The sequence below is a fragment of the Cornus florida genome, unplaced genomic scaffold, assembly GCF_030987335.1.
Source record: "Cornus florida cultivar Cherokee Brave unplaced genomic scaffold, ASM3098733v1 CherokeeBrave_3.0.0_Hap2_Chr11, whole genome shotgun sequence".
Taxonomy (NCBI): domain Eukaryota; kingdom Viridiplantae; phylum Streptophyta; class Magnoliopsida; order Cornales; family Cornaceae; genus Cornus; species Cornus florida.
In genome coordinates, this window is record NW_026775581.1 from 102,733,883 (window position 1) to 102,868,333 (window position 134,451).

General features: G+C 34.7%; 13 protein-coding genes and 1 non-coding gene across 14 annotated transcripts; 6 read left to right on the top strand and 8 right to left on the bottom strand.

Annotated features, from left to right (window-relative positions):
• Positions 1-3,551: 3,551 nt before the first annotated feature.
• On the bottom strand, positions 3,552-6,198 carry LOC132285894 ((R)-mandelonitrile lyase-like). The gene is made up of 3 exons (XM_059788122.1): positions 5,512-6,198; positions 3,898-5,413; positions 3,552-3,806 (listed from the first exon to the last, which is right to left on the bottom strand). Exons 1-3 carry the CDS (start codon positions 5,609-5,611, stop codon positions 3,767-3,769), a joined length of 1,656 nt encoding a protein of 551 aa, XP_059644105.1. The 5' UTR covers positions 5,612-6,198; the 3' UTR covers positions 3,552-3,766.
• A 5,642-nt stretch (positions 6,199-11,840) lies between these two features.
• LOC132284578 (ATP synthase subunit epsilon, mitochondrial) lies at positions 11,841-16,521 on the bottom strand. The gene is made up of 2 exons (XM_059786687.1): positions 16,247-16,521; positions 11,841-12,128 (listed from the first exon to the last, which is right to left on the bottom strand). Exons 1-2 carry the CDS (start codon positions 16,428-16,430, stop codon positions 12,100-12,102), a joined length of 213 nt encoding a protein of 70 aa, XP_059642670.1. The 5' UTR covers positions 16,431-16,521; the 3' UTR covers positions 11,841-12,099.
• A 1,219-nt stretch (positions 16,522-17,740) lies between these two features.
• Positions 17,741-22,362, bottom strand: LOC132284378 (uncharacterized). Its single transcript, XM_059786478.1, has 9 exons — positions 22,234-22,362; positions 22,017-22,136; positions 21,831-21,898; positions 20,280-20,388; positions 20,093-20,161; positions 19,241-19,298; positions 18,217-18,452; positions 18,076-18,127; positions 17,741-17,975 (listed from the first exon to the last, which is right to left on the bottom strand). Exons 1-9 carry the CDS (start codon positions 22,234-22,236, stop codon positions 17,908-17,910), a joined length of 783 nt encoding a protein of 260 aa, XP_059642461.1. The 5' UTR covers positions 22,237-22,362; the 3' UTR covers positions 17,741-17,907.
• A 1,349-nt stretch (positions 22,363-23,711) lies between these two features.
• LOC132281720 (uncharacterized) lies at positions 23,712-34,940 on the bottom strand. The gene is made up of 5 exons (XM_059783395.1): positions 34,761-34,940; positions 25,533-26,009; positions 24,947-25,391; positions 24,788-24,856; positions 23,712-24,406 (listed from the first exon to the last, which is right to left on the bottom strand). Exons 1-5 carry the CDS (start codon positions 34,938-34,940, stop codon positions 23,712-23,714), a joined length of 1,866 nt encoding a protein of 621 aa, XP_059639378.1.
• A 9,026-nt stretch (positions 34,941-43,966) lies between these two features.
• LOC132283727 (probable xyloglucan glycosyltransferase 5) lies at positions 43,967-47,685 on the top strand. The gene is made up of 5 exons (XM_059785736.1): positions 43,967-45,118; positions 45,374-45,682; positions 45,781-46,071; positions 46,388-46,501; positions 46,609-47,685. The coding sequence occupies exons 1-5, from the start codon at positions 44,396-44,398 to the stop codon at positions 47,254-47,256; spliced, it is 2,085 nt and encodes a 694-aa protein (XP_059641719.1). The 5' UTR covers positions 43,967-44,395; the 3' UTR covers positions 47,257-47,685.
• Positions 47,686-52,717: 5,032 nt separating this feature from the next.
• Positions 52,718-59,398, top strand: LOC132284940 (uncharacterized). The gene is made up of 8 exons (XM_059787081.1): positions 52,718-52,907; positions 52,999-53,239; positions 53,524-53,586; positions 54,248-54,384; positions 55,558-55,595; positions 55,717-55,762; positions 57,377-57,541; positions 59,031-59,398. Exons 1-8 carry the CDS (start codon positions 52,787-52,789, stop codon positions 59,219-59,221), a joined length of 1,002 nt encoding a protein of 333 aa, XP_059643064.1. The 5' UTR covers positions 52,718-52,786; the 3' UTR covers positions 59,222-59,398.
• Positions 59,399-61,500: 2,102 nt separating this feature from the next.
• Positions 61,501-63,256, top strand: LOC132285998 (probable UDP-glucosyl transferase 73B6). The gene has a single exon (XM_059788249.1). The coding sequence runs from the start codon at positions 61,628-61,630 to the stop codon at positions 63,029-63,031; it is 1,404 nt and encodes a 467-aa protein (XP_059644232.1). The 5' UTR covers positions 61,501-61,627; the 3' UTR covers positions 63,032-63,256.
• A 6,904-nt stretch (positions 63,257-70,160) lies between these two features.
• Positions 70,161-70,250, bottom strand: LOC132287598 (small nucleolar RNA snoR8a). Its single transcript, XR_009473093.1, has one exon. It is a non-coding gene; the product is annotated as a small nucleolar RNA snoR8a (small nucleolar RNA).
• Positions 70,251-71,214: 964 nt separating this feature from the next.
• Positions 71,215-74,999, bottom strand: LOC132283404 (exocyst complex component EXO70A1-like). The gene has a single exon (XM_059785340.1). The coding sequence runs from the start codon at positions 73,643-73,645 to the stop codon at positions 71,615-71,617; it is 2,031 nt and encodes a 676-aa protein (XP_059641323.1). The 5' UTR covers positions 73,646-74,999; the 3' UTR covers positions 71,215-71,614.
• Positions 75,000-75,104: 105 nt separating this feature from the next.
• Positions 75,105-80,775, bottom strand: LOC132283403 (coatomer subunit beta-1-like). Its single transcript, XM_059785339.1, has 5 exons — positions 80,625-80,775; positions 78,376-80,477; positions 76,768-77,277; positions 75,662-75,747; positions 75,105-75,497 (listed from the first exon to the last, which is right to left on the bottom strand). Exons 2-5 carry the CDS (start codon positions 80,419-80,421, stop codon positions 75,293-75,295), a joined length of 2,847 nt encoding a protein of 948 aa, XP_059641322.1. The 5' UTR covers positions 80,422-80,477; positions 80,625-80,775; the 3' UTR covers positions 75,105-75,292.
• A 9,009-nt stretch (positions 80,776-89,784) lies between these two features.
• On the top strand, positions 89,785-96,634 carry LOC132287043 (protein MANNAN SYNTHESIS-RELATED 1-like). The gene is made up of 6 exons (XM_059789505.1): positions 89,785-90,316; positions 90,880-91,021; positions 91,124-91,194; positions 93,508-93,593; positions 94,724-95,300; positions 96,013-96,634. Exons 1-6 carry the CDS (start codon positions 90,215-90,217, stop codon positions 96,289-96,291), a joined length of 1,257 nt encoding a protein of 418 aa, XP_059645488.1. The 5' UTR covers positions 89,785-90,214; the 3' UTR covers positions 96,292-96,634.
• Positions 96,635-99,329: 2,695 nt separating this feature from the next.
• Positions 99,330-102,249, top strand: LOC132283474 (large ribosomal subunit protein uL30w). The gene is made up of 7 exons (XM_059785419.1): positions 99,330-99,425; positions 100,120-100,298; positions 100,404-100,501; positions 100,641-100,698; positions 101,494-101,573; positions 101,657-101,759; positions 101,834-102,249. Exons 2-7 carry the CDS (start codon positions 100,122-100,124, stop codon positions 102,047-102,049), a joined length of 732 nt encoding a protein of 243 aa, XP_059641402.1. The 5' UTR covers positions 99,330-99,425; positions 100,120-100,121; the 3' UTR covers positions 102,050-102,249.
• Positions 102,250-110,785: 8,536 nt separating this feature from the next.
• LOC132282876 (KH domain-containing protein HEN4) lies at positions 110,786-117,955 on the bottom strand. Its single transcript, XM_059784688.1, has 7 exons — positions 117,117-117,955; positions 114,749-115,153; positions 113,724-113,975; positions 111,984-112,376; positions 111,799-111,875; positions 111,307-111,415; positions 110,786-111,152 (listed from the first exon to the last, which is right to left on the bottom strand). The coding sequence occupies exons 1-7, from the start codon at positions 117,870-117,872 to the stop codon at positions 111,012-111,014; spliced, it is 2,133 nt and encodes a 710-aa protein (XP_059640671.1). The 5' UTR covers positions 117,873-117,955; the 3' UTR covers positions 110,786-111,011.
• Positions 117,956-130,578: 12,623 nt separating this feature from the next.
• On the top strand, positions 130,579-132,210 carry LOC132283923 (B-box zinc finger protein 32). Its single transcript, XM_059785965.1, has one exon. The coding sequence runs from the start codon at positions 131,183-131,185 to the stop codon at positions 131,987-131,989; it is 807 nt and encodes a 268-aa protein (XP_059641948.1). The 5' UTR covers positions 130,579-131,182; the 3' UTR covers positions 131,990-132,210.
• Positions 132,211-134,451: the final 2,241 nt, after the last annotated feature.

Sequence of the window (134,451 nt, forward strand, 5' to 3'; positions counted from 1 at the left end):
GCTAGCATGTTTAGTAAATTTCATACACTATTGAACAATCATTCACACATAATTTCTATTAAGGGGATGATTTCCTTTAGTGTTCGGAACCATCAAGTACCAGAGCAGAAGGCATCACTTTGTTGAGGGAATTATCTCATTTAGTGTTTTGGTAACATAAAATACCGGTATTGAAGGGCATCACTTCCTTTGGTCTCTAAATGGCACAAGCACTCATATAGGTCACAAATAAGATAACTTTTAGCATGTTTCAAAAATTTACAAACTATGTCACAATGCATTCCCTGAAGAACAACAGAGAAGAATGCAAATTTTCAAAACCAACAGAATACAACAAAAATAAGTTCATTTTTATATGTAAAGCCCATATCTCTAAATTCTTGATACAGGTTGCAGCCATTGCCCAAAGAAATCAATGAAAAATAAAGGAGGTCTACTAAGGAAATACATGAATGCTTTCATCTAGAATACAGTATAATGGACGTACAATCCTTGTCATGTCACACAGTGCATGTGTTGATGGACACTAATTCAAGCAAAAGCTCAATTACACATTTATTTATTTTACCCGTAATGACAAGGCATTAGGTACTCATGATTTCTACTTGGAGGCAGCTAAAAAGAAGAATCACATTTTTGCACAGGAATTCAGAATTAAACCAGATCAAACATGCAGGTAAGACAACAACTATATACTTGAAAAGGAACAAACAACTATAATGCTGAAAACATGACTTTAATTGTGTATATCATATTCATAAATAGATACATCTACAATGAAAGCCAAAGAATTAATAAAATAAAGTTTAAGAGTAAATCGATGAAAAGACTATTTTTAACTCCCTAAAGCTGATTAAACCCCAGTGGACACATTCAGCTCTGTCAAAGAGCATCTTGAGAAGAATCTGAGAATTTTCAACAATCTGAACTGGTTTTCAGGTTAAACTTATTGATATTTAAATTCATCTCATTCAATTTACGCTGATTATAAGCATATAACATTTGGATTTAAATTAATTATGGACCATTTTGTTAACTTTGAGCTCATATCATACCCTAGTAAAAAGAAGGCAATGCTAGCCACATTTAGCAAGAATGCAAGGAGAAATTAACATGGGGATTTCATTGAAGAAATTAAAAGGGGTTGATGCCAAGAAGAATGAAAAACCATTGAATCAATGAGTTTGTATTTTAGTTCCACCTACAACTTGATGAAGGTGTATTATGCCCTTCAGTACCTCCTCCAAGTATGAATTAGCCATTGAAGGCACTAAAATAAATATCTTTCTTCTGGCCTATGGTAAATTTGTAATTATTAATTAGTTAGTTATAGGTAAATACCTCCAGCAAATTAGTCATTTAGTAAGAAAAAAATCATGCAGATAAACTGAAATCAAATGTAAATGCTATAGAACAAGTCAATAACTTTTTTTCATGCTTGATATCTTCACAGAAGCTTGGCACAATGATGTTCGCCCCTCATTTAATTGAAGTTCGTTCATCATCCTCATAAATAGTCTAGTAATAGTGAGAATTTGGCAATGCATCTCAGCATCTTAGATTGTAATCCTAAGAAGTCAACAAAATCAGACCTGATGATCAAGGCCGGTAAACCCTACGACTATAAAAAGCTATGTCTACAGCTAGCAAAGAATTGACACTAGTCATTAGTATGTCACACCTAACAACATATACTAGTTCAGGTCATGTTGTTCCTCGTGATGACAACTTTTGGTATTTGACTCCTTGTTGATGTTCCATTTACCTCTTTTGGAACATTTGACTTTTTACAGAAGAGAATGCCCAAGAAGGCAGTCACTTATCTGGTTGTTCTGCTTACACTGGGATGGTTGAGTCCTTTTGATATTTAGGGGCAAAAATCCAGGTCACTGCATAAAATTTACATCTAGGATGCCACTGGTATCATATGAAAAAATTCCATACATCAACTGAATAGCACATGCAAAGGTTCGACAACAATTGGGACAAGAACAAACTAAAAACTATTGACATGGTAGAGACATTAACGCTTCTCTTTTCCAAAAACATGATAACAATCTATGTTCTATATGCATAATTCGTTCATATAGGGCCAATATGTGGTGTACTGGTAAAAGCTCTGACTGCAGAAGCTTTAGAGCATGTGTTTGACTCTAATGGCATCTACCTTAACAACTCCCTCAGAGGAGAATTTCATACGGAAACAATAGTGCTTCTATATTCCAAAATCTAAGGAAGAAGTTTCTTGATCAATTATGTGACAGAAGTAGGATCAGAACACCTCATGATTATCACACTAATTAATGTCAAGAAAAACTCCACAGCACCAATGGAATTGCACAAAGATAAGTAAGCTAAAGTAAAAGGTTAAAAAAATAATAAATAAAGAAGGAAAGAGAGGCCATCAATGTTTGGAAGTTATCTGCTTTCACAATCAGTTAAAGCTTCTCCAGAAACAAGTGTACGACCTTCAAGCGAACCTGCACAAGGATAGGTACTTACAATACCATTTCCATCCAATAAAAATAGCAATTTCCATTACCTCAATATACAGGGAAAAGAAAGAAAAGAGAGAAGAAAAAAAGAACATGCGCTTGCATGTTTCTCTTTCTGCATCAACCAACATTGCTTTCTGAAAACGTTATTACTGTATATCAGTTCAATATGTTGTGTACTGGTAAAAGCTCTGACTGCAGAATTTTAGAGCATGTGTTTGACTCTAATGGCATCTACCTTAAAAACTCTAATAGGAAGCTTAGAGGAGAACATACAGCAACAATAGTGCTTCTACATTCCAAAATATCAGGAAGAAGTTTCTTAAACGATTATATTACAGCAGCCGGATCAGAACAGCTCATGATTATCTCACTAATTAATGTCAAGAAAAACTCCACAACGCCAATGGAATTGTGCAAAGATACCAACGGCCAGTGGTAAAGCGATATCAGCCTCTTACTTCCCAAAAGGAGGTAAGGGATTCAAGTCTCAAAAGAGACGTATGTGAGTTCCAAATAGGAAAAAAAAAAATATATATTTGTGCAATAAGTAAGCTTAAGTTAAAAGTTAAAAAAGAAAAAAGAAAAGAAGGAAAGAGTGGCCATCAATAGCAACATGTATTTATTAATCGTAACTCACCCAATTGCAATCTTAAAGTTTGGAAATTATCTGCTTCCATTACCTCAATATATGGGGGGTGAGGGGGTCACTTGCACGTTTCTCTTTCTGGATCAATTAACATATCTTTTAGAAAAACTTCTATTATTGTATATCAGTTCAACTGCACTTACACTTAGAGAGTATAAGCATTAAAAAGGAGCATATCAACAAAAGGAACCGAAAACACATATGACCTTTTTTCTTAGCATGCAAGGACAGAAACCTAATTGCAAGCTGTCAAGTGTTGACACCCTCGTTAGTAAATAATAAAGAAGGCTGAGCACATAGAGGCCAAATCCAACTCATGAATCGTAACACTAACAGCGTAAATTACATACACAACCTGCATGAATTTTCAAAATTAACTAATCAAAGCAGTTAAAAAATGCAACTAATTTAACTTCTGTAACAACACTTCTTTATTATGCATTCGTCAGTGTTGAATGAATGAATCAAGAAATTTACACTCCTAAATGACGCTTTTCTATATCTTGGAAAACAGTACATATCAGAAAGAGCCCCAAAACAAGAGCAAAAAAGAAACACTACAAGAAGGGTATAGCACAGTAGACTTATAGTTCCTTTGGCACAACAGAGTGAGTGGTCAGTCCTATTTCATTCTCTCTTTGATTATCTTCAACCCAACATACCTGTCAAAACAAACCAACAAATTAACCAACCCTCCCACCACCATTCCATCCTATAGCAATCAAATATATTCAAATAATGACAAACACATACCTTCCAAGCATCAATAGTGTAGCCTGGGGATTGGTCCCTGGCGATACAGTGAATGTCGAGCCATCAACAACTCGGAGAGCATCAAGACCAATAACTCTGAGATTACGATCAACCACCTTTCCCACGACACACCCACCATGGTAGTGCCATATGGTACTCACTGTGCGACGGCAGAAGTCTCCCATTTGCTGATCATCATTTTGATCATCAGGCAATGCCGGTCCAACGTATCTGAATTCCCGACCACCATACCATTCCCGGAACTTGAAATCATCCAAGGACCGGCTCCTCAGGACATCACTGACTTTGCGAGTGCCATTCACACAACGCGCTACATCATTTGGGTTGCTGAAGTAATTAAACTGGACAATCGGGTTAACCCTGATGTCTGTAGAAGCCAATCGCAGAGAACCTGAAGAGAGAGGCCCGGTGATCTTCAAAATGAGGGTGGCCACTGTGAGATACAGTGGTGAAGAGGATGATCTAATGAAAACGGACCGCGAAGGTGAAATGAAAGGGATGACATTGGAGGCAGCTTCAAGGTAAGCCCCTGAATCAGTAATGCCCACAACTTGTATGAGAGAATGGTCTAATGGAATTGGTGGCACTATTGATATCCCAGTTCTGGGATTGTCATAGATGTACTGTCCCACATAAGGCACATGATGCACCACCGGAATTCCCCATGACGAGAGGTATGGCCGTGGCCCAATGCCACTCAAAAGCAGAAGCTGAGGGCTGCCAATGGCGCCGGCACAGAGCAACACTTCACCCCTTTCGCGCACCAATGCGTGGTGGTATTGGCCTGTTTGGTCGCGATAAACCACCCCAATTGCTGTTTGTTTCGACCCAGAAAAATCTGAAGAAGATGCTAATAGAATTCTTTCCACGCTTGCATAAACAGCCACTTGAATGTTTGAAGATTTGGCATAGCTGAGAAGATCAGCAGAGCTGTGTCGTCGACCATAGCTGTCAAATGTGGAACCCCCAATCTTGGTACCCACCACATGATCCAAATTGAACCCGTTATACGGATCAACGCCGGCCTCCAACAGCCCATCTCTGACCGCCGATTGCCAGTTCTTGAGTTCTGGCTGGAACACAATTGCTCTCTCTACCCACTCGTAAGACTGATTCACCACTCGGAGATCCCAATTCAGTCCAGATCTTCTGTAGAAATCTTGATCGGCTCGGCTGTAAAAACCTGCATTGATTGCGCTACTGCCTCCAAGAACGCGTCCTCGGGCGTTAGGAACGCCGTCTTCGGAGGTGAAGGTCTGTGCCGGCGAGTCAAAATCGTCGACCTCCATGAGAGTGGTGATAAACCCTTCTTGGGTCATCAAATTAGGTTTCCCATATGCAACCCCGCCTCGTTCGAGCACCAGAACCCTAAAGAATTCCGACAGCGTCGCCGCCAATGGACACCCGGCGGTGCCGCCACCTACGATTATGTAATCGTAGTAGTCCTGAACAGGGAATTCTGTGGCGTTGAATACAAATTGAAGGTAACTTGGACCTGTAAACACAAAAATAGATTGAAATTAGTCCTGGGGTCAAGAAAAAGAACAATACAATGAATTAAAAGAACAGAGTTTGAAATGATCGAATGATTACTCTGTTCCGATTGAGCTGTGGACAGCGGAATGAGAGTGAAAATCATCAAGAACGCGAGGAATGGAAAGTAGAGAGTAGTGGGTTTTGAGGGTTTCGACATTATTGGTGATGGGAAAGCGCGATCAAGAAACTAGGGTTTTCTTTGGACGAAGAATTAAAGGCGAGTGGTGGAACTTAGCGAAAGAGAAGACGATGGATTGCGTTTCAGAGAAATTATTGTGTTATTGAGTTTTACAATGACCTTTAACACATTGGGATTGAGAGAGAGAGAGAGAGAGAGAGAGAGTTGTCAGTGTATTCGCTTTTGCAGAGAGAGGGAGAGAGTTGATAGAAGGAGTGTATCTTTTTGGTGGGAAATTCAGTTGGATAATCGTCAACGGAGCCTAATAACTGCTTCCGACGCCGTTAATAAATGAATTTCAATCTGCCAGCTACTTCTCTCTCTCTCTCTCCCTCACACACGCACACACACACAAACAACACATCCGAAAAAAGGAAAAAAAAAAAAAAAAAATAGTTAGATTATTCACTCTTTAATTATTCGCTTTGTAGTTACCACAGTGACTACTATATTTGCCAACATTTACAAGAAGTAATTGGTCATTTTGTTGAACATAGCAATCATTTTTTTTTTTTAAGTGAATAAATTATGATTTACTTTTTAATATATTAGAAAAAAAATTAAGTTCATACTCAGCCCAAGGTGTGGATTTGAGTGGCCGTGTTACATAACTTAGGGATTAATATGTCTCTTAATACAATCTCTAAATCAAATCTCTCCTTATTACCCTTTTATATTACAAAGCATCTCACTTATTATATCTAACTTAACAATCCTTTTCTCATTATTTATCCATGATAATTTTGGCTTGTGTGCTTGTGTTTGACCTTATCTTCTATATTAGCACGATTATACCCGTTGAAAATAATGTGATTAGATTTGAGACAAATTTTAGCTAGGTTTCAAACTCCTTTAAGATGCTTTGGCCCTTCCAAGACCAACACATAATTTAATTAATCAACAGATTTTTCTAATAATATAATTTTGTTTTGTCATCTTTTCTATGTAGCTAAATTTTTTTTTTAAGCTGAAAAATAATATGATGGTAGGAACGTCGAAAGAGTTGTTTCGTATGATATATTTGAAAACATGTTAACACAAGTCCAAATTTATTTACGGATTAATTACTTTAAAATTGTTTCTTCATAAATCTACATTTTTTTTTGTGACAAAGAGAGTTTTAACCATTGGGTCAAATGCAAGGCCTTTTTTTTTTTTTTTTTTATAATTATTTTTCTGCCAAATGACTAATATAAGTGTAAACAACATGATGAATGCTAAAAGGAAAGCAAAATGAAAATTAGATGAAAGAAAGTGGGATTGACTACTATAGCTTACTTAGAGAGTGATACATGATGGAAATAGAATTGGCTAGAAGTCCAACTCTCCCAATGAAACACAATGTCAAAGTTCATTCGCATTCTCATTTAAATAATTTGTTTTCTCGTTTGAAGGGATTAGTGTTTTTTTTTTACAAATATGTAAAAAAAAACTAATACAATTAAGAGAGAGAAAAAAAAAAAACCATTTTCAGCAAGTTTTTTCTTTTCATTTAAACACAATTTCAAAGTCAAAGCTATATATCAATTGGTTCATTCGTATTCTCATTTAAATAATTTTTTTTTCTGGTTTGAAGGGAAAAAAATGGGTTTCTTTTGAGTTAGTTTTGAGTTAGTTTTTTTACAAATATATAAAAAATATTAATAAAGTTAAGAGAAAAAAACCATTTTCAGTAACTTTTTTCTTTTCATTTTCATAAAATTGTTTTTATTTAAAAAAATTATTGAAATGTTACGAAATATCTTTGATTAATGGGTCTTCTAACCCCAATCAAATTTTCAGATTTAATTACTGAAAAAAAGGTCAAAATTTAAGTTAAATTAATACCGGTCATATTTGAGTTCCTCAAACCATTCCCGAAAAATTCAAATACATACCTTTTTTTAAGGAGCGCTGCCCGCTTACATATAGCTAGACAACCTCCTTCTTAATAGTCGGAACCTCTTTGTAAATTATTATTATTTTTTTTTACCCAAGCCCTTCTAAGTGTTGAAAATTTACCCAACCCTAGAAGAGTGAAAAAGAAATTGTAAAATTTAAAAATACCTGTTTTCGATCACAAAACAGCAATACAGAAAAACATGTGTAGACAACGTCATGTGTAGACAACGTCACACGATGTCACAAACAGCCTAAGGTAGCTGTCGCGCAAGTAGCAAGGCTACTCAAAGGTGTGGAAATGTGTTGGCTCTGATACCAAGTAGAAATATATAAAAAGAAGAGAAAAGAGAGAATTGCATAAATGCTTGAATGAGATGAATTACCCATTCACAACTCTAGTATTTATAGATAAAACGAGCACATGCTCATATTGTTCAAACACATGATTTGTGGCTATCATATATCACAGATAATATGGTAAATCACATCCCATGATTTGGGCCTATCATATCTCAGCTATTATGGTAAATTATACCATAAATCGTGGTTGGTTAGCGTTAGCTAACATAATGAATGTAGTTTATGTCCCTACATTTATAGTATGTAGGTCCCTCTTTTCCTTTTTTTTTTTTTTTTTAATTTATGATTTTTATTTTTATTTTCATATTTGTTCTATGCAAATGTGTAAAACCGTTTTGTCTTTTTTAATTACACTAAGTTGGTTAATAAACAACTAAAATTTAAATACTCAACTTGTATCATTCACAAAATCTTATTTGTGAAGCGGTGATACGTGAGTGACAATTTTTGAATTGAAAATGCTCAATTTTAAAATTTTATAGGGCAGATACATGTATATATATATGTTATGAAATAAGGATTGAATAGGAGTTTATGAGAATAAGATAAAAAATAAATGACAAGAAAATAAATAGGCACACACACAAACGAGATAAGAATTTACGTAGTTTGACTATGCCTACATTCACGGGGAGAAGACAGAACAATATTTCATTATGAAAATAAAGAGATACAAGGTAAAGTGGCTCACACCCAAAACTCAATTACACCCAAACTCTCTTACTCACTAATTGATATTACAAACTCACTCAATTGATTTGGGATGCTTCAACACCATAGAGGGCAAGGCTATTTATAACCAAAATGGGACACCAAAATGAGGCTACTTAGTGACCACTCAAAAGACTTGATAGACACACATTCTTGGATGCCAAGAATAAAGCTTGATGAACACATATACTAAGAAGATGATGTCATGGGTGATGCAAGCCTCAAATTGAGCCACATGTTCAACAATATACTTTTCATATATATATAAAGAAACACAATGACTCATTATTCACAAAATTATATACACATGTGAGGAATTTACACACTGCATAATCATGGTGAATGCTCTTGAATGATACTTTTCGTGGAATTGTGGTTGATGTTAATTTGAAGTTGAGGTAGTCATTTATGAGCGTGAAATAGTTCTTTATATAGGGAACCTTAAAGTCTAAGGACTAACATCTGTACAAGAGTTGCAAATTTAATGGCTAGGAAAATTCTGGAATTAGATTCTAAATAATCAAAAAAGAATATTTATGATAAATACAGAAAATTCTATACAAGTGTGAAAAAGTGTAGTACATTTTGCAAAGGTGAACATCATGTGAACAAATTTTAAAGTACTTTTTTCATTTCAAGGTTGTTGGCCAAGTCCCATAAAGTGAGAACGGAAGTAAGAGCGAGAGCAAATTCGAGAGCGAAAGAGTAAAAACGACAAAATTAAGTCTCAAATAGTGATAATTTGAGCGAAATCGCACGCATAGCATGAGAATGGGAATGCACTTGGAGTGTGAGAGTGACATCAGTTAAGAATGGTTGTCTGACTTAAGTTGTTGGTCTCTACTTTTTTTTTTATTTTTTTAAATTTTTTTTTCTCAGTAAATCAATTTATTGAATGAAGCAAAACACTGTTGTCAGCAAAAAAAAAAAAAAAAAAAACGAGGGACTAGCCCAACGAACAGGCCCAATTCAGGACAAACCGAAAAGCCCATCGAACAGGGCCAATGCTAGGACAAGCTCAGCAAACAAGCCCAATGCCAGGACAAGCCTACAAAAGGCAACCCAAAGCGCACCCACAACAACTGAATCTATAAAAACAAAAAAAACCTCCAAGTGGAGCAACAGGAAAACAGGGGACAGCCAAAACCAAGCAACATCAACAAACTAACTGTTGGCAGCAGAGTTGGCCATGAACTTGCTCGGGAGTCCTCAAATTTGATAGATAGAAGTCGATTTCGAACACAGTCTTCCATGAGCTTTCAGCACAGTCTCTACTTGTTAGTTGAAAGACGTTTGATTTCAAATAAAAATAATCAGAATGAGTGCAAGTACATTGAATTACAGCTCTTTACATTCATGATGTGCATGTGATGCAGCATTTCAGGAAAAAATGATGAACAACTTAGTTAAGTCCTAACATGTTCCCTCAAAATGGTTCGAGGGGCTTATTCATGAACTAAATCCATCTTCCCTTCCTTTAAGCAAATTGATAGTAGCACTTTGACGTGCAGGCTGTTCAAGCCATAGCAATCCTAAAAATCTCAAAAATATATGCAGCTGATTTGCTTGAGGAGGGCTAAGGGCCAAACCTGCTGTATGTTTCTGGTAATTTTAATCTTAACTTGGAGTAGCACAATAAGGTTGGCAGCTCTGGGACATTTGTTTTTTATATTTGGGAGCTCTTCGGGTAATTTTAATCTTAATTGGAATGTTTCTTTTGCCTCCGCTTTCCTCTGTCATTATCAACCTAAGCAACCAATCTTCTCCTGGGAGGACATTAGTTTTTTAAGATACCATAGCCTTGCATATTTCTTCCACAAAACAGAGGTTATTTCTTCATGTAATTCAACCCAGAAAAACCCAATCCTCGGAAATCGATCAAATTGTTGTTAATTAACTTTCTAAGTGGTTAAATAATCAATTCAATATTTCTTAGATATTTTTTAATGATCAATTACAAAATTTGGTTATCCAGAATCTCGTCCATTCCTCCAAAAAGTTTTTTGAATATAATTTTAACACTGTACCCTCATCTTTTTTTCTCTCTTTATCTCCACAATGATGAATGGACGTAAGGAATTCACACAATACACACTTATGTGTATGCTGATACCTGTCATAACTTTGTTACCATCTGCTTTTTAGGTAAAATGGTTTTTATTAGCTTGAAGCCACTTCTTTATATAGGCAACGCATTCAAGTCAAGAACTAAGATCTGTCCAAATTTAATGGCTAGGAGCGATCTGGAAATATCTGTGATATTTAAATGACACTAAATAAATGTATAAAATTCTATGCAAGTCTAAACAACTCTGAAAATTTGTAAAATATTTTGGTGAATATCATGTTATCATGGGTGTGTGATTTATGACAATGTAAACGAAATTTAATGTACTTTTTTCATTTCAAAGTGGTTTGGTCTCTACTTGTTAGTTGATAGATGTTCGATTTCAAAAATATCAGAATCAGAATGAGTGTAAGTATAAGAGCAAGTGCAGTTAAACGAATATAAAGTAGTTGATGCAGAAAGAGTAGCATGCGTCTGTTTATTTGCTCTTATAACAGGATTTTGGAAATATTGGTTTTTCGTTGGGAACTCCTGCCGAAATTGTGACCCGTGACATCATGAACACATTATTAGGCCCAAGTCAAGAGAGCCCATAAAGCCCAAGACATAGAGGTCAAGAGAGGGGATTAGAGTTGAAGGAAATTGGGGATAAATAGGGAGAGAAAGAAAGGAGGTGGTGTGTGAAGCAACTTTTTGTACCTGCACCTTATTGGGAAACTAATTACCAGAAAATTTACTGAAAAAATTACCCCTTCAATCTAACAAGCAACATTTGTATCAATTTTTGTTAATAGACGGCAAGCGCGAATGCGTTTTTAAATTTTTGTTAATAGACAGGGCGTCTCGCACCCCGCTACCGGGGGAAGCGCTCGCCAACCCTCTCACAGGGAATGCTGTCTCCTTCCTAAACACCCAACCCCAACCCTAACAAGATGTCCAATGAGCCACAAACTATTAACAAGCACGGGCAATGTACCCACACCACCTTAATAATCCATCATACTAGAAACAACCACTGAGGGATAGAAATTACAAATAGTGGCGTCCATCCTATAACTGGATTTCCAATGATCCATGGATGATGCAGAAATCACAAGGAACAACCATCATACTAGACTGTCCCAACATTTACAAAAGCAACAACAAAAACATTCTCCCAACACATTATAGAGAAATAACACAATCCCATTAAAGCAAGAAGCAATCATCTAAAAAGATGATTGGAATTCCATTTAGAACCAACAACAGTAGCAGGCATAAGTTTTGAGCAAAAAAGCACCTCCATTATTGCAAGTTAAAATTCAAGGCAAAACCAGTATGCATGCATTGTCTGCACTGATGATTATGCATTACAAAGCCGGTGTATTCATATAGAATAAACTTATGAAAGCGAACTACAGGTTTCAATGGCTTTCCCAGCAAGAGACTTGCGATCAAACTCCCCACATCATTCTTCCCCGGTATCCGAACGAATGGCTGACAAAAAAGAAAAGAAATAATTCATCAGAAAACAGAGACTTGTACAGGTCGTGGAATCAAACTATAAACTAGATTGAAACACATAAATGAACATGCATTTGAATCATATCAAGGCTTGGTCAACACAAAACCTTGGGACAAAAAAAAAAAAAAACACATAAAACCTTTACCTACATATGAATGATGATCAGTCGAATCATCATTTTTCCATCTACCACATATGAGCGGGCTCAGTCTCAAACAACGAAAGATTATTTGAGAAAGTCTATACTCCCTTAGACTGCATCTCACATACTTGATTTTCTTTTCCCACAAACCCGCTCTCACAAATGGAGGTTAAAATAATATTATAACATTAAATTGACAACAGGTAGAAATCAATTTTTTTTTTCCCTTGGCATGAAACACAAACCCCCCGTTTGTCCCTATGAGAACTTAACCCTCACCTCCCATTTTGGAAGGTAGAGGAGATACCACCAGGCTACAACCCTTTTATTCCCATTCTAAGTATTTTTTTTCATCAAAGGCAAAACTACACCCACTAAAACATTAATTAGAGGGTGTCATAAAAATAGTGCAGGGGCCACCCACAAACCCCCCGTTTGTCCCTATGAGAACTTAACCCTCACCTCCCATTTTGGAAGGTAGAGGAGATACCACCAGGCTACAACCTTGTTATTCCCATTCTTAGTATTTTTTTCATCAAAGGCAAAACTACACCCACTAAAACATTAATTAGAGGGTGTCATAAAAATAGTGCAGGGGCCACCCAATGGTTAAACTGATATATCCATGAATGAGCCCGCCAGCCTTTTGATTGTGTGTACAATAATTATTTCAGGTGCTCTATAATCCTTCAATCTCCTCGGTCAGTATATCAGTGCCTATAGAATATGTTACTAGTGCTTCCATGATTTCTCTAACAACATGCTCTAGCAGAAGTGTTATTTTCCAGTACAGACAGGTAAGATACATTAGAGGCAGGCGAAAGGACCCACAATTTAAGCTGTTAAGTTCAGTGAGAAGCTCCTCTTCAATGGAAATGATAGTTACGTTTCAGTAGGACATGATCAAGAAAGGGAGCCCTTCAAGTGGCATCAAATTTCAGTATAAGCATACTAAAGTACTACGATGATGACACAACATAATAATATGAATAGGATCTGTAGCCGCCAGCCCATCATTCAGAATGCAGATATTCAAACCCATTTTGTGGGATTTTCTCAATTGCAACCAATTATGATCCAACAGTTCAAAGGTTAAAGAAGTAACTTGGTCAAGGTTAAACTAACATGCATGATGAATGTTAAGCACTAGCATTCACCAAATGGACAAATTCGCAAATTTTTTACCCCCAAAATAAAGAAATATCAGGGCCTAAGGTTCTAAGTCACCTTAGTATGAGGACAATAGCTCCTGGATTTGATGTTCAAGTTTCCAATGGCACAATCATTGAATACAATAACGGTAAAAAGTATAAACCTCATCCTGTGATACTTGGTAATTATGAACAAATTTGCAATTTTGTAAGGTAGAATGGCAAATGTAAAGCAAATGAAAGAATTTTAAATGACTTTGACTGGAACCTAAGCACAAGGCATGACCTAAGGCTAAGGGTTCCTGGAACCCAACTGAAAGGGGCAATGTAAACCGCAGGCCTGATTGAAGTAGGGCACAGAAGCAATAAAAATGAATATTAAATATAAGTGTCAGAAAAAAAAATGTAACACAAATTAAGTCAAGATGAAAATATAAGAAATTTTCACTTGTCAATTCAATAGATTAGTACATATATCCTTTTAGTTTGCAAATGAATTCAATTAAATAAATGTACATTCTAAAAATCCAAGATATGCAACTATGAAAAAGTTTTCTACAAATGGAACATGATGCAATGTAGAGCGTTTAAATTCATGATTTTCTTTACTAAAATCGTATCAATGAATGATTAAAAAATAAGAGATGCACCTTTTTAAGGCTTCAAGCATGCTAAAAAATGCAAATATGAGGGCTTTAAGTGAGCCAGACTTAAGGGGCTTGGCCTGTTGTAAGTTGAGGTGCTTCAGCTAAGCTTTGATAAGCCTAAAAAAGTTTTTGGCAGGCAATCCTTTAACAACTATGAGTCCACTAAAGAGCACCATGGAGGTGAAGTGCAAGCAGATGTCATATGCAATAATCTAAAGAGAAGAAAAGAACATCTAACTACACAAATTCTCTAGAGAATCTATAATTCCGACAACAGCAACAATCTCCCGAAGACCCACATAAATGACATGTTCAAAAAGTCATGCATCAGATTAAATGCCAGCATATCGATTCCCTCAAGCAACCAACGGTCAGGGCACCAACACTAGGTTAAAACTTGCAGGTAAATACTGATGCTGAAAAGTACCACACTGTAAATTTAATATTTGAACGGTCCCAGCATTCTAGCTATCCTAAATGCTGGTGCAGACTGAATTGGACTGCTGATCACCAGAAAATTCAATCTCACCATGACTGTGCTCCTACAGATGCTCAACTGACTCTGTTAGGTACCAATACACCAAAAGATATAGTCACTAATAATGTGAAAGATGAAAATGCTCAATCACTAACACAAAAACAATCCAACAAACCCCATCTATCCACTACAATGATAAGCCAGCTTGGATTCCCAAGGCCAATGCAATGGTAAAGATCAACGGGAGTTAAAAGATCTCATAGACCCAAACTCTCAAGGAAACAAATATACAAGAACCCCTAATAACCACTTTTCACTCCAATGCCTTTTCACTTTATTTCATTTCATTTTATTTTACTTTTCAAATTACTATTTTCCTTTTCTTTTTCAGGAGGCAAAGAATCCAATCTTCCTCACCAAATTAAGTAACTAGACAAAAGATTGAATTTATTAGACTTTCGAAGAATTCCTATAATTTCTCCAGTAAGAAATCCCAGAACTTCAACTCAAAAAGTGCACTGTGCCATCTCACCTTACAACTCAAGACAAAAATCAAAACCTACAGTCCTGAAGTCCATTCCAAAGTTGCTTTCCTAAGTAAAATTTAGACTGCAATGTAGGTTTAAAAGTTAATAGTTGTGGAGATGTTAACAATATTTCCCTGCTTTTTTAGTTTGATACATGGATATGAAGTCTCTTCCTCAATGTTCAACGAGTAGCTAATAATGATAAAGAGATAATATATATTTAGCTAAAATAGTAAAACTATAAAGAAGAACTAAAGGCACTTAATCACAGTGCCACCCAACAGACCACATTTTCTCACAATGATGATGAGCCTTCTAGATTACCTCAGGCCACTATATAAAAAACGAGCAACTGGAGTTAAAATATCCTGAACCAAAACTCTGAAAGCAGCTAATAAAAAAATTACTCAGCACCAATTATTCAAAATAAAACTATTTAGCAAAGAAACACTTTTGATTGAGACCCTTTTATCTTCCTCCTTGCCACAGAGCTAGAAATTGAATGACTGTATTCAACTCCTCAAGCATTACTTCAATTACCACAGAAGAAAAGAAATAGACTATGACTGAACAAAAATGGCAGTCCAATTAGGTACATTCTGGCATATTTTCACAGCGTTTCTTAAGGCCCAAAACATTCTCAAACTGACTCACAAACATTTCCATAATTACAATTCAGTAAGCATTGGAACCCACACGGAAGATACTATTCCCCTTCCATGAGCTAAAGTGAAGAACCAACTAAGAAATACTTCACATTTGCACCAAAACTAGATACCTAGTTCACACACACACATATAACATCTCAAGTTCAAAAAAATATAAAAAATAAAAAAATGGAACGACAACTGCCACCATCACCAACATTATATTCATCTCCAACCATGAAAAGACACTAAAAACCCTAGATCCAAAAATCCATACTTCAACAACATCATAAAGAGGCCATTAAGACAACAAAATCCATACTAGATGTTACAATGTAATCCAGAATCTTATTAAAAATAAATCAGATCATTAAATTGCAAAAAGTAGCCCCAATCGAAGGTTAAAGAAACCCAAGATCCGGGAAAAAAAATATAATAAGAAGAAAGAAATGACTATATACGTGTGTAAATGTGTATATATAGAGAGAGAGTGATTACTGGCTTTCTGGGGTTTGCCATTGGCCCATTTGGAGACTACAAAATGGACCTGCTCGCGATTTAGGGCTTCGGATCTGTGGGGCTCTTTGAGGCAGTTCCTCACCATGTTGGCGCAGATGTTGGAGTACGTTATGTAAGTCATTCCCGCCGCCCTCCAAAACGGCATCGCAGCGTTCGACGCCATTTCTCTCTCCCCTCCTTGCTCTGATAGCTTCTTCTCTTTCCTATTCGATTGTATCCAACACAAACGCTGACCAACCTAACTTGTTCTACACACGGACAATGAATGAGATAAATAGACCACAGTTAAGATTGGGTCGGTCAGCCCGGACTAACTCAAGTCGAACCTGGTTCAGACGGATAACTTAAGTCACATAAAGAGAGAGAGGGGAAGCACGAAAGCGGTAAAACTGCGGAGCATGAAAACAGGAGTGCACTCAAAGCTTAGGAGTAGGGGTGGCAAAAATTGACACGACCCGCCAACACGACTAAAATACGATACGAGTTAAATGAGTTTGGGTTGATCTTAAACGGGTTCGAGTTATAAACAGGTCGACACGATTAATCCGTTTAGTTAATCGTATCGTGTTTGAATTGAGGGGTTTATCCCGTATAACCCGTTTATACAAGTTTAACTATATATCGCGAAAATAAATTTCTATTTAAGGTTAAAATTATTATATAAACTTGTGTCTTGTAATCTAATCTTTTATAAACTAGAAACTATTTAATAATTTGGTTGATTAAAACTTAGATTTTTTTTTAGTATTTATTATTTTATTGAGTACTATTAATAATTTAAATAATATAATTTTTTTTTTTTTTTGTAAATAGGTCATTAAATAAGTTACATGTGTAATCCGTTTAATAAACAGTTCGGGTTAGTGTTGAGAGTACCTGACATGATTATTAAACGGGTCATGTTCGAGTTGAGTTATTTAGTATAATACCCTTAAATTGATACGACACGATTACGATCCGCGAACACGAATTGCCACCCCAACCTAGGAGCAGTGCCCTTAGGTAATAACTAATACTAGGTAACTCTTTTTATTGGTCGGGTCGGGTTTCAGCATTTATATTGATAATTGTATGTCACTGACCTTATTTTTAGATGGGTTTGGGCCGCTTGGCACCTTTCGAACAATCTCAGACCAATTTCAATTAATATAATGAAGTGATCGTTGAAATATTAATAAATTTGAACAAGTTGAGCAAATATATATATAACCTACTCCAATTATTCCAACTAATCCAACTAACTTAAAGTATCCTTTCCCTTTTATCTTCTTTATGCATCATTTTTTTTTTCTTTCCTCTTTTCCATTTTTTATTTTTTTTAAATTTAATTTAATTTATTATTTTTCTCTCCTTATCATTTTCTTCCCTTTTCTCCAAAAGAGCGCGCAGATTATGAATTTGTGAGTAGTAGTTAGTTCAGTACACTCTCCTTGGTTGGAAAATGTAAAAGCCTACATTGGTTGGAAACTGATATTCAAGTTGGAAACAGGCCTTACATCAACAATACTGCCCAAGATTACATATACTTGGTTCTCAAGTCAAAAATGAATGATATTCAATTTCCCAGTTATGATGATCCAAAAGGTACAATAAAATTTATAACCAAAAAATAAAGAAAAAAAGAAGATTGTGGTGTGCTGCTAGACAAGGAGAACTCCATTGATACAACCATCATTCTCTGGATTATTTGTCACTTGCGCATACTTCCCTGCCATACATCATGTATAAACAATAAAGAGTAAGATATCATAAAAGGGAAGAATGAAAATTACAATGTTCATAAGGACGATGACTATCTCGATACTTACCCCATACAACTTTTCCAGCTGGTGTAACCAGACCCAGTTCACTGACATTCACCTAAAAGTCAGGGTAAGAATATGTTACTGATAAAGAAGAAGACACCCGAATGAATTTCTCATCATAAAAGACACTAAAGCAAAAATTACCTCAATAATGGTTCCTTTAGTCATAACACCAAGAGAGGTATACATTGGACCATTGGGATTCTTCTTCACTCCAATTATCTCAAGATTGAAAGTACATTTGAGCTCCGGATGCGTCACATGTGCTTTCGTGAATCGCAAACCGGTAGGACGGATGAATCGTTCATACTTGGGAGGTTTCCTAGTAAAGCTTGGTCCCACAAATGTGGCTTTGGTGATCATCCTCTTCCACTGCTTGGCTGGAAAAAAGGAAAACAGTTGTGAACTGTCCGAAGCATAACTCGAGGAACATGTATGTGTTTCAACTTTTCATAATCTCCCTTTCTTTTTTTTTCCTTGACAAGAACCTTTTCATAGTCTTACGAGGCACAAACTTGCCTCGTTTGAAGATTCATATATGCTGTCCTAGAACAAAGTCAATCATCATAACTAGCATTTATATATTTAACATGATCCACGAATATGGAACCCGATACAATTTTACTTGGATTATTAACCACTCAAATTGGAGAACAGATACAAATATTGTCGATTGATGAATTTCAGTTGGGGGACCTAGAGTTGCAAAGCCTTAGCACTTGGGGCTGCTGTTGAACCCAGATGATTTTTTTTTCTTTTCTTTTCTTCTTTTCTTTTTTCAATGTATAGAACTAACTGAATCATAAAGGAACTTCTTCAAAGGAAGATTGATGGTTGATATAAATCTCTGTATCAAGCTACTCTAATCTAAGAAAGGCTTCAAAAAGCAGTAAAGCAAGCACTGCAAGGAAAACATCCCCACTGCTGGTCTCCATAAATCCCAAAAATAGTACAAATATCTTATTCTGTTAGTGAAAAATGATTCTCAGAAGAAGACAACTGATAAAGGAGAATTAGCAACCAATGACTAGGATTTTCCAGAAATTTCATTGGCCTCAAAGTATACAAAGTTGATGGCAGAGATAAACAACTTCAACCACAATTTGCATCATAAATTTAACACAAGAAAAGGAAGTTACCAAAGGAAGACAACGTGAAGAATACTTACTTTTTCTTTTACCAGACCTGATCACTCTAAACATCTCATCTTCTGCCACAGGCCGGACCTGAAAAGTTAAAACAGCTAGCATTTAAGAAGTTTGATCATTAAAAGTGCGTACTAAACAGACATCTTACTAAGTAAATGCATGAAAATCCAACATGAAATTCTGATTATTCCCAGATAAAAAGCCAATTAACTCAAAACGTACCAAGCAAACAGTAATAGAACCTATATAAAAACTGAATACAAGGTGGAAGAGCAATTTGATGATCATTTCACAATTTCCCCTAGTGTGTCACACATTACAAAAAGGCCACTTGAGAAAAGGATAGCAGACCTCATTGAAGTCTGACAGAATGTTCGTTCTTTTCAATTAAGGTGACTGCTTGAAATGCTCATTTAGTTCAATTTCATATGAAATTAGCTCCACGAGGTTAACTGGGAAACCTGACTACATATCTCTTTATACTGTTTGGTTTTCCCGCGGTTGAATAAAATATAAAGGAAAACTATAAATTGCACAGCTGAAAGGACTTCCCAATCTTGTACATGCATTGAGAAGAGGATAGCTTCTTAAATCACGTGTATTGTACAGTCGTTTACTAAACTTCACACTTCACTCCCAAAATAAGAAAAATTGGTTTTTTCCTCTTTTTTTTTTTTTTTTTTTTTTTTTGGAGAGGAGGAGGGGGGGGAGATCAACATTTTGATTAAAAACCTAGCAGCAATTGCTGATCATTCAGTGCTTCACATTGCTAGATGCACAAGGATGGTCCAATGTATGCAAGGAAAAAGTAAACAAGACATGCAGGATATTCAAGATAAGCTGAACTATGAAAAAATTGTGACTAATCTTACCTTGGGTAGAGGAACCTCCCATTTCCCAGCTTTCTCTTTCCTCTTCTGCTTTATAGTGTTGCTAAGAACCTACATACAAGACAATGTCATATTTAATAACAGCATGAATTCAAGTACATTTCTACTCAACAAAAAAATCTAAAGAAGAGAAGACAGTGAAGCAATCCAATCAACCAAAGTAACATACCTTTGCTCGTGTTGTTGTTTCACGATCAAGCAGATAGGCAGGGACTGCTCCTTCATGAACATCATCATCCACCTTGCGCCTAGTTGAGGATTCTTCATGCATAGCTAATCTGTTGACATGATAAAAGAAAATTGATCCACAAACGACATGCTGGTCCATAATACATTCAATGAAGAGAGTGGCAATTCATGACATGCAAATAGAAAATAAAGCAAATCATAAAATGCACAAACACAAGACAATTAGGTTAGTGGCACCACTATAATTCTTGAAGCAAAAGAAATCCATAGTGATTCTCAACTCAGAGGAAAAGGCATTAAGATATTCAAATCTCATAGGACAGAAAATAAAGTTTTAAGTATGAATAATTCTTTACAAAACTGATTTAAGAGAGAGATATATGAGCCACCCAAACTTCATCATAAAATATCCATCAAAGAGGAAGTTGCATTGGAATTTCATTCTTTTTTCAAAAAAGAAGTTTTTTTAGATATTCAAAAAAGAAGTTTTTTAGATATTCCTTCCTCAGGAACAAATAGGGGAAAAATGAATATAACCCTGAATTAGTTTCTTACATGCCTTATGATCGTATCTTTGATTGATGTTTAAGCATGAGATATTCTCTCTCAAATTAAATAGGGGAAAAATGAATTGTGTATAGAACAAACTCATTAAAATCCTAGCCCCCACTAAAAAATTGACAACAAGGACCCAAAGATTCATTCTCCACACTAACCCTAGTCTCTCTTAATTCCGTTGATTGGTATAAGGGACGGAAATTTGGAAGGAAGGAAAGGCAGGAAGAATGGAGGAGGGGTCTTTCCTTCCTTTTATTTATTTAAGCATAAAGTAAAGGAATAAGACGGGTTTCTAATAATTTCACTATAATATCCAAGGGAAATACACACACACACACACAAAAACATATCGCGGGGAACACTTTCCATCATCCTTCACTCCCACTTCTGAGTAGAGAAGGAATAATGCCGATCCGGAGGGAAAGACCTTTCCTCCTCTCTTTCCCTTCCAACCCTTTTTCTGCTACCAAAAAAGGGCAAAGCTATCAACCCCTCCCCTTCACTTCCCTACATTTCTTTCCTCCCACTCTTCCCTTCTATCAACCAGACCATAATAACCCCCACATGTAGCATCTAAATAAAAAGACGATCTTGATTTCTATTTTATTTTTATAATTAAAGATGCTCTTGATTGATCAGCACTAGAATGAAAAAACTGAATCAGCATTAACTTCAAGAGTCCAAAAATACACAGAAGCTCTCTGCTTGCCTTTGGCAAACTATTGAATATAAATATATATAGAAACACACACTCAGCTTTGAATTTGCTGTCTCGGTACTCAAATTCATAATTTCAGTTATGCAAGCAACATAAATATTAGAGACATATATTTAAGTTAAAGACCAAATAATGCACTATAACAGGCCATTCCTAACACTTCTTTCCTCTTATATATAGCAAAGAAAATAAAATCACATTAATTAATAAGTAAATAAACTAAACTCATATAGTATATGTGGGAAAGGAACTCACGTTTTCTTCATTTGAGCCTTTTCAGAATATCGTTTCTTAGCAAACATCTTCCCCTTGATACCCAATGCCTGTTCCATTAAAATTAAGCACACGTTTAATAGTTTTATACATGAAAATACACAAGTACATAGCTTTTATGATACCAATTAGACAAGTATATATAGAGTTTGAGAATTGAAATTGAACCTTCTGGGCGATTTGGGATCGCTTGTGAACTTCGCGAGCCTCTTTCTTGCGTTTGCGCTCGAAGTGATCAGGGCGATAGCCATGTCTCTTCCTATGCAGGTCGATGTAATCTCCTTGAGGCTTAAAAATTCAGACAACAACAACATAAAATTAACAATTAGTACAAGAAATGTAATGACTATTAATCCTCTAGGGAAAGATTAGCTAAGGAACGAACCATCGCCGACGACGAAGATTTTAAGGTTTTCTAGAGAGAGAAGACTTGACAGATAAATGGGGTTGAAAGTAGAAACCCTAGTTTCCGATGGTGTGAGGGCTTTTGTTTCCGATAGCAAGTTAGAACAAGAAGACTAGGGCTGCAAGTTGGGTGGGCTCAACCCAGCCCAGTTCCAACCCAATCTCAACCCGAATCGAGTTGAGTTGGGTCAATTCGAATTGTACTTAATATGGGTTGTGGTCATAACCTGAATCGAATATTTTCGGACGGATTAGGTCGGGTTGACGGGTTGAGTTTTTTTTTATATATATATAACTTCTTTTTTTAAAAAATTTATATATATTATATTATATTATATATTTTTTATTATATTATTATTAAATATATATATATATTTAGGGCAAATCGATTCAGCCTCCCCAATCGCCGCCTCCAACTCTATTCTCTTTCCCAACTCTGAACTTGCCTTCTTTCTCTTTCTCTCTGCAACTGCAAAGTACTAAATCTACAAGAATCATAATTTCAAAACCTATATATTTCAATTTATCTATCTGTTGCAATAATCAAAAGTTCAAAACCGAATATTCTCAGTGTTAATTTTATTTATTTATTTTAAAACCCAGATGTGGTTCCTCCAAATCACCACCACCACTCGCCAGAATCTGATGCCAACTACAAAGCTCCTCCTCCGCCGCCGCCACCAGAAGAAGAAACCGTTAAAGAAGTGCCCTGCGAAGGTCTCAAAGAGACGGCCGTCCTCTGGCAAAATCGCCGAAGCGAGGGAGAGGAAACCCAGATCTCCTGCGAGGAGGCAGGCGCCATCGCCGGAAAGAAGAAGCAACATCACATTGAGGCCGGCTCAGGATTAGACAACCACGACCAGACGGCTCGAGAAGAAGCAACCCAGATCTCCGGCAGAGAGAGAAAGAGAAAGAAGAGAGAGGAGAGAGAAAGGAGAAGAAAAATAATAATAATAATTAATTTTGGGTTTTGGGTTGGGTTCGGGTTGACCCGAATATGTCTGGGTTTTAACAAAACCCAACCCGAACATAACCCGATTTGTGAATTATATGTCCAGATTTCAAAATTTTTGGGTTGGGGCTGGGCTGGGTTGGGCTAACCCGCCCAAGTTGTAGCCCTAAAGAAGACGGGTTTAAGAAACTCGGCGGGTCGGTGCAAAAAACACTATAATCAAGTGGTTCGATTCAAATCCAACCCGATAACCCAAGTCCAAGAAACAAGTTTTTTTTTTTTTTTGGAAAGTAAAATAATTTTATAAATAGAAGCAATATTTACATGAACGAGTGGCAAGCCCACAAAAGAGTGGACAGCCCACTTACAAAACACTGAACAAAACAATATGAAACAAACTCAAGTGTAGGCTCAATATAGCAACAAGACAATACTAGTCTAGGGGACTAGACTATTCTTGTCTAAAGCATACCCACGTCCGGTGTAACAGAGCAGGGCATAAAACCCTAATCAGCGCGATCCGGCGACTTTGGAGGTGGTTTGATGAACTCTGGCAAGTCCCAATCTAACTTCAACCTTCTTGCACATGGTGAGTCTTTAATAGATGTAGTTAGAAGCCTCTGCCTTACTAAATCCATGATTTGTCTGAAAATTGAAATCTGATTGCTCGTTTGGTTTTTGAAGATTCGGTCATTCCGTTCCTGCCAGATCTTGTTGATTGCAGTAGAGAGTGCGAGCTTATTGACGGAATTTTTCAGATTGTTGCTTGCCCAGCAAGAAGCCACACGATCCACCAAGTCACTCCACAAAGAAGGAGAAAGATGAAATCGACATTTGTTTTGGAGAGCAATCCAAATTGGTCGAATGAAAGCACATGAGAAGAACAAATGATTGTAAGATTCCTCCACAATGCCACAAAACTGACATAATCTGGAGCCCGTGAAATGCCTCATGCTTGCTCTATCATAGGTGGAGAGATGATTCTGAACTGTGAGCCACTGAGAGAATTTGCATCTAGGGATCGAGAGTGTATTCCAAATCAAGTGTTGCCAAGGTTTTGGGTGGTTGTGAGCTCCGAGCCACTCAATTGTATAGCTCAGTGTGAATACCCCTGAGGGTGATAGAATCCAAACAATGGAGTTTTCAGTTGCTGATGGTGAAGGGATATTACAAATTTCAGGGGAATGCTGAATGAGGTAATCTAGAAAATGTCATTCCCCATTGCGAATCAACGTTGCAAGTTTTTGATTTGGGTGAATTGGTGAGTTAGAAATTTCTTCCTTAGTGAAAGATCTGGAGAGAGGGCCCCCTAGGAACCAGTTGTCCTCCCAGAAAAAGGTGTTCAAACTATTCCCAACCTTTGACTTGATCATAGACTTTGCCACTCCTCTGAGCTTTAGGATTTTATTCCAATTGGTAGAACAAGACTAAGGTATTCCCATTGTCCAGAAGCATCGATCTCTAATAAGTTATGTTATAACCCATTGAACCCAGAGATTGTCCCTGCAATTAGAAGTGAGTGTCTAAATGTGCCTTAAAATAGCTGCCATGTTGGCAGTTTCCAGATTTCTGAATCACAAACCCCCAAACTCTTTAGGCTGACAACAAGCAACCCAATTCACCTTAGCTCCCGAATGCTTATATTCAGTGCCTGACCATAGAAAATTTCTCATAAGGTTAGTAACCTCTGCTATTATTGATTTAGGTATGATGAAAAGGCTAGACCAGTAGTTAATCATACTGTAGATGACTGCTTGAATGAGCTGGATTCTGCCTGCATAAGATAGAAAATTGGATGACCAGTGATTAATTCTTTTTGTAACTCTTTCAACAAGTCCATGACAATCATCAACCTTAAGCCTAGTGGACAGCAGAGGGACCCCTAAATACTTAATAGGTAGAGAGCCATCATTAAACCCTAGTAAAGCCTTGATATCATTAGATAGATCAGTGCCCACACCCGAGACAAAGAATGAGCTCTTGGAGTTGTTGGAGCTCAATCCTGAAAGGGCTGAAAAGTGATAAAGGGCATGTTTAAGGGTAGATATAGAGGCAAGGTCACCACGGCAAAACAGAAGTAAATCATCAGCAAAAATTAGGTATGCAATTGCTAAATTACTGCATCTTAAGTGAAATTTGAAGGCTGTGGATTGAGATATAAACTTCTTTGTATTGGCTGTGAAAACCTTCGTTGCTAAAAAAAATAGAAAATGTGAGATTGGGTTGCCTTGTCTTAGTCCCTTTACCCCTCTAAAGTGTCCATGAAACTCTCCATTAAAGGATATAGTGAATAATGGTGAAGTGATACAAGCTTTGATTCAACTAACAAATGGAAGAGGGAATCCAAAGAGGTCAAGAGCATCAAGAAGAAACTCCCACCCCACTGAATCAAAAGCTTTCATGAGGTCGACCTTTATAGCACATCTAAGTGGTGAAAAATGCTTATGGTAGCCCTGAAGTAGTTCCTGGGCCAACAAAACACTATCCCCAATATGTCTTCCTTTATTGAAAGCATTTTGGCAAGGGTCAATGGTGGAAGGTAGGGCTTGCTTGAGCTTATTTGCCAAAATCTTGGTTATGCACTTATATAAAGTGTTACAGCAGGAAATAGGATGAAAATCATTAAGGGATGAGGGGTTTTGATATTTTAGGACAAGTGCAATGTAGGCATTATTAACCTCTCTAAGGAGCTTGCCAGTGACAAAGAAGTCTTTTATGGCTTTGATCACATCATTGCCAATCACAGGCCATGCCTTGTGGAAGAAGTGGGCATTGAAACCATCAGGCCCCGGGCTTTTTCTTTGCTGAGAGAGAAAATACAAAACTGGATCTCCAAATTTGTAGGAATTTCACAAAGTGCAAGAATTAGATTGGGGGGAACCCTTTTAGTGATAAAGGGCTGTAATGCATCTCTTCCAAGGTAGTGGGGAGGTGAACTCCCAAGAAGGTTGTGATAATAAGTAACAACTTCATCTCTAATAAGATTTTCAAAAGTAATAGGATGCCCATATGCTGATGTAAGACTTGTGATCTTCTTCTTATTGAGCTTTGAGTTGAAGACCTTGAAAAAGAAGGTAGTGTGATACCCCTCGACTCCGAAACATGGGTTGATCAGGCTCAAGCCCAAACCTGAGGGAATATCAAACAATTAATATAAAAAATAACACATAACACAAAAAGATTTAAGAAATAAATAATAGAGCTGAAAGAATTAATAAATATAAAATCCTCAAACATGTAAGATTAAAATAATCCAACTCTCCAAAACCTCCAAGAGTACAACTCTGGAATCCATCAAGTGGACCCCTAAACAAAATCCCAACTGAAAAGTAATCAACTGAAGATAAAATCCAAATCTAAAACATGGAATGAAATCCTACGTCGTCGGTAGAGTGAATGACCGGTTCTGCTCAGCCCGATCAAGCCCTAAGATTGGAACCGTTCGATACCTGAAAAATATAAGAGTGGGTCAGGCCCATGAATAAGTTCCATTCTAACTGCAATCCATACAGTGATCCGATACACATATACACCATATATATTTCAACAATATTTATCTAGTCCATACACACACACACACACACACACACATATATATATATATATCAACAATAAGGGACATTCACTGGACTACAACGGGGGTCTCAACCTGAATAGAAGGCAACATGTAAAACGCACCTGAGTGAGCATGAGTACCTAAGCCTAATAGGGTACACCTCAACCTATTATAGCCAGCTACGCATCCACTGCATATACGCGCCCTAACCATCGACTCTGAGACTCAAGCTCATATCGTGGTACTATAATCATATATTTAAAGTCCGTCCAAAACTAAAATATGTCATTCAATTATTTGTTGATCTGACATAAGATTTATAATCCGGTTAGTCACTCAACTTATTCAGTTGATCTGACTTAACCACAAATAACAATTAATCCAAGTAGTCACTTAACTTATTCAGTTGACCTGACTTAAATATAATTAGGATTCAATATTTTACAATCCATTCCTTTATTTCAATAAGGTAGGTCTTAACGTTTTGAGCTAAACTATCCATAGTATGCCACCATCCCATACCGATGCATACAATCCATAACATCCAGATAATTGATAGAAAATATAATAATTCAGCAATTATAGTCTAACACATTAATCCATATAATTGACAGAACATAGTTTAATAGTTCAGCAATTTGTAACCAAAACATTAATCCATGTAATTGGAGAACAGAGTTTATTATTTCAGCAATTAGCATCCAGAATAAGCATAGATCAAGTCTAATAATTAAATGACCTTATTGTGCATCCAAAATAAGATTTATAATCATGCTATAGTCCGTTAAATTGTTAAATTAAAATTAAGCAATTAAATCTTTTCCACCCGTAAACAGCATGCAAAGTTGTTTAATTTTATACTGTTCATTCCATTAGCACAACGATGTAACTTATGTAATATGAGGTCATAGAATTCCATGAAATTACATTTACAACCCTCAGTACATTCCCCAAAACATTCCAGAATACCAAACTCGTCCAAATAGTACCTAAAACACCTCCAGAATGCGTCAAACAAGGGAGCCTGCTCTCAAAACTTGAGAGCAGACTCAATTACACATGGAGCCGGTTCTATGAAGAGGGGAGCCTGCTCCCCATCACCTGGAGCCGGCTCTGCACAAGAAGGAGCCGACTCCCACTTCCATGGAGCCAGCTTTCTCCCTCTCTGAGAGCTCTGAACCTTTTCTGGCTTTCTACTTCATTTCCGGCCACTTCCAACTCTTTTGTTCCTCTTTAATACTAAACCTAAGAGTCTAATTTATACCCAGTAGCATCCCAATCATTTGCTTACAACAGTAAGAATTAATAACAACGATTAGAACAGCCACCGATTCATTATACTTTAAAGACAGACAACGAACTCCAAACTTACAAGAACAATTACAGATTAAATTAAAACACATACAGTCGATTAATTTAACATAAACTAAGCATGCAAGATTCAATTAATGTCCGATTAAAATCCTAGAGACCATCTAAGTATGCATAGAACACAAGTCAAGGGGAGAGAGAAAGAATAGAACTTGTCTGTGTGGTTTTGAATCAAAATCTCGTTGCTGTCTCCTAAGTTCTCCGACGACGTCCATTCACTGTCAACCTGTGATACCCCCGGATTCCCAAATGCAGGTTGGCCAGGCCCACGCCCGAATACCCGAGGATATCAAAACAAATTGATAATAAACGAACACAGAGTACAAAAGAATAAAGAAGAATAAATAAAATGCTGACAAGAAACTAAGATGATAATCTAATAATAAATCTCAGAATATATTTTCATAAATTAATAAACTCTTCTGATACAACGGATCCTCTAAAATATAACTCGGGAATCCATACTGTGTGGACCCCTAGAAAATCCAAACTAAACAAATGACAGCAATAACTGTCTAAATCAGGAAACTGAATCATCAAGGAACTCCTATGTAGCATCGGAAGAATGAAGTAGACTAATCCCCGCTCAGCACGAACAACCTTTACTCCTGACAAACACTGGTGGGTCAGGCCCACAAACAAGTTCTACTCTATTATAGTCCAAGCAGAAATCCGATACACGTATACATCCTAGTCAATCCAATAGTAACTAGTAGTCCGTATATATATATATATACACACTAAAGGAACCTCACTAGACTATATGGTTGTCTCAACCTGAATAGTAGGCAACATGCAAAACGCACATATAGTGTGCATGAGTACCTAGACCTACCAGAGTACACAACTACACTATATCTAGCTACACATCCTTGGCGATATACGCAACATAATCACTGATCCTGAGACTCAAGCTCATATTATGGCACCACACTTATATATATAAAATCTAGTAACACTCCTATTCAGTAAAAATTAATCATCCATAAGTCATTCAACTTGTTCAGCTGACCTGACTTGAATATAAGTAGGACTTAACATTTTAGTTAATCCATTCCCTTATATAATAAATTAATCCTCCATAAGTCATTCAACTTGTTCAGCTGACCTGACTTGAATATAAGTAGGGCTTAACATTTTAGTTAATCCATTCCCTTATATAAAATAGATAGGACTTAACTGATAAGTTAATCCGTCCCTAGAATGCCACCGTCCCATACCGGTGCATTAAACCACACAATCCAACAAATAATGTAATGATTAAGGAAATACATTAAACAATTCAGAAATAACTATGATAATATGATATCAAGTTATCACAAAATATGAATGACTTATTATTTATTTAAGTTTCATATATCATATGTCCTACATTAACTGATTCTTATACATATGATAATATTTTATTATACCGTCAAATAAGCATTCTCCATATCCAATTCATCCTACACATTTAATCTCAATTGTTAAAACATATTAAAAGATTAAATTCATTCGTTTGTTTAAAATATTCAAATAGAAAGCATTATTATGATTGAGTCTATTTAAATTTATTTAAACCCAAACTTAGTTCCTATTTAATATTCAGGAATCCTAGGCATGTTTCTACATTCCATCATTCCACAGATATGAAAAATACATAATTTAAACATGTAAAAATTCACACCGGAAATCAAATCAAAATCATGCATTTATCAATTCATAACACAAGAACAGATTTGAACAAAATTCATAAAACCTATGTTCTAATCCAATTAAACATGCATAATTATTTAATTTTATATGTTTAATAAATTCTAGAATTTCCTAGGCATGTACAGAAACACGAATTAAAGGGAAAGAGATAGAAAAAAAACTTACTTTAAACTTTCGGATCGAAAGTTAAACTTCTTCTTCCTTGATCTTCTCTCTATAGGGTTTTTCTCCTCCTTCCTTCCTTTTCCTCATTCCCTTTCTAACTCTCTCTCTCTAGAATATATCACGTGAATATTTCTAACCCCCTTTTACAACCTATAGCTATATATTTATAGGTTAAATAAAATAACTCTAACCATTTTCCCAATCCAAGTAAACTTAAAAAAAAAAAAAATATTAAAATATTAAAAAGGTAAGTAAAATATGTTACGTATATAATTTATGTATATCTTTATTAAATAAATAAATTATACACCTCCCATTATTTATTAATGGATTATCTAATAATACTTAAATTAACATAATATTATAAAGTAACTTAAAACATAACACGTATCAAAATTATGTATATTTTTATTATTTAAATATAAAATATATACATTGGATTAAATATTACTAATTACCATAAAAGTAATTAATAAATTACTTTCCCTTTTATATATATTAAAAAGGTAAGTAAAATATGTTACGTATATAATTTATGTATATGCTTATTAAATAAATAAATTATACACATTCCATTATTTAGTAATGGATTATCCAATAATACTTAAGTTATCATAATATTATAAAGTAACTTAAAACATAATACGTATCAAATCTACGTATATTTTTATTATTTAAATATAAAACATATACATCAGATTAAATATTACTATCCAAGTTACCATAAAAGTAATTAATAAATTACTTTCCCTTTTATATATATTAAAAAGGTAAGTAAAACATGTTACGTATATAATTTATGTATATGTTTATTAAATAAATAAATTATACGCATTCCATTATTTATTAATAGATTATCCAATAATACTTAAGTTACCATAATATTATAAAGTAACTTACAACATAACACGTATCAAATTTATGTATATTTTTATTATTTAAATATTAAACATATACATCAGATTAAATATTATTACCAAAGTTACCATGAAAGTAATTAATAAATTACTTTCCTTTATATATATGTATATAATGTATATCTATATATAAACATACACAACTATCCATGGGTAATAATCCATACACATCTAACCTCCTATCCAAGTAGTCCATGGGACCCAATTGGTTGGCCCATTACTACTAACCATAACCATAAAAGAAAAATAAAATAAAATAATAAAAGAAAAGAAAACATTTAATTTACAATTAATCAAAACACCATTTAAACACATAATCTAATTAAACAATTAACACATAAACAAATACAAATAATACATAGACACATAATCAAATGATCAAGTAATACCTAATTCAATTAAACACATAAGTAATTAGTCAAATAATCAATTAAAAAATTAAAAATACAATTAAAACAAATAAATAAATACCGAAACTATCCTTTTAAAATTAGGGGTATTACACAACCTCCTACTGCTCAACCTTCCCTCCTCTTAGGTTCGTCCTTTAATCCACAGCCGAAACCCTAACTGACAACTCTCTATTTTCTCACAATCTCTCCCTGGTTCTTTCTATATCTCTGGTACGTGCATAATGTTTTTCCAACTCTTTTGCAGACTTATAACAATATATTTATAGGCAGTACTAAAACCTAGGTCCAATTGTAATTAGAGACAGAAACTCTAACTAATCCTAGTCGGCCAAAACGTGTAATACCCTTAATTTTAAAAGAATGGTCCTAGTATTTAAATTAATTATGTAATTGCATTTTAAAGATTTCTATTGTTTTATTTGTTGGTTACTTGAATTAATTGGGGTTTTAATTATATTTGTTTGTTAATTAATTGTTTTAAATTGAATAATTTGTTTTATTATTAATTATTTGTTTTAAATTGAATTAAGTTAGGAGAATTAATTAATTAATTAGAGTTAGGGTTTCTTTCTGCTTGTAATTAAATTGTGTCTAGGATTTGAGCCGACACATATAGTTGGTTTAGGATTTAATTTAGGGTTTTCAATAAAGCCTATAAATACCTAAGTTAATGTCTACCAAGGGTTTGTTAACCCTATTCACGTAATAGAGAGAAGACACAGTGAGCAACAGAGAAAGAATTTGAGAGAAATAGATAGTGAACCTTGAGAGGTTTATAGAAAGGTTCAAGGAGGAAGGGGTGGAGTGCTTCTGGGTTGAACCAATAGCACTGGAGGTGTTTAACGGCAGTCTAGGACTTTGACGAAAACTCAAAGGCGGATGTTTAAGATTTCTGGAATGAAATCTAAGACAAGTCTTTGTTCTATTCTTTCCTTTTAATCTGTGTTCTGTGCATGCCTAACTAGACTCCAGGGGTTTAACTAATGATAAAACGAAGTAATCATGCATGCTTAAACGGACTAAAACTGAGAGTTTTATGGTTATATATACTTGTGCGTGATTTCATTATTTTCTTAGATCTTTATGTATGATTTGTGATTTAACTTGAATCTTTGCCTACTAAAACACTTAAAATAATTTAGTATGGACATATGAGACTTAGGTTGAAGCTTAGGGGCCTTAACAATGAAGTTGTAGAGTTTACAGAGGCTGAACGGACGAAGAAGAAAACCTAGCACTAACTGAGGTGCCTAAGTTTGCAACTGAGGTGCCTAAGTTAGCAACTGAGGCTGATTAGTTGTAACTTAGCTTGCTCAGTTGGAATTTTTGGTTTTAAACGCCCAGTTTGGGTTTTGTGCACTGTGTGGACTACACAGAGTGTTAGCACTTCGTTTAAATTGTCTTAAATAATGTATATTATTGTTTTAGACCTGTAAGAATATAGGTAAACAATGATTCATAAATGGATTAACGTATGCACAGTGTACAGTTAGGGGAAGATCCTACATGTTGAACTTTGAATGTTAATCAGTTTACACTTTGGAACTTGGAGGATTGTTTATATGTGATTTAATTTTAATTAATCATATTTGGATAGGATTGGAAGTAACATGGATTACTTGAACTTAACCATGCTTATGTTGGATCAAATTAATATTCACTTTGTTATTCAACTGCATCAGTGTATGGATATTTTAGAGGATGTGAACGCTTATACTTGTTTTAGCTGTATACATTATTGGAATTGGATTTTAGGCACTATAATGACTGCCTAATATTGTTGGATATGTGTTAATTTATATTGATGCATGTTATGAAGGATGGTTGTTGGATATATATAATGTCGTTTTATTAACTATGTTATCTGGAGGATTGTATGCACCGGTATGGGACGGTGGCATACTAGGGACGGATTAGTTAAAAATACTAAGTCCTGCCTATTTGGAAATAAGTTGGATTAATAATAAAAGTTAAGTCCTACTTATGTATGTGTATATGCACCGGTATGGGACGGGGGCATATTAGGGACGCCTTAGTTCAAAACATTAAGACCTACCTATTCTAGGGACAGATTAGTTCAAACACTAAGTCCTACCTAATCTGGATTGAGGTATGGATTAACCACAAAGGTTAAGTCCATCTCATACTTGTGTCATGTCAATAAAATAATTGAATGACCTACGTTGGTTTCTGAATGGATTGAAAAATATTGAATCTTAACTGTGACTAAGTCAAATCAACTGTGACCAAGTTGAATGACTTTCTGGATTAATTGGTTGTAGTTAAGTCATATCAACTAAATAAGTTGAGTGACTAACTAGTTTGTATATTGTATGTCAGCTCAGTAAATTATGGAATGACACATTTCGGATGGACGAATTTTAGATATATGGTTATGATACCACAAGATGAGCTTGAGTCTCAGACTCGTTGGTTAGGGTACATATATGTAGTGGATGCGTAGCTGGTTATAGTAGATTGAGGTATACCCTGTTAGGTCTAGGTACTCATGCCCACATTTGGGTGCATTTTCGCATGTTGCCTTCTATTCAGGTTGAGGCCCTTACTATAGTCTAGTGAATATCCCTTAGTGTGATTACTCTAGATATTGTTGAGCTATCTAGAATGTATCTGCGTATCGGATTACTGTTTGGATCGTAGTAGAATAAGACTTGCATGTGGGCCTGACCCACTATTTTATTTTTTCCAGGTGTTCGTTAGTTCTATGGTTAGAGTTTGGACGTGCAGAGCAAGTACAGACACTTATTGATCCGACTACGTAGGACTACTCTATATGTTTAGCTTTAATTTTCATTTCTATTGTTTTAGTTTCAGTTTGGGATTTTATTAGGGGTCCACATGATGGATTCCCGAGTTATATGGATTGGAGGTTTTGGAAAGTTTGGTTTTAATGATTAATAATTGAGGATTTTATTATTTAGTATTCGTTCAGCATTATTATTTATTTCTTTAATTCACTATTTTGTATTCCGTGTTCGTTTTAACATATTGATTGTTTGATATCCCTCGGGTTTGGGCCTGAGCCTGATCAACCTGTGTCTCGGATCCGAGGGGTATCACAAAACGTGATTCCTAAAAGAATAAAACATAATTTAACATTATAACTAATAACATTAATTCAATCCAATTAACTAAACTAATAAACCATTTAACCAATTAAAACAAGTAATTAAATTAAAGAAAATAAAAATACAATTAATTAACCAATTAATCAAACAATTTAATTAAATAAAACAATTAATCAAATAATGCAATTCAAATACACAATTAAACAATTAAATCAAATAAATAATAAAACAATTAAGTAAATAATCACACAAAAATGCAATAAAACAATAATTAAAATGTCGAGATTATCCTTTTAAAATTAAGGGTATTACAGGTAGTGTTACTATCCCGTTCCCTCAGCTATCCCACCTTAGCCTTCTGCTTGATAAAGTGCTCATCAGCAAGAACCAAACTAGAATAATGTTGCATAAGCTCCTTCTCTTGTAACTTTAATTGAATATCTCTAGGATTAGAGTCCAGGAGAGATTGACAGGAAGCCAGAGATTGCTTTGCCTGAGAGACCAATGCTGAAGCCCGAGAGATCTCCATGCTGTAGCTATGTTTAAGTGCTCATTTCAAGCCTTTTAACTTCTGAACTAGCTGATACATGGCTGTTCCTGGGATGGAAGTGGCCCACACCTGTTCTACTGTGGGAAGAAATAGAGGGTTAGTAGCCCAGGCATTAAAGTACCTGAAAGGAATTTTCTTGAGGCTAGTAAGATGACCTATCTCGATTAAGAGTGTGCTGTGGTCTGCTAGGCCTGGAGTGAGGAAGGTGCAGTCTGACATAGGATAAGTGAGAGTCCACCTCTCATTAATTATAGCCCTATCCAGCATTTTGGCAATATTGGTATGACCCACACTCATATTGTTCTAAGTGAATTGCACCCCTGTAGACCTCAATTCTTCCAAATGTGATTGATAAAGGCAGTCTCTAAATTCATTCATGGCCATCGTCTACCTCTGAGACCCTAAAAAATTTTCAAGGGGAGATGAAATGATGTTAAAATCCCCAAACACCACCCATGGAAAGTTAGCAAAACTGTTTGAGTGCTTAGTGATACTTTCCAATAAGCCTCTCCTGCCTACATATTCATTAGCTCCATAGACAAAAGAAACATAGAATTTGGAGTTGTCAGTCAAACAAGCTACTTAACAGTGTATAATTTACCTATTGGCTTTAACCAGCTCAACCTTAAGTAAATTAGGGTTCTAGAGGACCCACATTCTTCCTAAAGAAGAGTAGTCATAATTGTGTAGGCAAGCCCATATAGGGCAAATAAATTTAAGTATATTACCCATATTCCCCTGTGCCACCTTAGTTTCCAAAAGTGACACCATAACAAGCTTATTAAAATGTATCAATTCACACAGCTGAAGTTTCCTATAGAGGCTATTGAAGCCTTTAGTATTCCATACGCAGAAACTTATCATCGAGAGGGAGCTTTGTGCTTACCTCCCAGCAGTCCAAGCCCTTTGTGGGGAAAGACTGTCGATTGCAGGTTATTACCGCCTTTCTTCTTCTTCATCATGGATCTTTTGTCCTTTGATGTGACTGAGTTGGATTGACTTTGTGAAGATAAAGACAAAGGAAGGGATTGGTCTGAGCTATCAGCAACCTCTACATTCTCAAAAGTGGGATCCTCCTGGGCCTGCACCAAATCTTAATTGTTGGGAAATTTGTTTTCAGCATAGGAGGTTAAACAAGCTTCAGTATCTGCAATACAATCAGCTTGGTTGATAGATCTAGCTAATTGTTTAGTTTGCAAGAGGGTTAAACTTTTTGATGGGGAGATATGGTTGTGGATGTGAGGTGGTGCATGTGAGTTCTTCAGCTTTTGTGGAGAGGAGTCATTGGACTGGGGATGGTAGATAGTTTGGGGTAAGTTTTGCTGCTCCGTGGGATCAGGGTGAAGGTATTCATTTCTTCCATTAGGGGCTCTTGTCTTTTTTGGATTTAACCAACTGCCATATGGATTTTGGTTGAGAGGAACCAGGACAGTGGGAGGAAGAATGACCAGCCTTTTTACAGGCAATGTAGTAGTTAGGCAACCTTTCGAACTCCACAACAATGTCAACCACTTTCCCATCTTTCTTCTTCAGTGGGAAAGAATACACCAGAGGGGCATTAAGGTCTAATTCAATACAAATCCTTGCGTACTTCAGCTTGTGTCTCCCCTCAGTGGTTTAATCTGCATTCTAATAACGCCCCCATATAATTTTTGACAAAATCCCTTATACGCACACAGTTGTATCCAAAACCTGCACACATACATCTCCCCTATCTCTCTCTTGGAAATATATTCGATGTGCCTGGTGCACCGTGCATCGGCCCATCACAGTCATTTTTATTCGCGCATATTGTGCACGCGCCCGCATTATCTGGTGCACTGAGCAAACTGAATACCTGCTCCTTTTCTTTAAAATTCACAATATCGATTTATCTACTTTTGAAACTTTCATTAACCTACAACTCTCAATAAATGATAGAAATTAGAGCTTCTAATTTGTTTACTTATCTCTTTAAATTTGTTTATATTATTCCTTTGATCTACTAAATTTTTATTGATACCTGGGCTTCTCGGATATGAGTTGATCACAAGTTTTCTAAAATTGTCTTTAATTAATTATTAAAAAAACTAAAATTAATCATATTAAATTTGTAAGGTCATAATTTTAATTTTTCTTTCTAAATCACAATAAATACAAATTATCCTTTCTAAAATTCATAAGTAAATTGAGTGTAAACAATATTTTTGAAAATCCATACCAAGGTTTAGGGAACCCCTAAGCTGGCTCCGTGCCTGCCATTTATGATAAGTCAATCTCAATCAAGGAGATTTAAGAGGAGGAAATACCATTTGATCCAAATTTTGAGGACTAGTTTGGTGTGGAGGAATAAAATAAGGTAGGAATGGAATGAATAAGAGAATGGAAAGACCATTCCTATTCTCTCGTTTGGTTATGCATGGCTTAAAAAGGAAAACTAATCTATATATATGTAAACCAAATATATATATATATATTTGGTTTACATATATATAGATTAGTTTTCCTTATATATATTTGGTTTACATATATATAGATTAGTTTTGCTTAAATAGATTAGTTTTCCTTATATATATTTGGTTTACATATATATAGATTAGTTTTCCTTTTTAAGCTATATATATTTGGTTTACATATATATAGATTAGTTTTCCTTTTTAAGCCATGTATATATATATATATGCGTAAATATATATTTTCAATATATATTTGAAAATTGAGGAGGGAATATTAAGAAAAAGTTAACTTTTATTGGATCTCGTTATTTAAGAAAAGTGTGTTAGCAATCACGTCGTTCAAGTAAAACGATTTTTAATATTATTTTTATTCCGTATTTTTTAAAGTGAGGAATATAATGCCCATTCCTCTTGTTGGAAAGTGGAATGATTTTGATGGAATGATCATTCTCGGAGAAATGTGGAGAATAGACCTTCTATCTTTAAAATTACTTTCCAAACAAAATAATGAAATTAAAAACATTTCATTTTACTTTATTTCATTTCATTTCCATCGACCAAACTTGCCCTTAGTATTACTAACGGAGTGAGTTTAAATCTACTAAATGAACCAAACAAATTGACCTTGACTTGTGCTCACATAAATAATTAAAAACTCGTTTAGCCTAAACTCATTTGCAAAATTTACTTTGTGCAAAAGTAGCATCAAAGATGAGTTGTGTCTCCATTCTTTTCTTAGTACACATATGCCCATATCTCTACATATGCGTTTGTGTATATATGTCAATTTATATGTGCGTGTGACGAAGCATAAGGACCTAGGGCATCATTTGTAATTGCGTGATTGAAACATTGTATGGATATCCATCCTTATCACAGGAGGAACAACCCCATTAGAGTTGTCTCATGCATAACGTGATCTTGTGGTGTCGGTGGGAGACTCCAACTATGCAATTATAATCTCACAAATTTTCTTCCACTCCTATTAAAAAAAAAAAAACAGAAAAGAAAAAAAAAGTGCATGTATAATAATAATATATATAAGAAAAAATTCATGTCGTCTTATGTTTATTTTGTCCTATTTTTATTCTGAATAGTAACTCTTTTGTTTTACCCTACAGGAGAATATATTTGTTTCGTCATGAAATCAAGCCACGCCTTAATTACGGGCCGATTTGCCAAACCAAATGCCTAATATTTATTTAATTAATTAATTATTATCATTACTTTTGTAAATCAAGACAAACAACTATCATAATGTTCTTGAAAAAATTGAACCTTCCACTTTTTATTTAGAAAGATGACAATAAACCACAGACTCAAAAAACAATGGTTTTTTTTTTTTTTTTCAGTGAGAATAATATTAAAATTTCATAGTATATGATAAATAAAAATATTACTAATATATAATACTAAAAATAAGATTGGCAATTCCCCCCTGAATATACTACTTCCCTGCCTGAAAATCCATATCTACTTAGTCCAAAAAAATTGTCATATCGATTTTTTTTTTTTTTAAATAAATAAAAAAAATGCTGATTGATCAAAAGAGTAGAGAAGTCAAATGGAACTATTTTCCACATTTTGTCTGCTTAGACCAATGAACATGTGGTTTTTAGCCCTTTCCTCTGACAATTCAAGCTTTATTTGAAAGATTTATAGTTAATTGCTTGAAAGCAGCGAAGAATTAATGGACAAATTTGAAAGATTTATAATTAATTGCTTGAAAGCAGCGAAGAATTAATGGACAAAGAATATGATGTTTTCTTTATATTCTTGTGCTAATATATATATATATATATATATATATATATATATATATGCACACACGCACTCTCTCTCTCTCACACACACACACATGTATATATTTCAACATTTTTCTGGTAAGTGTACAAAAAGCCAATTTATGTCAAAGTCTTACTGGTTCTTCAAGTTCAAAGATACACCCTCGGTCTCCAGATATTAAAGTTTCAACGGTCCCTATTATTTAAAACATATGCAAACTTCTAATCATTTTATTAGGAGTATTAAATTATTTTTATAAAACTGTTCCCATTTGACGCTTCCATTAAACCTTAAGCATCAAATTGTTTGCTTATATATATATATATATATATATATATATATATAAGCAAACAATGCACACATTTATTTTAATCTCACTTGACGCTTAAAACGTTCAATCTCTCCTTTGGGGAGAGGCCCTACCACATAGAGCATAAGCCCCCTGGTAAATTAACTGAATATATATATATATATATATATATATATATATACACTACTAATTTGATATATAACTGCATGGAAATTAGAATATAATCCAGTCCAAATGATTTGGTTATAAAGATCTTAGTTTTGATTCCCTTTTTCGAATGATTGAGCATTATCAATTGATTTTTCTTTTCTAGTGGGCTGGCGCAATCATTTCTATACCATTAATTGCATAAAAAGAATGCTAAACACCCAAACACTCTGGTCAATATTGTATTTAAAGGGGAAGGAGGATTAGAAAAAATAAATACTATCAAATTAAGGCATGCAAAATGACATATTTTCATCATCATTTTAGGATAGTTTTTTTTTTTTTTTTACAAGACAAGAATTGTTAGAAATTAAATTAGTAGATGCAGAGAGTCCAAACCTGACACTTCAAAATTCACTGAAAATACTAACCCACTCTAGACTATCGAGACATCTGCAATTATAGGATAGTGATATATGCACCATTCCCTATCAAACTCTAATTCAAAATTAACTAGTTAAAATAAATCCAAGTTAACAAATATTTCTTCTAATTTCTAACATAGATAGGCAATATTCTTATTAGGCCAATAGATATTTCTTAGGCTATCTATGTTAATGTTCGGTTGTATGGACCAAACTTTTCTTCAACTTCAATCTCAAAATTTCAATTTCATACAACAGTATTGAACCAGAATTTTTTCAAATTACATGAATTTTAATTTCAAAATTTTCTCTAATTTCACCAATTTTGTACAATCGAACATTGAATTAAAATTTTTTCCAATTTTAAAACATTTCAATTTCAATAAAATCTTCACGAGTACACTGTTTTTCTTCACTATATTTAGCAGTGAAATCAATATAATCATGGTATTCACCAATTTAGTGGTGAAATTTGATTGGTTATTCAAAGATAGACAAAATAAATTGATATTTTTTTAAAAAAAAAAAATTGTCTGCCAACGAAATATAGCTATTTATGTATGTAGGTATCATTCATGTGCCATGGGTCTTAGAGAAGTGAGACCTACTTAATAAATATGTTGAGAGACATGTATCTATACATGTTTGGCTACATGGTAAATGGAAAATCCTTCATTTGACTCATAACACAGAATGATAGAAAGAAGCCAAAGCCGTCGACAACAATGGTTTATTGTTAGGTATGCTATTGCCTGTCAGAATGAATCTTCCATGGTCATTTTGAGAACCTTGTGTCCATCCCACATACAGAAATTAAGAAAATTATATTACAGATTATTCACATATTGCGTGACACCCCATATGGTGGAACTCACGTGGGCTTATGTGACAAATAATCGGATTTTAAAATTGTTGATGCAAAATTTTTTGTGAGACGACGTTTATCTGCAAAACAATAGAGATTATATTACATCTATAATAGAAAAATAATTATGTATTCAATGTTTAGGAGTTTTTTCCTCATACCTATTTTAATGGCTCGATGCTCTTTTTATGGTTGTCGATTAAAATCCGATTGGTTCAACTGATACCGATGGTTAAAATCTCCCTTATCATTAACGGAGTTAGTTGAGCAAATGTTAACGGTTGAGATTTGTTCCATCATCAATAATAGATTTTATTTATTGAATCGAACGACATCATTATTCTCACCAAATTAATAAGAACTTGTGACTGGTCAACATAGGGTTATTTTTTTCCATCAGAAATTAAATACAATGTCATTGTTTTTTTGCTGGGTATGTATTGTTCAGATGAGGAAATGGAAAATTTGTTAATTACTTTAGTGGATGAAAAATGTTGTAATTTGTAGCTGGAGTGTGAAGTTTTGAAGGACAAGTAAGTGGTTGTGGGATTCTTGGTGTATATGTACTATATATCATCTTATAATTACTAACCTAATGTTTTGTTTATTATATTTAAGAGAGCGACATAATATTTAATGGCACATGTGTTTTGTTGGAAATCAGCGTCCACGATGGGCAAGTGAAAACATCAGTATCTATCGATGTGTGCATGTAAAGCTATGCACAGAGACATATATACAAATACTGTACTTAAAAATGTCACACCTTATTAATAAAAGTGGGTGTGATGTGTTTCAAATAAGTCAATCTATGTCATTATCTTGAAAATTTTCATTTATACTCATGTTATGTTTGACATTATTGAATTGATATTTTAAATTTAAAATTAAAAAAGATTTAGTACAAAAATTTAATAAAATTTATTTTAATTCTAAACTCAAGATACTGATTCAGTACTTCAAAATATAAAATTAAATCAATCAAGATAGGTGTTTATCACGGATAGTTTTGGACTCTTAATAACCTTATATGTAGCTGGGGGTTGAAGTTTAGTTGAGATTTGAGGGTTGAAATTTTCATAGATTATATTTTAAGATTTGTCACTAAATTATAATATTAATGTTTTTTGAGGGTTGTTACCTGCAGTTGAAAATTTTGTTTTCATTCCCCCAAAGTAATGCTTTCATTTTGTTAGTTTTTTACGGTCAAGGTATTGGATTTGGGACATCCTAACCACCTGTAATATTTGCCAAGTTTACAAAGTATTTATTTTATTTTATTTATTTATTTGTAGGTTGATCTGGTTCTCGAATTGAACACTTAAATATCGGAAAAAGGGCCATAAAATGTTTCTTATCTAAAATTGATTCCAATACAAAAAGTACATATAATCACATGGTGAGGACAATGTATTATTCAATGTATATATATATAAAATATTATATGATTTCGACGATGTTAGCTCAATGGTAGAAGTGGGGAGACAAATAAACCTAGTCGCTGTCTATTGATTAACATATTATTTTGTAATATTTTTTTTTTGTGATTTATCTCTTAAAATGAAGAATCTATATTTGTCATGGTTTATTGATTTTTTTATTTTTTATTTTTATGTTGCCTCTCTTAAATTGAATATCTGGCTCCACCATTTCTCTTGGGAGGTGAAGAATTCAAGTTTTGCAGTATAAATTTAACTAGTTGTAAAAAAAAAAAATAAGAGAATTTTTTTACTATTGGAACGATTAAACACATGTTTTGATATTTAGTAGCAATGTTAAAAATATGAAAGTGGAGTATTAGATGTTCTTTTTGGATTGCTACTCTTATTATTATTATTATTATTATTATTTTCAAAAGGCAGTGCTACTTTTATCTTTTTATTCAATTATTTATTACCATTTTCCTTATTCGCATAAAAGAGTTGGTCAAATGAATTTTCCGTCTTAATTTTTTTCTATTACCATGTTTAGATTGTAAAATCCTTTTTAGTCACTTTTAGTCTCTCTTATTTCTATGAAAAATATTTTAAAAATAATTTTCTTCAATTTTAATGGTACATAGGTCTCCATTATAATGTATTAAATAACATATGAGTTTACTCTCTTTTATTTTCATTCTCATTTCTCTTGTTTCCTTTTCTAAACTCCACTCTGCTGCATACAGCGTAGATGAGCTTGTTCAATTAAAAGAAGGGATCATCAATTCTTCTTTGAGATGATATATTTTATACTCCGTATTTATTATATATATTTCATATGGATAAAAAACCATTGCTCTCATTTTTTTTTTTAAATTTTTTAAATTAGAGTATTGTAGTAGTATACCAAAAAAAACCTATATATTTTCCTTTTTCGAGATGATATATTTTTATATTATATATTCCATATCTATTTTTTTTAAAAACCTATACTTTCCTTAATTGTTTTTAAATTAGCTGGTAACAGTCTTGGCTTTACCAAAACAACCTATATATTTCCTTTTTTTTCTAATTGGCTGGTAAAAGTCCAAATACCGAAAAATATTATTATTATATGGTAATAATTTATCCTGTAATAAAAAAAAAACTACATGATAGAGAAGAACCGCCACCAATCTAGCTCATATACCCGAGAAGATGACGGCCAGGTTGGGATTGGGATCGGCATTGTCTGCGGCTATTCTTTTTAATCTATTAAATTGTCCCTTTTTTTAATTATTATTATTATTATTCTAACTAATTCAACTTAGCTTATATTAATCCTTTGATCCATCATTATTAACTCATCTTCTGTCATTTCTGCAGCCACTCAGTTCATAATTCCAAAACCCTGTATCAGAGTGATCTTTATTATCACTTTATTGCTTTATTCTTTTTCTGTTAATCATTATTGATTTTTTTATTTTTTATTTTTTACTAGTTTGAATCTATCCAATCCACCCCATGGTAATATGTAGAAAGTTAAAATGTGGGTTGTGATTGTTTGTTTGGAATTTTATGACTACATGCCCAAATGATTAGGGCTTTGCCTTTCCCTATATTGGTAATTTCCCTTGTTGGGGGTAGCTTGTAGAGCCTTTTGGTAGTAGGAAGAGAGAACCCCACACACTCCTCTCCTCTTTGGCTTTCCCTTTCCTGCATTTTAGTGAGGAGTGCACGAGCGAATTTTTTTTATTTTTATTTTTATTTTTTATTTATTTATTTGTGGTGGATCTGTTCTTTTAGTGGTTAGACATGAATTGGGTTTGAGTTTTGTTCATTTTTATATCTGGGTTTTGAAGTTCTCTTTGTTTTTTTTTGAGGTTTCTGTGTAGTGTGGTTCTGTTTTTATTTTATGTAAATGGTTTTGTGAGTTTGTTCATCTTGAGATCTGAGTTCTGAAGAACTGTGGGTTTTGCTCAAGTTGTTAGTTTTTGCTTGTTCAATTGAGTGTATTTGGGTTCTAATTTTGGTCATTTGTGAGTGAATTGAGTTCACTTGAGTGAAAACATGGCTCCAAGTACAAAATTTTACAAGTGGTGGACAAAGGACACAAGGAAGGGTACTCCAGTAGTAGTGACCATGGAGAACCCCAATTACTCTGTGCTAGAAATTGATGGCCCTGATGCGGCATTCCGTCCGGTGGACAAGGACCGGGGGAAGAATGCCAAACAAGTGACATGGGTTTTGCTTCTCAAGGCCCATCGAGCTGTCGGTTGCCTGGCGTGGCTCGGCAACGTGCTCTGGGCATTGCTTGGTGCCATCAAGAAAAGGTTGATATTTGGGGAAGGAGTGACAATGGAGAATGAAAAATCTGGCAGGGGAAGGTTATTGTTCAGAATCATTTTAGCATTCTTGGTGACTGCTTTGGCATTTCTGGCCTTTGAAGTGGTTGCCCATTTTAATGGTTGGCATTATTTCCAGAACCATAGTTTGCACATCCCACAAGCATTGGAGATTCAGGGATGGCTGCACACTGTATACATCGCTTGGTTGGACTTTCGCGCCGATTACATTGCACCTTCAATTCAAGCTCTATCAAGCTTTTGTGTTGTTCTCTTCCTAATTCAATCCGCCGACAGGCTCATACTTTGTCTAGGTTGCTTCTGGATCAAGTACAAGAAGATTAGGCCGAGAATTGAAGGGGATCCATTTAAGTCGGAGGATTTGGAAGGTTCAGGTTGTAACTATCCGATGGTTCTCGTTCAGATTCCAATGTGCAATGAGAGAGAGGTAATTATTCTAATGTTCCTTTTATATCAGTCATGTAAGAACTAATTGTAGCCCTTGTTTGTGTGTTTCTTCTTTTCTCGATTTGAATTTTAGTTTTAAATTCACTATTCATATATTGAGTACCCTTCTATCTAAAATAAATAGAATTGATGGTAGAATATGATATATTTGGTGTTTGGTGGTGCCATGACAATGCCAATAAGTTTTTCAACAATGGTGGACTGATGATGATGGCTTTTGAATTGACCCCTTTAGGTGTACGAACAGTCTATCTCAGCCGTCTGTCAACTTGATTGGCCAAAGGACCAGTTGTTGATTCAAATTCTCGACGACTCTGATGATGAGAACATTCAGTGGTTGATTAAGGGCGAGGTCTCCAAGTGGAGTCAGAGGGGTGTCAACATTATTTATCGGCATCGATTGGTTAGAACGGGTTATAAAGCTGGAAACCTTAAGTCTGCTATGAATTGTGATTATGTGAAGGCCTATGAATTTGTTGCAATCTTTGATGCTGATTTCCAACCACACACTGATTTCCTTAAGCAGACAATTCCACATTTTAAGGTAAAAAGAACACTTGCGCGGCCATTCTATATCAGTTCTTAAGCTTCTCTGTGTGTGAGGCTTGTTCTAGTCACTCATATGTTCACCTTGTATTGCAGGACAATCCTGAACTGGGATTAGTTCAGGCTAGATGGGCTTTTGTAAACAAGGACGAAAATTTGTTGACACGCCTCCAAAACATCAATTTGTGCTTTCACTTTGAGGTAGAGCAGCAGGTAAATGGAGTCTTCCTCAATTTCTTTGGTTTCAATGGGACTGCTGGTGTGTGGAGAATCAAAGCACTGGAAGAGTCTGGTGGCTGGCTTGAGAGGACAACTGTGGAGGATATGGACATAGCAGTTCGTGCTCATCTCAGTGGTTGGAAATTCATCTTCCTTAATGATGTGAAGGTAACCTAAGTTCTTGACAAATTTTTTTCTTCTCTTTCTGGCATTCCTGGCGTTCCTGAGATGTTGATGACAGACGACTTGAATTGAATAGACCTTGAAAACAACCAAAGGGTAGTAAGTCGAATTTGAGGGAAAAATTCAAGTATGGAAAAGTTTAAAATTAGTGAGGCTGATTTGGGAATTATGCCCAATGATTAGGACATTGATGAATAATTCACATATTAGCATGTGTTCTGTTACATAATGTCAGTGGGAAAGTTGGGTTCAATTCGATTTATCACTGAATATTTGGAGAACACTGAATGATGCCTTGCAGGTGCTTTGCGAAGTTCCCGAGTCTTATGAAGCTTACAGAAAACAGCAACATCGCTGGCATTCCGGTCCGATGCATCTCTTTCGTGTGTGCCTTCCAGCGGTCATTAAGTCTGAGGTTAGTCTCACTCTCACATTCAATCTTGCTTATATTTCTGTTGTTTAATTTCAATCATGTCATCTCTAAAATCACCTCTAAAATTTCACTTTGCTGTGATGTTGCAGATATCATTTTGGAAGAAAGCAAACTTGATATTTTTGTTCTTTCTCCTTAGGAAACTCATTCTCCCATTCTATTCTTTCACATTATTTTGCATTATTCTTCCTTTAACCATGTTTGTCCCTGAAGCCGAGCTACCTGCCTGGGTTATTTGTTACGTTCCCGTATGCATGTCATTCCTAAGTATACTTCCTGCACCAGGATCCTTCCCATTCATTGCCCCCTACCTTCTATTTGAGAACACAATGTCTGTGACCAAATTCAATGCCATGATATCTGGACTCTTCCAGCTGGGAAGCTCATATGAATGGGTTGTCACTAAAAAGGCCGGTCGATCATCAGAACCTGACCTAGTGGCTGCAGCAGAGAGGGAATCTAAAGCCATGAATCACCCACAACTTTATAGAGGTGCTTCTGATAGCGGACTCTCTGAGCTCAACAAACTGAAAGAACACCAAGAAACACCCACTAAACCTCCTGCGAAGAAAACAAACAAGATATATCGGAAAGAGCTTGCCCTAGCTTTCTTACTACTCACTGCAGCACTCAGGAGCCTTTTATCAGCTCAAGGAGTGCACTTCTACTACTTGCTATTTCAAGGTGTGTCTTTCCTCCTTGTGGGTCTTGACCTGATTGGCGAACAAATGAGCTAAAATGATCTGCAGGAAAAAAAAAGAAAGAAGTACATTGAAAAATGAGAGAAAGAAACAGCTAAACAAGGAAAATAGTGAACATCTCTAGTTGCAGCTGCAAATTTCATATTGGCATTCTCTAGTTGGGGTGTTCGATCGTTCCTTTGGCTTCGATGGTGCAGGTAGAAGCTAACAGTACGCCATTTGCAAATAAGAAGTTTTTTCTTACCACTTAAAATATTGCCCATAAAGAAATTTTTTTTCCCTCTTTATTGATTGCTTGCATTCCCTCGTGCAATAAATTTGTGGGTTATTTGTGACATAGGCCAATCTTCAATGTTGTTGCATCTTATTATCATAAATTTTCTTCTACTTCTTTGGTTCTTAAATTTATGATCATGATGTTTGCTATATAGATATATGTAATATCAGAGCCAACTATTCATTTTTTGTCTTTGTATTCTTGCTTGGGTGTGATTTGGATCTTATGTTGTCCATCTTGTTTTGTATTTAATCCCCAAAACTACACTGAATGTATAGCTATATATAAAGTTGCAGCAGTAAGTCTATTTTAATCTCTCTCTCTCTCTCTCACACACACACACACACACTAAGCTACCTATTTTCTATAAATTTATTATTCAATGCAAGAAGTGAATTGTGATTTGTGAATGCGTGTTCTAATGAAATTACATATTAAAAAGAACTAAAAATAGTGTCGGCAGGAAGTGGGAGTGAGGAGGATAAGCTAATGACCAGAGTGGACCGTGACCATCAGTGGTGACAGCACCATTCCTCACCCTACAACCTTGAGTCTTATTTGGTATGAATTACTTTGACCTTTGCTTTAATTTGAATCTGACCAAATTGGGCTTGTGACACTGATAGTTCTGGTATATTCAAACACTATTCCAACATAATTGTATGTATGTGGACCAAAGTGGTCAACACCCTCCAATATTCTATGGCATATCCTTTATACTTTTTGAACTTGCCAATTAATACCATTTTCTTACAGCATAATGTTTGATAATAGCAAAATGAATTGGGTTTAACTTCTTATCCCACTTATATTGACACCTTTTAAATTTGCTTAAAAGACAGATAAATATAATTTAGGTCACTTTTGGACAATGACACCTTAGGTTTGCAAATTTAAACAATGACACTCCAAATATGATGAGAGTACGTGTTTATCCTTTAACAACCCTTTGACCGTGTAAAATGACTGAAACAGCCTCAACTAATATACACCACCACTACTTACCCGTCACCACCACCGCAACCTCCACAGCCACCATCTTCTTCCCCGTTCCACTACCATCATACAAAGCCACACAAACTCAACACTTCAAAAATTACACACATATATCTATATATACATATGTACATACATACAAAAGCAGAGGTAGCCATTGAACCTGACCGAGTTCAACTCGGACCTCTGCCAGCACCGAGCTCAACTCGGACGGGTCAACCATTGAACCCTGTCGTATCACCACCGAACCAGACCATCTCCACTGGCCGTTCCTTTTTGCCGTGAACTGTTTTTGGTCAACGCCTTGCCCGCCGTTCAGTCCACCATCTGATCTGCCTTCCGTGCTCTCTGCAGCCAGCTACCCATCTCATCCGAGCATCCCCCTTCCTTGCCGGTAGCCACTCCAAAGCTATTTGCCATCGTTGCCATCACGCCGCCGCGCATCGCCATCGTCGCTGTCCCCTACAGTTCACGGCTGCCCATCTCATCCGAGCTTCCAAGGCTCGTTGGCGACCGTTCCAAAGTTCACTGCCCACCTCATCGTGGCTGAGTTCAGTCCACATTCCACAGCCGGACTCATCACAGAAATCCACATCGCCGAGCTTCCTCTTTGCTACCGGCCGATCTGTATCGCCGCCTCGTGGCTGTAGTGTTCCTTAAATTTCTCTTATGGGTTTGAAAGCTGTTGAAAGAGAGAGATGAGAGAGTAAAGTTGTGTATGAGGAATGAAAGAGAGAGATGAGATGAGAGGGTAGTTTGGTTATTTTAGGTGAGGATTAAAATATATCTCAGAGCACGTTAGACATTTCATGTCATTTAAGATTGTGTTTGGCTTCGTTTTTTTTTTTTAAAATAGGATATCATTATTCAAGTTTATAAATTTACAAATATTATTGTTTAAAAGCGACCTAAATTATATCTATTTGTCTTTTAAAAAAAACTTGCCATTGCAAATTACCCTATATTATATTAGTCCGAATCTTTTGCGTTAGTCACGATTATACATATGAGTGATTGTCACCGTCAACACACTCATTCTATTATAGAGGACAAAAATTTCTACTCCGTATTATAGAATATACAAATGGTCTGACTTGATTACAGGACACACGATTCTATTACAGAGGATAAAAATTTCTATTATAGAGGATACAATAGGATACAAATGGTCTTCTACTAGAAAGGATTAGGAATGATGTCAGAAGTAGATACTTCATTTAAGAGCCCTCTCTCATTATATATATATATATATATATATATATATATATATCCACATATATATAGTGATGGTAAAGTTGTGGTCGTGAATACGATGAGATCTAGAGTTTTGGAGTCGAAGTCACGCCCATTGCAATGCATGCTATGAGAAACCAAGTGTAAAACCAGTTGACAGGACAAGCTAACTACCTACCATTACTCTCACCCTCCTGTGGAGAGTGTACAAATAGTGTTTTTAAGAGTTTTGTACTATTTTCATGTGTCGGTTGTTGAATGCTGGAGAGCCGTATCAAGTTTGGACGATTACTCTGTGGGGATGGAATATCTTGGATGTTTGTTTGGGAGGAGAGAAAGTGACAAAAGTACTTAACCCTGTTTGGCTTTTATGAACGTTTAGCTTCCATCCATCCAATATTGAAACGGGTTTGTTAAGAAAAAGATATTACAGCCCCAAGTTAGGGGTGGCAAACCGCTGAGTTGGGTTGGAGTGTCCAATATGGATTGTGATTTATATTTAATTTATTTGTAATAGGTAAAATATGAGTTGAGTCAAAATGAATCGGATTAATCTGTCATAACCTATTAATCTGTTTTTAAAAATTTATATGCTATTATTTTGGATAATTTCATTATTATAGTGTTGGTTTTTTATATAGATAAAAGTTTGTAAAAATATGTATTGATAATTGTAAATCATTCAATTTATTTTGAAAATTCTTTAAATTTGTATTATTTTATTTTTTTTTATAATTATAAATTCTCACTGCATATATGTTGTGACTGTAATAGAACAATACCACAGTACTACAAAGAATTTTAGAGAGAGAAAAAGGATGATGCAGAGTGAATATTAGAGAGAGTGGGAGAGAGAGAATTTGAGATCGTGTTAGAGAAATTTAGAGAGGAAGAAGAGATAAATTTGAGTCAAATAGAGGATGTGAAACTGTCTCTTATATAATAGGTGAAACATGGGTTGAATTCGGGTCACCCATTTTGACTTATATTTTAAAATGATTCACCCTTATCCATTTTAAAACGAACGGATATGGATTGGTTGGTATGTCATGACCCATTTTGCCATCCCTACGCTAGGGATGGCAACGGGGCGGGTTTGGAGCAGATTTCCCTAAATCCCGCCCCGCCCCTTTTAATTTTTGTCAAGTCCATGCCCGCCCCGAGACCCGCGACGGGTTGAATTTTGATATCCAACCCCGCCCCGTTAGGAAATACTGTGCCCCCGTGCCCGCCCCACTAACAAATTTTTTTCTCCCACTTTTTGAAACTTAAACTCCTACTATTTAAATATGCAAAGCCTAGGAATGACACAACATAAATAAAATTATGTATTCTAACAAAAATAAAAAAAATAACATGCACATAACATAATTCAAAGAACATAATAAACAAAAATAAAAGTTTAATACAACCAAATCACAAGAAGTTCTAAGCTCCAACTTCCACCATAACCAAAACAAAAGCAAATTTAATACCAAGTTTACATCCCAAATTAGGATTGTAAGAGATGGGTTGGGTAAGCCGCTAAAATAACTTATTAATATATATATATATTAAATATAGTTATATGCTGGGCGGGGCGGGGCGGGGCCCCTAGGATATGTATATTGAACCCTTACCCGCCCCGTGACCCTCGACGGGTACAAAATTTGTATCCATGTCCGTCCCAACGGTATAATACGTGTTCCCATATCCGTTATTAACGGGGCGGAATGGGCGGGGCCCCGGCGGGGCGGTAAAAATTGACATCCCTACCCTACGCAGTATGTGTTCGTTCGAATCTGTTACACCGCGATTGACTACAAACCATACATCACATATATGAATCTGAATCAAATCATAAATGTTGAGATAGTTGCCACGTGGTACCTTTTTTGGCCCAATAGAAAATAATTATGTTGGCATGGAGGATGATTCACACCTGTGTATAAATTCACCTCCCCCTTTCCTAACAATGAAAATGAATATGTTGTGAAAAACCCTAAAAAGAAGACTTGGAAAGAAGAAGTATTTTTGAGTACTCCAATAAAATCAATGAAACTTCAAACATGCTTGCTTTTTTAGTCAATGCGAGCTTCAAAGTAGCTTTGGTTCCATCATTACTTTTTCTTTTCATGGACAACCCATACTGGAGACTCCAAACAGTTTTTCATAAGGTAATGATAGGCATCACAAAATTTATTTTATGTTGATCTAATTTCATTTTTTTTTACCAAATGGATTGAAAGTAAATCCCACGTTTCACAACCTTATAAATGTTGGAAACTTGGTGTTGATTAAGCAAATTTTGGGTTTTGGTCCAACCTATGGAAACGCATGCTGCCCAATACGGCTCGGGCTTGGGCCTTAAAATATTGGGCTTTGAGGACGTTGGGCTGTGACATGGTCCAGAATTCTTTAATTCTTCTGGAACCTGAATTAATTCAGATCAACCCATTAAAAAGGGTCGCACCAGTTCGGATTCGGACTGAACCACTGTGCCTATTTGCGGTTTGGGCACCAATTCGAATAAACAGAACTTCATTTTCAATTAGTTTTTTTGTTTTGTTTTTTTTTTTTAATTATATTTTTTTATCTTCAATTCGTACTTTAAAATCTGATTTCTATTTCTATTTTTATTCTCTTTCTTAATACTCAATCTTCATCTAAGGGTTACGCCAAAAAAAAAAGAAAAAAAAGAAAAAAAAAAATTCTACATGGGCTATTCTTTGAGTTCATATATCTGAATTTTGATCACTAATTACTTTGTTTTGAAGTGTGTTATCATTATAAAAAAAAAAATGTTCGATACTTTTAGTGGTTTTTTAATCACATATTTATGTATTTTATATATTTCAAAAAGCATAGTTGTCTAACTTATCTCAAATTTATACATTAAAATGTAACTTTTTCAAGAATAATATTATAATTTTATTGTAAACACTAAACACAGTTAAAAAATGAGAGAAATATTATGTCTAAATTAATTTAACTTAGTCCATAAATTGATATATTTACATCAACTGTCCTCCAAGGTTCCAACTCTCTGTCTCTCTCTCCCACCGCCTATGTGTTTCGAAAATGAGGGCAACGGCTTTCAACTATTGCAACCACCCATCGTTAACCTTCTCTTCCACTCCTTCTTCCCGCCAATTCTGCTTCCCTAATCAACCACCATGTCTAGGGTTCATAAGCTTCAAAGGTAAAGCAGAACACCATTTCGAACTATCCCCAATTCGTTGATCTCTCTCTTCTATTTATTATTCGTCTTCAATATATATACACATATGCAGGCCAGGAATTGTATATAGGGAAGCGCATACACTCAACTTTTGGAGCTATAAATGGAGGCAACAGAGCAACAACGATGTCGATTTTGTCATCATCATCGCCATGGAACGATAAACCCTACGAACTACTGCCCAGTGGGAAGAGAGCTTACTTGGACGAACAGGACGTTGTCACATTTCTGGATCCTTCCAAAGACCTCATCCCTTTGGACCCCACTTCGTATAATCCCGCTGCATATCTCTGGTAAGTTCTTTTATCTGTCTACACACACATTAAACATACATATATCTTTTATTTGATGTATTTTGTTCCAATGATTCTTTTGGTTGCTGAAAATTTGTGATAATTTATAACTGTTATACATAAACAAGAGCTGATTAATTTGTGAAAATTTGTCATTATACATATATATAGAAGAGCAGATTAATCTTAAAACTCATTTGGGTCTTTATTTATTTTTTGGTATATAACTATTTATTTATTTTAAAAATCTGTGGTCCTGCTTTAAATTTTATTTTTCTGATTAGGAAAAAAATTAAAGATATCCCAGAGGAAAGACGGTATCGATTGCTGCACTTGCTAAAACCCGGGTAATCTCTCACTTGAGCCTTTTAGCTTTGTATCTACTTTCTATCCGATAAATTCTATATTTTTAGTTGGTTCATACCAATTAATTATTTAGTTTCAATTGTTTATAAATTATGGATAGGTACGTTATATGGCATTGAGTATTCAATTTTTATCTTGTGTGTGGGTCTGTCTCTAGGTTTAGATTTATTAAGCCTGAAAATATCAGGACATCAATGCATAGTTAATTGTTTGAGTGCCTTTCTAAGTTTTTGGGTGATTTGATTAAAGCATTAATATGTTTGGAGATTTACCTGCCCAAAAAAAAAAAATTTTTGCAATGGATAATCTGCTCATTGTTGTATTTATCACTGTAACATGGGCGAGAGAAATAAAAGGTATCATACTGAATTTTTGGTGAAGTAGGAATGTTGTCTTCTTTTATTTTTGTCGAATGCTCCTGTTGGCTACATGGGTTATAATAGGCTGATCCTGTAAATATCTCATATCTATATCCATGTCTTGTTGTCTCCAACATGGCCACTGTGTAGTTCTTGAAGTATATATGTGACATAGCTGACACATCTAAGTTACAAGTATGATACTAGAAAAGGGAACGCTTCAGGTTGGAATTCCTGATATATCTTTTGTAAAAAAATAAAATAAATAAATAAATTGATGCAGGCTTATATCAAGAGCTTGGGAAATAGCTGGCACACGATATGAGGATCTTAATATAGCAAAGAAAAGTTCATCTAGCATTCTGCCTGATGGAGATGGTGTGACATTGCTTGAATTTTGGAATTGCAGAACAAGTGAAGGTAACTCATTGAAATTAAGCACTTATTATTAAGTTACAATTTGACTTTGGTAAGAAAGATTAATATATTCATGCTACAATAGAGTGCTCCATATTTTTGAATTGTGCTATATGCAAGATATAGAGCCTTGCAGAAGAAAGATCGTGAACTTTGCTGTCTTCTCAGATTAGTATGAGTTATAGGAACTGTGGTACTCCCTCAAAATAGTGTCCACTTTCCTTTTTGAGATGTTCCAGAACTCAACTTCTCCAAATTGTCGTTAAGTTTTGAAATTTTTTTCTCTTTCAAATTAATCTTGTAAAATTCAAATGGGCAGCACTTATTAGGAGATGGAGGTAATACATTTTTCTCTCCGAAGTGGTAAAAAATTTGTGGCACCTTTTAAGAAAGAGGTGTATCTGTTGATAAATTAAGATTTACCATGTATTGATTTACATAATTATACAATATATGCATCCCCAAAAGGAGAAAGAAATTTATGTTTCAGAAACGATTACAGTTTGAGTCCTCTCATGGAGTGGTATTTTTTGGGGATTCTAACCTTATGAAAAATTATGTCACATGAATATTAATTGACAAGAAATGTACAATCAACCTCAAATTTTCATTTCATTTTGTGGAGTTATTGGTGAGACTTGTTGTCAAGATGACACGAGTTAAGGGAATGTTGAACTAATCTCTACTTCTCACTTCTTTGTTATGAAAAAGTTAGTATGGAAGCTAAGTAACTAAGTTTTACTAGCTTCCCCAAAGAAGCTGGATTCACTATTGGGAAGAGAGTAATTACACAAACTCCACAGGATGATTGATGTTATGAGAAAACCTGGTAATGGGAACTGAGGTATCGATCAAGAAAAGGAGACAGTGAGTTGCCCAGTTTTAAAGTGGAAAATGGGAGAAAAGAGTTAAACTAAATCAGAAACTCATTGGCTTATAAAATCAGATTAACATAAGAAATACCCATCTACATCTTAATACATGTTTGATATGCATTTCTTTATTTCTCATGCATTGAATCTCTTAAAACTGATAGCTCCTAATCTTATATAAATGTTACTCTGTATGTTTGAGAATTGTAATATTTTACTTCCAGTACTTCCATTAATATCTTTAGTATGTCTAGTAAGGCATTAAAGTATTCAAAGCTTATGACATTTGAACATTGCAAAATAGGGCCGACGCCGATTGCTTGGATGGAGTTCTTCAAGAAGGTGAATTCTCCATTTTGGGGAAGTTTTTAAGCCATAGTTATATTTTTTTTTTTTGTTTTCCTCTGTTCAAATTTACACGACAAACTTAGTCTTATTCTTTTTACTTTTTGGCATTTGTCAGGCTATATTTCGTTGCAAGGATGGGAAGACATATGGACGATTAATTGGTAATGCCTTTTCTTTATCTTATTTTCATTTTTTGTCATACTATGTTCTGGACTGCTCATACCCTCATTTACATGAAAGTATTCATTTCTAGTCAATTTCTGCATCATTTCTGAACTTTGAATTAGGTTAGCCTTGGTTACATATGCTATTCTGGCGATATTTCTACCATGGGAGGTCCATCCGAATTCCACACCCTTGAGTCAGGACTTTCTTGGGAAAGACTAATTTAGAAAAAAGGCAACACCCAATGCTAGTTAGGCCAGTGAGGGTGCTGGGGTGGGGGGGGGGGGGGGGGGGACACTTCGATGTTATTTGTATGAAGTGACTGCCATAAGAGTCGAACACATGTTAAACTCAACAAGGTCTTCCCAACTATTCAAGGTTCAGCTACATGAATCTTGTTTCGTTATGCTGCTCTATCTAATGCCATATCCTGAGTTAAACATGTTATCATATATTTTCATATATTTTCTAATCGTCTCAACCCATGTTAGTTTTGTCTTCCCCTTCCCCTAGCGTTACCCTCAACAAGGAATACGTCACTTTATCTAACATGGCCAAATTATATTAGCTGGTTTTCGCTCATTTTATCTCCAATAAGTGATCCTTTCGCTCATTTTTCACTTTTTTTTTTCTCTTAGCTTTGACTTAATTTCTTCTTAGATTTCCACTTATCCTTTCAGCACCTTGAACAAAATCATTCATCCTTAGTAGCGGTAGTTCAGTAACTGATCTTTGTTATACATGAATAAACCATCTTAATGGAATTGTCTCATGTTTGCTTTACTATTTCTACCTCGAGCTTCTCAAAAGTTAATTTCTTTTCTACCTTTTCATGGTTTGTCTCCCATCATCTCTAGTGAAATAGAAGGAGATTCAAATGTCATGCTTTGACTGAAGATAGTTGATGTACTATAAAGGCATTATATCTTGCTACTGCTATTTAGGTAAGGCGTGAACATAATTCTTGGATATAATTCTCATAAATAGATAATTTTGCTAGTGGTTTGCTCAAATAAATTTAAAGACATGAAATGAAATGGTGCGTGCTACTGTTAGAATCTAGTAACTTTCTTAGAAGATGAGATTCTTGAAATATTACTATTAGAATATGAGATTCTTGAAATATTACTGTTAGAATCTAGTTATTTTCTTATATTTGAGATTCTTGAATTGATGATGTGGATCTTATAATGATTTCATGGTTATAACTAGGAGTCTAGGAGCTACATGGCAGGTAAATAGGTCTTACAGCTCTTTTAATTAGATTTTTAATTAGATTTTTATTTGCTCCTATCTTTTGTTTTCCAATTAATGTCCATTTTTAGATTATGTATAATGCAAAACTTCATGAAGCAAACTAGTTAAACACTATTTTTTTTTTTTTTAAGGTGGTTGTTTTGTTTTCTTCAATTTTTGTCTAATTATATATTTCAGTCTGAGTTACCTTAAAAAAGAAAAAGAAAGAATTATCGTGACATTGGTGCATTGCATTTGTGGTTTATGTCATTGCATGTATGCTAGACTATTTACTTTCTTGATTTGATACTTAATATTTTTTAACTCAATTAATTAGTAAATGTTTCTCTTTCTAACAAACTTAAAATTCTCAGGTGGATCTGTTACATCTGGATTTGCAAATTCATTTTGTCCATTGTATTTCATGGTGGGAAAAGTTAATGAAGTGATGTCAACAGAGCAGCCTTGTGATTTTGCATATGAATTTGGGGATGGACTCTTGGATCTCCAAGATTATCCTCAAGGTTTCCCTACACCAGGTGAGTAAGTTCTTAATACTATTTGATGCAACATGGTCAATTTGAGATACGGCTTATAGTATCTTATTGATTACCTATTTATGTTTACACGAATTGTCTGGACCTGTAGTTACATTATTGTAACTTACATCCCATTTTTTGCTGAAGCTTTTACTCCGATTTTTCTTATTCAAAATCTGATTTTTTTCTTTTTTTTTATATTTTATGCGGCTATGCTCAAGTGTCTGTATGCATTTAATCATTAGGTGCTTAACATTTCACTAGAAGTAATAAATCTTGTTAAAAATGTTGTGTCAATTAGTTTCAAGATTTGTTTAGTAGAAGTTCAAGAGAAGAACGGAGAAGGAGATTTAGGGAGAGATCTTGATTCTTCTCAGTAACCCAGTTTAATTTATATAAGAAGAGGTACTGCTACAGTGCCCATCCTAGTAAATCAGAACATGACTAGAGACTTTACTGCCTTGGAATACCTCATACAGCCAGTTCATATCTTCAAGGTTGTGCATCTATGTCACATACAAGTATATAACCAACTTGCCTGAACTGTTACCTAGAAGTCTTTTTCATTTGTTGAAGCAAACACATTGATTTGAAAAATCCCCTCAGCATAATATTCTACTCTAGATTTGATTAGACAAGAAAGCCTGAAGAGAAGTTAATAATTTTATAATGTCTCATAATTATATTGATTAGACTTGTTACGGCTGAGAGAGGGTGGTCCCTTATATTACTTCTAATAATTCGATTGTCTCAATACTATATTGATTAGACTTGTTACAGCAGAGAGAGGGTTGTGACCGTTGTCCCTTAATACAAGTTATAATGACTCTTGATTTCTCCTATAATGATCTTTACAATCCCCACTCAACATTATTATCATTTTACCACTTCCCTAAGCTAGCACTTAGTAGTTCCAAACTTTAATTGATACTTCAGTAGAAACAAAGATGAACTTTGACTTCATTAATAAAGAAGAGACATTTCAAGGCACCATTCTTTATTTCCCCACCCCCCTCCAAAAAAGAAAAAACCATTAATAACATTTTAACACTTCCCTAAGCTAACACTTGGCTGTTTAAAATCTTGTGTTCCATTAGTTACAGGATAGTGTTGGCATAGGTAGGTTACCTCATCCTGGAAATGCATTTATGGAACTTATAAGAAACCTGTCTTAAATTTTCTCATATAGGTGGTTGATACACATTTTCAGGGGCTTCCTGTGAAATTTGATATTAAAATGTGTCCCACCTAGTTCTTCAAATAGTATTGCTTGGGTGGTCAGTTCATGTCATTTGTATGCTGGGGTCAAACCATGTACTAATGTCTCAGAACCACCAAATTATTGTCGAAGAAAATGTCCTTCAGTGTCATGAACTCATGTCTGCAACAGCAGCGTCATGTTACTGTTGTGGAAAAATTCATTATGTTGCTCTGGTGTTCTTGGTTCAGTGTTGCCTATTGTTAATAGATTTATCACCACATTATGCAGTGAAACATCCATGGCCCTTCAGCGATCAGGTAGTTATATACGTTCGTCACGTCGGACCAGGAGTATTAGTAGGGCAAGCCTGGCAAGAAGGAGAAGCATTGGAAAAAGTGCCTCAAAAGTTGTGCGGTGAGATCTTAATGGTGAAAGATTATGCTGCTCTTGTTGAAAAATCAGTAGAAGAAACTTTTTGATGTTCTAAACTATGAGCTTTGTTCAAAGCCAGCTAATAAGAGTCATTCAGTCTTTTAGTGTTAGAATGGTGAAGAGTCTTTGTATGTCAAAATTTTAGTGTCAGCTTGCTGAAATTTTGTATGTCAAGTCACTGTTTGTTTGTTTGGATGTAAAATATATTTATTTATTTATTATTATTTTTTTGGTGTTTGGTTGTCGTAAAATATTTATGAAGGAAAAAGAATATTAAAACTTAATAAAAATAATTTACTCATCAATTTTTGATAAGTTATTTTACACGTTCTACTCAATAAATTCGACCTAAATTTTTGTCAAATATTGAAAAATAAATTTAAAAACAGTATTTTACCTGAAAAAGAAAAAGAAAAATCAAAAAAAAAATATTTTACCCGTTTTTTTACTATAAAAAAAATCATATTTTGTCTTTATCACTTTTTAAGCTTATTATTTATTTGAACAAAGAGAAGAGGTCAACGTTATTATGTATGAAGCATGAACATGGGGGACACAGCAAGATACACATATAACGAGATGGCAAAATCTTAAAAAATAAGTTAAAAGATTATATTTATGAAGATATGTATACAAATTAAAAATATATGTTCATCTCGTGGGGAAGAATAGGGTGTATAAAAATCGCTAAAGTGTGGGGCTGCATTAATTAAATCCAGTACATATGGGTGAATATTAATTGAAATCACAATATATGAGTGATTCTTTAAGGAGTGCAAAGGCTACTATATATCCTGAGGTGGGTGATATGGTGGAATACAATTATTTGATTAATACTGTATTATATTTTTATTTTTGGCTCTTTCAATATTTTAGTTCCCACAGTTTTTTTTGATAAATATATATATGGAGAAAATTTCTTGTTCACATGCCGTAATATCTACACTTTTTTTTTTTTTTTTTTTTTAAAGAAAATTTATTTTTCTTAATAATCCTAATATGATCTTAAACTTGAAAAAATGTATTATTAATTAACTAAGTGTCCTGAAATAACTAAAAATTACATTATTAACTATGATATTAATTTTTATTTAATTAGTAATTATAGAATCAGATTATTGTAATGTTGACCATGCAGTCAAATAGCTTCTGAAATTAATCAAAATTTGAGTTAAATGAATAAACTAAATGAATACTAGGTCAACATGGCACATGTTTATGCTAGAAAACAAAAATTTCTTGTTCAATATTTTAGTCCCCACAGTTTTTTTTGATAAATATATATATGGAGAAAATTTCTTGTTCACATGCCGTAATATCTACACTTTTTTTTTTTTTTTTTTTAAAGAAAATTTATTTTTCTTAATAATCCTAATATGATCTTAAACTTGAAAAAATGTATTATTAATTAACTAAGTGTCCTGAAATAACTAAAAATTACATTATTAACTATGATATTAATTTTTATTTAATTAGTAATTATAGAATCAGATTATTGTAATGTTGACCATGCAGTCAAATAGCTTCTGAAATTAATCAAAATTTGAGTTAAATGAATAAACTAAATGAATACTAGGTCAACATGGCACATGTTTATGCTAGAAAACAAAAATTTCTTGTTCAATATTTTAGTCCCCACAGTTTTTTTTGATAAATATATATATGGAGAAAATTTCTTGTTCACATGCCGTAATATCTACACTTTTTTTTTTTTTTAAAGAAAATTTATTTTTCTTAATAATCCTAATATGATCTTAAACTTGAAAAAATGTATTATTAATTAACTAAGTGTCCTGAAATAACTAAAAATTACATTATTAACTATGATATTAATTTTTATTTAATTAGTAATTATAGAATCAGATTATTGTAATGTTGACCATGCAGTCAAATAGCTTCTGCAATTAATCAAAATTTGAGTTAAATGAATAAACTAAATGAATACTAGGTCAACATGGCACATGTTTATGCTAGAAAACAAAAATTCTACAAGGAGATTCATGCTATTTGAAATGAATAAACTACATGAATAAACAAAATTTAAGTTAAATGAATAATAGGTCAACACGGCACATGTTTCTGCTAGAAAACAAAAAAATTCTACAAGGAGATTCATGCTTCATGCTTCATGTTATTTCAAATGCTAATTTGAAAAACTAATTTTTGTAGAGTTTAATTTTTAATTTTTATTTATTTTTATTATGGTAATAGAAAGTGTATTTCCAAATGGCGAGTCTACCTAAATTTTAATTATGTTTATAAGTTTAAGGCAACAGGTAAATTAAGAATATTAAAAAAATAACACATTAAATTTAATTTGGGACAGTCAAAGAAGGCCGGACAAGTTTTGTACAGGCCGGAATGAGTATATAAATACACACATATACACACAACTCATAAACCACCCTCCCATTCCCATACAACATAAACAAAGAAGTGCATACATATTCAACATGGTTATGGCTTCTGCATCACCACCCCATGTAGTCATCTTCCCTTACATGGCTGTAGGGCACACCCTGCCATTACTAGACCTCTCCAAGGCTCTTTCGCGCCACGGCCTCAAAATCACCATCATCACCACCCCATCAAACGCCCCATGTATCCACTCAATGGTCTCAAACGATCCACAAATCTCTTTGTCCATAATTCCATTTCCGAGAGTAGAAGAGTTACCCGAAGGTTGCGAGAACACCGCTTGTCTTCCATCCATGGATCTTTTCGTGGCCTTTGCAAAAGCCACTAAAAAGCTCAAAGTGCCGTTTGAGGGTGTCCTCAAAGAGATGTCTGAAGCAGGGTGTCGCCCCATTTGCGTGATCTCGGACTTCTTCCTAGGCTGGACACTGGATTCATGCCGTTCCTTGGGCATTCCTCGTCTTGTTAGCCATGGAATGGGCTTGTTCTCTATGGCTGCTTCTAAAGCTGCCTGCGTGCGTGGCCCGTCCATAAGTGCTATGTTGGATTCTGATCCCGTACACTTTCCAGAATTGGAGATTCCATTCACCTTGACAAAGGCCGACTTACCAGACACACTCAAGACCGCCAACGGTGACGATCCGTGGCTGCAGCTCTTGGCAGAGGTGGGAGAAGCAGATGCCAACAGCTGGGGTATAATAGTCAATAGCTTCGAAGAGATTGAAGGTGAGTATGTAGCTGCTCTGGAGTCTTTTTACATGAAGGCGGCCAAGGCATGGTGTGTTGGTCCACTTCTACTTTTCAACGAGTTTGAAAAAAAAGAAAAGGATCAATGTTGTTCCAACATCAAGTGGCTTGACAAACAATTGGGTGCTGCTGTGATATATGTATCGTTTGGTACACAAGCACACGTGACAGATATGCAGATGGATGAGATTGCACTAGGACTGGAGATGGCAGGGCATCCGTTCCTATGGGTGATACGATCAACCACATGGAGCCCCCCGGACGGTTGGGCGGAGAGGGTGAAGGAGAGGGGATTGATCGTAAGGAATTGGGCGGAGCAGCGACGCATATTAGCTCACCCGTCAACGGGTGGGTTTTTGAGTCACTGTGGTTGGAACTCGGCGTTGGAGAGCTTGTCACTGGGGGTGCCACTATTGGCATGGTCAATGGGGGCAGAGCAGCAGCTGAATGCTAAGTTTGTGGCGGTGGGATTGGGAGTGGGGTTATTGATCCCACATGGAAGTGAGGGGGGAAGCATGACCGTTGGATGCGACGTGATTTGTAATGGAGTGAAGAAATTAATGAATGGAGGAGAAGGTAAGAAAGCCAGGGAGAGGGCACAAGCATTGCAGAAGATGGCAAGGCAAGCTGTAGAGAAAGGTGGATCGTCTGACAAGAAGTTGAATGAATTGATTAAGTCGCTAACACACAAATAGAAGAGCATGTAAAATCGAATTTCTACAGTTAGTCTAGTTATATTAATAAGGGAAACACATATTTGGAGAGACAGGGAGTGAGTGAGAACTTTTGAATCTAGAGCCATCAAATAAAATATGAAGAACTGAATAGTTGTGCAATAGCAGTTACAATGAGTCCAAGAGTAGTACAATGTATCTAGTGATTGTGTTATTTTCTGCTAATGATAAATTCTCCTTTTTCGATATATTGACTTTATACATGTTTATTTGATAATTGTACATGTAGAAGAGGATCATACCATACCAGTATGAGTTATATGGCTATAACATTTGAAATGTCGGTATTTAACTAGAGCGATTAATTTTCTTTCATAATCCTGAAACACAAAAACATCCCAGATTTCAATGACAAGAAGTCAATTTAACAAAGACATTCAGCTACACATTTGCGAAATTAGTAACTAAATTAAGCACTAACATGTATTGAGGAAATGGGGTGGCACTAAAATAAATAAATAACTACAAAGTAATCATCCCTTACGTTAATAACCTTTGACATTTTTGTGAAGAACATAAATGAAGCCAACATCATTTCTGAACTTTGAAAGCTACCCAAAACTATAAACGAAAGCTGAATAGTGATTACGTTAATAACCTTTGACATTTTTGTGAAGAACATAAATGAAGCCAACATCATTTCTGAACTTTGAAAGCTACCCAAAACTATAAACGAAAGCTGAATAGTGATTCCGAAAAGGAAAGGCCTTGCCGGTGATGCATGCATCCACATGAATGTTGACCAATTAATGTAGGGATAATGTTTTCTTTTTTTTGGGGGGGGGGGGGACTTTGAACGCTACCTAAACTATAAAGAATGACAAAGACAATGACAAGTAGTCAATTCAACAATACAACATGTTTTGTGATTTCGTCTAGATGTCTGCATGGTGCCAATCTCTATCCTTGGACCCAAATAAGTAAAGAATGGGACAAAGTCAAAGCAAGATAAATGAAGTTGAGAAATGTTCTAGAGTGGTATGTGATGTATGTGAATTCAAGGGATGAGATCGAGATGGCAATATCTCCGTAACAATGGCCGCCTAGTTGACTCTCTTATTGCTCAATTGTCTTTTTCTGAAACCAACCGGTCCCTCCATCCTGCATGGACCATCTTCATATTTTCAATTAAACACAAGGAAAACCGCAATTTTGTGAAATTTTGAGGGCTATATTGCCAAAATAGCTACTTTGAAATACAAAGTGTAGAAATCATACCATTTGTGAAAATATTTACGAAACCATGAACTTTCACTGTTTATTTCTATGCTGTTGCAAACAACGCCTATATGTCACCTGTAGTAATGCGTATTGGGGCTAAAAGGAAGTGAAACTACCTCTGAGACCTCAGTACAATCTAATGGTTTGATGGAGCAAAAGTTATGAGCAAACTGGTTTACCATTGATTTCATCTTCCTAAACAACTTTAGACCAAAAAATCAATTCCTTGACGCAAGAATAAAAAAAAAAAAGGGTAAAGTACAGAGACATCCCCTGAGGTTTGGGGTAAGGACATTCGGAGGAAAATTGTCTATTTTTGGACAATGACACCCTAAGTTTGAAAAATGGACAAAGAGACCTTGAAGATGGTGAATTGACCTTATTATCCTTTGAAATAAAATTAACATTTTAATTGACTTAAATACCCTTGGATTAAATCCAAACCCATCTTAAACCCGAACCCAAACCCGCCTGTGTGTATATTATATAGTTCACCGGAGGAGAGAGAACAGAGAGAGGAAGAAGGGAGATGAGATGGATGGTGGTTGTGGCTGCGATGGTGGGTGTAAAGAGAAGCGAGTCAGAGATGAATGGGATGAGTCAGAGATGAATGGGATAAGTCAGAGCTGAACTCAGCCGAGGTGAAGAGACTCAGGGATGACCTCCTAAATCTCGACGACTCGGATCTCGGAACCAGTTGTTCTGACCTCGACTCATTCATGAAGAGCTTCGAAGAAGAGATCTCCGTGTCGCCAGCTCCACCGGCGAACGTTGTAGATCTGACGTCAGACGTCGGAGATTCCCAACCAGAGCTTGGCTACCTCTTGGAAGCCTTCGATGACGAGCTCGGCCTCCCTCCGTCGACTACGTCGTCAAGTGAGGCGGAGAACAACAAAGAGACCGAGTTGGTCCGAGTTTCGTCGGACTCGACTGGACTCGGTGAGTTATGGGAGTTTGATAATGAGATCTCAAGTTACGACTCGTTCGGGTTGGGAATCGTTGGTGGTGATAGTTATATTAATAAAGGCGAGTACGTTGCGTTAGACGAGTTGTTCGTTCATTCGGATCAATTATTCTGGTCATCAGAATATTCGGATGGCTCGTGGTGGTCGGAAACGTTGCCGGCGCAGTAGTAACAGCGAAACGTTGTAGTGAAAAAGCATATTGTAAACGGAACCCAAACCCGCCTCTGTGTATATTATACAGTTCAACATCTTTGGACATAAACACCACTGAGGGCAATCCAAAGATTATGGAAGTGGACACTGGCAAGGCCAAATCAAGATCTCGGAGAACCAAAACCTGGGTGTCAGATTCTGGCGACGACCCATTTGGCCAAACACTCTCCTCACCCTTCCCATATCGAATTTTGACGTGTTTATCAATCCTCGGTCACCGGAACTCCCAAGACATCGATTGGGGACTAACTGGAGAAGAATGCCGGTTCTCCACAGCCGAAAGCACCCCTTAGTTTGTAAATTCTGGCAGGTCTAATGCCCCGGTGACGTCGGCGAAGAGCGTCTATGTTGATACTTATTTCTGGCAGTACACAAATTATCTAAATTACATGGCCAGTACACAATCATTCAAGGCCAAATTGAGGTCCCAAAGTGCTCCAAAGCAGAGGCCTGAACCTGAATGATGGAGTCCAGGAATAGCCTAAGTGGAATTAGAGGCCGAGCTCCGGCGAGGTCGAGGAGGTAGCGGTGGCAGAGCTCATCTTCGGCGTCTTCACTTGGGGGTGGTGGTCACTGGTTGTTTGTGTGTGTATATATATCTATATATATATATATATATATATATAGATATATATATAGAGAAAGAGAGATGAAAAGGGTAATGTGATACCCCTCGATTCTAGAGTCACGGGTGATCAAGTCCGAGCACAAAACACAAGGGATATCAAACAATTAATATTTAAACAAGCATTTGAATACAAAAGAATAATAAAGAATAAATAAATAATAAGCTGAAGGAAACTAAATAATAAATTCCTATTTTAAAATCCTCAAACAAATAATAATTAAAAACCCAATAATAAAATCCTCCTATCTTCGGATACTAGTAATTAATTAAACTACAACTCGGGAATCCATCATGTGGATCCCTAATAATATCCTAACTGAAATAACTGAACCGAAATAAAAATAATAAGTAACTAATGAAGACGAGTCCTACGTAGAGTCGGAAGAGTGAATGACTGTCTCTGCTCGGCACGAACAATCTCTAAGACTGGAACTGACGAACACCTGAAAAATAATGGTGGGTCAGACCCACAAACAAGTTCTAATCTACTACATCCCAAAATAGACCCGATATACGTACACATCCTAATTAATTCAACAATAACTAAATAGTCCATATGTAGATATATACACACTAAAGAAACCTCACTAGACTATAGAGTTGTCCCAACCTGAATAGTAGGCAACATGCAAAACGCACATATAGTGGGCATGAGTACCTAGACCTACCAGGGTACACAACTACGCTATATCTAGCTACACATCCCTGGCAATATACGCACCATAACCACTGATCCTGAGACTCAAGCTCATATCATGGTGTATAATTGTATATTTAAAATCCGTCCTATCCAACCATCACAAATAAACTATCCAATTATTATTTTAATAATATGTCATCCAACTATTCCGTTGACTTGACACGAATAAGTAGGACTTAACACTATGGTTAATCCGTTCCCTTATTAAATAGGTAGGACTTAACTTTTAAGTTAATCCGTCCCTAACATGCCCCCATCCCATAATGGTGCATTAATCCATATCATAATCAAAGAATAATGTAAATAATATTTACATATAATAATCCAAATAAACATGAGATAGATCATATACTCATCCATTGCATTTACTTAAACAAAAATATTAATTCTAAGTAGCATGCATTTAATTTACATCATAAGAAATTAACATGCATATCAATTAAATTGTACATCTCCATGTTCCGATTAAATTAATTTTAAATCTAAACAATTGATTAAAATAATTTAGTCCAACTATATTTAATTAATTTATCCCTTTTAAAAATAATTATATTCCATACTTAACATGTAAACTTAAATCATGCTTTCTAATTTTTAATGAATCTATTTAAATCAATTAAATATTTAATATAGACCTATCAATTCAAAAATAATAAATATTAATTTAGTATTCTAACCCTAAACAAATTAACCTTAAAATATTTAATGCATACTTATTTTTTTTTTTATACCAAATTGATTTATTCCTACCATAACAGTATTACATGTTGCCTCGTTCGGCGTGTTTGCCTTGTGAAAGACATGGAATTCCAACTTTCCAATTTCATCACGTGCACCCCTTTATGCATAGAATCAGTTTGTGACTTAGCAATGTCTAACTTTATGTTTATATCCATAAATTGATTCTTCACCTCGTTCGGCGTGCATCCCTTATAAATAAAACCAACTTTTGATTTTCTATACTTAAAGTACAAACTGTTGCAATCTCCAATTAATTCACGTGAAAAAAAATAATAAAACAGATAAATTAAATTAAAATCACAGCCACCAACAGTGCTAAGTTCGGCGGAAGAAAAGAATTAAATTCCACTATTAAAAAATGAATTTAAAATTTCAAATTAATCCATGAATTTTGATTAAATTAATTTATTTAAGAACCTAGAATTAATCTAGCATGCATAGGGTACGAATCAAAGGAGAAGAGAAGAATTAAAACTTGCCTTTAGGGATTTGATAAAAATCCTAACCTCCTTCTTCCTTTTTCTCTTCCTTCCTCTTCTTTCTTTCTCTCTCTAAAAGTACGTGATATATTTTCTAACCTCTTTCACAACTCTATAGTTATATATTTATAGGCAATTAAAATAACCCTAATCCTTTTTCCATTTCAAGACAAACTAAAACAAAATAAAAATAAAAATAAAATAAAATAAAATTATAAAAATAAATAAAATAAAATAAAAATAAAAATAAAACAATTAAATTCCTAAATAAATACACATCATTACATACAATTCAATTTAAACAAATAATTAAATCAATTAAACAAGTAAACAATTAGCCAAGAAAACAACTAAATAATTAAATGCAATTAAAACGGAGACTATCCTTTTTAAATTAGGGGTATTACAGGTAATTTGGTCATTTAAGTTTTTGATATTTTATAATTAAAATTAATAAAATAGCGAAGGGTAAAGTGAACTTTTCATATGATTTAAGGCTCTGTTTAGATGATAAATTTTACAAGGGAGTGTCGTTATCCAAAAATAAACAAACTTTCTCATGGGTGTCCTTACCTCAAATGTGTCTCTGTACTTTATCCTTAAATAAAAATTCAAACTAAAAATAAATATTTTAAATATGAAGAGGTTTTGAATGCACTGCGTCCGCAGTTCCTCTCACACATCAACATCATTCATCACTATTCACTAAGCAAACTATCTCTCTCCACCACGAGATCGAGGTGGTGTGTCAGAAATCAAGATACGATTGCTAGCTATATAAAAATTTTTACATATATGATGACTGTAGAGAAAAAAAGATATATATATATATATATACACATATATATAATTTACCTTTACTCCATGAGCCCACACAAATGGGTGACTGACTGTTTCGCACTCATTTATTTGCACGTTGAGGTCCATCCATAAAAATTGTCACCCCCCTCTCTTCTGGTTGTTCCATATCCCCATCCATACATAAAATTAACCTAATTAACTTATTAGATTGATGATACTGCAAAGAGTACGGCTATGATGGGTAGCATTTCCTACTGCAAAATATAATAATATCATGGTTTTCATACTAATGCTCACAATAATGTAAGTAGTTGGTATTCATCAAATAATTTTTTTTAAAGGGGCAAAATGGATGCAAAGACAACTGTAACAAAATTAAACATGTTATAGATTTATATTCTAAAAAATAAATAAATAAAAGACGATAAACAAAAAGGCTTGTCAGGCCAACAAAATATTGTAGCTATCCAACAGAAATTAAGATTACTAACCTTTTTTTCTCCTCATTGTTTATTGTCACAATGAGTTCAGCTATCAGAGATGAATTCCCTCTTTTTATTTTTATGATTACATGTTCTACCAAAAAGGAGATTGCCAAATTTTGATAACAAATAATCAATCCAGCTATCCACTTTGACTCAGATGGTTTGTAAATTTCGTATGTATGCGGTCGCTTGTAAACCACGCGCATCATTTAAGTTCAGAATTCACTAATCTCAAAAGTTGAGCTAGGCCATGGGACACACACCCATCGTAATATTATTCTAGAAGGGATTGAGCAATCAACCTTTCGTTTCAGTTTCAGAAGAGAGATCGCACCATTTGTTTCGCATGCCGCATCTTCAAAATAGAATGAGCTTACATCTTTGAAACCCATTGTCCTGATTGGTATCTTGAATATGATGAACCAGCCCCTGTACACCTAACTGTTTCAGAATTCCGAGCTTTTGCAACAATCTGAGCCTGAGAAGGGCCATTATCGGTTACCCAATTTGCATCATTCTCTGAATCGCCGCCTAAATTTGGCAAAGCTCGTGAAACCTACTGGAGTCTTAGAAATTATGTTGAATAATAAGTTCATTTGATAAATAAGAGAGAAAAGAAACAACACCATCATCTATGAAGAAAAGCACAGACGGTAATTTACATAAATTTCTCCTATAGTTTGTCATAATTGTACCGACTTTTTCTATAATTTAAGAATTTATACAGACCTCCTGTAATAATAAAAATATACTACACAGACCTCTCTTCTGTTATAATAAACATCAGTTAATGACAAATTTTATTAAAATTTTCACAATCCTTTGTGAGTGTAAATGGGTGTAAATATAATTTGGTGGGTGCTCATATTCTATGGGTGTAAATGTGTCTGTCATGCCACGGCAATAGCATTCAGAATGAGAAATTTTTTTATGATCATTGTAACCCACCATTTTTACATCAATAACAGCAGTGTGTGTGTGTGCAGTCAGTGTGTGTGTGTGCAGTCAGTGTGCAGTCAGTGTGTGCGCGTGCAGTGTACAGTGTGTGCAGTCAGTGTGTGCGCAGTGTGTGCAGTCAGTGTGTGAGTGCAGAGAGAGAGAGAGTGTGTGTGCGCGTGCACTTGCGCGTGCGCAGAGAGAGCGTGTGTGTGCGCGTGTAATAACACAGACAGAATAAATCTGCAAATTGAACTCATAACAGAGAAGGTATTCTAATTATCAGGTAACCATGTTCTTCATATTAAAAATAAAAAAAAAATAAAAATAAAGGGACTAATATGAGTTAATGAACAGTCCATATGGTTCGGCGGTGCCACCGTTGACGGTGGCGTTAACGATTGTACCAGAACAGAATTCAGAGCATCCACAAATTGTTCCCTATCTGACTTCCCCTCATTCGATGCCAAACTCGATGGCGTTGCCTGTGGCGGATTCACCTGGAAGAGAAACAACCTCAGCTTTGCCGGTTTCGCCGTAGCCCGATATATAACCGATCGTACTCGTGCATCATGTGGTCGAGAACGTCGTCATTGGTGATCGATCAATGCGTCGAGATCTTCTCCGAGTAACTGGTACTTGAAGCAATCGCCGGCGTATAAGGCAGCTCTGTATAACTGTATGTATAAGGCAACTGTGACGTCATGCTTAGTCAATAACATATGGGTACTTTAGTAATTTCAGATGGCAACGCAAGGGTATTTCAGTAATTTTGATAGATCCGTTAGTATATTTGACGGTCCGTCACACATAAGGAAAGTCTGTATAGGATATTTTCATTGTTAAGAGAGGTCCGAATAAATTTCTAAACTAAAAGGGAAGTCCGTATAATTATGACAAATTATAGGAGAGGTTTGTGTAAATTATCCAAAAAAAAAAATGATGCCAACAATGATATTTTTGTTTAGAAAAGGTAAAGGAGAAAAAAGAAACGAAATGAAATGATAACAGTTAAATTACTATCATATTTTTTTATAAAATGAGACACGAATGTAATTACAAGTTTTTTAAAACTTGTAATTTGTTCCGAACGTACTTTAGGGATTATGAAAGTATTACTCAACTATTATCATTTCTCTCCAAATTTTTCCATTTTTAGGAGGATATTGTTATCTCTCCAAATCTCTCCCAATTCTTTCTTTTCTCTTCGTTTAAGACAACCAAACACATTTCAGGCTATCAAATTTTTTTTTTTTCTATCTTTTCTCTCCAAATCATTAATATATGGAGAAAATTGGCAATGTACAAACTTAATTATCTTGACTACAATGTCAGCACCAAACAACTATTCTCCCAGACAATCATTCACACACAATCATGCAGCTGCAGGAGTGGAAGATAACTGATTGATCGCGGCATTATTAATGTTACCCATCATATTTGTGCACGTGTTGCTTCCATACATCCCTAGCTTTGGCTGAAACAGAGAGCAAACCATATTCTTCAACCTTTCTGCACTATATTTTGTGTTCCTGCTAGGACTTGCCTCTTGTTGGACCCAAGGCATGTATGTCTGCAAGAATTTCTGATAAGCAGGGACTATAATTTGCACCACAAGCTGGCAAGCCTTCCCTCTCAGGCTCTTATCCGACACAGCCCAACTACATTGCTTCTTATACATGCCATCAAAAGCATCCATGAACACTTCGAGTCTCTTCTTGACCAGATCATGATCAATGGCTCTCCCACCGGGGAACAAAATCAGACCCTCCTCGCTCAACATTGCAGGGAGCTTTCCCCAGCTCTCTCTCAGGTAGAGAGTCGCGTAGTACTCCATGTACTGCTCGTGTCCTTGCAGCCAAGAATCTCCCATTAGATCGCCAAGCTTGGTGCCCTTCAGATTCTTGTACAAGTACCAGTGGTTGTTCATCAGGAAAAGGTAGGACAGGGTGGTGTCTTCGTATGTCTTCGCCCATGTCTCCAGGTTCAGCTCAATCGCCTTTATGATGTCATGGACCTCGTGTGAAAGTAGCTCCTCTTCGAATTTTGCATGGTCCCAACTCCGATGAATCTCCAAGACTTGAGCCAGGATCGGTCTATAGTTGTCGTGAAGCAGCAGATTACAGTAGTCGGTGACAAAGCTTAGCAGCCTTGGAACACTGCCATCCGAAGGAGGAGCAGATTGCCTCTGCAACTCCACTTGGACTGAGAGCTCCCAGAAAATCTCACTGGCTCCGTTGACAACCTTCTTGATGAGATCCCTTGTCCGAGTTTGGATTTCAACGCATGCTTTCCCACCAAACAGTCGGTTGAAATCCAATCTCAGTTTGTTCAAAGCTGCGAAAATGTCCAGTAGCTTCAGTAGCTTGATGGCGTCCTTCTTTCCCTTGGTAATGGTGTTCCCAAATTTGATGAAATCATGCAGTCCAGATTGGACAGTGACCTTCGCGAAGCAACCCATCCAAACATCAGACCCAACCTTCTCAAATACATTTTCGCAAAGTTTGTACTCAAGCTCAAATACATGCTTCACAGCAAATTCCAAATGCTTGCACCATTGATCTATGTAACCCTCCACACTTTGCACACTATCGAATTCTGATAATGATATCTCTCGGTAGTCCAAATCAAGAGCTTGTAAAGTTGCTCTAGCGTTCAAACTCCGAACCTCCACATACATAGAAATGCACTTTTCAAGCCTATTACTAGTAGTTAATTTCTCAATAATGGCTTGCAACTTCTGAATAACAGGCACCGGGAAGGGTAGTGAAGCAATGCAGGCTTGCTCCCCAACAGAGACTGACGAGGAAGCCATGGGAAGAGGAAAACTGTTTTCCATCAAGATACGTCTGAATTCGCTTTCCAGCTTCCCATATGCAGCACACAAACACCCTCCACTAAGAAGTGAATGCTCCTCGGTCACCCTTAACTCCTCAAGTATTCTCAAACATTTATTCAAATTCAAGAGGTATCGATCATCATCAACAACTGCATTCCCTTCCAGGAACCGTACAGCATCCTCCAACCACCGAATAACTAGCCCACAATTGTCAGTGAGGAATTTTAGCGCCTCTTCAAGTTGCTTGACGATTGAAAGATAACGAAAGAGGTTGGAACAAGGATCAGCCGAGAGTGATTCTTCAAGCATGTGGACCGCGTCAAACACATTCAAAACAGCAGCAGCAGGGCCGACAGTAGGGTCGATATGCCTTCCAATCTCAGAAAGAGAACACTTGCTTGCGAGGGTTTTGATAGCAGCTTCCAATGATGGCAATCTCTGGTTGATCTCCTCCAGTTTCCGGCCAGTCTTATCTATTGCAGAAGCTAGATGTTTTGATTTCTCTAAGCTACTAGTCAACAATTCCCTAGCAGCTATAAGATTTTCTATATTCCCTAACTGAGCCATTGCCAAATGAAACAATTAACCAAAGATTTCACTACAGTTGAATCAAATACTAGCTCAGTTATAAACTATCTGCACATAATACGCATTGAAGTAAACAATGACGTCATTTCTTCTTTACCATTACTTTCTTCAACGAACTTCACCAAGACCACCAGATTCAAACCAAACTTTACTGCCACAACAAGAATACCATAACTTTCACAACCACCAAAGCCGTTAAATTAACTTTGATGAGGATTAACTTATACACATACCCTATGCAAATAATGATAACAATAAAAATTCATTACTTGACCTTCACTTTACTCATCCAATTTCTTTCCTGTCTCATCCCTCTGAACTCCTCCTTAAGAAACCTTCACATGATGTTCCCAGTGCGTCTAGTTCCGAACTCGTATTACTCTCCTCCATTGTGTCAGCATGCAAACCAAAAACCATTAATTCTAATTAAGAAGCCTGAAAACATTAATTCGATACAAGGAAAGCGACATTTTCTTGCTATTTTGTTACATGCTTAACATTAGGGATATCCAGTAATCTTCAACAAGTCAAAAAACAAATCACTTGCGCTAAACATCAATTACTTTCAAGCAAACACTTTTTATCCACTTGATAACATCTCCACATCAGGAAGAAAAAGAAAACATATGTATATCCTTATGAATGAAGCATAAACCATATTCTCATGCACCCCACCACATTCGACCAAGCTCGCTCCTTTAATAAATCATCGTACTCCTTCCCCTTAACAAGAAACCCAGGGTCCACCAACCAAACTTATAATTCCTTAAAAGAACACAAACCAACAACCGAGAGCCCACTTGTACAATCCAACCTCCCCAACCCCCGCTTAAAGTAACCATTAAAAAAAAATTAAAGGATTCACTGGGTAGATCTATGACGACTCCAACAATGTAAACCACTCTCATCTAGGCTAATGTTGTGCACCAGTCGGGTAAAAACGAAAACATTGACCAAAGCCAAAACAGAAACATGGACCGCATTTAGCTTAGTCATGGTCGGAATGAATCTGATGAATTTCAATAGTATATGTAACAGTTGGGTAAAGGGAAAGAAATTGGATTATAATTTCCGCTCAAGGAAACTGGGATTACAATCAAATCGGTGTTCCCATATTGAAGTGATCTTTTTTCTTTCTAATTTGGGCCAAAGAAATAAACAATTACACTCTACCACAATATACAAGTTCAATCAGTTATATTGTATCTCTTGATTTATTCGTTCAACCAAAGGCCACTCAACAAAGAACATATGTAATCATCCAGATATCATCTCAACAATATTATGTCTCCATCTGTAGCATCATGGAGGATTTCCTACAATAATCCTAGTCAACTTCCCCTTCTCGACTCTGTGGAAGATGACATTAACATAAACCATTATAGCTCCGAAAAGAAAATGAAAACAAAAGACACACAAACACAGAGAGAGAGAGAGATCCAATTAAAATGAAGATATTAAAGCTGAATTAACTGCAAATTTACTGAAAAGATAGAGGTGTAGAGCAGGAAAAAAAAAAAAGAAAAAAAAAGAAAGTGTCTATTAGATACATTAAGTTGCATCTTTTTCCTATTTACCCAAAAAATGTTGAATAAAAATCTATCAAAATGTAGGTATTTAGTCCATTCAACTGCCTCCTTTCTGCTTAAGAGTTATCTTGTCCCCAAGACTCAGAGCGATACCTTGAGTCTGGCTCCTTATTCTGAAGTTTCCACTCAGTTTACCATCTACTTGTTTCTCAACGCTCAAATTTACCAAAGCATCCTCTCCAAAGATGCTTTTTGCATACAGGTTAGCAGCAAGGAACCCACAATCTCCTTCCAGTGCCGATCTGATTATCAATCAGCATAAATGACAATAGCAAAATGATTATAGTCTGTCACCAAACAATAACTCCCAAAAAGTAAGGGAAGGCATCACAAAGAGTGTGATAGTATTATAACTTTGTAACTTCTATAACCACAAACTTGAGCAATAACGAATTTAGGAACTTACGGTGGAGTTAAGCATTTCATATTTGTTGACTTGATGATGAGGTTCAAAAATTCCTTCTCGTCTTGAATAACAGTGTTTACGGAAACCTGACAAAGGTACAGCACATTAATTATCATATGAAATGCATTAAGCAAGAAGCAGCTTAGACTGAACTTCATAGTAGCAAGGAAAATATAAAGATAAAGAAAAGAAAAAGATGCACAGTTCCAAAACTAGCTAAAACCAAAGAAGAGTACTATAATTTGAATGTAGCCACGAGTTCATGGACGTGTATAGACTAAGTTGGGCGGAAGAGTAATTAATCAAAAGAGGGGCAGAATGCCACCAATGATTCCGTCATAACACTAATCAAGTTGCAACTTGCCAAAATTCGACTCATAAGCAGTCTTACGAGAAAACATCCAAAGACACCAGCAATGGCATATAAACAAGTGTTAGAATACTGGTATATTCTGAAAATTCGACTCATAAGCAGTCTTAGGTGCCCCTCATATGTCCACGTTGCCATGATGTTTAATTTGCAAATAAATAGATAAGCAAGCAGCAAAATCTGGAAAAGCTCCATTTTCATGTTCACATGTGTGAAATTAACACACGCCAAAGAGTTGATTAAGAAAGCTCAACAAGTGTCTAACACTCCTGTTAAGGAACTGCACTAAATGACATAGCTTATATAGAACAATTACCATCATAATCACAATTCAAATAGAACTATATAAATACCAGTTAAGTAACTCAAAAAGTGGGAGGCATGAAAGGTGCTAGGTAAAGGAACTAAATGTTCTCCAATCCAATTTCAAGGTTTGGAATTACATGGTAGAAGGATCTAATTATTTAATAATGGAAGTCTTCAAGACTTCACCAAGAAGCAAATCCTCTGACTTGTTAGAACATGTATTTGAGGATATATATCTAGGATCAGCTTGGTGCTTCAAAAAGAATAATAATCACACTGCCCTTGAATATAGAAACAAGTTAAAAACTACATATATAATCTGCTGGTAAAAATAATGTTCTTCACTGAAATTGTTCAGAAAAACATATACTAAAAGGTACAGTTAGTAAATATAGTATCAAAAGTAATTTATACTCAAAGATAGATATACCTTGTTTTCCCACTCAAATTCAGCCCACATAGTTCTAAATACCGCATCAGCACATGCTGATGGAGAAATGTAATCCATAATATCAATGTTAATGTCATCAAGAACAATGACATTTCGCTCAAGCACATTTGAAGTTTCATAGACAATGTTACCAAATATCATTCCTGTGTCAGTGGATGAAACTTTAATATTGGCTCTTATTTGCTTGCTTGATTCTGGTGCTAGTGTGTAGTTTTGCGGATGATCCACCAGTTTGAGATCACCCATGGTACTCAATTCCAAGCACAAGTTCTGGAGGGTCTCCTTGGTACGATTGATGACGGTAACATCAAGGACAATGTCATAATGATGAACAGTGACATATGCTTCAGCATAAACAGGGTCACTGAACCCTGTGAGCTGAAGAATGCGATTAAGTTTATTTGCTTCATCACCATCCTTCATGAACTCTCCAGTAGCACGTTTTAGATCATCTTGCACCTCATCTTCCAACTCAATCTGACTTATACCCTGACAATGAAGTACACAAAATAAGTTGCATCATGAAAGAGAATCAACAAGTGGAGAATGAGGAAAAACAAAACCCAGAAATCTGACCCATTACAGAGCAACACATTCACCAACAGAAGACGGTTAGTTGGCATATTATAGAAGCTATCTACTTATTGTATCCATCGTCTCAAACAGATTCATGCAGGCACAGAGCACTCACATAAATATACAAAAGTGAGCAAGTAAATGAGAGAGAATAGGGGGTTGGAGATTGGAGTCATGATGAAATCTTAATACATTAGAATTAAGTTCATACCATAACTTATATTGTTCAATTTTCTGAGAGTGTCTAACCTTTGAACAGATCTTTCAATGCCAAAAGACTTCTCACAACCATTAATTTTCATAGACAATGAAAATTGATTGGATTATAGAAAGAAATTTACATAAACATGCGGTATGCTCCTCATGGATATTAAGTAAATTTTTCAGAAGCAAGTTTCTCACCAGTTTTCATGGTGTTTTCATTTTAGATAACCTAAGTGCTTTTGTGGGGAAAAAAAAAAAAGGCAAAAAAGAAAGAAGAAGAAAAGAAAGCAGAAGGGGACGTATGTCAGATTGGCTCGTTTCCTCACACAATACATTTCAGTTCACTGATTTACAAGCAACTCTGAAAACTATTCTGCCTCAAAAAAAGTTTTTTTTTTTTTAAACAAAAAAATAAAAAAGAAAAGAAAAGGCATAAAAAGTGCATCAAGGTAGCATGTACTGAGAGAATTTTGGAGCAACTTAGATAAAATGAAACAATCAACAATTTAATTGGCCATTGGGCATGTATTTGTTGACAGCATCTCCTCCAGAAATAAGTTAAATAACATCGACCGTATGGAATATAAACAAGGCATAACAAAATAAATCAGGATCAAGTAATTGTATTTTAATGACATGAAATTAACATAAAAATCAAACTTTAGCTATAATGTGCACTTGCCTATGCCAATCATCTAACGAAAAAAAAAAAAAATAATAAATAAATAATTGGACAAAGCTACTGAATATTCATAAGGCCAGGTAAGTTACTTCATAAAAAAGATAATAGTAGCTATGTTATATTACCTTCCTGCTCTTCAAGTGGTAGAAGTCAATAAGATCATCTGGCTGGGCGGAGATATTAGCCTTTGCTTTAACTTCCTCTGTTTCACGAAACTGCTTGTCAGCAAGCATTTTCACAAAACTCTGTCGGCAAGACTGCAACCATATCTTCCTTATCTTGTCACCAGTATTACATAGCAATCTAATGCAAAGGACAATCCTCTCATAAGAATCATTATCAATTGGGTGGGGAAGAAATAAGGATTGTCCCAGTTGCAGCATAGAAACCATGATCAACAAGGCCTGTGTAGTCTCTTTGTTCACTTCAACTTTAGCTGGCTGAACCTCTTCCAATCTCAATACCAGTTTTGTCAGTGTGCATGCCACAACCGCACCAAGGAAAAAATCACCAGCAAGAATCAGCGATCTCAAGTTACCAACTGACACCAATGACCCTTTAACTAGGGTTGGAGGTGAAATAGCAGTTTCTAGTGCAGCACTCTGGGTAGCATAGGTCCCATCAGCAAGAATGGCAGGCCTTCTTGAAGATACAGTGGTGTAGTTTACCTGCTGAGAATCCTTCGAAGCATCTTGACCCTCCCCTTCCTCTGTAACTACATAGAATGGGAGTTCCCCAAGGCACTGCTTGATAGTCGCAATTCCACTTTCTACTTCAGAAAGTGAAAAACAGTACTCACCAATGATCCAAAGAGCACAAGAACACACACATGCATCACGGATCTGATAGAAAGTGTCCAAAAGCCTTGTCACTATAGAGACCCTCAATTTTGGGTTTGTTTCGGTAATCTCCCGCACAAAGAGAACCACATCCACAGCTGAAGCAACATTGCTGTCACCCAAGAAATCCATCAAAAGATGCACAACTGTGCTTGCCACCTCAGGAAATTTGATTGCACAAGAATGAATGGCTTGAACAAGCATTTGCCTATATTCCCCATTCTTCTCGAGCTCTGCATTCTGAGTCTTCATGACTTCCTTCTTTAGCATAAGAACAACTTCATCAATGTTCTGGGAAGTTATCAATTCAAGAGCAATGTCAATTGTTTTCCTGCGAATGTCCAGATTTGGGGTAGAAAGTGCCCTAAGAACATCCATTATCATATGGACCATAATATGTCTATACGATGATTTAAGCTCATTAAGACGATCAAGCACAATAAGCTTAACATTGTTGTCACTCTGCGAGAGCAGAAGCTGGCAATAGGTGTTAGCAGCAGCTGTGATGGCCGTTGGGGCCGAGGAGAGGGAAACAAGAGTCCCAGCACATTCATAGATTACTGTTGTCGAAGGGGCACTAAGCAATGATATAATAATCTTTATATACTTCCCCTTTTCTCCCCTGTTTGCTCTGGAAACCTTACGGATCAACTCCAACACCACCATCTGAAGTTGTTCACCCAAGTCATTGATTCTATCAATATTAGTGAAAAGGTAATTGACCGCCCGATCTTGGGCACAATTAAACAACATAAGGAATGCATTCCGCTTAGCTGACGGGTCATGTTCTGTATAAAGCACCTTCTCAATCAACTCAGGGGCATGTTCTAATAACTGCTCCCCTTGGGGAAGCTTATATATTGACATCACAGCGAGAATTGCATTTCTCCGAACAAATGGGTGGCGATGTTCTAAATTCAACAAAACTGTGGGGATCAATGGCTCGATAATCTCAGTTTCACGTAGGCGACAAAGGAACCGGAGAGTGACACCCCGGATATACTCATTGGAGTGATTCAGATTGTTCAGTAAGTTTTGACAGATTAAAATCATCTCCTGAAGTACCTTCCCTCCTGAATCCGTTTTTTCCATCATCTCAAAATAAAGAAGCAATAGTTTCTGAATTGTGTGATCATCGGAGGGCAATACATATCGGACTTTGGTGATAAAGAGTTGGGGTATGGTTTCGCCATTCAGTAAAAGCATGATAGATTTCTTCATGGCGTCGATTTTCGCGTGCATGTCATTCCCCTCTAAAGATCCTTTGATCTCATTCGCGAGTGCAGGTGTTCCGTCGTCAAAGTGAACAAGCAGTGTGCAAGACTTCTCCATTTCCCGTCTCTCTCTCTCTAAAACTCTTATGTTTCTCTCTCTAAAAAACCTAGAACCTGGAAATTGAATTGATGAAAGAACAAAAATGCATTTCGAATCAAAACCCTAATAAGTGTTTATCTCTGTAAAGTCTAAATCAGATCTGGAAATGAAAATTCGAAAGCTATGATTCATGAATAAAAGCGTAATTGAGATTGACGAACCGTTTGTGTTGAATTGTGATGCACTTGTGAGATCGCATCGATTTCCCAATCTGCCACGAAACCATTGTTGAAGCTTGCGAGTGAGGATTAGAATTATTTGTACAACACCTGGTGCAAATAGGGGATCGTGTTAAAACAGATGAAAGAAGAGAGTGTACTCCGACGGGTGAATCCATTTGAAGCTTTGCAACGAGTCGACCCATCCGGGTCGGGTTTCACTTTGTTTGGAAAGTCAGGATTTGGTGGGATTTGAAATTCCAAATATAATTTTTAGTAATGGAATTTAAAAAAGAAATAGATTTCATATGATTTGATGTACCAAATATCATATGATGTTTACATTGTGTTTGGAAAGTTGGGATTTGGAATTTAAAATAAAATTTTTAGGTTTGGAATGGATGAAATTTTAAAAGGAAATGTATTCTATAGGATTTGGAATTCCAAAATACAGTGACCCAAATCTAATGAAAATTGATGGAATTTAATGGGATCTGCAAGTTACTTATTAACTAAAGAGTTTGTAACTTGCCCAACTTGTCCTTCTTTCTAATCAAACTTAATATTGCATTCAATATTAAAATAATAAAAGATACACTTCCTACTTCAAACACACAAATTGCATTTAATTTTAAATTTATTATTTGACTAATAAGTTAAACAGTTCAAAAACTAAATTTATTTAACTGTAGATATGCTTCAAGTGAGACTCGTATTTATCATTTAAAACAATTATATTTATCCTTAAATATATTTCAAGTGAGACTTGTATTTATCATTTGAAACATATTCAAAATGATAAAAACGATGTTAATGTTGTAAGTTTGAATTATCAATTAGAGCTGCACTATTAATATTTTTCCAATAAATGTATTCCTCATGCCCTGTTAGGATCTGAAGTCTCAAGGCTCTCAACTTCTCCAAGACATTGTCACTCAATGATTTAGAATTCCACTTTATTTTATATTAAGATTCAATTCGGAAAACACTAAAATTGAGTGTGACCAGAGGAGTTTTGGATTTAAAAGCTCTACTAGCAAAAGTTAATTGTCAAAAAATGTTAATGCTACCACAAGTTCGACAACTTAAATAATGAAATTATTTTTCTTACACAAAATAAATAAAATAAAATAAAATAAAATAAAAAATTGAACAAGTCAAGTTCAAACAGTTTAAACTCCGCATATCTACTGGGCTCAATTCATTTGTGCCCCCAATTTAAAGTGGTTTCTTGTGGGATAATTATTTTGCATTGACAGCAAGCAGGGCTTGGCCTCGAGCTGTTAAGGGTCTTAAGGCCCTTTTCTGTTGGACTTGAGGTCTCTTGTAGCCAGTAGGCCCATAGAATACAGTAACACCTAATTGAGAAGTTATTACATGATTTGATCAATCACTATTGGACACATGAGTAATTGGGTTAGAGCGTCCCAGCAGTTTATTAAAATAAATTTTTGTATAAAATACATACTGTCATCCATAATGTGTAATTTTTTTTTTTTTTTATCTCCAACATTATATTAAGATACAGTGTCACATCACCAATATATAAAATTATTGTGTATTTTACACAATTTTTTACATACCCATATCATCATATTTCATTTTTTTTCCTCTATTTTTCTTATTCCATTAACGAATCAACCATATATTAAGTTTGTTTGTAAAAGTTATGTGGGGTCCTGGGATTGCACATGGTTGGTTATTATTGGCAAACACAATTTTACACAAAATGTATAAAAGCATCTCCAACCGTGTATATTTTTTTGTGTAAATATGATGTGTCGTGATAGATTTACACAAAAATTTTGGATTATTTATTTTTAACTCCAACGGTTGTTTAATGCCTTTTGTATAAAAATATATCCATCAATAACAACCAACTATGTGTCATATCAAGACCCATGTAATTTTTACAAATCTATTTAATATAAGGTTAATTTTTTAATGGAATGAGAAAGAAGAAGGAGAAAAAAAATATGATGATGTGGCTGTATAAAAAGATTGTGTAAAATACACAACAAATTTACACATTGGTGACGTGCTAGTATATCTTAACATATTGCTAGAAAAATAATAATAATAAATAAATTACACATCATACATGGCCGTGTATATTTTACATAAAATAATATTTTAACAAATTGCTGGAGAAGCTCTAAAAAAATGGCCGGAGCCAAAGATTAATAGTTCAAAATTTTTGTGTAAATATAATATGACACATCATATTTATACAAAAAATTTACATAACCACTAGATATGCTCTTTAGAATTGTGTAAGCTTTATTCCGCATTTTACTCAGTTGCCTAATGGGGATTGGCCAGAACAATAGTCCTAGAACCATCTAAATATTTCTTTTAAAAAGATAAAGTAACTCTTTACACCTAGGAAGCGCGAATACTTTTATAAGATTGACTTGCCAATATCATGTCCGTATTGAATACCAATATTTTTTGAATACTCACAAATACGTGTCCGATACTTCTTAAACGTATCTACAATTTTAACTTATATTTTTTAATTTTGAATACATATCTAATACTTGTCAAATACTTCGACCACATATCTTATATTTCTTAGATACTTTGACTACGTATTTAATACTTTTCAAATCCTTCAAAACACTTTGTTAACAAGTTTTGAACTTAAAAAGTAACTTTTACAACATAAAATTATAGTAGAATTTTAAAGAAAATTTTAAAATATATGACTAGGGATTCTAGTTTCATGTTTTGAGAAACGAACTCATATATTATACTAGCGATTGCATTTGCATTTGGATTCATAATATTATAAAAACTGACCAAAAACTAATTATATATATATATATATATATAAGTATTATTTTGTATTTTTTATTACAAAATCTTATTCGCACTCGTATTTTATTTATTTAATTTTGTCAACTATCAAATCTGCTTGGTGTATGCTGACTCCTCTAGTTCTATATCAATGCAACCAGAGTGTTTTGACTAAAATGTCCTGCTCAAAATAATCATCATTGGAAAAGAAGTCAACTTTCTTAAATTGAAGATACTTGTATCCTTTTCTATTCAATTTTCATATCTGCTCTTCTTTTGTCTCTTCCTAAAAAAGAAAAAATAAAATATATAGTGTGTGTAAACACAATGTATAGATTTATCAGCTCGAGTCCAAATATATAGCTTTGAGTGTGAAGACGGTGAAAAATGATCATATATAGTGTAGAACAATGATTGTTCCAGACTCCACAACACCCACTGTGAGAGCAAAGGCTATGTTCCCTTCATAATGTGGAAAAAACTCACACCTCTCCTTTTCATAGTTGGCGTCAGGGGAGTGGATGGTTTGGAACTTTGGACATTTTCCACACAATGACACACACACACACACACACACACACATATAGATAAGCTGCAAGTAACTTCATTGGAACTTTGCTTTTTAATTCCCAAATTTAATTAGCTTAAAAATAATTATTATATTAATACAAAGGATAAATAGGCATAAGATTTGTGCTCCATTTGGTAGGAGGGATGAAAAATTTGATAGAAAGGAGAGGGGGAGGGATAAATGAGGCATCCTTTAGAGAATAGATGATGTCACTCTCATTATATTTTATTAGATGGAAAGGATGGACAATGCGACACCTTATTCTGTTTAGTTGTAAGGTCTGGAAGAAGCTAAAAATGATATTTTATAATAAATTAATTTTTCTATCTTTCCCTTCTCCTTTCGGTTCAATTTTGGAGACCGACAAAATACAAGTTAGGAGAGATACTTCATCCTCATCTCTTCGCTTTTTTCCAATCAAACAAGAAAAGTTTCTTTTTATCTCTCCGCTCTTTCATACTTCCTTAATTCTTCCTTCCAACAAAATGTATTAGCAGATCAACCTACATGAGTTCTTAGTTGCAGGTGTAATCAACTCTTTCTATGTCCTCAATTAATGTAACATTCGACAATTATGTTCTTATTTTTTGTAATTTAGGTGGAGGCTACCAGTGTCTTTTTGTACTTTAGGTGGGGGTTTTAAAGGTAAACAAACATAAATGAGAATTGAGAGGGTAAAAATACTAAAATCAATAAATGAATTCAGTACTTTGTACTTTGTTTGTGTTTGACGGTAAAAGGAGTACTGACTACTAAGTATATTTTGTATAACAAACAAACTGCCTTGACATACAAATGTTGTGGTTCAAATAATTTCCATATTCTTCATGTGGAAGTTGCATCACCTCACATGCATTGATATAATTTAAAGTGGTCATTTGTATTTTGCCTTGGACATGCTCTCAAGTTGTTTATTCACTCCTTTGTATTAGTGAGATGGTCAGCCAATTTACACGTGCTTGTTGATGTTAGAATACTTATTTAATACAGTAATATATTGTAAGGCCAAATTATATATATATATATATATATTATTTCTAAATCATAAAAGGAAGCTACAATAGAGGGCCGGAGATGTCAATATCAGCTGCTTGAAACAACCACTTAGTACAATTAGGGAAGACATTGGAGCGGTTTGGGACACTTGGTGCAACTTGGACATTCTCTCAAGTTGTTTATTCACTCCTTTGTAAGGCAATTTATATGTGCATGTTGATATTAGGATACTTATTTAATAATATATTGTAAGGCCAAATTATATATATATATATATATATATATATTATTTCTGAAACATAAACGGAAGCTACAATAAAGGGCTAGAGATATCAGCATCACGGCTTAAAACAATCACTTAGTGCAACTAGAGATGGCAATGTGACGGTTTAGGGCGGAGACCTCATTTTTCATTCCCATCCTCATTTCTGTTCCCGTTTAATTTTTTCACCCCTATAATCGCTCCAAAATCCGTCAGCTTTTTCAAAGCAATCCGCATACTTGTCCCTCTTTACATAATCGATTTTTCAAAACCACCCCAAATGGAGTGGGGAGAGGCAACCCTCCCCTGAAAGCGCCTTAAAATCCGCTAGAATTTTCAAAGTAGCCTCATTTCCTATCCCCATTTATATAATCGGTTCTCCAAAACTGCCCCAAATGGGATGGGGCGGGGTGGGAATTTTTAGCATCCCTAAGTGCAATCTCTCAAAATATCCTCGTTCACTTTAAAGTTATATCCCTAAGTGCAACCTCTAGAAATATCCTTAAATGCAACTACTTGTGAAATCTTCTCTATTTTTCAAAATAGATGAGGAAGGTTCGAGTTTCTAAAGGGGCAAAGTGAGTATGTCTTAGTGAAAAGAAGAAAAATAAAAAGAAAAACGAGAGAGAAAAAAAAAGAGAAGAGAAAACTATCCTTTGGACCTACCATATTCCTTTTGATATGTATCAATTATACCAAAGATTGTATCTTTTGGTTCTAATTAAAAATAATAAAAATTGAAACTCTCTTTTATTTATGCAGATATGTGTCTTCGCCAAAATGAGTTAGAAGCAAGAAAATTAAAAGGTATAAAGGACAGTGTGGGGTTTGGCATTAAGTTGATGTTGCAACCAATATGATTTATAAAATAATTGTCCATGTGTATCATTGTCTGTGTCTTCTAACTTTATTCTGAATCCTATACATATGGTGCACATGAATTCCTTTTCTTTTGTTCACAAAATAATTGAAGATATTTTGTCTCCTCGTATTTTATCAACTCCACACTATTCAACCAATCTATCATTGATTTATTGGTGTGTTAATTTTTTTACCAAAAATAAAAAATAAAAATTCTCCAATGCATATCTTGTGTAACATAGATGATTGGAGAAAATTAAAGTCCTATAACAAACCAAATAAATTATTTAACACAAAGTTGCTCAATTTCAAATCAATGTACTCGAATTTATCAGTCACTCCAAACTTTTGTTATTGTATGAAATTATAATATAGTTGTATAACTTGTATGATATATATATATATATATATATATATATATATATATATATATAAAGTTGTATGATATTTCAATGGTTCCAAATCCTAAATTTCTTGGTAGCCCACCAGCTTAGAGAAAGACCTCATTTTAAGCCCCATTGACCTGCGAAATTGGTGGTTGAAAAGTCCAGGTCTTTAATAATCAATAGATTGGTTACAAGTCACTTGCTAGTAATTATTAAATGTTTCATCTATTTCATAGATTAATCTTAGTTTCAGCTCAGATTCAATATATATATATATATATATATATATATATATATATATATTTAAAATCATTAAACTTTTAATCACACAAATTGTGCCTTGATTGTAGAAAAAAATGAAAAAGACAAAAAGAAACCTCAAACCTTAGATTATTTACACTGCATTTCAAAAAAGAAGTAATATAGAAAAAGGATAAAAATAATATTACTTTGATTCTTGGTCTATATATATATATATGTATGTATTTAAAATCATTAAACTTTTAATCACACAAATTGTGCCTTGATTGTAGAAAAAAATGAAAAAGACAAAAAGAAAACCTCAAACCTTAGATTATTTACACTGCATTTCAAAAAAGAAGTAATAAAGAAAAAGGATAAAAATAATAATACTTTGATTCTTGGTCTCTAGGTGCTCAGATTAGGCCAGATTCCTTTGCACTTTAATAAGACCGTGAACGTCAATGACTTCATATATATAAGAAAAATCCTATATATAAATACAAGTGCATAAATAATATACATACATAGTTGACAATAGTATAAAACATATCTGTAATTGACGGTATAACGGTATAATATTTGAACAGTAGTGTTATTGGTGCCGGTTTGAACTTCAAAACAACCACTTTATAAAATATTAAAAAGTTAATTATTTAATCTGCACGGGGTGGTCTAGTGATTAAGAATTTTTAAGGGATGAAGCATAAATTTAGACATTCCGAATTATTCTCTCACAAGACATAAAAATATTCGGATTTAAATGATATGTGTGGTTTATAGATGAAAGAACATATCCGAATTTTACCTTGTGGTCATAAATTTTTGAGTTATTCTAATGTAAATTAATATTACAAAATATCTCTTTTAAAAATTTTATAAATTAAAAATATATTGAAATAAAGTAACTTGATAAAGTATATTTTATGGGGAAGGAAATTGAATTAACACCTTATTAGTTTATTTATTGATTAATCGAAATTTCTCTGGTGTGAATTTGGGGAGTCAAGATGTGGATGTGTGTCTACATCCCTTGGTTCCCGCCATTTCATTTTTTATTTTTAATCCTAGGTTCACGCCTCTTGTTACGGTGTATTTTTAGGTGACGAAAATAATGATATATAAAAAGATAAAATAATGTTGGTGACGGTTTTAAGGTATCGCATGATTCGACAATAAAAGAGGTTATGATGTCAATGTCATTAACGTGTATTATGGAGTTGAGAGTTGAGAACTGATGGTCCAATTGAAATTAAATCCGCAAATAATGGCGACTTATGTTTGATGAACTATGTAAATGCTTGAAGTATTCAAGTCTAACATACTACAATTTGTACACCGTAATAATATATTGAGTCTTAAATATATATATATATATATATATATTGAGTCTTTAGAACAGTTATTTCGCCAAAAAAAAAAAAAAAAATGGTTCCCATATGAAGTCAACGAAAGATGCATTTATTGGAATTTTTTGAACTTCACCTAAAATTTCACTTAATGCATTATTACTATTATTACTATTATTATTATTATTATATATTGCCTCTAGTGTTCTCTCTCTCCGTGCATTTGTTGGACATGTAACTCACAAAAGTACAAATTTATTTAAATTATTATATTTGTATATCTTAAACTGTTTTAATACATGCATTTTGCTTCTAATAAGTGAAAATATTAAGTACTTTTCTTTAAAAATAATTAAATAATATTATATAATAATTCATTCGTTCCCAAAATAAATATTCACATTTTCATTTTTATCAATTTCAAAATAATTATTTCATTTGAAAAGCCAATGTACTATTTTTATTTATTTATTTTTTTGTAATAATATCAATTTAACCTTCTGAACCTATATAAAAAATTAAAAAAATCACATAATTGTGAACCTACTAAGAATAAATTTTGTAATTCATTTGCTATTAATACAATAAAAATAATAAAAATTATTATATTTAAAAGTTAAACTTTCAAAAAGGGTCAATTAAAATGAAACTTAGGGAGTATTAAAGCATTGGATAAATTCGTTGATACACTTGGGCATGTAGGCAAAGAATTGAAACGTCAATGTATTATTAGGGTTTTGTTTGGATCTTAAATAGAAGAAGATAAAGGAAAAACACATGAAGGAAAATGGAACAAAAGGTAGTACTACTATTACATGTATTTTATTTTTAGGATCTCTGTTTCTTTCCTTTTTCTCTTATTCTTACATAAAAAGTTAAAATCAATTAGATGGATGTTTGACCATCTAAGTACATAACTTAATTAGGTGGAGTTTTAACCAACAAAACCACAATTTTGTTTGGTATTTCTACATGCCCTTTTACTAGTTCCCAAAATAAATAAATAAATAAATAAATCATATTGAAATTAAATGCCATTAGACAATGGGAATACCATCATATTAATAATCCTTGAACTTATTTATTTATTTTTTTAAAATTCATGTAATGTTATTCTCGCGTGGAACTCGTTTTAGACTTCACTTAAGGTCGGCAATAATTGTTTCACTTTAATAAATAACAACAAGTAATTCTCATATCATTTTCCTTAAAATAATGATCAAGAAGTTTTGCATATTCAGGTCCACTTATTATTCCCATTTGTCAAAGTTCAAAGTGGATATCAGTAACTTGAAAATCTAAATAAAAAAAAAAAAAAAAAAAAAAATCACTCAATTTTATTTTTTATTTTTTTATTTTTTATATATGACACGTGAATGGCACATGATTAAATACCGAGATCTAAGGTCCCGTGAAGGTCTTTATCTATCCAGCAATCGGCATCCCCCAGGTCCAATAGTCTTGTGTTGTTTTGTAGGTGTGACCATGTTCTTCCAGGGTCCACGACCATTGTAACAACTTTAGGAACAGCAATTTGAGAGTAATTTGATGTTATATCCCTATGTATTTTTAATGTCATGACAATTTTATTTTATATTTTCTAAATATAGTTAAATTGTGAGATTTAGATTTATTTATTTATTATTATTTTTATTTTTTCTGACACCAACGAGATTTTAGATTTTAGACACCCCATCATTTTCTCGGTGGACTGTCGGTGGTCTGAAAGTATATGCTCTCTCTCCCTCCCTCTCTCTCCCATTCAGCTTAATCTCGCTCCTTTCAGCTAACAATTTTAACCTACCCCTCTCTCTCTCTCTCTATATATATATATATATCTATTTATATACATACCTTGCGATGAAGAAAAATGCTTTAACTTTCTCTCTCAAATAACACCAGTAAATCAAGGTCCCTGATTGTTCCAAATCCTTTGCTCTCTCGTGTGGCTATCATCTTTCTTTGCTTTTTAGAGAGAGAGAGAGAGAGAGTTCATTCATTATTAGAGAGAGAGAAGGGAAAGTCAGTGTTAGAGAGGTGTATATTTGTTGGAGTAAGACTGTCCAGAGGGAGAGAGAGTGATACTGGAGGGGATCAGTGCTTGCTAGATTTGTGGTTGATCTGAGGAAATGGCGGTGGATCCGAGACAGGTGTTGGCTGGTTTCTTAACCCTCACAATGTTTGCAATGTTGGGGAATATGATCAAGAGAGACCATTTTGATTCTGTTGATGTGAGTCACACAACTCACTCTTTCTATCAGATTCACTCCAAATTTCATTATTTCCTCTTTAATTTCAATTCAATCCATGTTTATATGTTAGTTGTGTATTTCAAAAGTGAATCCAAATTTCTTTTCCCTTTAATCTGTTTGTATATGTGTATATAATTTAACTTCATTGGAGTGTATACTTTATAATGTACATAGATCTTTTGATCTATTTGTATATACTAATTCGTCTTATGATTAAATTCATATGCTTGGCTGCTGAGAAATTGTGGGAAGCAGACCATATATTCAATGCTTACAACATCATGTATAAGCTTCCTATAAGGGTTTCAAGTTTTTCTTTCTTTTGATATGGTTCTCTTGCAAATAAAAGGATACCATGTAAATATGAATGTGCATATATGTATAAATTTTTGTACTTATTACTATGGGAGAGAAATCATGTGCCCTTTTTAAAGTTTTTTTTTGTTTAACTTCGAAGAAATTATACTTTCATGAATATCTGCTGTCGATTTACATGGTTCTTCTTTGCTTTTTACACTATTTTTTTTTTCTCCCTCTTAAAGGTGAATCAGTCCAATGTGCCAAATGTTCCTTACGATGATGTGAAGTCTGAGCACAGCCTTGTTACATTTCCTAAAGGGAGTAATGGACCTTGGAAAGAAGATGGCCTAGACCTAAAACCTTGTTGGACCACACCAAATTTGGGTAAATTGGCTTGAGTAATTTGATATCAGAGTTACTAGAAAAATCATACTATAACCCATATTAATTTGATCATTCTTTCATTTTTTCGTATTTCGGTAACAGACGAGGCACAACAGTCTGAAGGGTTCATCACCTTCTCATTGACTAATGGCCCTGAATATCATGTCTCACAGGTATCTTAATTAACCATATGAGTTTCTATCAAGTATATGCTATTTAAGTGAGCTCGCTGCTGGAAGTTGTTTTTGATAAATTTCTCAATAATACATTCTTCTGCAGGATTCTTTTGTAGCAACTGATTAGTTGATGGTCAACACAGTAATTTAAGAATTACTATAGCAGGATCTTACTTTATAAGCTTATTTTATGGGTTTCATCACATCGAATGCGACCCATCACCACTTCCTTGTAACGAGCATCCATGTGCCCTGTCTAACCCATCACCACTTCTTTGTAACAAGCATCCATGTGCCCTGTCCTATAGCATCTGTCAGATATGTGGAGTTTTGACTTTTATGTTAGACACCCATTCACGAGGATAAGAAACCATAGCAGATGTTTCTTCGGAGAAATAAGCCTATCACTTTGTCTTTCACACTTGAACTTCACCATGAAGACAAAACTTGAGAATTCTTTCTGGCATCAAGAAAATGTCACAAATTGTTTAGGCAAAAAAATGTCTCAAATTTATTTGTGAAGCTTTGACATAATATAATATCAACCAAATTATAGTTAAGCCAATATTTCACTTTCCAGTCAAGTTTACCTCAAACTTAACTTGGTCTACATGATCCCTTCTTTTTTCTTTCAGAAAGTTGCTATTTGTTTGCATTTTTTTAAAAAAAAAAAAAAAATCTTAAATTTTCATTTGCAGCCAATTTCACCTTTTTAGAATTTAGTGAACTATGTTGTATTTTTATTTCTGCCACACCTAATCGTTAAACATGGTGCTTATTAGTTGCTCAGTATCTTACTCTACAAAAACAATGGCTGGCCTAACTGTTGTTTTGAAGTTTTCCTTTCGAACAAAACATGTAGACCAGGGTTCCTGCAACTTCCTGAAGCACATCCCCACTTCATTGATTGGACTCTTAATTCTTCAGTTGTTCTGGCTCGTTACCCACCCTCAATATTTATCTATTATTTATGCTGCAGTAAAAATTATCTAAACACTCCCCCCAACACCACACACACCCGCACCCACCCACCACCACCACCACCACCACAAAAATATTAAAAAAGGGACCAAGAGAGAGAAAGGGAGAAGGAAAAAGAAACCTTTCCAAGTAAATCAACAACATTGTAAAACATTATGAATCACGTCATGTAATCTAAAATACTCACGAAGTGTGATTCAAGCAAATCCTACTTACAAAGCTATTATAACTCATTTAGCTTGCTTGCTTGTTCTCCAATTAGTCATTGCTGGATTTCAATGTGCAGACTTCTTTATTTATGTACACTTCTTCAGTGTTTAATGCTCCCTTTACTGGGCCAGAGGGAAAGCCCCAGCTCCTCCTTGCTTTCTTTCTCTTTCCCTTTACCTTCATCTCCTACTTCATGGAAAGCATATCCTTCCCTCCTCCTCCTTGCTCCCACTCTTCCAGTATACCAAAAGGACCATAAGTAAAAAATTAGAACTGGGGGCTTTCGTCTCCTAAGAAAGGAGCTTCTGGAAACTTGTCTTTTGTGAAACTTCTTTTGCAAAAGGATTCAGTATTTGTTTGGTCACCACAATTTTCAAGAAATCAATAGTGTACTTTTGAGTCTAAAAGATGCTGTCCCGTACCTTTTGCTCATCTTGAATATTGTTTCAGTGCATAGATTTCATTGTGTTTGTATTCATTCTGCATTCTATTGCCCTTAAAGTTCCACCAAAACGAGTGGCCAACCAATAATTCTGTACTTCCCATGTACCTCTAAATCTTAATTAAGTAGCATTTTCCAGAAAGCTTTTTTATAATCTTTATATCTGCAAAAACTTTATTTATGTATTGATATTTGCCCGGCGAAAAAAGAAAAAAAAAAAAAAAAATCAACTTTTAACTCCTTCCACATTTTGTCTAATATATTTATGAAGAAAATTGTCTGTTCTTCTGAGTTCTACCAAATCCTATTTTGATGATTCTCAGTTCCATTACTTCAATCAATCTTCTAACGCTTGTATCTAAACTAATTGAGTTCTTTGTTCCATAGTTATACTCCATCGTTAGTTTGCGATTTTTTCATGTTAAACTTTTGTTTTCTTTGCTTCAGTAGAAATTGTCTATTGGATTCCTACAAAGTTTATTTGTACATGTGACTAATGGTCAATGTTGCCGCTAATTAAACCATACTTGATTCAGGACTTGGTGTTACTCAAAATGTTCCTTATATTCTGCAATGCACTCATCCTTAATTTTAATTTTATTTATTTATTGCAGGAAGCGTGTATTACTTCTTCCATTGTTAAGTTTGCTAACTATTCCTTGGTGCTTTGTCTTTAGATTGCTGATGCAGTGGTAGTGGCAAGATATCTAGGAGCAACTCTTGTGCTCCCGGACATTAGGGGAAGCAACCCAGGTGATAAGAGGTTAGTTTTCTAAATAGCTCTGCAACTTACCTTGTTTGGTACTTCTATGTGTTCTCTCACCTGAAACTGGATCCATTATATGGTGGTGCTACCTGTTGTGAATTTACGGAATCTACTTTTGGTCCGACCGCTGACCTTCAGCTTTATGCTGTCTGTTTAATATTATGGCTCCTTTTTTAGTAGATTTCAGTCATCCTTACGTTTTTTTTTTCCTTCCCTTCTTCTTAAATTGGTTACTTGTCTGTATAAAATAATTTTTGGTTTGGTAGTGGGAGATTATCACAGATAGCAACTACTGTGGTTATAAGCATGCCTTCCACCATGTGTGAAGAGATTAAATCTTGAATCACAAAAGGTGCAGTGAGACTGATGTTCTGAGAACCCATGTTTCTACTGTAGTTGACACATTGATAACCGCTGCCAATCATTTAATTTCCGTTTTCAAATTAATTACAATAGCAAGAGATTTGGTGATGCATGTGCTTCTCTTGCGGGGCAAGAACGTTAGAACAGACCACTTTAGAAACTTCTTGCGAGGGAATTTTTTTTATTGAATTCAACAATAGAACAAATTTTGCTGAAGAGTTCCGATCTAAATATCTATCATTGCTTTTAGCAACCACGCCACAGGTTTTCTTCAGGGAAATGATTTACTTTGTATGAATTGGATGGTATTATTATCCTCCTTGCTCTGCTTTTGCATTGAATTTTTACTTGTGAATAGTCTACTTCACTTTGATCAATAACATCTCAGTTTTCCTCCACAGAATTTCTCAGCAGAACTAACCAACCTTGAGTGGTTGGTTGTGTCAAATCTGAATAAATTTTGGTGCTTTAATTATTAAGTTCTGTGGAATTTAGGGTAGTCTACTCAACTACAAAACCCAAAAGAAAAGAAAAAAAGTAACATAAATTAATCAATATACTGAAAAAAAATGTGCCAAACACCCTATCGGCCTTTCATTTGAGAGTCCCTCCTGGGAAGCAGATCTTATTAAACAATCCTCCTTATAGAACCTGCACCCAGCACTTTGTGTATGTCTATTTGAGTTTGTTTATTTACTTTTAGTTGTTTTCATTTGCAAGCCATCAAACACAACAATAAGCCTGACATACTTGAAATTTTTCAGGAACTTTGAAGACATTTATGATGTTGAGAAATTCTTAAAAAGTCTGGATGGGGTGGTCAGAGTGACAAAAGATCAGCCTGCTGAAATATCAGCACGAAACCTTGCAGTTGTTAGGGTCCCTAATCGAGTTACCGAAGACCACATTCAAGAAAATATTGAACCAATATTTAGAAAGGGCAACATAAGACTGGCAACTTACTTCCCTTCAGTAAATATGAGAAAGACTACACAAAAGAGCAACAGTGATTCAGTTGCATGCTTGGCAATGTTTGGAACTCTAGAATTACAACCAGAGGTCCGTGAAGTGGTTGACTCAATGGTAGAGCGGCTAAGAGCTTTAAGTCGGAAGTCAGATGGCCAGTTCATAGCAGTGGACTTGAGGGTTGACATATTGGAGAAAAAGGGTTGCCAAGGAAGTGGTACTCATGGAATGAAAAGCTGTTATAGTCCACAGGAGGTCGCATTATTTTTGAGGAACATTGGTTTTGACAAGGACACCACAGTATATTTGACCCAATCAAGGTGGGATGGCAGCCTTGATGCCCTGAAGGATTTCTTCCCAAAAACTTACACAAAGGTGAGGGGTTTCTTCCTTTCTTTTCATTCTCAATGTGCTAATCATGGTTTAAGTTCAACTTTTGGAAGATCCATCGCATAATTTGGGAAATCTTGATCAGTTTTTATATTGCACAATCAGGACAATCCATCTCCATCATTAGGTTTTCCTTTAAAATCCCTTCTAGTTCATTTCGTCTTTTATAAGTACAGTATTTAAGCACTTCTTTTTTTCTTTTTCTTTTTTTGAAGTAGCAAGGTAAAAATTTCTTATTTTGCCATTGCTTCTTAGAAATAGAAGCTACTCCAACAGTGTAATTCGTTTCAGTGTTTTTCTCATATCCCAAGGAAATGGAATGGCTCCACCACGGTTTTACTTCAACATTGCTAGCATGGGATCATTATGCAAAAGAGATTTAAAGGTTGCCATTGGCAATCAACTGATGGTCATGAAGGACCTGTTTCAATAATTTGTGATGATAGTTGTCCCATATAATATATAAAATACAATGGGGCTGTACATATTATATCACCTACAAACATGCCCTAAATCCTAAACTGGAGCATGGTTCAAAATTACTAAGTTCAATACAGAACATAATTTTTTGCATCCATATAATTCACTCCCAACCTAAAGTTGTTTGGAGACAAATCCTTGGCTTAAAGCTTAGTTTTGATACTCTGTAGAGTTTATTAGTCTTCGAGTATCTCATTCCCTTGGAAACTGTTTGCAGGAAGGCATAATGCCAGTGGATAAAAAGGATAAATTCCTCAACTCTGAAGCATCTGAATTCGAGAAGGTTATTGACTTCTACATGTGTTCTCAGAGCGATGTTTTCGTACCAGCCCTCTCAGGTCTGTTCTATGCCAATGTAGCCGGTAAAAGAATCGCTTCTGGCAGAAGTCAGATACTTGTTCCAGCAGACATTTCTGGTTCGAAAGCTCCTGCTGCAGATTTCATATCCCCTTATATTTCAAAGAAGAACCACTTGGCTTATTCATGCTTCTGCTAACTCTTCATGTGAAGGATCCATGAAGAGAGCATTGAAAAGATTTCCTCCGGCACCTTCCAGAATGGTAATGTTTGCTAATTTACCTTGGTCAAGCTTTTTATTTGTAAAAAGACAAGCAGGTCGGTTACAGCATTTATACTTTTGATTGATTGTGGTCCTAAGTACCGAAAAAGAACTCTCTTCAAAGCGATTTTCGTAGAGGCTCTTCAATTTAACTGCGGATTCCTCTAAGATATAATCGTTAAATGTTGTCGAGTATATTTTAGATTTTGTATCTTAAATTCATTGTAACAACTTTTTGCATTCAGAAAATTTAGAGTGGAAAGTATTTGTTAATTGCTCAGGTTTCTTGTATATGGTGTTGGTTTGAATTTCATATGGTGGTTACAGGAAATAGCTTATATCTGTTTGCCAAATAGTTTTAAAAATTGAGTAATCATGAAGTATGGTTGAGAAATCTGTATTGTGCTTGATGACTAGTTAGGAAATGGAGGAGAGTTGGTCCTACTACCCTTGTATGTATAGGGAATAGGCTAGGACTAAGACACCATTGAACCTAATGACCATATGTTATATTGTCACTCAGTTTTCTGTTACTTTCCCGACACATAAATAAAGGAAGCATTTTTTATTTTGCCTCTTCCTATCATTAATTAGATGGTCCTAAATTTTGTATCTGGTTGTACAAAAGTTGATTGAATGTTTTTATGCCTCTTTCTTAAAAATTGAATTAAAGGTTGCATGAAATTGATACTTTAAAGTTGAAAAAATTTAGTTCAAAGTTTAAACTAAAATTTCTCCAAACTTTTCTGATCATCCTTTTGTAGAAAATTCTCTCTAATAACAATAATAATAATAATAATATATTTTTTTTTTACCTCATTTCCTTCACCAATCAACCAAATCTTTCATTCATTCCACTGGAAAATTTATAAACTACCAAACAATTTTATAAAACTCATACCAAGTCTACACAATTCATATTGTAGAACATTCTGGAATGATGAAGCCATTCAGACAATTCTAACTATCGTGGGTCCTTTATATTCATTTTTTATTTATTTTTATTTTATTTTATCAATAATGGCAGCAATATATTAAGCACCAGAAGAGGGTATATCCTCATTGAGTACATCAAGAAGCCATCAGTGCAAATCCCTAACCCCATGACTAATAGCCCACTTGCTAATCTCATATGCCTGTTACAAGATCCATGTATCACGGATCCATCCAAAGCTTGAAACCCATACTCCTTTACAACAAAAAACAATGTCTTGGACAATACCCATGTTTATTGATTGTTGAAATCTTTATGACCCTTTTGAACTGTCCAAAAGGGCATGCTGACAAATTTTCTGGACTGATCTTGAATTGTCCATTTTTGACCTAGCTGGAGAATTTTTTTTTATTGGAAATGACCCACAAATAAGGCGCTTTGAGTTATACCCTATTTCGACAAAATATCATCGTTTAAGGTTTCAAAACAAAAATTTTCTATCCCATAAGAGGCATGGTGAATATTTCGGAATTTTAATTACAATCATAGCCACATCGCAATCACCCTCAATATCTACTTCCTCATTGCCCGATTGTGATGACAATTCCAAACCTTCTCTTAATACCAAAGCCTCGGCCACCTCTGCATTAGCAACCACCGGAACAAACAAAGAGGCAACTTTTAACACTCCATCCATCATGATTACTCACCACAATCCCCATTTCCTGTCTACTGTTTAAACGCGGCATCAACATTCAATTTAAAACGACCAAGAGACGGAGCACTCCAAGAAATTTGAATGTGAACTTGAGCCGTGTTCTTTTTTAAGGATTTCCAAGGTTTCTTGAGTGTGATCCAGCTGGTAGCAGTTATTTGAACTCGTTTGTAATTGCTTCTTTATTTTGAATGAAGCTATAATTTAGAACTTGAATATTTTAGATAATTCTTTTTCATTAATCAATTATATTATTTTAAATTTTTATAAAGACAATAACACTTATTTTTTAATAAAGTTGTTATTATTAAATATGGTAATAACCTATTAAAGGATATTATTGTAAAATTAATAATAGAAATGTTTTAAAAAATATTATTACAAAGTAAATAAAAAATAATTTAATTATAAAATACTTATTATAATGCGTCACCAAATATTTTAATTCCAATAGCAATTCCAAACGGACTCAATATAATTTGAGGCTATAGGCGAAAAATATAATAGTGACATTTTACTATCTATATAATATTAAATCACAATTAATAATATTTAGTTAAGTAATAATTTTTTTTTTTTTCTCTCTTGCAACTGGGGTATATAAATGAAAGCAAAAATTGTACAAGCAGGCAAAAAAGAAAAAAATCCATGGAGTCCATCTCTCATCTACCTTCACTAATCCCGCAATTATAAGTTAAATAATTATTCAACAATTTATACATGTAATGATATAGGAAAAAAACTTCAAACGAGGTGAGAAAGGGAAAAAAATGTGAGATAATAAAAGATGGAATGAAAAAAATTAGAATGAATTTAATTAACTACCATTGAATCTCTACTACGGTAAGGAATTAATAATTTTAGGGGTCATAACTTTCGAAAAAAAATAAAATAGGGTAAGTCTAATAATATACAGAAATAATAGGAAATAATTTTTTAAAAAAGTCTTATGAAGTAATAATTTTTGGAGTCTTTCTAGGGTGTGACAAATTGCTCCAAAAACTTAGTAGTATACTGAAAGAAAAAAAAAAAAAAAAACCAAAAAAACAAAAAAAAACTTAGTAGTATATTTCCACGTAGGCCCACCAATTTGTTGCCAGACAACACAAAATGTATACCATGTTGGGCCCATTTATGGCCCAAGTAACTTTGGCAATATCGACCCAACCTATCAACCCATCACAAGTCCCTTCGTTACTCCAACGCTGAGTGGGCCTGTTGGCCCGTAAAACTCTTAATCGAACGGCCAGGATCCACTCACATACCATGAATGAATCCAAACCGTCGGATTACTTCAAGCCCTAAAACGAACCAACGCTACAAAACCCTAAATTTACTCTCTTTTCAGCAGGAGCTTAGAGCTTAAAGAAACCCTGCGACCAGTGCAGAGAGTCCGATCTTCAACACAGCAGGCGCAACTCGGTAAGTCGATTCAGTTTCTCATTTGAATATCATTTCAGTTTCCTTCTCAATCGATCTGTGATCAATACGATGAATCGACGAGTTGTTTTATAGATTTCTTCAAGCTAATCTTTAACCGGTGTTGATATCACATTTGGTATTGAAAAGATTTATTTCTTTATTTGTTTTTTTAAACTGTTTATGTTTATGTATCGTTTGGATGAATATGGGTATCGTTTATGTTTGATTTTTTTGATGGAAAATTGTAGGGGAAGTAAATGCATTGTATTTTTTGATGTTTTATATATTTGTCATTACTTGCGATCCTAAAACAATTATATGGTCTTGCTAAGTTGACCCAGTTAGTTCTTTCGGATTAGATTTTCTTTTTCTCGTGAAAGAAAATGTTATTGTTCTCTTATATTTTAAGTGTTCAACGAGCAAATGTATGGTTTTGTTAATGGCTCTGTACTGTGAAATTTATATTTACTCAAATGGGTCTTGGAATTTTGCGATATCCCTTTATTGGAAAATATAGGGCTAGGAAATAATGTAGAGTCCCTGCATATTCATAATCTATTTTAATAGATTATAATAATGAATCTGGTCATTCTTTTATTGTATTTTATTTATATTTTTATTTTGGATAGAATATATGTTTTGATGAATTTTGATTTGTTATTTTATTCAATTTTCGGTGATGTTATTGGTATAGAGATGGCTGAAAAGCAAGGGCCTGTGATTCCGGAGTCCGTGTTAAAGAAACAGAAGAGGAATGAGGAATGGGCTTTGGCAAAAAAGCAGGAGAATGAAGCTTTAAAGAAGAAGAATTCTGAGAACCGGAAGCTAAGTTTTATCAGAGCTAAGCAATACTCAAAGGAGTATGAGGAGCAGGTAACTCTTTATATGTTTCTTTTGATGCAACTTGTTTTCTTTATGTTACTTCTACAAGTAGAGTAGTGCTATGGTTTTAGAATGAACATTTAATTGGTTGTGCAGCAAAGGGAGCTGATTCAATTGAAGCGTGAGGCAAGATTGAAAGGGGGATTTTATGTTGACCCTGAAGCTAAGCTTTTGTTCATTATTCGTATCCGTGGGTATGTATCCATGTTATATTGTCTATTATTTTGACTGATATTGTGATGTATGTATCCATGTTATTTTACATAGATTGGAGTGTCATTTGGACTGATATTGTGATTTACTTAATATTTTTGTGGCTTTTGAAACTTTCAGTATCAATGCTATGCACCCGAAGACAAGGACGATATTGCAGCTTTTGCGTCTAAGACAGGTAACTTGGCATAATTTTATTTCTGCTTGTCATGGTTTTTAGTGTATGTTATACCGTAATAAGGCATCCTCCCTTTTTAGGACTTGGTGTTTCTAATAGTTATGCATATGTACTTGAAAAAAGAAATGGTTATTAATGTGGGAAAAAGAGTTTTAAGAATCAGCTTGTTTGGATATGTTTTAATTTTGCACAAGAATGACTTGATACCAATAGTTATGTATATTTGATAAAAAGAAGCTATCAAGCATCAGATGGTTTCCAAGAATGGCTTGATGCTAATAGTGATGGTTGTATCTCGTTGATATTTTCATTTAGGGACTGGTATTTTTCAGTACTTGTAAAACTATTGTGGAAAAGGTATACAGTGTCTAATGGTATAGATATGTACTATGTTGCGTATGAATGGTTCTGATCCACTTGTTCTGATGGGTGGATCTTGTACTAAGCAGTTCTATATGAACTTCGGTAGGTTGTGTGCTGATGTTGGCATTATCTGTTGCATTTAGTACCAGGGTAAGTAATGGTAAAATTAGGATGGGAGGAAGTAGTGCAAGGCAATGCTGAATTGTGAAATGCTCGAGTTTATCTGATTTGATGTGCAACTGTAATTGCTCTAGTACTCTAATCGGCAGCCAGCTTTTATGTTTGGGGAATGCCACAATGTAGTTACAGTTGGTGTCCTATTATTTTTGTTCAAAATGGTTGTTCAAATGTAACTTTTATAAGCTAAGCGTGCATTCTCCTTTTCCATATCATCTCTTACATCTTCTGATTAGTCTTGCTCTTCCAACACAGATATTCAATGGTGTCTTTCTGAAAGTGAACAAAGCAACCGTGAATATGCTGCGCAGGGTTGAACCTTATGTCACTTATGGGTATGTGGCTACTCATGTGACTTTTAATATTACCAGATTTGGAGTTCTATACAGACAATAATTTCAAATATCCATGTTTTTAGGTACCCCAATTTGAAGAGTGTGAGGGAACTGATTTACAAAAGGGGTTATGGCAAGCTAAATAAGCAGAGGATTGCCTTGACGGACAATTCGATCATTGAACAGGTTTGTTTTGTGCTAATTCTATGTTCAGTTGTAAAATGTATTTTGTATTGCTAAGATGCCACTATATACTACAGGGTCTGGGCAAAAACGGTATTATCTGCATTGAAGATCTTGTCCACGAGATCATGACAGTTGGGCCTCATTTTAAGGAGGCTAATAACTTCCTCTGGCCATTCAAACTTAAGGCACCACTGGGTGGTCTGAAGAAGAAGAGGAATCACTATGTTGAAGGAGGAGATGCTGGGAACCGTGAAGATAAAATCAATGAGCTCATCAGGAGGATGAATTAGATTTTGGTGTTATTCAGTTTTTGCAGGTTTGTGGTTCTTTTTGCTTCTCATTGGCAGTTGGAAGAATCTTAACTCAGTTTTTCTTCCTCTTTTAAAGTTGGAAAGTATTTTATTTTTCAAGTGTAAGACCTACCATGGTGTTGACAACTTTACTTTTAGTTTTGGCAGTTGTATCTTTGAGACTTTATTTCCTTCTGTTATTCTTGTTGGCTATCCTGGCAACGATGCGATGCTCATTCTATAGATAGATAGCATAAACATGTAGCTTTAAAAATGCAATCTGCTTGTGTCCTACATAGCTTCACTTGCTTTATGTAATGGTCTTCAAAGACTGATGATGAAACAGCTGACTGGTTGTTTCTGATTCTGCTTTCACATTGTGAAGCCCTTTATTTCTGGCTACCAAGATTTTGGCTGCTTCTAGTTTACCAATGATGAAATGTGTGACGGAACATTTTGGTTCTCAGTAATTGCTTTCAATTTCTGAAGCATTGATTAGGTGTGTTTTTGCTGCTTTTCATATTGGAAAATGTGAGTCTTTATTGATTACCCCATTCTGATATGGGGAGAAGAAAGGCAGGATTATGTGCTTTTAGGTATGGTTTACTTGTCACAGTGCTGTTACTTGCATTGTAATAATTGAGTAGTTTGGTGTACCAAACTACTAGATTCTCCCCATGCAACTTTAGCCCTAACAGGTGGGATTGAATCTCTGATAGAGGTGTTAATATGTTGGATTGTTGTAGAAGACCACGAGTTAGAATAGATGTTCTAGGCAGCCGGTAGTTCCAGGTTCAAAATGTGGGATGAGACACTACCACAGTTTGAACTTAGGTCAAGTGTACTGGACTTAGAAAGTAGTTGCAATACTTACAATCGTGCCTATGTAGAAGTGGAGTTAATTAGTTTAAATCGTGGGTTTGATGCTACACAGTTTGAAAAGGACTAGTGTACAGTATTTGAAGAACTGTTGCTTCTATAATTGTGCATGGAACTTGGAATAGAGGATTTTGTGCTTTGAGAGTGGTACTGCACAAAGATTGATCACCTCCCCTTCAATTGATGTCTTATAGTGTGTGATGTTGCATGCAGTCTAATGATGCCTTGCGTGCTTGTGTCGATATGGTAATGTTCACGAGGAAATCATCTAACCTTTTCATGAATGTTAATGCTTGTGTACGCCTAGGGTCGGACTGGTTTTCTTGAGATTAAGCCGAAGGATTGGTATTTTGTTTAGTTATTAGTAGCTGTTAAATTTGAGGATTTATGTAGTGATCTTTGGCCCAATTAAAATTGTTACGAGACATGTCAAAGTTACCGTAATAGCCCATTAGAGGTTATCAAATTCCTATAGAAAAGCATTTTGGTTTCAAATTCCTATAGAAACTTTCAACCCTATTTCTTTGAGTAGATGCTGCTATTTCCTATTGTTCATTCACTGGCTTTCAAAGATGTTTTCATAATCTCAATGGCAATGGTAATGTTGGAGGGTAAATTTATATTGAGGGTTTTTTTATTTATTTATTTTATTATAATTTCAATGGAGGCTATTTTAAAATTTTATTGGTATAAATGCCAAAAAAAAAAGAAAGTATAAATTTAAAGGTGTAAAATACAATAATAAAAAATTTCAGTGGGGTCAATGCCCCCAGCCCACAGGACAACCTTAGCTGCTCCCATGTACGTGATGAAGGAAACTTCTTATAAATTAATTCCAGTGTCCTTTGAAGAATTTATCAATAAAAAGGTAGAAAAGGGCACCCATCTCTCTTCTAGTGTTGAAGATTGGGGAGGTTTAAGTTGCCACGATAATGTATGGAAGTTTTCATGACTTTTATTTTTGGGTTTTGGTTAATTTCTCTACTTTTGTTTTTGCTTTTGTTTTTAGTACTGTCATGACTTTCCGGATAGGTGAGGCAAGCAGAAGATGTTATGCAACTAAAAATTTAAATAAAATTGATATATTCTCGGATAACCACAGATATGGTCATAGTCATATCTTAATTTCTCGTATATGACCGTGTCAAAAGTTGAATAATCTTTTTTGAGTCAGTCATGGCCTACTTGACTTCTACTAGAAGGCTAGCACAGAATCTCTAATAGACTCAAAAAAATAAAAATCACAGTCACTGCCTCACAACATAAATGCAAACCTATTATTCTACAACATCCAATAATTTGTTTACAAGACATAACACCCATATAAATAGCCAATCCTCTTCCTCCCCATCTTTTATAGCTGCAACCATCTCATTCCACTTTGAGTACTGTCAACCTTGAAGATGCCATTTCATCTTCTTCAAGTTGCCAACAATATATATATTTATATGTGTGTGTGTGTGTGTTTGTATGCATGTATGCATTCTTCTTTCTGGAGGACTTGAAGCATTTGCAAGCGGCGTCATTAGTTATCGGCTTGCACTGGGTTTATACATACACAACCATTTTCACCTTTAAGTCTAGTAGTAGCTGTTGATGGAGTCTAAAATCGCTTTGCTGCACTGTTTGTTTTTTTTTTTAAAGATAACGAGTACTCATCACCCATCTTGTTTACTTCTAATCTGCATGCGTGCTTCGACCACACGATCAACTATGTACTCTCTTTTTTTTTAATTAGTTCACGGCATGAACGTACAATGTTCAAACGGGAGGGGGAGTGAGAATACATGTTTTGCAGTATTCTCAATATATACAATTAAGCCAAATTAATTAAAACCTGTTCTACATACTTTCTTTTTTCGTTTTTTTTTCCTTCTCCTATAAACCAATTTGTTAATATTTCTTTTATATGTGTGTGTGTGCGTAACACACACGTGCAAGCTTTCGGTTGCAAAGCAACATTAGTTATGGATCTTGGGTGCTGACAATCTAAAACTTGTTGTAAATGCGTCTTTTTCTCCATGCCTGTTTCTATGGAGAGGAGATATATAGTGTTTATAACATATTATTATTACGAGTGTCATCTACATGATACCCGGGTTGGCTTATGTAAATATGATGACGTAATCAACAATCCATATATACACAAATAATAATAATAATAGATATATCAAGTTACAATGAAATTTATAAATTTTTGAACAAGAATTACAATATTATGAAATACTGGACATACACAACTCATTATATGTTGGTGTGGGTGGCATTAAGCTTTAGGAACTAAGCGTGTGGAGCAAATGGAACAGAAGAACTTGGTTTTGGTTTTGCGGGAGAAAGGAACACAAAACACAACCAATTGGGTGTCATAGTCCATGGCTAACACAGGTCCTCCACAGTAAGGGCAACCACCTCCTTTTGCTCCTCCTTTACTTTTCAACTTCTCTCTCAGATCAACTATTTGCAACCTTCCCATCTTTATTACGGATTATTTCGTAGACACCCTCCACAGCAACAGCTATAACAGAGCAATATATATAGGAACAAACCCACCATATATAATTCGTGTGTGGATTCCGTGAAGCAATTCGTGTGACTCTCCATTTCGTCATTTTCCTTGAAGTTTCTCGGACTTTATGGGCCGACGCGCTCATCACGAGGAGCCAACTTGCTTAGTTTCCACGAGATGTCGACGAAGGACTCCACAAGGCAATTAAAGTTGAACCTTTAAATTAAAAAAAAAAAAAAAAGGGGGGTTTCCGAAGGGTCAAAGGGTTCAAAAGGATATTTTATGAGCCTTTGTTGAAAATGACATTAGTGCCCATAAATTGACCTCTTCTTCCCTGGAGCTTGAGAAGTTTGTGGTCAAGCGGGATCCGTAAAACTCGCTATGATACAGAGAAATATGCAAGGAGCAAAGACACATCTTCTCAATTTGGAAATTGTAAGATGTCGATAATGTTGCCACTTGGTGGGGCCGGAAATGTCAACGAAAACCCTATCATTTTAAATTTGAATTAAGGTGCTAAAAAGGTCCAGGGGTTCAAAAGGGTCGTTATTATTTCTTTGAAATCACATTGCCATAAATTAACCTCATTCTTCACAAGTTTCTGTATAACTTACTGTGATAGAAAAATTGTTGGATAGGTGGTTCGAGTTGGGGGCATGGGCCGACGATTTATGTCATTTGGTGGAACTTAAATGTATGGAGACTAATGGGTCTAGGTCTGTAGGGTAGAAAAGAAATTATTAGATTATTGATATTTGACGGTCTAATTTCTCTGATTCAAACATATTTACAAAAATATATTAATATGCAAAGCTTTAATATTAGTTTTTGATTTGACAGAATTACGAGTGACAAGATGGTCTAAGAGAAAATTACATTGATATTCTTTAAAATTTTGTCAACATACACTCGTCCCTCTTATTTATCAAATTACACGACCTAGTTGGAGGTATATTTGTAATTTTACTTTATTTGACAAAATCTCAAAAAAAGTCAATGTGTTTATCCCATTATTTAATAGTAGAATTGCAAATCATTTTAACAATTTTTCATCTTGGTCTTAGTAAGTTTCCACGAAATGTGATGAAAAATTCCACTAGGCTCGGCTATCATTATTAATTTGAATTAAGGGGCTAAAAAGGGTTCAGAAGGGTAAAAAAAAATTGTCTTCAACGTGAAACTCTTCCCCCAACAACTAATGAAGAGACCTTGAGAAGTTTCTCGTCAACAAAAGCTGTCTTCAACGGACTACCATTGTGAAATTGCAATGATCTTTCGCTTGGAAGACTTTGACAGCAACTTATGAAAGAGATTTAATTAGCGACAACCATTCTTGGCTTGGAAGATTGGTGTTGGTGGGCACTCACTAACTTATTTATCTCTTTGTCAACTAAGGTCACCGTCCATTTGGTTTCTGTGTCACCTTCTCGCCTAATCAATCCCATCATTACTTCTTGCATTTTCCTTTCACAATATTTTATTAAATTGCTTTACCTTTTCTTAATATATTCAAATTACGGACTATCATTCACGCAAGCTTAAGATAAACAATATCAATATAAAATAACATCAAATTATCTGTTGCCAATAATCAAAAGGGTTAAATACAAAAAACCTCCCTAATATATAGACTTTGTGTAAAACTAGTCCCTATTTTTTAAAAATGTGTATGCAAGTCCACAAAATTCAAAAAAAGTGCTGAACTAGTCCCTTTGACCACTTTTTGGTCAAAATTGACATAAAATAAATTTAAAAATCATAATTTGCCCTTTTATCTTCCTATTCTACCCTTTTATTGAGTTGACTTAGTGTGTCATCAAAGCCACATCACAAATCCAAATTTGTTGAGTTGACTCAGTTACCCAACAAGTTCCACAACGGCGGCACCATCACCACCATCCCACATAAGGATGGCAAAAATCCCCAATCCGGTGGGGAATAGCCCCGCCCCCACCCCATTTAAAGCGGATTTGAAGAACCGTTTACTTAAATAGGGTGGGGATGGGGGTTAAAAAAAAAAACCCGGCCGATTGCGGGGGACTCAGATCCCCGCCCCGGATCCGCCCCGAAACTAGCCCCGATTAATATGTTAAATTACTAGTTTACCCTGCCATGTTAATATATTTACCAAATTAACCTTCAATATATATATATATATATATATATATATATATATATATATTGAAACCCTAGATTTACTTCACTTTCAATTGTTATATTTTGATAGTGAGGCGACAGCGGCAGTCGGCACTGGTAGATTTGACAAAAACAACAACCAAGAAGGAGCCAAGGCCTAAGCAACTAGTATATCAGGTACTCCTACCATCCTACACTATTTTCTTGTTTGGATTTAAAGTTATTTGAAGAGCCGATACAAAATATTTAGTTTTTATAACACTATTTTGGTACCCAATAATATAGATATTGCTTTACGCCATTGATGGGTGAAGTTTGCAGACAGGTTTTGGAGACGGCGTCGGAGGGTTTGACGAAGTAGAGGACAAGGACTTTGTCGATGGTGTCTATGATGATCGAATCCACTTCTTGCTTTTTCGTCAGCGTCGTCAATAGATAGCTCATCTTCTCTCTATATATCTCTCTCTCTTCCCCTTCCCTGGTGGTGGTGGTGGAATCACAGAACGTTTCCGTTCTCTTCTCCTCTTCGGCGACTAATTTGTGAATTTTATCATCCTTTTTAATTTTCAAATTTTACTTCTTTTTTTTTTTTTTAAGAAAAATAAAATGAAATTATTTCAAGGGCAAAAATAAATTAAATAATGGTTCTATCTAATATTTTCCTTACTATTTTTGGTACCCAATAATATAGTTCGTTCCCGTTTTGGATCTACATTCCAAATATTGTCTCGTGTTTCGTTTCTAATTAATTAGTTCGCATTTGAGCTCTTCAAATAGGTATGTATATATATATATATATATATATATATATTGCTCTCTCTCAATCTTGTCTCTGTAAGATTTGTATATTTGCAAGCAATGTCGTTGATTTTTATTGTTGCAAAACGGAGCTTTTTTGTTTGAATTTGATAACTATTTTGGAACTCATTGACATTTTTATCCTTTTTGTATGCATTATAATCTGGAATTGATTTAGAGTTCAATAATATTCTTATTAATAAGAATCGAATAAGTTGATTATAGTCCATATTCAAATTTTGGGAGGAAATACTTTTTTTTTTTTGCAAAGAAAATGAATAAGCTAATATTATAAAATGTCATTGTTTTCATCTTCACATTATTGTAATCTCTGTGGTTCTGCTACAGAACTTGTGTAGAATCAAAAAATAAAAAAGATTGGAATTTTCAAATTTAACCGATTATGGGGCGGGCGGGGGCGGTTATGGGGATTAGAAGCAAAAATTTAAACGGTTATGGAGCAGTTTTGGGATGGGAGTACCAAAATTAAACGGGGGCGGGGATAGGGAATGAAAAACCCGCCCCAAACTGTCCCATTGCCATCCCTAATCCCACCGCGTCCCCACACCTACACCAGCGGCGCCACAGTCGGCAATGAAAAACTATATTCATTGCGGCTGCAAGAAAGGGGAGAGAATACGAAGAGAGAGAGAGAGAGTAGAATAATTGCTTTGAACGCCAGGAAGGCTCCGGCCCAAATTCTCAATGTTGTTCCAATTCATGATACAAAATTTTTCATCTTCTTGTATGGTTTGATGAGGATTTATTATGAAAATTCACTATAACAATTAGTCTATTTGGGTAAGAGATATTTGTGGACCATTATGCCTGCAGTGATGGTGGTGGTGGCTCGCTGGAGAAGATGGTGGTGTGGCCGGAGGAAAGAGAGAGCATCTCATTTGATTTTTTTTTTGGCTTCTTCCTTTATCTTGGGCAACTTTTTTCCTAGTATGTTTGTACAAGTGTCATGCTTTTAACCCAATGTAGTGACGACATCAAAGATTAAGAAATTTCAAAATCACAATCTGGAATTGCTTCTTGGTTGCCAATCTGTGACTAATTGATCCCAAGGTTTCAACCTCTTTGCAGAAAAGATACATACAAACTCTCTGCCGCACTATCACCGCCTATCCTTGCATCGTCGGTTCCTCGTTGCCTCAAGCCCGCCGGTGCAATCATCCGTGATCGCCGGAATCGCGATCCTCCACGGCCGCCGTTTTGTTCAGTCCATTCAAACCGAGCTCAGCCGCTGTCCTTCATCGCCGGTACACATCATCATAATCACAAGAAACCCTAGGGTTCAAGTTAGCAGCAAAAAAATTAAATTGGGAAGGGATGAGAAATCTATTATTTGATATTCACTTGAAATGTCCTCTAGTTCTAATTGCAATTAAATTAACTGATTCGAATTCATACTCTACCGAATTGTCTGAGAGAAAATTAGGCGAATTATTTCACACCATAAACGCCGGCGAGAACTTATCATTGGTGAAAAAAAATCCCAAATGCCTCTCCTCTCTTCCCCTCCGACGACACCAACCCCAGCGCAATTCAAACACAATCAAACACAGAGAGCGAAGAGGAGGCCGAGTGCCGCACGCCCACTCGGCGAGGATGGGAGCGACGTACTCCGGTAGATTCAGTGCTCCGGTGAGCACAGAGAACGGTACGGCGACATACTTGTGTACGCCGGTGATGGACGGGTGATTTCCTTGTTGTCTTTCATGGGTTTTAGAGAGAGAGTTTACTGGATAGAGAGTATGAACCCTAATCTTCCTCGAGGCCATTCGTTCGTTTTTTTTTTTGATAAATGGATAAAATGATCATTTTACATAACAATGTATATATATTTAGTTATTAATATATTCAACTGGAGTGCGAATATTATCGTCATTTTACACCACCAGGAATCTATTCGCACGAAATTAATAATATAATTGATAATATAAGGATTTTTTTACCATATGAACTAAAATGCACTATATCAATAACAGAGAGTGTTTTTTTGCACTTTACCCTAATCAAAACCAGCCGACCAAAACCAAATTATGACCACTACTTCACATATTTTTTAGTTTTTTATTTTTATTTTTTTGTCTTAATCAGATTGAGGGCCTCCTTTATATGAATGAGTAAAATAATAGCAGGAACACAATCAACACACGAGTTTTTCATGGTTTGCCCCCACAGAAAACCGTCTACGTTGGTTGTACTCTATAGTATTGAAGGAATTGAAATAAAAATTTAAATCAATTTTCGCCCTCAAAGGAATTTAAACTTCCAACCTTCAATATGTGAGGTCAAAGTCCTTGCTAATAACTAATATTACTAATAAACTTTCCCTCCTTTCATTTTCTTGGCTTCCAATTATTTCCATTGGGCATGTTCCACTGTTCCACCCCTTTATACACGATGAATTTGTAACATCCCTACCCCTTTTTCTTAACAATTTGCAAAATTATCATATTCCCATTACTTGTATTCATGTAAATTAACCATAACATTTTAAATCAAATTTTTTTTTATTTAACCTAAAGAAAAAAGAAAAGAAAATAATGATAATTTTGTAAATTAAAAAAAAAAAAAAAAAAAACTAAATTAAATACAAACACTAGCTGTTCTCGAAACTATCAAACCCAGAATTCAAAAGGGCTGTTCAGCTAAAATGAAGGCTTGGATGAGGCTCTGAGCAGCACGTGTTTGATCTGGTGTTCCTGATAGCACAACCAGGCCTTCAGTAGCCCCAGCTCTTGGATCCTGAACAACCACCTTTGCCCCCGATATCTAAGTCACAAAAATAAATTATATGTCATCCAAGTCACAAAAAAATACCTATAATTAATGGACAAATTAATAGCCATATATATATTGCACATTTTTAATAATAAACAAATAATAAAGAAATGATAGGAGCAACAATACAGTAGTAACCATATACCTGTCTGATCTGACCCAGGTTACCATTATTCTCTCCATAGACATGGCTCAATAATGATCGAGGAATTACAACCTCGACACTTGTGCTTGCCGCAATGGATGCCTGATTTCTGCTGACCAAAAATAATTTAACATTACAAAAGGAAATCTTAAAAAATGATAATTAAGAAAATAGCAAGTCCCCACATCATAAACGGGAAAATGAACATTTCCCCATCTCTTCATTAATCCTCAAATGGTGGACATATATAAAACGAAATATAGTCAAAAATAGTATTTGCATTTTTTATTTTTTGTTGGGTGTGTGTGGGTGCCGTTTGCTATTGAGCTAAATTCAATTTCTTCCTTCCTCAATCTACTTGATATATCCCAATAAAAATAAAGGAAATATATGTTAGTAGTATTAACAAAGACCATCACATCATTGCTAGTTCACCTGAAGCTATATTTTTTAAATGACCATAAAAGTAGAATGAAGGAGAAAAAGGATCACCTTCCAATGGGACCACTAGTTGATGCTAAGCCTCCCCCAACATCAGCATTTCCCCTATGGCTGCCACTGCCAACTGCCTGGAAAGGGAAGGAAAGGGATACATATAAAGAAGATAGTCGCCAAAAATTGTCACTGATCGTTAAGTTGAGCCATCATTTCACTTCTACTGAGCACAAACCACTGACCTGAGAATTCCATCTTCTAGGTGAGGATTGTCTATCAAATAATGGTCCATGTCCAGGTCTCTCACTACCGTAAGGATACGGAACACGGTCTGGATAAGTTGGACCAACACGTTCAGTACCATATGAAAATCCTGGCTGGGGATCAAAGGATGGAGCTGGCATAGCTACACGGTCAATGGAACGAGGAAGTCCAACTGAGGAAGGGTAATGACGAGGGGGGGAAGCATTATCATGCCTTGGCCTATACAAAGGTGGGGGCATTTCTGGATAAGGGGACATATACTGTGAGCCTTCAACACTTGAAAGATGTGGATTCACTGGAAATACGGTCTCCCGAAGCCTGCCTGTAATTTGAAACAAAGCATCCTGTACAGACTGCAAGCTCCCAATAACCTGTCAAAAAGCACAGGGTCTTGAACATTCTACAGAAAAAAATTTAGAAATAGGAATCTGACCTTCCGCTAACTTGAAGCAAATGCATCAAATTTTGACATACATTACTTTAGATCCAAAAAACATATTTTTATTTCAGAGTCACATTCAAGATGATGGAGAACAAGCATCCAACTTAATCAATCCAGTAACAGTTGGAAGTTAACAGTCGGACACCACCAGCAGCTATGTTGATAACAATATCGGTGAATCGGTGATTTTAGGAGATCATATCGGCTGGACAATTTTGAAATTTTCAACTGTGTCTTAAAAGAAGCATATCACTAGGTCGACAATCAGCAAGATTTTATAACCTCACTGAAGTTTACTCGTCCAAACTAAAATTCTCCACATATTTGAAAAAATAACAGAGAAATAACAAGGAACATCCATTACCAACATAGAAAAGAAAAACAAAAATATGATAAAATAAACAAGAACTAGCAAGAAAACTTCCCCATAATACAGCACGACAGTAAAGGCCCCTTTTACAAGATATAATACTGAATGAAGAAACTTCAGTAAGAATTTTGTGGAGGCTAAACAAAATACCTCTTGCTTCTTATGATGGAAGCATTGGGAACATATTTGAGAAGTAAAGGGAACACTGAAAAGAAAATCTGCACTTCAAAGAATAATCCAAGATAAAACCATCATCAAACAATGTAACAGGATAACAACAATGATGCAAAATATAATAAAACCTTGAACTTACACAAGTGACTAGTGTTCTTGGCATGCTGCTTACTACTGTTTTAGGTGATCTAAGTGACGCTACTCCAAGTCAAAAGGTAATATTAACATGAAAACTGATATTATATAGTAGTTATGAAAAAGGAAGAAGAAAAAAGTAGTAATAATTTACATGCTCTACATATTTCTTCCCCAGATATAAGATGGGAATGGAAGAATAGTCTAGAAAGTGGAAGGACTGGGATGTTGCATCATCTTTTTTTCTTTTTTTCCCTAGTTGCATCATCTTGTTCACTACCCAAATTATCCTGATAACAACTATTGTGAACACGAGCGAGAAAACCCAAAAATAACAACAAAGGAACACTCTTAAATCTTCAATAAAAAGTCGGCTCTTTGAGCATTCAAACTAGTTATTTTAGTTATTTTCATCAATTTCTATCAAATAACTAAAATATATTATATTCAATTTCAGAAGGAACATCTGATATATAAGGAGTATCATTAGCTTATAAACTTGAAAACACAAGAATCATATTGATTAGACAGATGAAACAAGATATTTAAAAGCAAGTATCAGGCTAGTGTGACCGCTTAATTGAAGCCTTGAATTACCTGCACCACTTCATCATTCTGGGAACCACACTTTGGAACTTGTTCTTTTGGAAAAATACGAATACTAGCACCAGTAACTCTTCTCAGTTCAGCGATAATGATACCTCCCCTACCCAATAGACAACCTATTTGCTGTGAATGGACAAGAAGTCTAGCAACAACTGCAGCGCCCGGCTCAAATCCAATTTCAGCAATTCTACAGTGCACACGAATAACAGCTTCCTGTGCTACAGAATGTCTTTGATCTGCATTCTGCAAAATGTCAAAACAGATAGAATTATAAGAAACACTTAACACCCAAATAAAATTAAAATAAATAAAACTGATAATAAGTATCCAATAGGTATTCAATTTATCTAACTGCTAATGGCCACCATTTTGGACACCAACTCGTGGCATACTGAGTGTCGTAGCCATGGCATCAGAAAAGATGGTTGGAATCAAGGGCTTAAAGGTTTGATTCTTGCCATTTGTCATAAATGAAAGAAAAAAGAGGCAATGTTGGAATATGTAATTCTTTACGTGTCTAATTAGTCCAACAAAGAGGAAAGAGCATTTTCTAAGAGGGCACTCCATAGAATAAAATAATTATCATCTGTATTAATCACGTATAGTAGATTTCTCATGACCATCGTGCTCAATGCCAGGTCCCACACACTGCTCATGGTCCAAAACCCACTAGATCATGATATCAAATGCATTCATTGTCTCACCAATGACAAGTTTTCACTGTCAAACCAACAGTCAATGGTTTAATCCATCATCATGTGGTTTATCAACTCAGTTTAATTAATTCTTCCACACAGAGAACAACAGATCAATTGTCAATGATCATCCATTTCTGTGGCTCTTTGGATATATCGTCAACTATGAAGGGTCATTCAGCGGCGAATCCTAAACTATTGAGACTAGTCCAAGTCAAATGCTAACATTTAGTGCACAAGTGACTACACACAAAACTTTCACATAATAAGACTCACTAGAATATTACAGTTAGAAAGTCTACAAACTATGAGTACACATGCCTCTCGTGCAGAGATTACAACAACTTTTTCATCTGAATCAGGTGGCGCATCAGCAATCTTGATAGACGCACCAGTTTCAATCATCAATGCCCGTATGATAGAGCCGCCTTTTCCAATCAAGCTCCCAACTTTGTCAATTTGACACAACAACTTAAATACAACCTCCTCTTCATGGCCCATCCTGTAGCTGGCTCCAATATTTTCAGTACCCGTGACAGAAGAATAACCCCTGGAATGATGATCCACAGTATGAAAACCAGATGCAAACCCCTGTTGAGGAAATAAGTCCCCCTGGGCAGGCAAACCAGTACCCTGAAGTGCCATCCCCTCTGCCCTAGGGTTATCCTGAAGACAACCAGAAACAGATAATAGCGCTTTTCTCACAGCTGAATAGTTCCCTGTTATCTGGATATTGAACACAGAATTAATATAATAAAAGATATAAATAAGCATAAAAGGGATAAAATTGTAGTGAAATACTCATCACTGCAAAAACAAAGGGAGTGAAAATACCAAGCTCGTTATGAACACAAAAAAGGAGCAAACTATGAAAGACATTATAGTTCATAGGAAGATCAATAGAGATGACTCTTGAGCAAATTGGAATATACTGAACTCAATGAGGAAATGACCAATTGTATTTCCATAGCATACAAGCTATTCAGCTATATGCAGGTTTTGCAGGGCTGCAAGTTCTACTTTCAAAAAATCAAGGGTAACAAAACAAAGTATGTCAAATTTTCTTGAGCAAGTTAATGATTTTAGCAGCAGCAAGCAAGGTGATTAAAAAGTAATAATGATAAAGTTCAGGCTAGAAATCAAGAGACTGAGACTAGTTTGCCCACCAAAAAGTAAACTGCTACAAGCAAGACTGAGCCCCATATCTACTTGTTTCCTCTATTTCTATAGATTCAATTGTTAAAAATACAGCTTTATTCTTACTTATCAAAAAAAAATAAAAAATAAAGCTTTATTCTCCCTAATATCATCACTGCTTTGGAAAGGATATAAAATTTTTCAGGCCTATTTTGGGAGTTATTCTACTTTATGAGGGTACCATGAAGTCCTCAACAAAAAAGAGCCACCTATGTCCCTGCTTTTAAAATACTCTTGACTTTGAACATCTTTGCAAATTCTCTTTCACTTCCTTCTTTCTTGTATATGCAAATATATGTTTGTCTCACTACCACTTTCCAAAAACCACTTGGCTTGTTAGTATATGCCACTTCACTAAAAGATCAGAACCCTGATGACAAATTCAAGGCCAGCTGGCTGCTAGGCAACGACACATAGGGTTGGTAGGTTGACAGGCAAGGGTTGGGGAAAAAGGCATAAGGCATTTCATGTTAAGAAGACATCATAGTGTAAGGGGAAATTTTTTACTTCAGTGGGTTGCCTATCAATATACAATTTTAGGATGAGGGAGTCACATTCCTAAGTTCCTTTGCACTCTTTCCTACTTTGTTGTACTCATAAACAGCAAATTAAAATTCTTCTGAACATAAAGAAGCATGACACGAATTGTAGGAAAGCACGTCATTATTTTTTCTCTTTTTTTTCTTTTTTATTTTTTTCCCCATTCAGATTTGACCTCATAACTACAACCTATCGCGTCGGCCATGTCATCACTTAAGTAGCATCTTCGAGGTATTAACAAGTGTTTTTCTCTCATCTCAGAAACTTAAAAAGTCTAAAACTCCTATAACATTTTGAGAAAGTTAAAAGATGATGCGATATTTTCTCTCTCTTAATAATTTCTCAGGAACATTACTTATCTTTTTATATTGTTCATTTGTATATAGATTTGATTTATTTTTATCAACATGACCTCCACGTTTTATTAACCAATGCTACATGGAACAGGCACTAAACAAGAAAACACATCTAAATACACTAACACAACAACACTAAAAAGGTAGGAAAGGAATCAGATGAGCACCCAAAAATATATAGAAGTATAATAATACACTACATGCAATGTATTATAATCAACTCTGAAAAACCTATTTTGAATTACTTGAAGTTGGTCACATCATTGCACCTAACCAAACTATCTAACCAGTTCTCACTTTATTGAGGTGTACCTTCAGAATTTTTGAGATGTACGTGGATCAAATAGTATGTCAAAAGCACTGCTCTATTTAACCTAACCTACTTAAATATATGATTAACATTGTTGGGGTAATTTCTCAACCATTTCTGAGTCAATTGTTAATTTTTGATTGTTTCAGCACTCAAATTATAATAAAATTATGATTGTTTCAGCACTCAAATTATAATAAAATTACATAAGCATGAACATAAAGCATGAATAATATAGTACGATAAAAAGGGTTAAAAAATACACATAATTGAAACAAAAAATTACCTGAATCAACTCATCGCCCGGAGAGGCACACACCGGAAGATGTTCCTTGGGCAAAACCCTAACTTGAGCACCAGTGTCATGCCTTATCTTTTCCACAATCTTCCCTCCTCTCCCAAGCACACAACCAACCTGATTACTAGGCGCCAACAATCTAAACGACACCGCTTCCTGCGCACCTGCATTATCACCTTCTTCCTTTTTCTCTTCCCCTCTCTCACTCTCTGCCGAGACGCCACCTCTTTCTTCATCCACCTTCAACATCTTCTCAAAAACCCTAACCAGTGCCAGCTGCGCCGGCGACCCCTCGTCCTCACCGTTCCAATTCGAGCTCGAATTCGCCGATTCTCCACCGTTGGTATCAAAATTATCGGTGCTCTGCTTTCCATCAACACTAGAACTGGTCTCTTTCTTGGTTGAATCGGCGACGATTACGATGACGCGCTCTTCGCAACCGGGAATGTAATCGTCGATGCGAATCTTTGCGCCGGTCTCTTCGCGGAGTTGGCGGACGATTGCGCCTCCTTTGCCGATGACACTGCCGGTGCGATTCCCCGGGCAGAGGATGCGGAAAAGGGTGAGAGGAGGCGGTGGTTGCTTGAAGGTGAGGGATGAGGGGGCGGCGGAAGAGGAGGAGGACGATGTCGACGGTGGTGGATGGGGGTGGCGTCGTTTGGTGGAAGAAGTGGTGGTGTAGGGTTCGATTCTGTCAACTGTGGAGGAGTCGTAGTGAGTCTTTGGCACGAACGAAGCTTCCATTAGAGGACACTAATAGAGACGCATAAATCTAGAGAGAAAAAGGGCATGCTGGTGTGCTTATTTTGTACTACTCGTTTGACTTTTTCTCGCTTCGCTTTGACTCTTGTGCCAATAAGCCTAATATTATGTATACTACTGTTTACTGCACAAATTCAAAGTTACAAGAGACTATTAATTGCGAACAAACAATTTTGTAAGAATTTGAACTGAATTAAATAGAATATTTTGGACAAAATTTTATTTATTTATTCATCTATTTTATTTTTGATATTACAAAGCAGAGAAAGCTAAGAAACATTTGCTTACAAAAATTACTGTAATCCAAGGGTCAAGTGCATAAAAACACTATTAAAGTATGTTTACAGTGAATATTACATTCCTTAAGTATAAAAAATATCCTTAACGTTTCAATTAGGCATAAATAGGTCTCTGATAAATTTAAACACTAAGTTAACTAAACTATCCTTACTGAATCATTTTATAAAATATATAGAAATAAATAAATTTATAAAATGACCGAAAATGACACTATTAGAGAACGCCCCTCACATGCAAAAAAAAATACCCCTAAGTTTAAATTTAGTGTAAATAGGTCTCTTTGACAAATTTAAACCATAATTTGACTAAATTACCCTTACTGAACCATTTTATAAAATATATAAAAATAAATAATTTTGTAAAATGACCGAAAATGACACTATTGGAGGACGCCGGCAATGGACAAGTAAAGATAAAAATAGAAATTAAAAATAAAATCATAAAAGAAACGTAAAGATAAAAATTGAAAATAAAGAACGAAAATAAAGTGCAAACTAAAACAAACAAATCTCCTTCCAAACTCCAAAAACCAATGCACACTAATATTGGGATTTTTTCTTTTCTTTTTCCTCCTTTTTTTTTTTTTTTGTTTAATAGTGTTGGTACGGAAAAATAAATAAATAAAATTAGTATAAAACAATAAACTGAAATCTCAAAAAATTCAAATTCTCGTTTTACAAATTTTCAAAGTTTCAAAAAAAAAAAAAAGGAGGTAATGTGAACATAACACCGTTGTACTATGAGATTAGTAGCATATATACCCCCTCAGGTATTTTCAGAATAGTAAAAGGGCAAAACGAGTATTACAGCATTAATTTATGTCAAATTTTTTATTAAGAGGTATTTTTGCACAATGTTAAAAGATTAAGAGTATTTTTTGCACACTTTTTTAAATACGGTAAAAATGCTAGATGGAATATACTTTAGGGATATTTTCTGCAGTTGTCCCATTACCCTAAATCAAACTTTATCTGACTCAAATTTTGTGACGATAATGTTTCTTCTTTCACCTATTTAAGAGTGCATTTTTGGTGCCTAAAATCAATGTGCAATATGCTAACAAAGAAATAAATAGTTGTAGATTTATTAATATATTTATGTAAATGATGGTTAATTTTAGAAAAAGCTTTCTCACACTCTCTCTCAAATATAAATATAATCTATATCTAACATGTAGGATAAGGTTTAGTCAAGAAATCAATCAATTAATTTTTAATTTTTAAATCTCTCACATAGGTTTTTGCACGCTCTCCCTTTCCTTTCGCATTGTCAATTCTAAAGGACACATTTTTCTCAAACGAGTTTGTTATCATGAAAGACACTCAGAGAGATTCAAATAAAAAATCCAAAGCCTATTTCAAACATTTCTCACCACCCTCCATGAGATAGTATTCAAATTTATAAATAAAATATTCTTTTACTTTTTGGTTCTGACATTTGATACCTTATATAATAGGGTTAAGTGCAAATAACTCCCCACTATTATCGATGTAGTGCAAAATAGTTCATATATAGTGTAACATACCCTTATACTATTGATTTGATGCAAATAGTCCTCTGGAGACTTAAAATGACGATAATACCCTCATTTTACTAGAATAAATTAATAAATAATTTTTAGGGCCATGTAAAATGGCCATTTTGTCCAATTACTATAATTTTTTATCTGTCTACAACCTTTACCAAATAGATATATATATATATATATATATATATATATATATAGTTGAATCCTAAAAACCATCACCATCATTGTTATTACATTGTACACCACCACCAGCCCCAACAATCCCATCATAGTTTCTGAATCTCCGATGACCCAAATGTCTCTGGCAACAAACCGAACTTCGTATCCTTAGGCAATTCATACTCCAAAACTATATTCCCAGTCATCATCAAGTACAATTTCATTTAAAAATAGTTGGGACTTTGGTAGTGTTCTTGATCGCCAATGCGGCTTGGACTCTAATATAATTATGCGACATGAATTCAGCATCGAACTACCACTATCGGCTAAATACGTCGGTGCTATCGTTAAAACTCAATCCTCACTGGTCTGAACCACAAGGGTTTCATAGGCCTCAATTTATACTCTCTCAGTATATATATATGTGTGTGTGTGTGTGTGTGTGTGTGTGTGTGTGTGTGTGCATATATTACCCTCATCCTTATTCTCTCTCTTGTCTGCCTACTAGGGCCACCTCCCTCATCACTTCCACCACCACAATGAACACAATTCATGAACACTACCCACCCTTCAACCACCCATGCCCCTGTTACACCTTTGACACGTCTTTGGGGTGGGCTTGCCACCACCTCTACTTCACTCTAATCGACGGCTGAAGGGGTACAAGGTTTTGACAATGGAGATGGCCTTTGATATCCCTACCAATTGAAATTGAACTTGAAATTAAAATTGATCCTAATGATAATGGAAAAGCACAGAAAACATAGGGCCATAGGTTGAATATAAATTGAGGTGGGTCTGGTTGTAATTGTAAAATTGAGGTCCATGGAGTCTCGATTTTAGTGGTTGAGGCGTGCAAGGGTGATGAAACCACCAGATGGGTTGCAATTGCGAAGGAAAAATGATGATGAAGGAACTGTGATTGCATCGTCCAAAGGGCTGCGATGGAATTGCTATTGAATGATATGATGGGAAAATACAAGCTTTTAAACTTTTTGAGGGATTTTCATACATGGATCTTGATTCATCATATAGAGACAAGTTTTATGTAAAAATAAAGATGATAAATCATTCAATTATTAGATTGAATACTTACATCAAATGTTTGAGTAAACTTTTAAATTTTTCTTTTAAAGTGAATATTCTCACTTATTGTAGATCACTTAGCAAGATCCTTTCTCGTTCTTCTTGGTAGTGATCTTCCCTTTAGGAATCACCCATATACCTTAATGAATGACCTTGGAAACAAAGCTTGTGGTAACCTCCTTTAGATGAGAAAGCAAACCCTAAAAAATCTAGAAAAAGAAAATATATGTTTCTGTCTTTTTCAATATTACGTAAAATATATATGGACCCATGTATGTATAGGCAAAATAAAAATAAAGAATAAATACAATATATTCTTCTCAATTTCTAATTCACATATCTCAAATTTATATCATTCCAATATTAACTTGGGCTATGGGTGAGAATCCCTTAGGCTTACCATTTTCTTGGCTACTATAAATTAATAATTGGTCTGGTCCATTAAATCATGAACCCAATTCAATTAATTCATAAATTAATTTTTACTCCACTAAAAGAAATTAATTGCACTCCAATAAAATAGTAAATAACCTCTGAGTCAATGTTGCACTTTGACCCCTCTATGCATAATTATTTATCGAATTATAAAGTCATCAATCCGACAACATAATTAATATAATTATTTTGTTACCTTTGATTATTTCCGGCTTGATCACAATAAAAATTTGTTTGACAAAAATAATATTTTACTAAATAAATATATATAGAAAACATTTTGTCTAAAACATACAAATGCCTTCGAATTTAATTTGTGATTAACCATAATCAATACAAAAAAAATACAAGTACCACTGATGCAAATATTAAGAATATAACCCTGTAATTATTAATTACATAACTACCTAAAGTGCCGGTCTAAAGATCCCGAAGTATCCGCCAAACAAATCAAAGTAATTATTAATTAATAAAAGAGTCCATACTTCTCTCATACTTGAGAGTCAAAAGCCACGACTGTGATAAAGAGTAATTGCATACGACGGCTCTCGCAATATATCTTAACCTATCGTGGACTCTGTTAAAGTCTTAGTTAATTAAATGTCAATCCATAATTACCGACTTTGAAACATTTATGATTACTAATTTATAACTTAGTATTAATTGTCATTACATACATATATAAATATATTTTGTAATCAAGTGTACACAATCAATTCCATAATGAATCGAAAAAATAATGCATTTCATTCACCAATTGTATAATGTCTTAATAATAATATTTAGATAAGGAACCATGACTTTTACAATCCAAATAAGAATTTATTATGCTAGGGCACATAAATCCCAACACAATGACGTTGTAGGAGCAACAATGGAGATGGTGATGGTGATTTTGACGCCAGCGGTGATGGTGGTTCGGAAGGTGGCAATGAAGGCGGTGATTAACGCCCGGAAGATAAAACAGTAAGAAAAGAGGGGGGGGGGGGGGGGGATCGTATATGTGAAAGGGGCAAAATAGGAACAAAAAAGGTAAAATCAGGTTTTCATATATATATATTTTTTGTCAAAAAGTTGTCAAATGAGTTTATTTGTACATTTTTTGAATATTATAGACTGAAATGCACATTTTCAAAAAGGAGAAACTCATTGTGCACATAACCTATATTACAATTTTTTTTTTTTTTTTTGCATTTGACCCTATATAATATTATACCTATATAGTCAAAGCAAATGCGACAATGTTATAATTTATAGGGAAATGATATTTTTGACAACTTTAATACCTGACTTAAAACCGACCAAGGTAAAAATATGACGTGTTATTATAAAATTTTAACTTAAATAAGCATCATTACTACTCCAGTTTGTTTTCATAAAATACGTCCATTTTCCTTTCTTTATCTACCCAGTTTTTCATAATTCATTTCGTTATCTTTTCAGTTTTCAATAATCATCATCTTCTTTTTCATTTTCACAGTATCTTTCATGGTATTCAAATAGAAGAATTTGATTGGTACAAAATCTAGAACAAAAACTGCAATAATTTTCAACTTTTCAATGCTTTGCAATTTTTCTTTAAATTTTTCTCTTTATTTTTGTTTTTAGTGTCACATAGATCATTAGTTTTGATCATTATATCAATGAACAAATGCCTATCTAATTATATATAGGAGATGCAATCTTAATTATCTATGCGTTAGAGATCGAGATGCAATGTTATATATATATATAAAGGAAAATGATAGGGTCACCGAATGTTTTCCCAGAATAAATTCCGAATCTGACGTATTTTTGTCCACCTTACTTAAACAGTTTCTAAAAAATAATTGTTTAATAAGTGATAAGTATAACCAATCACGTCAAATTTGGTGTTAATTCGGGAATTTCTTTTCGGTTCCCCTATCATTACTCATATATAAAACACATATACAATTTGCTACATGGTGATTGAAACTTTAACGATCAACAAATATACTATATTAAGATGAAATCTAAAAAATAGACTACAACTTTTCAATTAGTTAATTACCTTATATTTTAAAATGAGTCTCACTATATATGACATATAGATGGGTGGCAAAAGTTGACACGACCCGCCAACACGACTCGAACGCGACACGAGTTAAATGGGTTTGGATTGATTTTAAACGGGTTCGGGTCATAAACGGGTTGACACGATTAACCCGTTTAGTTAATCGTGTCGTGTTTGGGTTGAGGGGTTCAACCTGTGTAACCCGTTTATACACGTTTAACTATATATGTCGTAAATAAATTTATATTTAAGTTCTAAAAATATTATATAAACTTGTGTCTTATAATTTAATCTTTTGTAAACTATAAACTATTTAGTAATTTGGTTGATTAAAAGTTATTTTTTTTTTAGTATTTATTAATTTATTGAGTATTATTAATAATTTAAATAATATAATTTTTTTTTTTTTTTTTTTGTAAATAGGTCATTAAATGGGTTACACGTGTAACCCGTTTAATAAATAGGTCGTGTTAGTTTTAAAAGTTTCAGACACGATTATTAAACGGGTCGTGTTCGGGTTGACTTATTTAGTATAATATCCTTAAGTTGACATGACACGATTACGACCCACGAATACGAATTGTCACCCTTACATATAGATAGTCACGTTGGCTCAATAAGTAAGTTTTTATTTGTCGGGCTAAATAACCATATTCTAATTTATAAGACCTTAGATTTTTTATTTTTTAATCCTAAACGACAAGATCAAAACACTAAATATATATGATCATGGAGATTAGAAATATAATGTTGATGGAATTCTGTGATTAATATTTTGATGGAATTTTGTGATCAATCACAACGTAAGGACTAGCATTCCGGAACAACATCACTCTTTCCGGTCACGACATGGCACGTGTCGAGGTCACGGGTTCAGACCAAACGTGGACTAGAGTAGAGGAAGCGGGCCAAACAGCCCAAGATAAAGATCGGCCCAGTTCAGATTTAGCAAAGTAGTTGATCCATAGGGGAAATCCACAATGACCCAAGAGAAGCCAGCTAGAGAGCCCATCATCAATCAACTTGTATCCCAAATATATATTGTATACAAAGAAAAAATTTTACATGCATTTTCCTCATCAATTTCTTCTTTTTTTTATTTTTTTTCATCTTCAAAGATTATTCAATCAACAATTAACCTTTGATTTAAAGAGGGAAAAGTTAAGTTGTGTTCCTTAAAAAGGAAAATAAAAAAGCATAAGAGTAGGGGTAGTTGGGGATTAGCTTAAAAATGGAGGGTCCTAAATTTGGACAGGGTTGAGAAAAAAAGGACTTAAACTTGATTTTTTTTTACTTTGATTTTGCAAATAAAGAACGGACAAAAATCCTCTCCAGCGCAGAATCTAGTGATTGAGATTAAATTGATAAATGAAACCCACTAATGATGATTCTGTACCGGACATCTCCTGTGCTGGAGAGAATCTTTATCCATAAAGAACTTCAATGGATTTTATCAAAAAAAAAAAAAGGATAAGGCCAAACTTTCCTTTCAATTTAAGAATAAAGAAGTATATCATCATTATTATAATGTATTTTATGATATCATTATGAGTATTTTATGATACCAATGACAAATCAACTTTGTTAGATAATCACAACCACGAACCCTATCTTTGCCACCGTACTCTTTGAAAGTTGACAATAAAATTTGAGTATTATTGCCATATCAAATTTAATGCTTTCAAAGAGGGTCATATCTTAATCCACCCGAATTAATCGAGTTTTTGGCCATTTAGATTCGAACGGTAGTTCAAATTCAAGTACGAATATGAATATTCGAACAGTGTTATTCATCAAAATCAAGCTCAATTCGTTTAACACTTTTAATAAAATTGCTTATAAAAAATTGATACACGAGTCATAAGATAAATTCTCTTCTTAATGATTGTCGCATAAACTGATCGCTACTTTAATCATTTTTCTTAACTTATTTATTAAACTAGTTTTTAAAAAATATTGAACTATGCTTTAATATGCCATATATATTAGTTATAATTTATGGATATAAATAAAATATATAATAATTTATATTTAATAAATGCAGGTGTGTGATCTATTGTACTTTCGTGATTTGGGGGATGTAAGTATGTACTACGTATAATATATATATATATATATATATACACACACATAATATAACATTGATGGAGCACCACCCTATTTACTGCATTAGTTGCAGATTGCATATATATATATATATGTATATATACATACATAATATAACATTGATGGAGCACCACCCTATTTACTGCATTAGTTGCAGATTGCATGATCTCCACACGACCATATCCAACTCAAAAGTCATTGTGGTGGACTTCAATACCTCATTACCTGATAAACATTGGAAGATTCTTTTTCTCGTACACTGAACTTGTGTTCTTCACCACATAGACAATTACTATGACTAAGCACGGATCCATTAAAGGGTCCGTGGTTGTATATTTTATAAATATTAAAATAATTATTTTGTTGTAGTAGTATTTTAGGTAAAAATCGAAATCATATTTAATAAAGAAAATTTATTTTGAAAATTTTAAAAATTTGCTTTTAATTTATCCGCTGCAATATCAAAACACACGATATCATTAATTTAGTGATATGAGGTCAAAATAATCTAATATGTTATGAAGTATTTCAAACTAATATCAATTGTCTCAAACATGATATGAGCTCAAATTTAGATGTCAATATCAAAAAAATAATATCATAAAATATGCCAAACGGGCTCTAAAAAAATTTTTTAAAATTTTATAAAATTTTAAATTTTTTTTACTTAATTTTTATTAATATCTCACTATATATTATTGGTGATCAAAATCGTCCCATTTCATATAATTTTCATGGTAGTGACTATGGCCATATCGTGTTGTATATATATATTGAGCGTCACTCAGGTAATGTAGTAGATATTTTAAATGGGTTTGGATCTTGTGGCTCCCAATGGTCACTAATTTGAATGAGTCCGAGAGTGCCTGGTGGGAAGCAAAAGGAGGAGGCCCAGTCCACGTACATATGGGCCCACATAATATCATTCAAATTCCGATTTATTAACGATTCTTCGTTACTTCACACACACCTTTTTCGTGCACAACCAACCACCTCTGAATACACTGCATGGTCTCCATTCAAATCAACAACAACCGGCCGGCTTCTGACACGTGTCGATCAGCCACACGGTTGATTTCTGTTCATGCCTGTTTTTTTATTGTGTGGTCGTCATCCGTTCTCATCAGTGTCTGTGGTTGGTAATTTAACAAATTTTCATTTACTGCATGTAGGATGCAGATTCTGACACGTCTACATTTACTGTGTCAGTGGGGTACATTTGTGATGAGAATTTAATCTACTTTCATTATCACTTACCCTAATTAGTCCCTCCTATTTTGAGCTTTCAAATTCTAACCAGCTATTATATGATATCTCAGAGCATCTCCAATACTTTTTTATTTGAGCCTTTAAATTCAAAATATGAGAGTTGGGTAAAAAAAAACCCTCTCCAATGGGCTCTCATTTGAGCCTCAAATTTTGAGATTCTCAAATCTTCTCTCATATAGTAACTGCCATTTTTTTTTGATAAGTCTTTCATTTGTCAATACGATACCGTTTGGAATCACAATCTAAAACTCGCATCTCTCTCTCTCCTCGTTTGTTGCAATATAGAAAGAGAAAAGTTTCGAGAAATTAGCCGATCTGAACTAGAGGAAGACAATTGATGATGAAAAGAGGGTTACTGATGGACCTCGATCTCCAATCCTACGTCGCCATGCCTTCTCATGTCCTCAGTAACCCTCTCTTGCGAAGATGGCCTAACTTTGGTTTTTCTTGGTTGTCGCCGGATTCTTCTCGTTTTTGCCATGTTATTTGGTGCGATGGGGAGATGAACAAAACAGGTGCGAATACACGAGTCGATATCGGAGGTTGTGATACGAAGTTGCGGAGAGAGAGGGGGGCAAGCTTGAGAGTTGAGAGACAGCGGCTAAAACTTGCGAACGGCAAACCCGAACTGGAACAACGGCCGATGGAAACTGAAAGATATGGGTTTTGAACTTCTAATTCTTGTTGATTTTGTAGTTTGTAGTTGCACAAAGAGAGAGAGAGAAGCGGCAATTTCAGAGTAGGCGATTGGGGAGGCTGAAATGATTTGCCCTAAATAAATATATATTTTTAATAATAATATAATCAAATATATATAATATACATATATATATATATATATATTATATGAATTTTCGAAAAAAAAAATTATATAATAATATAATCAAATATATAAATTTATACATATATATGTATATATATTATTTTTTTGTTCTTTTTTTATTAGATATTTTAGATTTTTGTTTCTTTTTAATTATGTTTAATTTTAGTTTCCTTCTAATGTTTACAATTTGACTTGGAATGTGCTTAAAATTAATATTACTGATGCAAATATGAATGGTGGGAATGGTAGTTGAAAAAAAAATGGTGGTTGTATAAAAAAATAGCATTTTGCATGAAATGCACAATTGGAGCAGAATTGTTAAAATGTAGCATTTTGACATTATAACACTTGTCAAAATATAGATTTGGTAGGCGTTTATTTATTTACTTATATAATACATAAAATGCTAAATTTGTTTTGCCAATATTTTTATTTTTACAAATAATTATTTGGGTAAAGTACAATGACACCCATGAAATTTGGCATAAGGACAATCAAATATAAGTTGGTCTATTTTTTAATAATGACCTTCCCTCAACTTTGATAAAATTGACAAAGATACCTAACAATGGTGAATTGATTTTATTACCGATATAAATTTGAAGGTAAGTTAGACAGGTTTTTTTTTTTTCTTTTTTCGTGGGAATGTGCTTATTCTCTTCTTAATCTTATTGACACATTAGGAATTTGGTCTCATTATTTGGTTGTTTCCTTGCAAGCAGTGTTAATGCTCTTTGGACTCTTGTCGTTGCTGATGGGTCATTGGATTATTTTTGTGGCCAAAATTTGCATTGAATCATCAGTCTTAAGCAACCGATTCTATCCATGTGCACCGAAAATAGATACCAGGGATCTAAGATCTACAAATCACTTTATTGTTTCAAATTCTGATTTTTTTAATTATTTGGCCGAGTCCATCGCTGCTGCCATCTCATCGCGAACTAGACCATCACGGCTGAGTCCTCCCCACAGCCCATCGCCGGCACCACCTTGCCCGAACCAGCCCGTCCTCATCGTCCGTGCTCTCTGCACCGCGTTGCCGACCGTTCCTCTTCGCCGTGTCTCAGAGGGGCTAAAAGAGAAACGATAGAGAAAGATGAGATGAGAGGGTAGTTTGGTCATTTTAGGTGATGATTAAAATATATCTTAGGGTATATTAGACATTTCATGTCACTTAAGGCTGTGTTTTGCTCTGTTTTTTTTAAAATGGGGTGTCATTATTCAAGTATACAAACTTAGGAGGTGTCTTTGTTCAAAAAGGGACTAAGTTGTATATGACTATCAATATGGTAAATCTCAGGGGGTATCGTTGTAATTAACCCTAAATATATATAGGTGTAATGAGTGTATAAGGGTAAAAACGTCATTTAAGAGTTTTGATATTTTATAATTTAAATTAATAAAATAAATAAAGGGCAATATTGACTTTTTATAATTTTTAAGGGTTATTTGGATTCAATTTTTGACAAAAGGTGTCATTATCCAAAAATAAATTAACTTGTATCTCATTATCTTTATACTAAACCTTAAGGGTGTCATTGTACTTTAACCTAATTCTTTTTCATGTTGATGTTTCTCAAACAAATGGTTGTTTCAAGTTATTACCTTAAAACCTCAAGTTCTAGCATTTATGAGTTAAACAATATTTGTGATTTGTAGTAACTAAAAATATTTGAAACTTCACTGTAACCACGAGTAAAAGAATACTTTGTTTAGAATGACTTCTCATTAGTCATTACTATATAAAAAAAACTTAGGTAGATAGTTAAATGTTTTGAACCAAAATTTTCTTTTATATAATTTAATTGAGAATTTTAATGTTTTAAAACTTAAATAGAAAAAATTTCAAAAGTAGGACTTATTAGTATAAAAGAAAATGTATTTGTGTTTTAATAAAAATAAATAAAACTTGTGAATTTTTCTTTTAGATTTAAGCTCCTTCGTTTCCAATGACCAATCAAAATTTACTAAAAAAGAAAAAGAAAAAGAGGACCGTACTCACTTCACATGCTTTGGTGTGGTCTTGAAGATGAAAGGGAGTACAAGGGCCATAAATCTCATGTCATGTGGTGTTGCAGCGAAAAGGAGGACAAGGGCATATCTGGAACATAACTTATGATGCGTATATTGACGACGACACAGTCAAATTCCGCCACGTGTCGAGTCTTGTGAGAGTCCCTCCAACTCTTGGCCCAGAAGTGCTTGTAGTTGTGGAATTGATTTGATACCATTCTGTTGGTAGAATCCAGATATTTTTTGAGGCCGGCCCACCCGTACAAAACAAGAGTGAGAAAATTCAATTATTAAATTTCAAATTTTATGCAAATTTCATTATTAATAAAAGGAACAGGCATACAAATTTAACAGGATCGTAAAAACTTTTATAAAAATGAAAAAAAGTAACATTACATTTGATTGTCCTATAAATTAACTTAATTTCCTTTCACTGCAAAAGATTCTATTTAATAATTTTTAATTAATATCATTATTTTCTTTTTATAAAAAGAAATAACTTGTTTATATTAATTAAAAATCTAGATCATTTTTCTTAAATTGCACGGTGCTATACTGAAATAGTCATAATTGTCTAGTGTAGTACAACATCGTACTGTTACCGCACAGGTCCAAAAATAAGTTTTAAAATGTGAGTAATTTTAGTTATACTCTGATAATAAATAATTGATACTCGCATAAATAGACCTTCAATTTTTGAAAAAAAAAGATATATCTATTTTTCAATAATAATTAATGTTAATTATTGGGAAAAAAATAAACCCTATTATTTTTTATTTTAAAATTTTGTAGTCATTCTTCATTTATGTTGAGTAACTTATCAATTAGTGAAGAGATCAAGGGCATAAGTGCAAAAAGTAAAGATGGAGGGATATTTAGTCGTTCGAGGAAACGAGGTTTTGTGGACAGGGATGGCGCTAGAGAACAAGAAGAGAGAGAAAGAGTTATTATAGAGAGAGCGCTTATATATATATTATATATATGTGGGTAGTCCAATTCCGTTTCACAAGTTATATATATACGTATACCCTCTTTCAAATCATTCTTTCACTCTGTTTTCAACCAAACACTCAAACAACCACTCTGTCACTAACCACCGCCTCTCTCTCTCAAGCTAGAGAGTAAATTCATTTCATCATCTCTTTGAAACCACATAATCTCTCTTGGTTATCCTGAATTTTCTCTCTCTCTCTAAATCTCTCTTTCTGTTTTCTAAATCCACAGAATTACTTTGAAACCATAGAAACTCCGCCTCCTTCTCGATCCGCAATACACTCAAACCACAGTCTCCTGTTTTTCTTTCAACCTTGCTCTCTCACCACTTTATCTTTCTATCTCAAACACACACAACAACTATCTCTAGACCTGAGAAATATCACAGGCGTTTTTGCTTCTTAGCAAATTGCCGCATTCCGGCTGGAATCCGGCAACCTTGCTCCTCATTGTCTCGACCCTGCAGTAACATTCCGATCGCCGGAACTTCCTTTTCAGGTCTTTTTTTTTAAAAAAAATATATAAATCTTTTCAAATTTTTAGCGATGAAAGTTAGGGTTTGCGAGTTGTGTAATGGAGAAGCTGCTGTGTACTGTTCGTCCGACTCTGCGTTTCTGTGCTGGAACTGCGACTCTAAGGTTCACGGAGCGAATTTCCTGGTAGCTCGGCACGATCGCCGCACTGTTTGCTCCAAATGCAAAGGACTCACCTGTGATCGGGTCTCCGGCATCGGATTGCAGCCGGTTCGACCGATCTGCCACTCCTGCTCGCTGGAATCTCCCGGAGACGACGACCTCGACTCCTTGTCATCGCCATCTCCTTCCGCTTGTATCTCAACCACCGAGTCCTGCGCCAGTCCTCCGAAGAAGATCGATTTCGATAGTTTGAAATCGGATGGAGTTGTTTCGTCGAGCTCCGTCACCGGCGAGCACTCCTCGAAGCTTCCGGCGAGATTTTCCGGCAAAGTCACATCGAAATCGAAGTCGCGAGCTCCGCGGGCAGTGGAATCGAAAGCGGAGGACGTTTTTGTGAACTGGTGCAGGAGACTCGGGCTGAGTGGGAGCTGCGAGGTGGCCACGGCGATTCAAGCCCTCCGCATTTGCTTGGATGAGTTGACGGTTTTGCCCCTCCGGGTGTCCCTCGCGGCGTCGCTGTGGTTCAGCATGAGATTGTGCGGGGACATATCATCGTCCACGTGGCAGATCTTGAAGCGGCTTGAGGAGGTGTCTGGCGTACCGGCGAAGTTGATATTGGGCGCCGAGTCGAAGCTGGCACGTGCCTTGAAGACGCGAAAAACACGACGACGCGATCAGCACGTGGACGTGGAGGAAGAAGGATGGGCTGAATGCTAACCCATCTGATTTACTCGTGAGTTGGTTCCTACAACGCGGATCAAAGTTTCATAACGTTGTTTTGTATTCTCTTTTTTTCTTTTTAGATTTTTTTTCTTTATTGAAATGCAAAAAAAAAAAAAAAAAAAAAAAAAAACTAGAAAAGCTTTTGTTTTGTTTCTAGAAATTAAAACTCCAATGATGATGGTATTGTTAAATTTTAGAATCTTGTTCTTGAGTCACTTCGAAATACTCCATCTATTTTTTGCAGCTACTAATTTTAATCATTTTATTTTTAAGTTTTGGAGAGGGTTATATGTGTATTTTTGAAAATATAATGCCTCCAATAATAAAATCCATTCAAATCATAATTTCCTATTTTAAATTGAAAATTTAGGTGAGTTTGAGGTCAAAATTTCTAGCCGAATAGAAGGAAAAATAGAAAGATGACATGGAGTGGACATCACGTAAATATGTTATCAACTGATGTGTAGAATTTGCCTATTTATTTGGTTTGACTTAAATATATAATTTCTATTTATCTAAAAACACGGGTAAAGATATAAAAAATGCAAGGTAGAATGTGTTACGATGAATTTCCATTTGAGTTGGGTGAAACTATATGGATGCAAGCAACATTCTATGGCTACAAATATTTAATTATGGTCGGATTAGGATACAAGTGCATGGTTGTTGCCAATTACGGACAAACTTGAGAAGATTTTCGGCTGCTAGCATTATACAACCAAAGAAATTAAGATAACAAACAATCCATGGGCGAAGTAGCATTCAAAATAGAATACAGCGGCCATCATCTTTTGAAAATGGAAACTTGAATCCTCTTTAGCCCACACGCCCCACTTGGGTGATCATGTAAAGGTGATGAGAGCATTAAATGCTCACAACACACGTAATAACACGTGTACACTGTGAGCTATTTGATACAGTAGAAGGTCCTATCTGATCAACTTTTTGAAAAGATGACATTCTTAATTGTACAAAATCTCGTTGATGCTTTGCTACGTGAAGTCAGGTTGATCAAAACTTATATTGTTTTGGGATAAGTAGAAGAGAAAAAAAGGTACTATATGATAGTGTTAAGAGATAAAAAAGAAAGACAATGGTTTCTTAGATTTGGAAAACAAAGGAAAATTCAGAAAAATATTTTCTTATATCATGGAAAATGAGAAGAATGAGTTCACTTAAAAAGGGCAAAAAAGTCATAATCAAAAAAGCAAAACCACTCTTTCATCCCCTTTTCTCTTTCTCTTTCTCTTTCTTTTTCTTCTCCTTCTCATTTTTGAATTTCGAACAAAACTAAGATAGGTTTCTTTGTCTTTATTTTCCTTTGGGTCAAAAATGTGTTAATTATATGAGGAGCCATAAATTAGAATAGTGTCACATGACTCCCACGTGATCAAACAAACACTCGCCACTCAGCAGCCACATCTTCCTCTCCTATATTTAAAATGAAGCCAAGGAGGAAATGAGAGATCCTCGTCCTCGTGGACCCCCCTGCCTTGCCAACTACTTGATTTCTTTGAAAAAATCTCAACCCTGTAGCAAAGTATCAATCTCTCCCTCACAAACAATTTGCTTCCACATTTACCCTTCAAATTTGACTTCATGTAACAGCACCGAACAAGTCTACGAACACTGACAATTACCTAATTCTTTTTCTTTTTTTATTTTTTAATTTAAAAAAAATAAACAGAATTAGATGCTTATACACATTAAATTTGACAATCTCCAACACTTTTAATCCTGGAACTTGACAACCTATAAGCTAGAACCGTGTTTTAAATGTTTTTATATTCAATCAAATCAAATATTATTAACAAGTTATGTGATTTAGTGGTTGCTTCACTCCTTTTTAAAGTTGACGGTGGAGAATTCAACTTTTTCCAACAGGGAGTTCTTTGTCAAGAAAAAGAAAAAAAAAAAGAAAAAAAAAACCCAAATATTATTAAAATGTAATAAAATAACAATCAGGTGCAATTGGGTTTTCCACAAATTCTTTTATTACATGGAAGAAATTAAAAAATAGAAAGTTGAAATTCAATTCTTTTGTTACATAGAAGAAATTGATGAAAACAAAAAAGAAAAAGAAAAAGGTTTAAGCCTTAAAGTCAATTGGGGCTTCTTGTTTAAATCTAATTAACATAAATACTGATTCTTATCAAGTGTCATTCTTATTGATACAGGGTACAAACTTAATTTTTAATACTACTTCTACGTACAAAGGGATTTTTTTAAAAAAAAAATTCAAACTCACAATTTTGTATTACTGTACCAAGAAACAACCTCCACCTTAATTATTAAGATCACCTAGCAATATAAGATTTGGAAACTGATTTTAAAAAATTCTCTATAACAAGTGTATCATAACAATTACTTCAAACTCTACAATGGTTGAAGTACAAGTACTGCCTTGGACATACATTGTTATGGTCTAATGCCAATACAACACTCATTCTTTAAAA

Bases quoted from the DNA above. Each gene is read 5' to 3' on its own strand.
- LOC132285894 (XM_059788122.1), bottom strand. From the start codon at position 5,611: ATGTCGAAACCCTCAAAACCCACTACTCTCTACTTTCCATTCCTCGCG. The intron at 5,414-5,511 runs GTAATCATTCGA...TTGTGTTTACAG, and splicing joins CACAGCTCAATCGGAACAGA to GTCCAAGTTACCTTCAATTT. The intron at 3,807-3,897 runs GTATGTGTTTGT...TTGTTTTGACAG, and splicing joins ACACTATTGATGCTTGGAAG to GTATGTTGGGTTGAAGATAA.
- LOC132284578 (XM_059786687.1), bottom strand. From the start codon at position 16,430: ATGGCGTCGAACGCTGCGATGCCGTTTTGGAGGGCGGCGGGAATGACT. The intron at 12,129-16,246 runs GTAATCACTCTC...CTTTTTTGTCAG, and splicing joins TGGCAAACCCCAGAAAGCCA to CCATTCGTTCGGATACCGGG.
- LOC132284378 (XM_059786478.1), bottom strand. The intron at 20,162-20,279 runs GTATGTTACTTT...TCTTGTATGTAG, and splicing joins AAACAACAACACGAGCAAAG to GTTCTTAGCAACACTATAAA. The intron at 19,299-20,092 runs GTAAGATTAGTC...TTAACTTTTCAG, and splicing joins GGGAGGTTCCTCTACCCAAG to GTCCGGCCTGTGGCAGAAGA.
- LOC132281720 (XM_059783395.1), bottom strand. From the start codon at position 34,940: ATGGAGATCTCTCGGGCTTCAGCATTGGTCTCTCAGGCAAAGCAATCT. The intron at 24,857-24,946 runs GTATGATTAACT...TTCTATGGTCAG, and splicing joins CATTCAAGCAGTCATCTACA to GCACTGAATATAAGCATTCG. The intron at 24,407-24,787 runs GTTTGTGATTCA...GACATTTTCTAG, and splicing joins TCAGCCTAAAGAGTTTGGGG to ATTACCTCATTCAGCATTCC.
- LOC132283727 (XM_059785736.1), top strand. From the start codon at position 44,396: ATGGCTCCAAGTACAAAATTTTACAAGTGGTGGACAAAGGACACAAGG. The intron at 45,683-45,780 runs GTAAAAAGAACA...CTTGTATTGCAG, and splicing joins AGACAATTCCACATTTTAAG to GACAATCCTGAACTGGGATT. The intron at 46,072-46,387 runs GTAACCTAAGTT...GATGCCTTGCAG, and splicing joins TCTTCCTTAATGATGTGAAG to GTGCTTTGCGAAGTTCCCGA.
- LOC132284940 (XM_059787081.1), top strand. From the start codon at position 52,787: ATGAGGGCAACGGCTTTCAACTATTGCAACCACCCATCGTTAACCTTC. The intron at 54,385-55,557 runs GTAACTCATTGA...ATTGCAAAATAG, and splicing joins GAATTGCAGAACAAGTGAAG to GGCCGACGCCGATTGCTTGG. The intron at 57,542-59,030 runs GTGAGTAAGTTC...CACATTATGCAG, and splicing joins TCAAGGTTTCCCTACACCAG to TGAAACATCCATGGCCCTTC.
- LOC132285998 (XM_059788249.1), top strand. From the start codon at position 61,628: ATGGTTATGGCTTCTGCATCACCACCCCATGTAGTCATCTTCCCTTAC.
- LOC132283404 (XM_059785340.1), bottom strand. From the start codon at position 73,645: ATGGCTCAGTTAGGGAATATAGAAAATCTTATAGCTGCTAGGGAATTG.
- LOC132283403 (XM_059785339.1), bottom strand. From the start codon at position 80,421: ATGGAGAAGTCTTGCACACTGCTTGTTCACTTTGACGACGGAACACCT. The intron at 77,278-78,375 runs GTAATATAACAT...CTTCATTGTCAG, and splicing joins ACCACTTGAAGAGCAGGAAG to GGTATAAGTCAGATTGAGTT. The intron at 75,748-76,767 runs GTATATCTATCT...TACCTTTGTCAG, and splicing joins AATTTGAGTGGGAAAACAAG to GTTTCCGTAAACACTGTTAT.
- LOC132287043 (XM_059789505.1), top strand. From the start codon at position 90,215: ATGGCGGTGGATCCGAGACAGGTGTTGGCTGGTTTCTTAACCCTCACA. The intron at 90,317-90,879 runs GTGAGTCACACA...TCCCTCTTAAAG, and splicing joins ACCATTTTGATTCTGTTGAT to GTGAATCAGTCCAATGTGCC. The intron at 91,195-93,507 runs GTATCTTAATTA...CTTTGTCTTTAG, and splicing joins CTGAATATCATGTCTCACAG to ATTGCTGATGCAGTGGTAGT.
- LOC132283474 (XM_059785419.1), top strand. From the start codon at position 100,122: ATGGCTGAAAAGCAAGGGCCTGTGATTCCGGAGTCCGTGTTAAAGAAA. The intron at 100,699-101,493 runs GTAACTTGGCAT...CTTCCAACACAG, and splicing joins AGCTTTTGCGTCTAAGACAG to ATATTCAATGGTGTCTTTCT. The intron at 101,574-101,656 runs GTATGTGGCTAC...CCATGTTTTTAG, and splicing joins GAACCTTATGTCACTTATGG to GTACCCCAATTTGAAGAGTG.
- LOC132282876 (XM_059784688.1), bottom strand. From the start codon at position 117,872: ATGGAAGCTTCGTTCGTGCCAAAGACTCACTACGACTCCTCCACAGTT. The intron at 111,876-111,983 runs GTCAGTGGTTTG...TTCCCTTTCCAG, and splicing joins CTAGAAGATGGAATTCTCAG to GCAGTTGGCAGTGGCAGCCA. The intron at 111,416-111,798 runs GTGATCCTTTTT...TTTGGTCAGCAG, and splicing joins ACTAGTGGTCCCATTGGAAG to AAATCAGGCATCCATTGCGG.
- LOC132283923 (XM_059785965.1), top strand. From the start codon at position 131,183: ATGAAAGTTAGGGTTTGCGAGTTGTGTAATGGAGAAGCTGCTGTGTAC.